The 144,179-nt window shown below is 53.5% G+C and overlaps 2 protein-coding genes across 2 annotated transcripts; one reads left to right on the top strand and one right to left on the bottom strand.

The window, feature by feature from the left end:
* Positions 1 to 15,939: 15,939 nt before the first annotated feature.
* LOC119103754 (uncharacterized) lies at positions 15,940 to 53,334 on the top strand. The gene is made up of 3 exons (XM_037227395.1): positions 15,940 to 16,009; positions 49,688 to 49,899; positions 52,697 to 53,334. Exons 2-3 carry the CDS (start codon positions 49,778 to 49,780, stop codon positions 53,301 to 53,303), a joined length of 729 nt encoding a protein of 242 aa, XP_037083290.1. The 5' UTR covers positions 15,940 to 16,009; positions 49,688 to 49,777; the 3' UTR covers positions 53,304 to 53,334.
* A 27,522-nt stretch (positions 53,335 to 80,856) lies between these two features.
* On the bottom strand, positions 80,857 to 137,416 carry LOC119102525 (uncharacterized). Its single transcript, XM_037225908.1, has 4 exons — positions 137,073 to 137,416; positions 86,489 to 86,583; positions 84,309 to 84,424; positions 80,857 to 81,867 (listed from the first exon to the last, which is right to left on the bottom strand). Exons 2-4 carry the CDS (start codon positions 86,516 to 86,518, stop codon positions 81,285 to 81,287), a joined length of 729 nt encoding a protein of 242 aa, XP_037081803.1. The 5' UTR covers positions 86,519 to 86,583; positions 137,073 to 137,416; the 3' UTR covers positions 80,857 to 81,284.
* Positions 137,417 to 144,179: the final 6,763 nt, after the last annotated feature.

Raw genomic sequence — 144,179 nt, 5'->3', positions numbered from 1 at the left:
CGTCGGCCACCAGACCGGATGCCGACAGTGGAGCGTCCCCCTGCACGGCCTCGAGGACCGCTTCAGCGGGCCGGCCTCTCCCGTGGCCTTCTGCGCACTCAGCCACCTGGGTGTGTAGCCGGCGCGAGTCGGACCTTGTCGAACAGGCTCACCGCCGCGGGATCAGCGCCGGCTGCAGCCAGCAATTCTCGCATACGTGCACGCTTTCGGGCGCAGCGGCCGGGTTGCATCAGCACTGGCAGAATTCTGGTTAACGGTGGACCTGATCGTCCGGATTTTTCCACACCTCAAGGTGCATTTTTCTGAACGGACCGGTGTTTCCTGAGAGGATTTTCGTCCATTCAGAATCAGAAACTCATTGACAGTAAGTTCGCGACTCACTGAGTTCCGTTCAGTTAAGCTCAGTGTATTCAGACCCATTCCAACTTGCGAAAACACTCATCACAAAACCCGCTGCTACCCACCTTTTTCTCATCCTGGGCACGTCCAGGGTGCTTTATCAACATGTTTTTTTAAAATCAATGCTCACGTTTTGACAGTCAGTTTGAGCCCTAGTTGGCAAAACCAACCCGGTAAGTTTCGGGATCTCGGGGTCAAATTGCCTTTTGCGTAGAGTGCGAACGACATTTGCTGCACGCAAATAAAGTTATGTGACCGCGGGACAGGTGGCTGAGCTAACTCGCATGAACAGAAATTGGGCATAGCAATGGGGAGGGTATGCGCTCCTCCCTTGGCGATAATATTTTTTGACAAATTTGAAGCGGGGGGGCTGGCCGCCAGCCCATTGAAACGAACATCCTTAGCTGGATACATCGATGATCTTGCTTGAGTATGAACGCACAGACAACGTGCCCTTGAAGAGTTTTCAAAGCTCATGAACAACCAGCATTCAGAGTTAGTATTTACTTTGGAGCGTACAGGGGGCGGAAAGAGAGTCCCATATTTGAAGACACTAGTGGCGGTAGAGAGTAGGAACAACCGCACAACGTTGGAAACGGAGCTCTTTATCAAGCCCACCATCTCTGGTATAATTCTGCACTGCGAATCTGAGCATCCAACTTCCACAAAGCATAAAAGAGTCTGTAACATGTTCAACAGGGCTCTATACAACTCATCTAGTAGCGGAGAGGAAAGAAAGAGCCTAAACAAAGTGTGAAGTTTGTTGTTGGGCGATGGATATTTCCTACAACTTTAAAGGTAGAATGTTGGAGGAGGTAAAACAAATCTAAAGCGCGTGAGGGATGGATGATAGGAGGCGGGGTCACGTCCTGTCGGAGGAGGGTTCTTAGCACTACCTTACATGGATGAGCAATTGCTTTACAAAACCAAATATATCGTTAGAAAGTCAAAACTGCGCGTACAGACAGCTTGGAAGAGGGGCAGTAAATTAGAAAAACCTTGTAAAATCTTCTGTCTCGAAGCCCAAGTGCCCGGGGGAGGGGGAGGCGGTGAGCGGGGCAATATATATCATTTATGCAAGTCTGGGTTTCAAAGGGGTTTGCACGCAAAAAGTAACGAAATTAACTGTAAACTGCGTGAAAAACATGGGAGGAGCACAGGCTATGTCTCGGAGCCAATGTGTCCTGTCCGTTTGAGATACAGTGAACATCCCTTTCACAATGCCCCCTTTAATGACCATTTTTGCGCTAAACACGCTCAGGCTGAAATCCAGGAAGGTATGGATCATGCACCTTTTTAGAGCTTGAAGTCACTCACAGAGCACCAGGCCATCCAGACAAGAAAATAAGCATTTCTATTCTTACAAAAATTCGGCGACCAGACCTTACTGTACAGGCCTCATCATGGCCGATTTTGCGGATGTGATAAGTGCCTTAATGTGTGATGCGTGCAAGCTTAAAATCGTGTACGTGTATAAGTGATGCCTGACGCGTGATGCGCGCTGCTTGTTAATTAAAATCGCTTGCATGTTTGAATGAAGCGTGATGCTTACCTCTTTTGATTGAATTTATTTGAATGTTCAGGGTTTTTATCGCGTATTCTAATTCTTAGTTAGATATGTACTGTACGTAAAAATGGCTAGCAATTGCTTCTCGTTTAAGCCCTTGAATGTAATGACAGTGCAAAAACTGTGGCCCGCCGTTTAAAAAAAAAACAACTGAAAAATCGAATCAGATCGGCAGACAATTTTTAATTTAGTACTGATATTCGTTTTGATAAAAGCATGCTGGCAAAATTTCGCCGCATCTGTCTCTCCATTTTCCTCGCTTTTTTCTACGAGGCAGACGGCTATTACTACTGTCTCATCGAAAATTTTTGTGTTATGATTTTCTCTGTAGATGCCTAATATCTTTAGGACAACATATAGTCACTACGAAATGTCTTACGTAATACCTGGTGACGCAAACGTGCCTGTGATAGGAAGAAATACGGTCATATATACAAAAGTTCAGTGACTATCGGACCGTCGATAACCATATTCAGACTGGGCGTGGTGAGACTCGGAAAACTCCGAACCAAACTACAAAACCGGAACTGCAAAGCGCCGGTGACGTTCCCGGGCATTACAATGAGCAGCAGCCACGTGTCATGGGGAAAATGGCGGTTGTGAGCTATTGACAATGGCTGGGGCTTCGACGAGATGTGAAGCCCCACACCGGCTCCATTTGGGGCACCACTCCCAGTCGCCCGCCGTCAGAGAGCGGTCCGTTGCCACTGCCCTCAGAGCGGTCCGTGGCTGCACTGCCGGGCCGATCCGTGCTGTCAACACCAACCGAACGGGGACGGTGGCGGCAGACGACGCTGAAAGCCGACTTTGGAGCTCAAACGGGATAACACATTTGGAGGTTATCATAAAATAATCTGCAGCGAATGCGCGCAGGTGGTATGTTGTTGCTGTTCATGACACCAAAAAGTGCACCGGGGTCGCCCATAGCCTAAAGTAGAGAAACTTGTTTTCTCACATTTAGAATAAAAAACTGAAATGGGCCGGTCAAACTCCCCCGCTTAATGTACCGCATGTGGAATGATAATCAAACTTATAAAAAGTAACTTAGAGGGCAACCAGTTCGCTGCTTTTCGGTATCTGTCGACTTTGAGCAAGGCTGCGCAAAACTGCACAATAGCTTACACCACGAATGATCCATCGAATTGGAATGTTCTGCTTTACTTGTTTTTTTGCAGCAACAATAACATCTCAAGCTTTCTTTTTGTAATTTTTACTGCGAATGCAATCTCATCCATAAGTCAAAAATCCGTGCTTGTTTTTGTCTACATGCTGGTAAAATTAAAGTATGTCTAGTTTAATAGTGGTTTTAACAAGGATCATGGATGAACTCTATGAACCTGTTTCAGATGGAAATATTGAATTATCGATGACAGGTGCAAGGAAACTGGCTGCAGTCTTGGACGGGCTTTATTTAAGCATGCAAGTGTACCGTTAAATCTCACCACAGCAAGTCGCCCTCTCTGCTTAACCTTTCCAGCGTATAGCGACGTACTTAACTAGGTCGAAACCGCCAGGCTTATCTGGAAACAAATCCCGAGCTCCTTTTTCAAAATGACTGCTGGGGCCGTTTATACAAATGGAAACACTAAACTTCTTCAACTTCAACTTCTCAGCAAATACAAACAAACTCAGGCAACTTCTCTTAGCACGCCTCGTCCTGGCCGCATCTTTGGACACTCAGTTATTGAGCCCATTGCGGTAAGTCGTCGCGCTTGGGCTGTCGACCTTCCGGGCTGCGTTCCCCATAGGAAAAGTACCTACCTGACTTGCTACTTATGGCGTAACAAGTGTCTACGTCTTACACAAACGAGCGAACCCCAAACCGTAGGAACCGCTGTGACGCACCTACCTATGACGTGATGGGTTACGTCATAGATGGACGGCGTTCGGCAACGCGGACGCGGCCCCGGAGTCTCCAAGGCAGCCGCGCTCCATTGTCGAGGTCACGTGACGCATCGCGCTTAGCCAGCGGGTGGCCCAAGCTGCTCCGGTGTGTGTGTGGCTGCTGAGCAGTTCTCGATAAACCGACCGCAGCGGCTGGAATCCGGGGGCAGACCGCATCGCGCAGCGGTTACCATAAATCACGTGAGCTGCATTTTCATGACATGGCGACCCGAATGTACGTTACCTCGGAGCAAGGCCCGCCGTGAGGGATTCCGGACTAGGTGTGTCTTAATTCACCGCAGGAATACAGTGTTTCAATGGCGGTTAATGGCAAAGACAGATAAGGAAGCTTAAAAATAAGAGTGAAATCATGCTCGCATCCGGTCCCCTTTGCTGGAATGCTGAAAAATCCAACGAAACTGTCTCGAGGGTCATTCGCTCTGTTCCACCCGACCAGCAGCTTAATTTTTATATGAAGCAAGCCAGCTAACCATTCTCTTTTTTACTATTGTCCGAGCGCACGGCGGCCTGTACAAGGTTATTTGGTCAGATGCACAGCATAGACGACCGCAGAGATTAAGACGCAATTTTCACACGCGAGAGGCTCAACCTCTGTGGCGTTTCACGGCATATCGGTCCTACCCGATACCGGTGTCGATCACAGCGCGTGCGAGAAAGGAGTATTTGTATACGCGTTGTGTATCGAGGGACTTTGCGTACAGCCCCAACCAAAGTTCGTTGGTAGAAAAACCGCTCCACGGCTTACTTTCCTGCTAGCCCATAGGGTTCACGTGTTAAAGCCTGCTTTTCACCAAGCTATAAATCGAATTTTATCAGGCTAATTTTGAAGAACCTGGCGCCAAACGAAAGATTGCTCACTTGTCTTGAGCCGATCCATTGACCTTTTTTCGTCTAGAAAAGCCAAACTCCACGGCGTGCCGGGTCAAAGTTTTTGTGCACAGTATGCCATGGATTTTCCGACTTTTGCAATAGGCACAGCGGTCTGAGCAGGTCAATCGGTAACGTGCTGGATTCACAACCGCGGGGTTGTGGGTTCGGGGCAGAGGTGTTCTGGAACTTATCTACATGTTCCTCATAAAATACGCTAACTTGTTTGCTGTCGATCAATGCCTGCTGTCAATGTTATATAGTGTACAGCTCCTCGAGAGTTTCTTTCAAAGGTTTTGACAAAACATTCATTTAAGTTTTAAATACCTTCACTATTCTGGCATCTACGCAACGCTACCTTCAGTCACCGGCTGCCAAATCTGTAGTGTGAACTAGAAATCTAGCCTAGATCACAAATCTAGGACATTTCTAGTTTCATACTCATGTTTTTTTGTACTGACTTTTCGTACGTGAATGGAAGGAAAGATTTCACAGAGGCCAAGGTGTTGAAAACATATCGCAATAGCCCGAACAACGATGCACACAGGACGTGATATCAAACCCTCTGAGATTTTACATCGTAAAATTTTGTCCTTCAAATCCCTCTGTTTCTTTCGACACATCTGACCAGTTCCAGCTTATTCCCGGAAAGGCCCAAGCAAGATATCCTTGAAAAGTCCTCAGAAGGCTCATCTTCTTCACAAGCAATGTGTGTACCTGTCTATGCACGCCAACACTGGAATAGATGAGACCGTTGTGGCGATATCTGGCATACGCGGCGCCATATCAATGATATTCCTACGATATTCAATACCGGGCAACCGGTTTTACAACATCCATACCCTCTTCTATCAATGCATCCTTTCAGAGTGCGCGTCAGCCGCACCATATATGTGGTGATACTACGCACAAGGATAGCGATAAAATTGTGCCCAAGAATGAGGCTTGTGCCGCCTAAACAAAATGTTCCACATTTGAAGATATTGAAGCAAGCATCAGATTCGATAAAATGAGCTCTTTTATAACTATTGATATGGTTTTGAAGTAGAAAAGACTGCAAAAGACACCATCTACACCACTTATAAATATTGGCATGCTCTTCAGAGGAAAATACTGCGCTAGGCAACACAATTTTTCTATTTAGGAAATGTACTTCTTAATACGTCTTTGTTTGATTATGTCATCCTCTCTTGTACAACAATGATTGAGAACCACTTGGTGGCCGTTAAATCTGGAAATTGTGCTCACAAAGGCCAGGTATGAACCACTGCGTGACGTTTGTATGGCGTGATGGATGCCTGGGTGACCTTGAAATAGCCTCTCCGAAAGAGTCTGCATATTTTCCCGGTTGTGAAGCTCAGAAACTAGAGGGCCTTAGGTTTTAAGGACAGGGCTGTGAACTGCACCAACGGATCTTCAAGATTGGTCTTGCATTTCAAACCCTCAATGCAAGTGTGAATCACTCCTTTTAAGTGATATGATTTTCTTTAAACAATGCCACACAACTGCGGATACCGTTAAATATGAAAAATATGTTTACGGAAACAAAGCCAAAGCAGAGTAGGTCTAAAACGTCCGTTGTCTATGTCTATGTCGATTGACTGATTGTCATCACATATTTAGCTTCTTTTTTGCCGATGACCTATGTACGGGTTTCAAAGAGAGAAGGTGGGAGCAGCCAGGACAAAAATGGGTATCAGACATACACAACGCAAATTAATGACAATGGCGATAAGGGTACAAGCTATTGCGCTTGAAAACCCCTGTTATCGTGCTCGTGAACTATATGTTCTTATAGATATGTAAGGAGATCGCAGACATAAATAGACAAACTCTACGTTCTCGATGTTCAGATTTCGACCACTGTTGCGCATGTGAAGCGCCAATGACTGGGGCCGCATAAATTAGTTGACTAAGCTCTAGGTCATTAGAAGTCACACTGTTTCCGGTCATTTCATTTATCATGATGCTGAATGTGAGGTGGGTATGGTTTATGTATGAAACAAGACAATGCAGGTGCACACACTCACAATAACAGCCAAGCGCAGTACATCGAGTGTTTGTATAATGAAGCCACCATTTTAGTGCTCAGTTACATCTGACCAAACTTTGATAATTTGAGAAATTATTTTTGACTTTTTCGGCGAGATGTTTGCATATAGTTGCCGAATTTGATCAGCCTGGTCTACTGGTGTGCCATGTCTGCCATTGGTTTTGTTACTACGACCTTCAGCATAAATATGTAAATATGATTGTGTTCATAATTGCATTGTATGCTGCAGTGTGTTTACTTATTGATATACGGTGAAAGTGAAGTACCCGCAAAGATTCATTTATCTCCTCGTTAGAATCTTTTGGCCGGCAGAAGACCGTCAAGTATGAACCACAGCCCGGCCAAAAGCCCACAGGTTCTTTCCCGGTCAGACGTGGCGAGTTAGCTGGTTAAAAAGTTGCACCTTTAGGCTCAGCACATGCGGTTTGAGGCATAGTTTGCCATTAATCAAGGGATTACTTTTGATGTGAGGGAAACACAAGATATCGATGGGTAAAACCAGACCTGAGGCATCACTACCAAATGAGTGTGTTTTTTATTCGTGCAAGAGTGGCATAATATGACGCCACGAACGCTACAAGAAACAGCCTTGGTAACAGATTGTCAAGCAATGGTTCGGAGTCAACCAGGGGAGGACGTGCATGGGCTTAGCCATGAGACGGGTTTCCACAGTTTTTGAACAGGGCGGTGACGTCACTGGTGCCGAGACTTCATTGCGGCGCGGCCGCTAGCTGTGGGGCGTAACGCTGCGCGACAGCCGGACCATTGGGATTCTTCGTACAGATAACGAACAAATTGCTGGTCGGATGCGCATATGACCAGCGAGGAGAAAATCACGTGGAATCCAGCGGCAAATATGATGTGCTTTGCAGCCCTATGTCGCTAGCCATTAGGTGCAATGCCTAGGCGTGAGTAATGTAAACGTGCGCATAGTAATTGTACCAGATGAAACGGCCGGAACATCGGGTTCTCGTCGTATCGATAATGAACAAAGTGTTTGCGGCAGGTGCATATGACCAGCGAGCCCATCGCGTAGAATTTAATTCTGAATATGAAGATTTACTTTGTTAGCTTATGCGGCTAACCATTATAATGGAATCGGTGCGGAATTTGAGAACGCTCACGCGAGAACTGCTGCAGAGTTTGGCGGCCAGGACATCGAACAGCCTTCATATCGATAATTAGCAAACTGTGGAGGTTAGGTGCAATAACCAGGGGGAAAACCACAAATATGACCATGCGTAGAATTCAACTGGGCCTACGCTGATGTGTTAGTTACCAGTGTACATGCCTGGCGGTTAGAATATAATCAGCGTAAAAATGCGAAAACGTGCGCGTGCGGACTGTTGGAGACACGCAGATTGAACATCGGGCCTCCTTCTTACCAGCCACAGGTAGACTGATTAATGGTAAGTGCGTATATCCGCGAACCGATCAGTTGGAATCAAATGGAAGGATGAGCATGTGTTGTGTTAGCTTATATCCAGCAGAGCCGTTTACATGCAATCGGCGGGGGAAGCGAGTACGCCCACGATGGAGCACGGGTAGTGGGGAGAGTATGAGTCCCACTTTTTAAACTTAGCACTCACAGCATGAGCCTCGGCTGGAAAGAAACAACCGAAATGGCTATCTCCCCCGCCCCGCCAACTGAGGAGAACGGCCGTTCCCCCAACGTGTACGCGGGAGCCGGCTAACACACTACGCCGAGCGCTGATCATAAATTCGTGTTTTCCGAGGTTAAAAAGCGCGGTACAACGGGGAGCTGTACCAAACGCGGGGAGCCCATCCTTTGTTTCGAGGCACAAATGCTGCCGTGGAAGACTCAACAAGAAAGATTGACGCTAAAACACAGCTCGCTATGAACCAGGCTTACGCAGACGCACGTGTTGCCCATTGTTTATTTGGGCCCCTTTGGCCCTTGTTCCTTTGCCTCTGCGTGCCCCTTTGTCCCTTTGTTTAGGCGCCCTGCCCAAACAGACCATGCTTCAGGGATGGAGCAAATGTTATTTTTGGAGCGCACTGCCACTCGTAAGAAACACACAGATATTCATCACTTGTATATTTAACGTAGGTCCGACTGACAAGTAAATCATCACAAATACATCTCGGTGGTCGGCAATCTGCCTTGGCTATCCATAATTCTACCCGCATGTCACTTTGGTGTCAAACATAGCAACGCACCTAAACGTCTCGAGCACACAACATACGTGGCTCGACACTCACGGTGGCTAAGCAGACAGATAGGGGACCGAGCACTGTCGGTCCCGCGCACAGGTACGGACAGAGTACGGTCAGCCCCGCAGACAACTGAGCACGTCGGAATGTAGGCAGGTACAGACCGAGCACACAGACAGCAGACTCGCCACGCTATTTACTCGCATCACCAGCGGCGGCAAGACCGTAGGTTGAGGGGCCGTCTAAGTTCAAGTTTATTGTAATGGCTAGCCGCCTAAGGTTGCCACATACATCATTATGCTCGTTGCTAAATTTTACGCAATCAGCTCGCTGGTCATATACATCTCACACTAGCAGTTCGTTCGTAATCGGTAAGAAGACAGCTTGATGTTCCTGCCGCCTTATGGCGAATAAACCTCTCGTGTATGTCTCCACTTTATGGGCCATTGTATTTTAATGGTTTGCCGCATAGGCTTGCAAGGTACAGTATCATGTTCGTCATAACATTATACGTAAGCGGTTCGCTGGTCATATGCACTTTCTGCTAACAAGCTTGTTCTTTATGTGTATGAGTATTACGATGTTCCGGATGACTGCGCCATGCGTCCGCCCCGTATTGAAGTCTCGGCACCAGCGACGTCAAGCCAACGTTAAATGAAGATAAAGTGAAAATCGCCGGACGTTTTTGCCTCTCTTGTACGGTCATGGAGTCGACTTGCTGTCTGAGCAGGTTTTATCCCGATCGTGCTGCTCTCTGCTTGTAGTGTCAATGACGTCACCAGGCAGCACATGCACCGCAGTGACAACAGCGGATGATTACCCAATGGTATTAAGATTACTGATTTCCCTATCACAGATCTGCGATATTCAACGCGCGTGCAACAATGTTGCACGGCACTGAGTGCCGGTGATCATGCGCGTTAAACAGCGCCGAAAGGTTACCTGAAATCCAATTCATGTTGTTGAGACCCCACGCAATGCAACACCTCCGCAATGACAGTACCAACGGCACCAGCGGCGCCGTCTTTTTGCGCAGCGAGGCAAGCGAGAACCACACGCCACTTCTGTCCAAGTTTGAGCAGCTAATCAGCAGGCTGGTTTACTTATCATTGACAGATCGGTCACTTGATTTCTCGCTGCTCGTCGGCGCGATCGATCAACACGCCGTGGCGTCAGCGCGGCATTCCGGCGCGCGCCTCGTGCTGCGCCAGAGGGTCGGACCGAGCGTGAAAAAATGCGGTGACGTCAGCGGCTGTTCCGCCGCCTCCATTTTCCATCGGTCCCCTGCTGGTGCGGCTGAACCTCGATCGGAGTACACTGACGTCAGTGGCTAACGCCCCATATCCCCTCCCCAGCCAACGGTCCGTGTCATGGCGCCAGATGGTGACGTCAGGTCGGCGCGCGGTTTTTCCTTGGCCAAACCGTGTTGTGCGGGTGAAGTCCCGCCATTTCGCGGCCGCTACCAGGGTGCAATGGCGTAGGAGGCAGCGACGCCCGTCGTTTATCCCAGCCGCCGATTGGATTACACCAGCCGTCACGAGCGTTCTCGTCCCCCACTCTCGCTCTCATGCGCCTCCCGTCCTCATTCTCCCCTTGCCGTTCCCTGCCCAGCCGTCCTCTCGTTCTCGTCCCCCTCTTGTCGTTCTACGCCCAGCCGCCCTCTCGCTCTCGTCCTCCTCTTGTCGTTCTCAGCCCAGCCGTCCTCTAGTTCTCGTCCTCCCCTTGTCGTTCTACAGCCCAGCCGTCCTCTCGTTCTCGGCGTCACCGCATGCACTGTCTCCCTTTGACAACACTGGGCGGGCCCCTGCTTCGGTCTTCATGTCCCTGGGTCTCCCCCGTTGTCATGTGTGGACGTCTGTGGACTTCGCACTAATGGGGTGGGATTCGCGGGGCCTCAAATCGCAGTTTATGGGGATTTTTATCTTAGCACCTCTGCCTCTCCTGAATTTCCCAAAGGGGTAACCTACCCCAATCTGCTCTGCAGGCACGGCACGGCCACGCCTTCTGCAACTCTGAGAGCACGCGTGTTTGGGGCAACAGGGTAACCCCATCTGGCCGTCCTACGCCACGACCAGCTCGAGATTTCCGCCGGCGATAGCTGCCGCCAGCGGCACTGCACGTGCTGAGCTGTCACCGCGTGACTCCGCGCCATCATGGGACCGGCCATCGCGTTATGCAATCTGTCTCCGGCTTCGGGTCACCGCATAGTGCACAGCCGGTCGGCATACTGAATCATGTGACGTCGAGTCGTACAAGGGTGACACCAGGTATCTCCGCAAGGTCACGGGCTCCAGGCACCGCTACCCGACCGCAATGTATTCGGTCGTAAAATCGGCCAGCACTGTACCGAGGCAGCCTTAATCTCCAGTTCAAAGTATGTCATTCAACAATTGGTGGTGGCAACTGTGACCAAGGGCGATATGGTATCAGGTGGAATAGCGCTGCGGTTCGTTAACCAAACTCAGAAAAAATGCCTGGAATGTCGAGATATTGCTGCTCACCAGCAGATGCTCGCGATGTGTGAAGAGTTTGAGGCGTGAACTAATTCGGCCTTGCAAGAACTCTTGCTTTATCTTTTTGAGTGGTGGAAAGCTCTGATAAAAATACTTTCGATCCCAAGTTATGGCGTACTCGAATGTTCAACAAATCTTGATTCTGATTATTTATTTCAGCTGCAACGATACTGACTAGAATGCCTTCACAATCCATGAAGACATAATGTCGCTACCTTCATATCACCCTCAAAGCAGGGCATCGCCTCATGTTTTTATCACCTCCACTTCACTTGACACACGGCAAAAGTTACAAATCACGTCCTCTTCACCTGACACACGGTAAAAGGTGCGAATTAAATTATAACAGAGTTCTTACCAATCTATAACCCAATAAATGCTACTAGGCGTTATTGAAACACCTTCGCAGTTCGCGGTTCATTCATTACTTCAAAGATGTTATTATTTTATAAGTAAGAGTATCATTTTTATGTCCTCTCTCCCATCAGGACCTATGCTCATGCCAAAACGATTTAAAGGGCAGACTACTATTTAAAATAATTTGATCCAGCATTTGAGTTAAGTATGAGCTGGCCCTCTGCGCCTATAACTCAGAAATAACTTTATGGCTAGCTTTTTGCTTCATTTGCTCTGCTCATAATTTTATTGTTAATCATCATCGATACGGCAGTAGATACGAATCAAGATCAGTCAGATTTCCCGTTAAGATATAAGTAGAAAATGTTACTAGGTGTCATTAATCCGTCTTGTAGTCCAAACTGTCCGTTTCCGGACAAAATAGAAAAAAGTAATGTCTTGTTAGCTTGGACTCAAAATGTGCAGCAAGACGCACTCGTAGCTTGAACAGCAGCAGTTTGTATGGCTGCAGCAGTTTGTAGAGCTGCAGCAGTTTGTAGGGCTGCAGCAGTTTGTAGGGCTGCAGCAGTTTGTAGGGCTAACGAAAGCGGCCGCTCGGCAGCGCAGTTGTGGTTACAAGACGCATGTGTTTCTTACGATCTACCGAGATGAACTAGACAGGTGGCCAGATAATCCAAATTCACAAAGTGTCCACGTCAGTTAAGGCAAGGAGGCCCCTACCATTCAAATCACATTTTTGCGAAGAATTGGGTACTGCGAACGCATATCACAACGGCATTGTGTTGAACAAGCGTTCTTAAATCCTGTGCGAAATATATTTAGTGTTCGCCACTTCATTTGCGGTAGCCTGGTAACACCAATATTTGAATCACCTTGGCGAGATCTAGCTCAAAATGACGAGTCTCCTGCCAGAATCAGCTTGGCGAGAGACATATCACCAATTTGGCAAGCTGGCGGAGGTTCTGAGCAACGTACGTTAAGGGACAGGAAATCTTCTTTCATCTCCTATACCAGATGCTAATGCACCCCTCGGTTACAATTCGCCCAGAAATGAAGATCTGGTGCGCAAGGCGAAGTTGACAGCCATTATTCATCTTCGTTGGTCCGTGATGCATGGACATGTTCGAATGGCAAAAATAATTGGAAAAACAGTGAACGCGTCGGTAATACTTTGTCAGATTGTGTTTTAAGTGTCATTTCAAAACCAAGAGCAGAACTGATTAAAGCTCATATTTACAGGTAAGGTTATATCATTGCCACTGTCACGTGACGCTTCTGTCTTCCGAGCTGACAGAAGTGGAAAGGCATTACCGTATGCGGAAGAAACATTACCATATGGTGGCAAATGGAGAGGGAACGGATATTCCCTGGTTTATATATATATATATATATATATATATATATATATATATATTAAGCTCAACTCAGATATACATTTTCTTTTATCAAGAGTTGGTGGAATATTGTCTGCTTCATTGTTGGCATATCGAAGTTTTGCTGCTCACCAAGAGAAAGGCACGAAATGCGGCACAAAACGCAAAAAGTCAGACGCACGAAAGGGATTAGTGAAGTCCTACTTCCACTCCACCAAAATAAGATCATTTTGATCCATTTCGGTGTTACTGTGCTAAAAGGTACTCGATTTAGTCAACGTATGCAATGTTATTAACGGGTGCAGGCTGTGCGATAGGTGCATCTTGAGCCTGTTACCGTGTGGGCGCCAAAATAATTATGTTTATTAAATCTACGCCTGAATCCATCTCTGTCCAGACATGTGTGTTGTGTCTGTGCCTAAATCATCGAGGCTGTTTGTGCGGGCAACTTTGCTACGAAGCTGCATTGCGACAAAATCGGCTATGAAGCTGTATCCTCGGCTAAATCAGCAACGAAGCTATCTACGACTGTGGCTAAATCAACAGCGATGCTATATCTACCTTCATCTCAATCAGCTTCTTGGTTGTGAGCAATGCAGTTTCTCATCCCATCTGCAGTAACAAAGTATCTCTCAGTCATGCAATTGAAATTGTTGGGTTTGAAAGTGGAATTTCAACGAGCATCACAATCACATATAAAGTTTGTATTTGCAGCTTATGACATGATCGCTCCGTTTCACCTTTCATCGCTGAATAATATATAGCTATGGATATTTCTGTAACTTTTGTTTTGAAGGTAAAGTGACGCTTGAACACTAAGCAGGAAAAATAATGAACACGTGTTTGGTTCCGGCCATCCTGTGCCGGCTTTGAGAAGGCATGCAAACAGCACTTGCAGGGACGCAAGCAGGCTTTTGATCAAACCTTGGTGACTTTAGGAGAAGTGGTTTTAAGACAGCTCACAGGAGTTTGACTACGAAAGTAAAAGGAGAAATACAGGCCTTGAGCAAGTAGTGTTTCGGCATTATGACTTCTTACGATGATAACCGCCGACGTTAAGTATGCTGGAAAGCAAAGGTAAGACGAAGGTATCAAGAAAACTTTATGACATAAAAATGTTTGACGTTCCGGATTGTGTTCATAGGTCAGCCATGACCACTGAAGAAGTGAAATGGAAGTTCTACCTTGAACCGTCGAGCACTTTCACGACACATCCTAATGACTGCATGACATCGTCTTTTAACAACCAGCTCCCGGCACGATGAAGATCGGTTATGTTCAACGTGGGAACTCAAATTGTTAGCGACTTAACACAGAGAGAGGCTGATGATTACTACTTGTGTAAGTTGTTAAGTGCATTTGCGAGGGACGGGCCTTAAGCAACTTGTGGTTTGGCATTATGATTTCTTATGATGATAACCGCCCACATTTAATGCACCGAGAGGTTACATTTACACAGCCTGGTCGTAGGGCTTTCATTTTTCATGGTTATTCTACGAGAAATACGGTTAGCGTTGCTGTTTGTATGATGCCTTCTTTTGTCCAAGGTACTCAACTCGCGAACGAATCGTAAACTAATCGATGACCATCGATTAATCAGTTCCAGTGCGCTGTTATGCTAAGTAAGACGCTACATGTTTAGAGGTGCTTAATGGGAGTGTTCCTCATTTGTATTGCGTTTTGAACTGGAACAGCTATATTGAAGTCCTTTTGATACGGTATACGGTCATGACCTTTTTAAGACATGGAACCCTGTGGATCCTAAGCTAGAAGGCAGAAAAGATTTGAGAGAGTTAATGTGAATGAGTCTTTGAAGGGCACCTTAACACTCATGACGGCATGACAACATCATTTAAATCCTGCCATTCCATAACCCACGTGACAGTCAAGGCCTAGAAAAATAGAATTATCGATTCGTTCGTATGTGACGTTCGTGAGCACGATTTCCACATAAAACAGCAGTCAAAGGGCTCTCAGTCATTGTTGTGCAAGGAACGACGACGCAATCAGGCAATGACGTACTGGGGAGCATATTTACTAAAAAAAAGAATTGTTTTGTCCAGAGCAGTCTTTTACACTTAAAAAGTATACCGGCAGTTACAAGTGAGCTTGTTTCATCATATCTCATGCTTTTTCAATATCTTGAAATGTGAAGCATTCCCTTTCATCCATGAGGTGCAGAAGTGGCTTGATCACATATATACCTCTACGCATAAGCTCACAGCGTTCGGCATGAGACAAGTCGCCCCCGTCGTTTACAGCAGTTTTCACCGCATGTTGTCAAGAGTGAGACGCGCTGCATAGCCTGGTAACCAACTGCATTTCTTTGACAGCTGCTCAACCAGATCTGGACAAGCGACAAGACGTAGCAATTTGTCCGCCGCTTCATGAATTATTAGGTTGACCGCTATCTTCGCTTCGACGTCCGGCCTTAAGCCCACGATATCAATCACCGTGGACACGCGGTAGCCAGCGCTCATGTGCCGCATGCCCCAGCTCACCTTTCTTCTCCGCCGCGTATTTCCTTGAGCCGCGGCTCTCAGAACTCCGGCCGTGAACGCTCCGGTTCCGGCGGTCCCCTGCGGCCGCCGGGACCGGACCGGGACCAGACAGCGCGTCGGCGCGGCCCGGTCCTGCCCCTGTCACATGACCGGCGGGGAGGTGCCGGCGGCGGCAGAGGGTGCCAAGAGGCGGCGCCCGCGCTCCGCCGCCAGTCAGCGCCAGCCAGCCAGCGAGGAGGGACGCGCCCGAGCGCCCGCCACTGCAGCCTCCAGCTCATCTCCCGCTCTCCGACGCCCAGGTACGGTGACGCCCGGTGCGCGGGCCAGCTCGGCTCGCCGGTCGGCGCACGGTGCCGGCGCCGTGCGCCGACACCTCAAACAGCGTCAGGTCGCGCTGCCGGGGGTGGTGGGTCGGGTGGCGGTGCCTCTTACGGCCATAGGGTGATGGGCTGCGCGGTATGGGTGACTACCATCATGTCGTCAGCGGCGGTATTGTAGGCTGTCGGAGGCAGCGCGCCCAGAAGAACTTACGCACCCGACTACCGCAAGAGAGGCTGTCTGAAAGGGACTATATGCGCGTTATTCGCGTAGGGCGGAAGCTTGCGCGCAGTTATGTAAGGCTCTCAAATTGTAGACGCGCGCTTGTCGTGCTGCGCGACATGCACGTATCTGAGTCGCAATTTGGAAACCACTCAAGAATGTCGTGCTGATATTGGCACGGCCTGACACGCAGATTTGGATCCTTCCAGCTTCAGAGCGCTAGTCAGAAATATCCAAACGCACCAAAGGCGAGAGCCTATTACGTCTCGGCACCATTTGTGTGGGTCGTTCAAACGAAGGAAATGAACGCATCCCCCTCCACGAATTGGAGACTGACAAGACTTGCGAAGAAACATATCTACTACGTGACGTTGTTCAACGTACTCCGCCACCACCACGCAATTTCATCCCTGCTGAATAATAGCCCAGCATCGATCTCACCACGCGCTAGTTGATCACGGTGCAGCCAGGAAGCCATAGGTTACACATCGCTGGCACAGTGACCCGAGGACCTTAAGGGTGAAATGGCGACCCTCGCACGCGCTCGCGAGCCCAGGTCGCTATAAACGCGGCTAGAGCATCGCCGCATCCAGGCCAGGTGGTGGCGGCTGAAACGGGGCTGCAGGCTCCCCCACGATCATGAATGGACTCTGAGGGATCCAGACGGCGCTGGACGACCCACCCACGACAGTGTTTCCGGGCCCGGTACCACTTAGGAACTTAGTGCCTCTGGCATTGCAGGTGTTGTAGCTTGGGCGTCGCTGTGTGCGGCTGGGACCCTCGTGGAATAAGGCCTGCATTGTGCAAATATTTGGCGAAAACTATGCCTATGGGCACGTTGAGGACTCGAGAGACGTAGAACCTCCCAGAAATGCCACAGGATATTGCGGGTTATGCTTGTGTCTGTACTTTGTCTATGCACTTGCAATGATGTAACTACATATTTCACTTGCAAGATCACTTGCAATTATAAACGGTAAAATGATTTATTATACGTAGGTTTGAAACTGTTCTGTAATTCGGACCAACTCTTGAGGAATGGCAACCAGACGGGTGAAAAATATGCATTGGGCATGGATAGCGGATGCATCCGGTCAAACCCAGAGGGCGGTGGCCGGATTGGGAAAAGGAAGTCTTCTCCGTAAAAGTATCTAGCGTGCAGAGTTGCCCAGCAAATCTGACATATTGCAGTGGGATGCACCCAACCGAACATGGCCTGCAGTTGGCATTATGTAGCAGCTTGTCGACTTGCCTCAAAAGCAATTTTTCCGTCTTGTAACATGCATGTGCCATGCTGCCAAGAACTCACGGCCTGAGAATGGGTTGTCTGTGTTAGATGTCATATCCCATATTTCTCTTTGACTAAGCCGTATTCGGTTTGTACTTGTGCGGGCTTCCATGTTCGTGGTTTAACGACATGTTTTCGTGCAACTGTCCTCCCCCAACCACCGGACTGCATTGGTGGAGCGGTCCCTCACGGCTGGCAATCTCAGCCCTCGTCTTATCCGCTGCCTGCGACATGGTGGATTAGGTTCCAAGGGAGCTCACGTTTCACCCTATTGACTAGATCGTGGCAGTAAATTGTCCAGCTCGGCTGGAAATCAGGTCAGATCACCAGTAACCCAATTAGTGTTAACCGGTAGCACCTTTTAATTGCCAAGGAATGGTCGCCTAGCATAGAAGTTCGCATCGGAACTCGCCACCATCATCGTGCGCAGGTCGTCCTCCGACACGAGCTTTTGAAGCCTCCGGACGACAGGGGTTGTGAGGCCCCGTGCCCAGGCCACGTGTCAACAGGATTCAAGGCCGTAACTCTTCAAGGATGGACGTTTTGTGTTACGGATAAGTCGTGTCAGCGACCATAAGTCGAGTCGGCGAGAGACAGGAACATGACGAGCAATGATTGTCTTCAAGGATAGCCCGGGCTCAGCTTAAATCCAAGTTTCATAACCGTCTTTAAGCATCACGAAGTAGTAAGACTATTGCGGGGGATAGCTTTAAAAATAGGCCTCATAGATATCAAGTGATTTGGCCCGGGAAGCAATCTAGCCTTCTTTGTTCGAGATGTGGTTTTGCATTCGTATGGTATGGAATGCGTAAGTTTTCTTCGGTCGTTTCCGATGCGTGAGAGACAGGCGATTTCATTTGCAGCGCCAGACCTTACTCTCCGCATTGATTGATTGCAACGAACTTGAAGCGACTATTCGTCCAGCTTCCATTGCCTGCGTGAGGGTTTCCTAAAAACACCAAGCATAGCGAATATAATTTCTAATTGTGCGAAATAAACCACAACGGCCAAAAGCTCACCGAATGAATACTCCAAATAAACACCGACCGATATCAAAATAAGTGAGCTAATATTAAGCATATGTCTTCACGCTTGTGCGGGGAACTTCACTCCGCGTGATATTCTATAAAATTCTGAACGCTTCTCGAAGGAAGTAAACAGCAAAAAAGCTTTGAAAGAGATCTGCTTTTAAAACACGCATACATGCTCTTTTTCTGGACCTTCTTTTTGCATGCTTCCTTCTAAAAAAAGGCCGTAATTTTGTTGGATATTGCGCCAAGTGGAAATGACGAACCGAATGGTCAGTGGTCCGCGCCAGCCGCCTTCTCCGATGCCCCTGGTGAGTTCCAGCCCCATCTCTGGCGACGGTGCGCCCAAGGTCTTGAAATGTGACCCTTTTGGGCCGGTTAGTCGCCTCTGCTCCAGTGAGACGTTGGTGCTCTGTCGGCCAATCGTTGACTAAATTGGAGTCCCCCTCTCTCTCTCTCTCTTTCTCTCTCTTTCCCATGGTGCCTCCAGTTTATCTTTCCATGCTCTTATTTCTCTCATCTCCGTCTAGTCTGGCCGCCAGCGTCTGGTGTGAACTGAAGAGTACACGTTATTTGTCCCTCCCGGCCCTCGATGTTGTCTTGTGGGACGACACGATCATAGCGGATGGATTCTTATGCTGGAGCCGACACGTTCACTCGGCCGGGGGCACTAGGCACAGACATCGAATACATTGGCATTCATTATGACTGGTGAGAGTGGTACTGCGCCTTTTCCTGCACGCCAGGTGGGGTTGCTGTCCGTGATTTCTCCGCTTCAACGCTTCCATAGCTTGTTTTGTGTCCGTGATGAGTACACCAAGTGAGTGAGCCTCGTTCCGACCCGGGGCCATCGAGGTCTTGTCCCGACCCAGGGTCAAGTCGTCCTTCTGGCACACGAGCCTCGCCACCGTCACCTGTCCGTCACGGTTTACTGGAATCGGTCGCAACGTACAGTATACATCGGGCAAGCCATTCCGCAGCCGCGCGCGTGATTGAAAGCATGTATTTTATTTGAACTGAAATATCTGGAGTGCTCAGGCATGGCCAATAGCTCTTAAAAACACTATAGGTCTGTATGTTTACTGTATGGGATACCAGCGCTGGATAAGTGTGGCGCATACGGGCGTGTTTAATGATGAAGTCATCCAGCTGTCTTCATATGGCCGGATTTCAGGTGGTGCTGGATTTACAAAGGCATAATGAGTCATAATCTCATATATCGCGCATAGCGTCACCACGCCACAATTTCACAAGAAATGAAAATATGCCAGGCATCCTGACTTACATGCCAGAATCCATGCCATTCGCCTGAGATGCCTTGATTTGACTTGTGACGTCACCAATGACCTTCGGGTCAATAAATTGACACCTGCTGGAATCGAGAGGTCCCAGGTTTTTTTCCCCCGCTCAATTTAGGATGTTGGACTCATCAATTCCGGAAATACGCAGGTTCGCTATTTCCTGGAATATCCCGTGACGCTTTTATATATGATGGCGTTATTTCCATCTCCAGCTCCCCAAAAATGACATGGGACATACGTTCGCTGTTGTCGGGTCAAAGTATGCATATGTTACAAGTTGCTGTTGATTTTCCAAACTCTAGTATATATATATATATATATATATATATATATATATATATATATATATATATATATATATATATATTGCATATATATGCGTTATACACTCGTTTTTAAAGCCACGTGAATGTGCTGAATATCATCATGCCTTCATCCTGGATGTACGGTACACTGCAAAATATGTTCTTTTACAAGCCCAAGAGGCGTCACCAGGCGATACTAATGCTAACATCTCGTTAATATGAATATCACAGCACTACTGCAGGCCAAATAGTTGAACAGCATGTTTGAAATATCAAAGCCTGTCTTGCAGCCTGATGCGAACTGGAATGTGTCCTTAAGCCAGCTCCACCCCGAGTTTACGAGCTAACTAAAATCCTAAAAAACCTTCTTTTAATTAAGTAGTCTGTTGCTGCGCCAGTGTGCTCTGCAGACATGGGTCGCCGCCATGGAACTGTTAAGTCGTCCGGACATGGTTTTGTTTATCAAGGAAATATTGCTGTACATCATCCAGCTAAACCACCTATCTTGTTGCAATTGCACCGCAAACAAAAAAGCTGAGGTGTGCCTGCACTGTGACGCTCCCCTCCCCTCAAATCCCGCATCTGCGGCCAATCGAGCATCGAAATGAGCATAGTTGCATCGCAGCATTACCAGGCTGAATGCAAGATCGTTAGCAAGGGCATTTTTAACTCCAGCACAGCATGCCACAGAAGAATGCAGTGTTTATGTGTAGCCGCCATTGATGATCCCCACCACTCCCTGCATGTGGTCGTCGACACTGCGCTGGTCGGCAGCGCTGCGGCCGCCGCAGAATGCGTCAGTAGATCCCACCCAGTCTTTACCCGGACTCATGACGGGGCTGGGCACTAGGTAAGGTGACGTCACATATGGCGGGGCTGGGCACTAGGTAAGGTGACGTCACTCATGACGGGGCTGGGCACTAGGTAAGGTGACCTCACACATGACGGGGCTGGGCACTAGGTAAGATGACGTCATACGTGACGGGGCTGGGCACTAGGTAAGATGACGTCACACGTGACGGGGCTGGGCACTAGGTAAGGTGACGTCACACATGACGTGGCTGGGCGCTATGCAGGGTGACGTCGCTCATTGGCCAAGCCAAGTCACCTCGCTTTAATTCAAACGATAAGCTAATTATCGGCATTAACACCCACTTCATGGGGGATGAATTCAGCCCTCTGTGTCCCAGTTTCAACAATAGCTTCCGAGTTGTACTATGTATTTTCGGAAAATTTGGGAATAAGTGAAAGTTCAGCAGGTTACGGGGTGAAAACATTTTAATGCTGGTTCGCGTCAATTCCTTGTGCCACGCTCCGTGATCTGTGATTTGCGCCTCCTCATGCGGTGAAACGCGGTGCCCGTCCTTTTTTTACGGCTCCTTTGAAATAACTCATCGATTAATATAAATGCATGCCAGTCACGGTCATTCACACGCTACCAGGTTGCACTCGATTACGTATCAAAGGTCATGTGAGGTTAATTTACGCATGTAGAAAAGCGTGATGTGTTGCGCCCATTTGTGATTAATAAGTGGGTGTAACTGGCACGTTCCCACACCAATGACTTCGATGCAGTACGTGAACCGAAACGGTTAAATTTTTTCCTTGAGGTGATCCGACTTTGACCTGGCATTACCTTGACCTGGCCTGACCTAACGCTTTCGCCTTTGGTTGATTTGATGGCATGATTTGAAGGAAAAGAGCGCGCACTTTTGCTTTGGGACTAAGTGAAAGCTGCGTGGCTACTATCGTGGCTTTTAGATGGCCCTGAAGTTGTTGGAAATTTTGTGCTTTTTTAGGGGAATTTCGCACGACCTGTGATGTCATCAATTACGTGACACATGCTGCCTTAATGATTTACGAGTGGGATAAGCAAGGGCTGCCGATTGCCGTTTACATATTTCCGATCCGAAGATAAGATTCTGGGATACGAAGGATTACCCCCTTCCCCCCCCCCCCCCACCTCTCCCACCCACCTCCTCATCTGGTGGAATATTATGGTGGGGCTAATTTAATAATGCGGCCTTCAGTCGACTAATTTGAGTGTAGTGCAAATCCTGCCCTGCCAACGCGCGTCTGGCCCAAATCAGGCGAAACAGTGTTTTCGTTGGTTATGTGACAAATCAAACGCAGGACAATAACGCGACTTGCATGTTCGTCACAAACCACTGTTTTTGATGCAGTCATCATTTATGTTTATTAGTTATCATATCATTATTATTTGATGCAGTTGTCAAGGCTGGGTTTACCGTTCGATGCGGCTGTTTCATCATGGCGGCTTATTCATATTAGGCCCCCGAGAGCGATCAACAAACCCGTTTCTGATGCAAGCCAACATGAATATAACCTTTCCAAAAATTGAGAGCAGCATATCATGGCTGCGTTTCGGGCTGCTGTGCCATTTACAGTCATAAAAAGCTTCGAATAAATTTCGAAACGCCACTCGCCGGCGTTCTTTCGTCACAGATGTGGTCTGTGACGAACACACCACGTAGCTTTGCTGCCAGCATTAGGTCGCGGCCTGTTCGTGAGTGCCAAACCTTCCTGCGCGAGTTCGCTTCGGGCATCAGTGGTATTCTCTGGTGCAATGGGCCGATACATAACGCGTAGAAAGCGGCGGGGCTCAACCGCCCTTCACTCGAACGCTGGCGCACGTCCATCTTCGCTGTAACCGGCGCTGATCGGCGGCGACCGGGGCCGCGCCGGGGGCGGCCGCCGTCCGCCTTCTCCGCCGGCCAGCCGAGTTGGTATGCAAGACACGCTGTGGGGCGGCGACTTGTCGAGAACTGACGTCGGCCACTGGCTCATGGTCGCTCCACGCCGCAGAATCCCCCGAACCCTCCGTTGCGTGCTCTCACCGATTTCCTCCCGGGTTTGGCTACGCCGGAACGGTGGATGGTATCTACCGCTTGTATCACCGGGTTTGAGGGAGCTTTGTATTGCCACCCGGTTCCGGGTTTTCCGTATTCGGGTGCCCTTGGGAACAGGTTGTAGTATTTCTCCGAATGAGGCTAAGTTCCTTCTACACAAGATAAGCTTAGCTGCTTGTCCGCATAATAGGCACCCCGACCCTCAAAAATGTTTGGCGCATGTGTTGCATGTTGCATACGACACCATCCTAACGCGTGGCTGTTCATCCACAAAATATGTCACATTCAGATGTCCTGACTGCATTGGTAAGTGCAGGTATTTACCATTGCCTCGATGGACCAAGAGCTTTACGTACAGCAACGTTTTGCATCAGATGAAATCGAATCGTAGCAATCGAATGCCTGATGCCGATTAACAATGTAAACCATCCAGAGACCATGCAGATCAATGTGCCGACTGCAAAGGTGAGCCGTGGCCCCTGACCTTCAGCCGTCACCGCTGGAAGGTCGACTGCGGAGCCGGTGTCCACACCCTGGGCCATTCCGGGAACGGCCGTCGTCACGGCAGCCGCCACCAGCGCGCAGATGCTGCATACCTCTGTCGGCGAGACTGTCCCCGTCCTTACCCGGCCGTAGCTCCGTAGAGTCCTCGCCGTATTTGCCCGCCGTCCATTGCATATATAGGCGGGTCAATTGAAGTCAAATGTCTTGATCGAGCCGAGGCCGGCGGCAAGGTCGCTCGGCACGCCCGGGCCCGTCGCCGCGCTGTCGCCGGGCGCTCGCGGCCGCCGCGGGCACCAGATGACCAACACGTTCAGAGGCTGACGCGGAGAGCGCCAGGAGCCACGTCACCGCGCCGCCGCGTGCCTCCCCCTCCCCACCCCCACTCCGCTAGGGTCGACATCTCCCGGGAACTCCAGCAGCAAGCGTGGTCTTCGTGATGCCATTCCTTCCGTGAATCACGTTAGATATGATGCACAAATTTGAAGGTATTGTTGGTGCCCCGCCCCTAGAAAATGCATCAAGCGGCACCGCTTCTTCTCACACCAAGCCCAGAACGCCAATGGTGTGCTTCAGGTGAATCAGAATCAATCGCGCAGATCACACAATGGCACAGATCGTGCCTGCACAGCGCGAATTGAGCGCGCTGCCCTCCGAACACTAGTCACAGGTCACGCGCCTCAGTGCGACGAGGACAGCTGCATGTAACGGGTGAAGCTGCAGCTGTGGACATTATGATCAACTGTTTGAAACCCGCTCCGTAAGAATGCAGCTGATTCGGACATTTGTGAAGCCTGTAGTATGGCGCCAACCGCACCCGCCGCGGCGAGCTCCGGGATTGAGAGGCCGGCCGGGCGGCGGGAAGTACGGGCCTTTCCATGCAAGATTGTCGTATCCGTAACCGGCCGGATTCCATGCAAACATGACCGTATCTGCTCGCTTCCCATTGCCTAACCACAGCCTCCTCCCCCTGTTCCCCATCCGCGTCAAACTGGAATGTCCTTTCATGCTAGAATGACTGCATGACACTGCTGCGTATGTTTTTTGAACAGCTCATTGCTGCATCAGATTTGCGCTTTTGACCCGATTCATTTGCTCTAAAAATACTGTGCAACAAAAACGCCGATGCTCAGACAATGATTCAGTAAGCAGACAATGATTCAGTAGGTAAGCTCGTCCAATGACGTAAAAGATGGAAAAGTTGTCTGAAAAGCATGGTGTGTGCCACTGGAAAAGGGTGCATTCGGGTGACTTGGCGAACTGCGTTCTCAAACTTGACGTTGGCTGGTCAAAGACATTTCTGCACCTCTGAAAAGCGTTAAGATGAAGAAAAGCAAAGTTCACGAAAAACAAACGAAAGGCGCCATGAAAAGGGTATGAAAAACAATCAACGCAGGACGTCGGTTGGTTGTGTTGGAACGACATTCACGGCTAGTCGAGTGATGGGGTCGGATTAACATAACTCACGGTGTCTTGTAAATAACTGTACTTTTTTAGAAATGTCGACACGGCTGTCGCCCGTTCCTGTATCTTTCGCAGACGCCAACCGGATGCAGTTCGGTTGGTTTTTCTGTTTGTAGACCAAACGTCCTCGGGCGCCATGGCGTTTATGTCACGCTCTTGTTTCTTTGACTCATTTCACCGCCATATTACGCTAAACATGCAGCATTGTCAAAATGTATAGGACTTCGTTTGCAATTTAGGTGCTTTTTGCCGGTTCCATGTAATGCCAAACGGTGGTTATACTTGTACTTAAGGCACTCTGCCCAGCTGCCGGTCAAAACGTAGCAACTTGATATCGGTCGGCTGCCGCCCGCACACGGCCTGGCCGCTTGACTCGGAAGGGGGCTCAGCGAAGGGGCTTAGGGGGCGCCGCGAACGAACCACAGTTTTGTCTGCGTCACTGAATCGCGCGGGGCGTCATGAAACGCACTCCGGTGCTCACTGCATGACAACGGTTCGCTTAGATGGACGGCGGAGTCTAAAAACAGGCCTCATGGAGGGGAACGCATGCACACCCAGAAACCGTTCTGTTCGGGTGATGCTGCTTTAAAATGTCCTGTCTGAGAGTTGATAGCAGCAGCTAACCCCAACCGGAGTGCCTGCAAGTGGCCTGGTCGAAACTGGTGCATGCACGCTTATTTGAGATGTTTGGTGTGGAATTTTTCATGTACTTTGCTGCAGGACAATAGGTGGAATTTTGCAGCCTGCAAAAATGTGCTTATGGCTTATGTGAGGTACGCCCCTAAAACCTATGCGGTCATGGCATGGCAGGTCATTGGGTACCAACACCACAAGCTGTTGTAGAAACTTATTCCGCCTTTGAGTTGGCACATCCATTAGTGGACGTAGACGGTGCTATCACGGTGTAACCCGTCGAAAAATGTCCGCTTTTTCATCGATTCTCAATATGTTCAGTATGAACTCAGCCAGGTGGACGTCGCAACGTGCAAATGCCAAGGACTGAATTGGTAATTTGAGACAAGATGTCACATGACATGATCAGATAGCGCCGTGATATTTCGCCGCAACTGCGCCACAGTATGCAACTTGGTCGGACGCGTTACGCCGCTTCCATGCCACCGCCTTTACCACTGCCACGTGTGTGAAATCTGGTGACGCGCTTCTGTGTAATCGACCGTTGCTATCAACCAAATCAGCTATTCTTGCCGGTTCTGAGGAAGTTACGGTGATGACCAGCTGTCACTTGATTTTTTTTACCTCTGACAGAACAGCCGGATCTTGATCGACGACATTGCTGAGAACATTTCTCAGAAATTGCTATCCATAACTCTTTATAACCATGGTGCGGCGTTGCCCAGTTTTTGGACGATTGTTTGCGGATTATGGTCCAGATAACGGCAAACAAAAATATATATAGATGCTCTCAAGCGCTTGAACTAAGATGCAAAGAACCGCAAGACGCCACCACCAGTGGTATCGGAATTCATGTTGCAAGCAGAACTGCGATCACCGTTGCAACTATACCGGTGCAACTACACTGTTGCAATTAACCATCTTATTTTCCCTCTCCTTTTAGATTCTTCGTGATGTGCTTTGAACTTTTTTATTTCATACAAACATTTTTGGCATTTCCGTCCTGCGTAATCGTGATTGTTGGTGGGTTCTGAGTTATCATATTTTCCCCGATGCCTAGTACCACAGAAATGATCCGCACTGTTCTTATTTCACCTCCTGAACACATTTGTCGTAAGTTGTGGGATCTCGTGTTTGCAGTTGATTATATGTCCAAATTTAATCGCATTTGCTGACAGTTTCAGTCATACACTGCCACGAAGGGAGTCTTTGTTGAATGACGCACGGAAAGGGCAAATGTCGCTCCGGATGTATGAAAACCCACTGGGATATCTTTAATCTCTGAAGGTCTTGGAATGTCTGCTGTGGTCTGAAATATCCGCTCGTGTTGAGCTAGTCTGAGAAGTCTTAAATACCGCATTTGGAAAAGGAAAGGTTTTGTTAAAAACACGTATGGCGATTTCGTTTATTGGGATAGCCTAAACATTGTTTTGAATTACACACATAAGGTATCACACATGCCTATCCTGTGTTTAAACCATGGCATTCAGTCCTCATTTGTCAACGGCGCATGACAATCCAGCGGTTTGGAGAGGGGTTCATTTTGAGATCGTTGATCATCGTCTGTGCATCGTCCCAATTGGACTTACCTTCAGTGCCGGGCCGGATCTGCAGGCGCTACCGCCTTACCGTTCGGCATCCCGCGTGGCGTTTCGGACGCTGCCGGATGTGACGCCGTTCGTCTCGAGAGGCGCCGGATGTGACGCCGTTTGTCTCGAGCGGCGCCGGACGTGACGCCACGGTCGGCTCCCAGGCACCCGCCCGCCCGTCGGGCTTGACTGAGGTCTCACTGGGCCGGCTTTCCCGGAACTGAGGTCGTTTCCGATCGTGTCGGCCGCGGCTGAACGCTTCTTGCTGCTGCGGAATGTTCTTGGACGTCTCGGGACGCTTATGTATGCTCCTGGATGTTGTTGCACGTTCCTGAATGTGTTTGTGTTTTAATATTGATGGACGCTCTTGAAGCTTTCCGGTTCCGACGCCTTCGAATGTTTCTGTATGGTTCAGACTTGTTATGCCGCATTTTCCGAGGCGTCAGTTTAACGCTTCTTGATAGCAGTCATCATTTTAGAATAAACACCCGTGAACTCCCCGGATGCCAAAGACGCCCTTCCACATTGCCAGTCGGCGTGCACTAGGCGCCTCATGACGTCATACGCGCCTCAGTGTCGCTGCAGGCGGCCGCTAGCCTGTCGTGACCGCCGCCCGCCTCGTGCTCCGTGCCGGCGGGCGGGCCGAGCCGACAGAGCGGAGCGGTCGGGGCGCCGCGCCGCGCCAAGGCCAGCGTAACGGTCGGCGGTGGAGGAGCCGGCGGCGGCGGCGCCGCCGCCGCCACCACCGCCGTCGGTTTCACTTTTTACCGCTAGTGCCGGCTGGCGGGACGCATCGGCCACTTTCATTTTTCCAGCATGCAGTGGGTGGATGTGACGCGTGCGCGGGGAGGGCACTTTGGTCGTCCATGGGGATGTTGGGACCAGCATCGAACCGTGGATTTTGAGAGGAACACCCGCTCCTGAAGCCACCCAGTATGCACATATCATTGACTAGCATGGGCGGCGCATACACGTCGGCTTATTTATATACGGCTTATTCAAATCAAACATTCTCACCGGGCCGCTTCAGCACCGTACGTTCCGCAAACAAGTGCACCGCACCCTGCATCAGCCAGTCACGGAATACAGCGCTCGTCCTTCTCCCCGGAACGCGATGGCCCCTTTTCCGCCTGAGATGAGAATCGGGGCCGCTCTCTCACGCTGCCCCTGTGCCCTCCGTGCTGGCGGCCGGCGGCCGGGGCCGGATCGGGCGCGGGCAGCCATGGGCCGGCGGTCGGCGGCGCCGCGGGCGCCCGCCGCGATGCTATCAGTTCACTGACTCCGGCGCTGCACGCCAGCCGTTCGCGGTACCCGGCGGCGCGGCGGCGCGGCAGCGCGGCGGCACGTGCCCCCCCCCCCCTCCCGCCTCTCCCGCGCTCCCGCGCTCGGTTCTGGGCCGACGGCCGCAGACAAGGCCGCTGGGGTAGCGGCGCGCGGCGGGCGCGAGGCGCGGGCAGGTGGCGAGGCTGGAGGGGCGCGGGAGGCAGGTGGGGAGGTGCGAGGCAGGCGGGGAGACGAAAGGCAAGAGGCGCGAGGGAGGTGGGTAGTTGGGAGGCGCGATGCGGGGGTTTGCCTCACTTACGAGTAGAGTGAAGGCAGCTCCACCACGGAGCTCCGCATCACAGCGGTCCCGTAGAGGTGTACTGGATAGAGCGGGGGGGGGGGGGGGGGGGCGGCTCCCAAGCGGATGTCGGGACGCACCGCGCTATGAGGCAGGTGCGTGTGACCGTGCCCACCCACACGCCCTGTGACCTTCCCTCACCTCAGAAGAGGTATGAAGCATGTTTACCTATGTATGATATCGCGACAGCGAGACGACGAATACGAATGAGACGCGGCGGCGATTGGCCGGTTTCCTAGCGTCTAACTCAGTTTACCCGAGTTGTGCTGGGAATCCGCGTTAGGCTGAACAATTGCTCCGACGCCGCGGCTGAAACATCACGTCACGTTCTGATGACGACACAGCGGAAATGCCCGAAAGCGTCGTAAAACCAGGCTCAATGGTCGGCACAGGTGTGACGCGGTTCTGCCGGTGGTCTGCAACTAAAGGTGCCACTTCTCTAAGGCACATGGTCTATAAGGATACATAGCTAAACCGCTACCTGCTTGCTGGAAGCGGGCCAAGGAACTGAGCGCTAAAGCTGGCAGGCCAGTGATCTCACCTTAACGCCATCACACTCAGTGTGGGTGTCACAAAGCTGCCCATCATGCTGGCTGCAGCGCATGCCATTGTCCCGACTGCGCTCGTCCCGCGAGTCCATAACGTCGTTATCCTAGTCAGCACATGACAAATATGTGATGTAGAGCGTGTGGTAAGGCATCACGTCCCGTCAATCATCCGACAAAGCGGGTATTCAGCGGGCTTTGAACCGATCATGGTGAGAAGATATAGCGAATAACGACGTCAAAAACTCCAGGGCTCATGCGATTGGCCTACGACGTAGTCTCCTTTGACAGGTTGCACTTATCCGTCTGCATCACGCCATCCAACTGATTGTTGTCCGTACTCCGCCAACGTGCATCTGGAGCCAAAACACTTTCTGACACCATATGGTGGCGACAGTTCGTATTTTTCGTGACGTGACGTCTTTAAGAGAACATTCACTGTTTGGTCTAAGGCGTGTACTGATGAAAGTTCATTAGGCCGTCTGTCTACTTTGGAATAATTTGTATTCGCTTGTGGCACCAATCCGGGAGGGCTTTAAGGTACTCGTTGAAACGAACAGGAAGCTGTGGTGACCTTAAAGTTAAATTTGGTCAAGGGCGCTGGCATTATTCACCTTTGGGGCTGCGCCAAACAGCACCGTGGTACGCTTGTGTTCACTTCGGTACTGGCCAGATACGGGCATCGCTCTAGATGCAATAAAGACCTGTTTTGGCCAAATTCGTTGATATTTTTGGGACGGTGTGATCTCTTTTTACCAGCATAATATTATTAACTTTTTTAAACACATGAAAGATGTCCTACAGCCTCCAAGCTGCATCTTCCGCCCTTGTTTTGTAATCTCGAATGACTTGGCTAACACAGCTAAGTTAAGAGCTGCCTGCGTCGTTCGTCGCTCTCAGCCGTGTCTTCCCGAACACCATGTCTCGAGGGACAATGGGGGACAGAACTTCCACACGGGGCGTCGGCTTCCATGCCCCAAACCACCGTCTGTGGTCTCCCTCGTCACGAGCCAGGCATGTCCGCGCGCTGACTGCACCAGCCGCCCACCTCGAAGGGCGACTGGGCTCGTCTCGAGCTGTGCAGCCCTCCGTCACGTGACCGCCCACCCCGCCGCCTCCACCGCAGGCCGTAGGTCCACGTGACCGGACGCGCCCCGCCGCGGCGGGTTCGCCCCGGCGCGCCTGGACGGACGCAGGTGTGGGCGGTGACGTGCTTCCAGCCGCCGGCGACTAACGGTTGACGGCGCGGCATCCCCCCCCCCCCCCCCCGCCGCCGGTTGTCGACCCCGGAGCGCCCCCTGACGCCGCGCCGCCACGTCCTGAGCAGCGCCCTCTGGTCACCGCACTCAGGCGCCGCTACCGCGCATGTGGATAGAGGTTCCCGTTTGGATGCGGTAGTGTTTTTTTTGTTACTTAATTCGAATTCGGCTAGTAATGAATGGATCGAACCGCCCGACACATATCGCGCGCCCTTTTGAGGCGGCGACAAGGCACGCCGCACGGGTCCAGTCACGACATACTGGCGGTGCTCGCGCCGGGCGCCTCTTAAGGACGATTGACATCCGCCGCCGTACCGGTGACCAGCCGCACGGCACGTCTGCGCCCCACGCCCGGGGGGGGGGGGGAGAGACCTGAAGCACCGCCACGTGGGCCTGGAGCGGGCCCCCACCCGCTGTGGTCGCTGACATGTTGTCGAGTCGTTTGCTTGTCCGGACGCACAACATCGCGAACCACTGAGCCGGCAAAAATGCCGCTTTCGGCGAGCCGCCCGGAGCGGATTCTCCTTACTGCAGACAAAGAGGGCTTCAGCTTAGCGGGACCGGAGAGGAATCCCGAGCTACCATGGTAGCGCTCCGCAGTGCTTACGGATGCACGTGCATGTGTGGAAAGCCGGCAGCCGGGAGCTGGTGATCGGGTCAGAAGGCTAGGACTGCGAGCTGCCAGATTACCGCTGCTATGTTGTCTCGTGTGCTGGCTTCTGCCCAAAGCTGGTTACTTCATAAGCTCATTATTCAAATAACATTCAGTGTTCATGACCGCAATATTTGGACAGAACACGTTTTGCGACCTGCCCTTTGAGAAGTGCGTCACAAGTTTCGTGGATCGATGCCTAGGTTAAACTGTCGTTAGTACAGGAGCTATGACCATCTGAGTGCCGAAGTCAGTGTTCACGCAGCGGACTGTGGCTACCGAAGACTGGACGTGTTGCTACCCAATGAATTAACGAGGCGCGACGTTATGGATGTGCACGAAATAGCTAACATCTACGGACAAAAACCATACGTCAAACTGAAATTCCTAGTGGTTGCTTCCGCTGCTTTTGTTCCTCTGCCTTCTGTTTAATTACAAAGCGTAGCATACGCCTGCAAAATTGCACAACGTCGCAAATTTTGATTATTTTTACGGCACCATGTTCACATTGTTGGTGCGGTTTGCCCAGGACTTAGCTGTATCATAAGGCCTTGTCATGAACAAGCTATGTCGCCACAGAGGGGCTCCATTTACAGAGATTCGGAAACTACGGAAACAGACAACGTACGCCCTGTATGCACATATGTGGTTGTATGCCGCTTCCATCCATGCCATAGTGAGCCTCCAAATATTTGTATCGCCAAGATGATGTTGCCCTTATTGTCTTGGAGTTATCTGAGTGAGACGAACCTCACGTCAGCTGTCTGACATTGCTCCAGAGCGCCTGGTGTAGTCTCAGAAGAGAACGCCTGGTGGAGTCTCACGTGAGAGCGCCTGGTAGAGTCTCACAGCGTCTTCAGGCACTGTCCTCGGGCGCACGCTGATGTGGCTCCCGCGAGTTCAGCTGCTGTTCTGAAAACTCCGTTACGCAAGCCTTCCTGGAACGTGTACAGCGTGACAACTGTGTCGCGGTGGTGTCGTTAGTGGACACAATTAAAATGAAACTGATGCATTATGATGTATAGCGTGACCAGGATCAGATACTTTTACGCGGTGGAGACGTCGAAGGCAAATGCTGAAAGGTGGATAGGAGATTGTTGCACAACTCATTGCTTCGACGACAACAAATGGTTTACCTACAACAAGAGCCGAAGCGTTTGACTGAAGCACCTCATTGAAAGCTAGTGACTCGAATTGATGTGATGTCAATGTATATTTATGATTGGGTGTAGCTGGGCAAAGGTGTCGTATTGACTCTGCAAACCAAAATCATCCGACTGTAGCCCGTAGGAAAAATATTGCCTATTAGCGTTCGCATGATATAAAAATGACATTATTGGACGATGTGGATATGTTTCTTGGGTGGCTCGAACATCATGGGATAGAAAGCTGCAGTGGGATGTGTAGGTTTCCGGCTGCATCAGGCCGTTTCTAGCTGCAGAAAGAGACTTCCTTGTAATAAACTTGACCACTACATAGAGCTGTATTCTTTCCGTGAGCGGTCATGCCCAGTTCACTGTAGTCAACGCAAGCCATTCATAAGGCCTGCAGACGTTTGCAAGGCTTTTCGACGCTTGTCAGATTGTGCTTTTTATCCGAAATGTAAAAATCGTCGCCCGAATGAAGTCTGGATCGAGTTTTGGTAAAGACGCTTCTCGATTATTGACCACAAACCCTTGAGGAAAAGCTGCAGGGATTCAGTCTGCAGTCAGCCAGGTTTATTTTTGTCATGTAAGCGGCCGCGGAAATACCAATTAACGCTGGGTTATGAACTCAGCTGGCCAACTGTCGTCTGGAAAATAACAGGTTTTCTGTCGTAAAGATCAGTTTCTGAACCAGCCGTCAATCAGAGGCTGCTACTCGCCGTGTTTTGCACGTCAATTAGTCTACTCGTCGGCAATATGTTCACAGATTAAAAGATATCTGTTTTGTTATGTACACTCCTCCAGATCAACGATTCGGTACAAATATGATACGAGTGTTAACATCTAGAGAAAGATGGTGTGAGCTGATACCCAACTTCAGCTTCGTTCGTAATCACGTTTTTGTAGAGCTTGGGTCCAGTTGATACCGACATTCAGTACCCGTTTTGAGGGTCATTCCAGACGCTTTTCTCAACCACAAACATTGCGGATGGCTGCCATTTCCTTTAAGCATAAATCGCCGGGATGGGAAGGGAGGTGGTGTGGTTATCAACTGCATACAAGTTTAAAATCTAGACAAGTTTTTCACAACTTCCAATATGATCTACTCTTTCTCCTGCATGTACAGTGGTGGTATGCTTATCAAGTGCCACGCATGTACGTATTTTTGCAAATATAAACGGTTTCAGCATGTGCGTAACAAGGGCAAAAACGGTAGCAGAATTTGCGGGATTTCAGGGTCGGAAACAACTTCGCATTGGTCTTTGATAATTTTGGTGAAAATGGACGCTGATCGTTATCGCTGCTGTGGGTGTGCAAGCTGCGTTAAGGGATTTGACGTACCAAACTTGTTTTCTTATCAAACTGCTTAGAACGAACCTCTGATTAGGTTAAACAGATTTCATCGTCAACAAATCACAAAGAATTAAAAACTTTACTTTCGCACCACGCTTTCGGCCATAATTCTGGGGAAACTATGGCCTAGAGCCATGCTGAGATCAGAACTTCGCAGAATGATTTCAGCTAAAAAGAAACTGGCGACGAAAGGTATTCGAATCAAATTAGGATACTTCTTCACAAGGTACTGCCCGTTGGCTCTAAAGGACCTCAGCAGGTTCAGTCTCTTGAAATGGTCGCGCAGATGAAAGAGGGAAATCAGGCGGAAGCCTGGTCGCGCTGGAACGGTTTCACAGCCTCAAGGTGCGGTCTCATGAGCCGTCGGCCGCCGCAGACAGGTGAGGCTGCATCAAGACTTGAGCTGGGTGCGGATTCGACTTCGCGTTGCCCCCATTTGGAATGCACCCCGTGCGAACCGCGATGTTTGCACGGGATTCCAACGGAGCGGTACAAGACAGGCGAGGCGATGAGAAGATTTTTTAGCACAGATTAAGCAAGCTGATTGCCTCGAGTTTTAGATCTGCAATCTCTAATGACCTGAACCCCCGTTTTTCTCGAGTTAAAGACCTGCCATCTCCAATGATCCGAATTGGCGTTTGCCCCGCATTAAAGCCCTGCTTTCTCTCATGACCTGAGCTTGCGTTTCCCCCACAAGTCTAGCGGTCTTGTGACATGTTGCATACAAAGTTACAATGCGGAGTCAAAGCGTCACCAAATACGTCCTGGCTTCAACGCGCCTGCCAATGGATGACGGACGCGATCCGCTGGTCGATACGAGAGTTAACAAATTGTTGAGGCATGATTATCAGTGCACTTTTACACACTACGATTTAAGGGTGATATCGATAAAATGTGAGGAACTATGCTGTAGATACCCTTGCTTAGATGACTTTGATAATTAAGTTCTTCTTATGTTCAACGTCAGAACGGGAACGGGAATCTGCGACGGCGAATAGGCGACGGGAATCTGCGACGGGCATCTGTGACGGCGAATAGGCGACGGGAATCTGCGACTCCCGGTTACGCTGGAAACTGCTCCCGTGCCGTCTGCACGATTACACAAGATCAACGGAATATCACTTCCCTGAACCATCTCGTTACGCAACTACGAATGACGGGGTATGCAACACCTCATAGTGCGAACGTCTGGGGAAAACCAAGATGTGAACTCTCGTGCTACAGAGACGTGCTACAATGCACGTGAACTCACGGATAGGTCACGCATTGGGACCACCCCCGGGAGGGTCAGCCAATCACTTGCAGGCATGGGCTCGTCACGATTGTTGGTCAGCCAATGACGTCTGGCGTGCGCTGCTCCCATACCCTCCATGAACACCACGGATAATACGTCAGAACTCGGTAACACGGCGGTCATGGCCGGGGTAATGAAGCGGAGTAGTTGTTATGGCAGAGGGGCGTCCATCCCTGAATGTGCGTGTTGGTCTGACTCCTTCTATGTACGTAATCAGCCTGAAGCGTTGCTAAGGCTAAGTTATAAAAAAATATTGGCGATGGATGTCCATATTGTTTTGCATAATTGTAACTGTATTTTCTCCATTTTGCGAGGGCTTCGAGCATCTCCGCATTTTCCGACATTTTTCTCGTTCCTTAATGTGCGTAGCGTAAATGTAACTGCAGCGATCCTTTCGCGCCTCCACTGTCATCACATCGCTTTTGAACCGCCTGTTCCTTTCTAACCCTGCACGTTGCGAACCGTCGTCCGCACTTACGCGTCCTGTTCGGGGTGGGAAACGGCGGACTCAATGCTTGACGTAGCAGGCTCTCCGATATATTTGTGTCGCCCCCCTTCCCCCCCCCCGGACCAGCTTTTCTACCCTGCTGACCTTCCATGGTCAGGATCGCCGGCACAGATGTTCTCCAAGTCCTTAGCGTGCTATGCCCCGCGTCTGGCGGTGCTATGCCGTAATTTTAAGACGGGATTCACCTCCAAGTGGATGTCATTAGAAAAACAGAGCTCGTATGCTTAGCAGGGCTTTACCGAGGGGCGATCCGGAAGTGATCACGCGCCAGCACAAGTCTCACGGTCTCGTCGGGTGCAGGATCAACCATCCGACCTCCGGCAGAGCTCCAAAAAAGGCCGCGCTTCTCGGTGATTCAGCATGCATGTGACCTGATCGGCTCTCCCAGGCGCCACAGAGCCCAGCTCTGTGGGAGTGCCCGAGTGCCGAGTGCCGAGTGCCGAGTGCCGACACGGAGGACTGGCCGGAGTGCGCCACGCCGACCGCGAGGTCGGCCAGGCGTGGCCGAGCTGCCGGCGTCCCCCGGTCTTCCGGGCCGGAAGCGGCGGCGGCCCCCTTCTCGCGGGTCACGCCTGGCTGGCGACCCTGTCGTGACGTCACGTCGGGTCGGGCCGCGCCGGCGGCTGGGGCGCGGCGCAGTCAGCTGCCGCCGTCGGTCGAGTGGTGCGGGACAGACCGTGTATTCCGCGCTGATACGCGTTGGTGCTGTGCTCGCCGCCGTCCATGTTGTGCTCGTCGCCGCGGGTTGTGAGCTTACCCACACAAATTCTGCGCCCGTCAGTGTACGTTTCGCTTTCCCGGCGTTGCTTCCGTGCCCACCCGTGTTGATTCTGTGTCGTCCAGTGTAGTGCGCCAGAGGGACACGACCTCAAATACAGACGTCATGGGAGGGGAGGCGAATCAAACCGGTGAGTGCGCCGCTCCGTGTGAACGGCGTCCGCGTGCAGTCCGTCTCCAATGCGCCCCATTGTCCGCCGGCCCGGCACACAAAGACGCGGCGCCTGTTAACGACTGGTCGCGATTAGAGACGGCTGCCGACGGCGCCACCGCGGCGCGGCTGGCTGGCTGCTCCTCGGGCCGCCCCGAGGGCGGTCGCGCTGGCGGGCTTAAACGATCAGCGCGGCAGACAGCGGTGTCGAGAACGGGCGCAACGGCTCCAGGAATCATCACCCGATGGCCCTGACCTCAGACGCGTGGAAGGAGACGCCGACCGATATTTGGTCGTGATTTAGTGGCGCCGCAGTCACGCCCGATTTTACCACCGGTTGCCGGGAGGTGTATGACTTCATTTCGCAGTACCTCAGCGCTGCGTTCACGGAATGCGGGATTGATGAGCACGTTGCTGGAGGTGGCACGTAGCGTGGCGCAGCGGCCTTCAAACGAGTCCTGGGCTGGGCTGTCGAAACAGCATCGAGAATTGCTTGCCATCTGATTCTTGTGTACGTTTGCTCACGCCACTCAGTGAAAACGCTCTGCCAGGATGTTCAATGTCCTAAAGAGAAATTAGTGTGGAAATTGCCTTTCTCAATGCTGTGCTGTTCATTTAAGCCACTGTAAGGTTTTTAACCCCAAGGATGCATTCCGCAACCGATATGGTACATACCAGTAGGTGGCAATGGTCGAATAGTCATCGAGAAAATGTCTCGAAGGTCTGCAGCAGGCCTCACCAAACCTCACCAAGCCTCACCATGCCGTTCCCATTGACAAATGTAGGCATCTTGATTGAGGTGTGACCATACTACTTAAGCATTCAATCGGCCTACTAGATATTTTTATAAACTCATCAACATTAGGCAGCTTTGTGACGGTGCAAAAAAATTGCAAACTTGTTTGATTCCAAAAACGCATGCAAGACGGTTAATCCTTGACACGAACGCAGGTGTTCGGGGCCGTTGTCATATGGCAACAAGCTAACGGAGCAGCGCACGTTGACCTGGTTTGGGCTGTTGCTCAATGTTGGCACCATGTTGACGTGCACATGTGTGCACGCTCGGGACTAGAGCGCACCACCGACCCCTCCAAGTCCGACGTTTCGTCGTCGTGGCGCTGTTTGAGCCGCGACCGCCGGCGCTCGGGGCCGGAGCGCACCGCCGACCGCTCCAAGTCCGACGTTTCGTCGTCGTGGCGCTGTGTGAGCCCGCGGCCGCCGGCGCCTGGTGCGCAGCAGTTGGGCCTTGGTGCCGCATCGCGTGCCGTCCAGACGCCCCGGCCCGGCGCCCCACGTGCAGTGCCGGAGCTGAGTTCTCACAGCCGAGCAGGGGCGGGGGGAGGGTGCAGATTACGCCAGCATCCGTGCGTGCGTCGTCAGATCCCGCCAGCCCCTATCGCTGCACATCTCAGATCTCGGTTCACAAATCGGCAGCGACGGGGGACGGGGGGGGGGGGGCGTCCCATGCGGGGTCAGGCATGCGGTGACAGACGGCAGACGACGACCTAAGCTCAGCACGCCAGCTGACAAGCACGCGAAGCTCTCTGCCGGGGTGAACGAACCCCCACTTCTCCAGATGCATTTTTGTCCGCGGCTGGGGCGCATCGCCGTTCGTGGAAGGATGTTTGCTGCGCCTCAGTTGAAGGACCTTCCCCCGCTATCGCTTCATCTCGGCAGGGCCGAGAGTGTCCGCCGCTGTGGCTCGGCCGGGACGGGGTGTGTTACGGCACGGAATGCCACTTTTTACGGCCATCTTGACCACGGCTATCGCCGTGATACTGGCAGCCGTCGGTTTTCCAGTTAGAGGCCGGTGATGACGTCACAATCGTGTGAACCAATACCTTTAGCTTGCGCTCTCGTCGGACGCCGGTAGAGGCATCCCAAAGCGGGCGTTTTAAGCACACCAGCACCTAACCGCCCGCCTATTCCACTACCAGGCACCATTTTATGGACATATTTGCAGGCTAAATAGGACACTTGACAGAAGCGAAGCAACTTTTGCCTTTCGGAAGTTGTGTCAGATGACGCGCGTTTAGAAGCAGATGTGAGAAAGCAGACGACACTTGTGCATGTCTCCGTTCAGTTCCATCCTTACGTGGAGCGGCTTGCAGCGGCTTGCTTTTTCAACATTTTGAGAGGATGTTTTGATCTCTCACAACGCTCGTCGTTGTCGTCGTCGTCACAACGCTCAGAACCGAACGCAGCTGTGATATGCTGAAAAATAACGAGATTTGAGCGGTTAGCGGCGCGGTTTACACATCTGACCGCCGACAATAACTCTCTCATTGGAAGGAAAGTCAGTTAAGCGAAACATGCTGGGCTGAAATGTGTCAGGTGAAATATATCAAGCTGTTAATGAAATGTGAACCACCACGAATGCCCGGATAAGCTTCTACGCCGTCAAAACATGCCATCCCGTTTTTTTTCTGATGTTAAGTACCAGAATGTGGTCTTGCACGAGCAAGGTGACTTTGTTAGATAGTCTGCAGCTGTTCCGGCCTTCTCATGAACCTGTCTGTCACCAGGGCTTCCTGCACGGGCAGAGTCAGCACACAATACCCGCCCGGCGTCTCGGCGCATCCCCTCATTAGGCCGTTGCGTTCCAACCGGACCCGCCTCCAGGTCGGGGGCAGCCCGCAGGGGCGTCTCAAACGTTCTCGCCAAGGCTAGCGGCGTCTGGACAGCACCTGGCAGTTTGGCCGGGGGCTAATGGGCTGCATAGACGATGAATCTGTGACGCAACGTCTCGTTCTCCGCCGTGTGGCACCTATCAGTCGGATCTCCAAACGGGCCGGCCAGCAGCCCCCGGTCACGGCTCGGCGGCACCGCAAATTTGTAAATCTGCGAAACCTGCACATGACGTGGTGCCGATGATAGCCATCGGCGTTTCTCTTCACGTAGCGTTAAAACTCAGCAGCCAGCTTTAATAAAATTGAGGTTACCGCTGCAGATCGTTCTAACAGCGCAGTTGATTGACGGTGGCTTTATGTAATACGGCGAATCGTATTTTTTCGGACGAGTGGCAGTCGCTTTGTTACGTTCATTCATTTACCTCCCCTTCAGTGGGAGGCCATAGAACAGCAGCTTGGAGCTAGGCGTAGTGGTCTCTATGCGTTTATTCATTTACATCCTCCTTAGTGCAGGTTAGAGATTAGCCGCTTACAGCTGGGCGATCAAATGAAACGGTAATTTGTTATTGTGTACGAATCCGACAGCTGGGCAATCGGAAACGGCGTTGTATTTTTCATTACTAGTGCGATTAAAACATTCTGAAAACCAGTCACTTTCATGCAGCAACAGACAAATGTACATTGCCTGGAAACCCCATCATTATAGCCCTCAACCCCACCCCTTAATTACCTACCTGCGTGATTCATTGTGATTCCAGCCCGTCCCAAAAACCATGCATCTGATGTGAATAGATTTTAATGTGATATTAACCTTTCGGATACCGAGCTTGAGATGCGTACCCTTCAAGATTAGGTGTGTGCTTTTGTGTTGTTCTTGTATTAAAATGTTCTACTGTACTAATTTGTTCTTGTATTCAAAAACTGCGTCATTCATTTGGCGCGTTTTTCTTTTGAAGGGGAGATGACATTCTTCGCCAGTTGTCATTTGGCAATTGCCTTATTTGTGGTTGACCTAACGCGTGTCCAAATGCTAAATGTTATTGCTGTTGACATATTGATTTCACAAGCCGGTTCAACTAACAGTGAATCCAGTGAATAGGATCTGACCACGATATCTGTCACATTGATTCGAGGGTCAACAAAACGTACTCCCCTGAAAGTCGTTGCACGTACGGGACGTACCGCGCCAATTCGTTGGAATAAGTGTAATCGGCTGGTTGCGCATGCTGGTACAAAAAATACCCCCGTGAATCATGGGCTGGAAAATACCCCAGCGACTGCCGAGTAAGCACGACACCCCTGAAGCACCATACCGCCAGTGTGGAGAAAATGTTCAGTTTGGAGGGCGTTTCGCGATCCGAGGGGTTGATGAACTCGCTGAATCCCCCCGGCGATTACCTTGCTGGTCAGCATCAGAGCCTCCGCGCTGTCGCTGTTCTCGCCGCAAAAAGAGAGACAGAGACGCTGCACCAGCGACGCGCGAAATGTGTACATTGCCGTCTTTCGCAGGAAATTCCATAGGAGCAGCTTCTTAGTGCGCTACAAGCCAATGAACTCGCAAATTACCCAGAAACGTACAAAAGACTTCACGCCCAGAGAAGAATGGCCCCAAAACTTGGCACATTTCGCCGCCGGTTGTGGATTCCAGGAATGGGCAGCGGCGTCCTTCGCGGCCACGAAGTGTCCGTTGATGAATAGAGTTCGCAAGGCGCTGGAGACCCGGGGGCGCGGGGCGGCTATCGTCCGGCCCGCTCTGATTATGGCCCCCATTAAGTCCCGTCCATGCGAAGCCCGGCGGGCGCGTTCCAAGGCGCCGGCCTCGGCGGCGGCGCCGGCGCCGGCGGTGCTCCTGCGCTGGCACCGCCGCCGCGCGGGGACGCCTCTCCGTCGGGGCAGGGGGAGGGGGCAGTGACCGGCGGGAGACACGTCGTCCGCCGCAGAGGTCAGCTGGAGGTCAGACAACCTCAGGAGCTGGCTGCACGGCGTCAGGCGATGTGGCTGCAGCTGCCGGCTCAAACAGAAGTGTGGTGGAGATGCACGGCGACGAGGGGAAGAGGTGCCGCTGTTCGAACTTGGCGGTCATTTTTTCAGCCTTTTGGTTTCTCCTTCGATGATGCTAATCGCCGTCCAAATCCTAGCAACCACATCGTAATCTCCATGCCGATGTGTTTTGAGACACATCATGCATTATGTTGGCAGTTTGCGGTTCTCATTGTGCCCGGGATTACATCACAGAGACACGTCCTCGAGCACACTTGGCCTGTTGGCTACCTTGAAGCAGCAGGCAAAAAATGGTATTAGTAAAACCAGGTTCCGACATTGCCGTCTGCTTGATTTGCAAGAAATATGTCAACTGTCGGAACATTCAGACATGCACCAATTGCCATATAGCTATAAAGGTGTTGCGTCTATGCTGAGATCGATTGTTATGTCAATGGTGATTGATTTCGATGTCAAGACGTTGTGACTGTGAATTTCAGAATGGCTACGAAATGCTGCGATCATGCACTGCGGTCGTACGGCCCAATCAGTGCAGTCCTTGGAGCGAGTTGAATGGACATTCGAAATGTCAACCGGAGAACGACCACAAAATATGATTGAAGATGACGTCATCCTTACCATGGAGAAGCGTCACGTGGTTGGAAAAAGGGTCTCCGGAGACGCAAGGTTTCGTCAAGTTCATAGGATGGCGAAGTGCTTGCTTTTGCAAGCGAAGAGGCTTCAGCTGTTTGAGGAGGGTGGATTTTAGCGGCTTTTGGCGTCTTGTTTTCTGTATAATGCGAGGATGGGGTGAAGTAGATATTGGGGGCCCAGTGTCCCAAAGCGATACAGATCGCCGCCCATGGTCTCTGGCGTCACGCCGTGAGCCTCAGGACACTCGCGTTATCTTGCAGCCAATGACGCGCGCCCCGAGCCTGCACTTCGACATCTCTGACGTCACAAGCGTCAGCTGTTGAATGACAGATCACCGCTGGTGCCCGCGTCGCGCCCTGGCCCCGATCAGGCATGAATTCGGAGCTGCCAGGTGTCCAGCTCGCTAGGTGATAGCCGGGTCACTGCGGGGCTGTCGCTGGGTCATCGGCAGTCTGCCGCGAGCTGGGTCGCAAGCCCACCGGGTGGCCTGCCCCGGGCTGAGCTTTCGTCTCGAGGATTGTCGAGCGCCTGGGTTTTGTCCGGAGAGTGGTGGCGGCCGTGGTTGCTGGACGCTCACTTTCAGGGCGTGGGGAAAGTCGCGGCATGCGGTCTTGACCCGCATCTTGACCAGTGACCTGACTGATACAAAACTGGTTGAAATGAATGGAGGAAGCGGGCCAATTATGTCAGATTTTTATTGCCTCGTGGCTGGTTGGCGGTGTTTAATCTTGAAATCGCAGAAAACCGGTAGATTTGCTAGCTGAGTCAGGCCTGATAAGAAAAATATAACCTTCGTGTTGATTTTATCTCATCAGATTGGGGATGTAGCATTAATTGATACCATGATGACTTAACATACTACCGCTTATTGTGCTGAGTTATTGGAAATGTTCATCGGCTGCGGTCAATCTAAATGGCAATGTACCTTTCACCGTTTCCTTTGTTCAAAGTTTTTGTTAGCTTTAAGTGCTTTAATGTAGGAGTTTTCAGAAGCCGATAACAGACGACCAGTTGCCCGGTTCCGGCGGCTTACAGAACATCACGACGGGCTCGTTTTCTGTGAATGATGCAGTTTTTCGCGTTAGCTCATGTGCCATTGCAGTCGCTGAGGACTCTTCGGCAAGTACTTCACGCCATCGTTACTATTCGTCCGTCGCTTGCGCGCCATGGAAACACAGCGAGCACTCCAACTGTGGCGCGTCACAACACGGATAGCGAGTCTACTTCAGTGAAGGCTTGCCGGTGTCGTTTGACCGTGCCGTCTGTTTACAGCAAATTACGAAACACCCGATGTGGCAAAAGTGTGTCGAAAAGACGCAACGATGCGGGTGCCGTCGTCCCAGTGCGGCGTCAACCAATGGTGGCGGCGTCGCGCGCCCGCGTGCCCTCTGCACGTGCATTGCGGTCGGTGTTACGCTCGGCGCACTGGCAGTTGGTCATGGCTGTTGCGGATTTGGGCAAATGGCACATCTAATGTCACAATAACAACACTGGTGTAATAAGTGTGAGGTTATAAGGCGCTGGACCGCCCGTAGGCTGGCGGGTTGTGTGGTAATTTTAGTTAAGGTCGACAGTTGACTATCCGTCGACCACTACGACGATCGTAAATTAATTCAGATCGGTGTCGGCTATAGACCTTGGGAACTTAATGCTAAATGGGAAGGTTGAAGTACAAAGGGTAGCCGCTTCGGCATAGGCATGCACAATGAGCGCAGGTTTGAATCCTGCCTTAGCTCCAAGTTGCACGCAAATTGCTGTTATTCTAAGGCAGACGTGGCGGGCACACCCCACCATGACGGCGTGCAAACCCCTCCCATATTTCTTGTCACACATCACTCTCCCGCGCCGGGCGGACCCGCCATGCACACGTTGTCAGCGGCCAGCGCCATTTGCAGCGGGGCGCCAGCTGGCCGGCTGACAGGTGCCGTGACTGGCGGCCGTGTGTCCATCGGCGGCGGCGCCTCCACGGTTGACGGCACCGTGTGATGGCGCCGCCGTGACGCCCGGCTCCGTCAGCCGCTCTCCGCCCCACCGCTGAGGCGTCGATTACCGCGGCGCTGCGCCGCTGGCGCGCCTGGCTGACGACAAGGTCAGAAGGTCGCGCGCCGTGAAGGCTGCCGGCGGCGGGAGGGGCGTCGGTCGCCGCCCGAGCGGAAACGGGGTCGGCCGTGCCGCGGGTGCGGCGGCGGTGACCTCGGCCGCCCCCGGGCACGCTCCGGGTCGCCCCGACAGCTGGCGGTGCCCCCCCCCCTCCCCCCGGGACTGACGCGGTCGCCTGCGCGAGCGCGCAACAGCAGCGGAGTTCAGATCGGAAGTAGGCGCGGCCAGTGATGCTTCCGGAACCTCATAGCTCAGCTTCCCAAACGTTCGGCAGGCAACAACTTTGCGGTGCGAAATGCTGGCTGGATTGAACACCTGAGGTGAGAGCCCTAAGTCAACCCGACCTCGCGTGCCTCGGTCGTGTGGTAATGGCACCGGCGCTGATGAGGGTGCCCCGGGCCACGCTTCATTCAGTCCGCCGCGGTCTGCACACCGTGGCCTCGGTGGTCTCGTCGTACCGGCGGCCTTCACATGAAGGCTCGGAATCCCGCGGCAACGAGCAAGAGCAGCAAGCAGACGTTTTCCAACGAATGTGTATGGTTGTGCCGGCCCGCATGGTGTGAAACGCATGTCGGCTACCGTTATCTGGCCAGCCGAACTTGTAACCCGGATCCGGTCCGTGCAAATAAGTATCACGGTCGCCAACGTCCTCTAATGTTATGCTAGCGGTGATCTGATTTGGCTCAATATAGCCATTACGGATGTGTCGGCCGGAACCGGTTGGCACATTTATTCCGGAAGTTATGGCAGTCACCGTTTTTATATGGAAACTGATCATTGGTTCGCGTGAGCGGGCGAGGTGTACATGGTTTCCTCGCGTAGCCTACCCGTTTCCTTCCACCGTGGCATTCGGATCGGTATCAGCCACACGCCAAGTGCACGTGCACCGGGAAAGCATGTCCGAGCCGCCAGCAAACACCGCCAGACGACGTCAAGGCCATGGCCTAAATTGTGGCAAACTCAGCCGTTAACGGCGCGGCTTAGGTGGGCAAGTAATCGGCTATTTACCGAGGGTGAATCGTGGGTGACTGCCAAGGTTGCCGGCTTAACTCTGCGAGTCGAGGCATTCAGATTAGCCAGCAGACCTGATCCGATCTGTCTGGCGACTTCATTGTCAATGGCACGGACCAAGTGACCACGGAACGCATAGCAGCAACAAACCGATGAATACCTGTGTATTATTCTCGCTGCAATGCTGCCACGTTATGCTCTCGTGTCTCCGGCAGGCCCGCCTCCTGCGACGGGTTTAAGGAAGGTGAAAGTCTCTCTGCTCAAGTCATACCTGATGTTCTCAAGCAATGTCAAAACCTCTTTCGCATTCTCGTTCATTCCTTCCGAGATTTGCCGATGTTTTCTCATAATATCTGATGCAACTAATCATCAGGTTGGGACAAACAGTGGTGAGTCGCGTTCGCTTCACTACTAACTATAAGTTGTCCTCACTTATCGTGGAAGGTCCAAGTGGCATACCAATTAACTACTCGATTCGGGAGATTCGACGCCTACAAACACACGAACTCCTTCGGTACCTTGCGTTCTGGTCGCGAAACGGCCATAGCTATCAACGCGCCCTAAACCCTAATCAACAGCTACCCTGCGTTCTGCGCCTTTCTTGACTCTGTCCGCCAGTACATGCATTATTTGTAATGCAGCTGCAAAACAGAGGCTAGACTGTGAGCACGATGAAATAACCCATTAATTTATGTCGGTTGAGGTCTGGTCGTGATGAAATACATTCTGGGGACGGCGACTGATCTGCACTGGATGGAGGCGGACGCTTTCCTGTGGGTTCATGAGGCAGGCATTCCCAGAAACTTATTGTTGCACCATCACGACTCTGAGTTTCCTCGCGAGCCCCTTGCAATATGGGCGACCACGCTGTGGTGCACGCTTGTAGACCGAGATCCTATCGAAAAACCGTTCTCATTGACGTCAGGTGCCATTTTTATAAACGTTTAAGCTTGTCGGCACGCTCGTTTAATACACTTGCTGCCATCGGCACATGCCAGCCCGTGGACCAGGTTGCTTTTATCACGCCGCCTTGAGGTTTCATCCGAGAAGTGCAGTCCATGTTTCAGCGGTGACCCCTGGCGGCCCGTGTCGTCTTGTCGGAGGCCCTGTATCTCCCCTGTATCTCGGAGGTAGTCCGGAGTCTCATTCCACTCAGGCGTTAGGCAAGGCCGGAAGGCTGACCGCCGGCGAACTCCAGCTCGCTCCAAATGGCGAAGGCAAAGTAGCCACCGCATGGCGGAGGCTGCCCGAAAGAATTGGCGTTTGCCCTCAGCTAAATGTAACGTATAATTTCGGAAACATTGCAGGGTTGAGAGGCTGACTTTAAAACAAATTGAATGCGATAGGCCCGGTGGGTGCATATAATTTGAATATGCATGTTGTGTAGCCCGCGGCCATGGAGTCTGCATGCAACGTTGCATGATGAATGCTATTGCGTCTAGCTCAAGCCGTACCCTATTGGGTGTCACTTCACACACTGCATATTCCTGTGCAGCAAACGTCTCCCACTGTCAGTTTGGTGACCAAAATCTATTTTATACGCTTCAAGGTGACGTGCAAAAGGCACGCTGTCCGACTCTTCAGAAACCGCAGATTCACTGTCATCTTTATCAACCGTTTAGCGTTGTTGGGATTTCACAAAAATGGCGTTGTTTACAACTTCCCTGCTGAGAGTTTAAACTGCGAAGCGTCCGACAGTGTCGGACGAGCTTGTGTTGTATTGCAGGCGTTGGTATACATACGTTGTTGTGCGGTGCTTCGAGTTTACGAATGGACGCTGTTGTTTTGTCCTCTTAACGGACATGCTGAGTTCATGCACTTTATGACGGATTGCTAGGACTTTTATGCGCTTAGGTCCACGTACTTATCCCTGCGATGCGAACATTTTCGTCATGGACACGGGTGGTAATAGTGAAGTACGTCTGTGTATCATGGGCCAACAAACGGTTTTTGTCTGCGGCATTGCGTTACTTCAAGCCGCCCATTGCCAAACCGCAATCCTAAGCCATTCATGGAAGCGTTAAGTTGTTGACTGCAAAGCTTTTTATATCCCTGGGACAACGACTTTGTCATCAGACTCATGCAACTCGACCTACTGGCTGAGCCGAGACCTGACAATCCAGTATTGGTAAGCACATGCTAATGTATGCGCCGATGCAGACGATCTGAGGGGCATTGGTGCGATGACGGATGCAAGGAGCGTTATCATCGGTCCCGAACATATGTCCTGCTGCTGGCGTGACGTCAGCGCCAGGCGGACCGTCGCCTTCAGCGCCCCGTGGAAGCCGCGTGTCGACCTTCGGAACGTCGGCTTGCCTCAGTGATCAGCTGATTGGGGCGGGGGAGCGTGACTGGGGTCGTGACGGGCTGGGGTGGGGGACGTGACGAGTACAGTCGGGCGTGAGGTGCTGGGTCACGCCGTGACCCCAGCCGCCGCCCGCCGCCCGGCGGCCGGCAGCTCCTACCGACAGCTGTTGTCAACCCGAGCCTCGACTCTGCTGGATGTCCGGGTCACTGGACGGATCAGCTGCATTCTTTTGGCGGATGTCCAGGCACGCAAACACGCAAAACACGATGCAGTGGCTTAAGTGACAGAGGCTGAGCCTTGTAATCCAGCGACGATCGTTTGTGGTTCTGGAAAGTATGCTGTGCTACAGTAAATACCTCGGGCACTGTTACCCGATTACTATTATATGCTATTACTGATTACACAGATCAGGTCAAAGTAGCGTCGAATGCCGTATAAGGAAATGACAATAGAAACACCAAACGGATGTGGCCATGTGATCCTCATAGGTGAGACGCTTGTCGAATCATTCCTTGTAGGAGTTGGAGACGTAATCGAAACAGATATTTACCGTAAAAGTCTGCTGCTTAGCTGGCTAACTGCCGGTCAGCACGCAACCCGGTTCTTTTCAGCAGCTCATGTAAGACCGCTGAACTGACACCAAAGTCGCAGGCATGATACGTGAGCAGCTGTAGCGCGTCCCTTTGTCGATCCGTGAGACCGCGACTGCACAGTGAGAGTGGTACGTGTCGCCGGGGTTGGCCGCCCCCCGGAGTGCACGGACGAGGTGTTCAGCCGCCCCGTTTACACACCATTAAGTCCCGTAACACACCGATGAGTCCAGTTTACTCACCGATAGGTCCCGTTTACACACCGTTAAGCCTACGGGTTAATGGCTTTATATGTCAGCATCGCTGGCGTGGCTGGTTTGAGAAATCTTGTCGCCTCACTGGGGCATCAAACCGGTGACATTCCACGCGAGAACCGCTTGGGCGGTCGACTCAACTCGTTTCCTCGCAAGAGAAAGTTACAACACACGTGCTCGTTATGTTGCCGAGCAGGTGCAGCATTTTCTTGCATCACTGAGATAACGGTACCTTCCATCATCCTTCATCGGATATTTGCAGTGTAGATGAAGGTAGTTATATTCGGAGGATCCCGCGCACACATTTCTCTGATATCAGCCCACTGACATGCATACTGAAATACGTGCATGCATGCATGCATGCGAAATGTAAATTCGCATTGTTTATTTCCTCACAACCTCACGCCACCTGTCGGACCGAGCAAGCCACGTGGGCCGGGGCGTCACCTTAGAGCGGGGCGTGGGGTGCATGACGACAGGCACCGCCTGCTGTCCGTTGGTCGTGCTCTTTGGACCGATCTTTTTTCCGTGTACCTGCTGACGGCGGAAATGTCGTCACCGCTGGTGTACCGCAAACAGGGGGAGGGGAACGGTGTGCCGCCACGTCGGCGGTGCCGCCTGCAAAACTGCGACGTCCCAGCCGCCCCTAACACTAGTGAGGAGACGGGTGTGCCGTTTTTGACGGCGGCAGGCATCACCGCCGGACACCCAGTCGCCCCCCCCCCCCCCATTTTTTAACTGGTGACGGTCTTTGCACGGGCAGGTAGCTGAAGCTTCTTTATGTGCGCTACTGCACCGAAAGAGCGCCGCTGCGGGTGCTTTAACACAGCCATGCTGCACGATGGCGGGGGTGTTTGCAAGGCAACATGGTTCTATTTGTGCTTCATTGCTGCTTACAAACCTGCCTGGTCCGTCCATTTTTACGTCAGCGGTGCAGCTTCAGGAAAGCTGTGTCCGGATGTGAAACGGCGCCAGTGCCAGCCGGCACGCTCGGGCACGCTCAGGCACGCCCAGGTGCGCCCCTGTTTCCCCACAGCGCGCGGATGTGGTTACCCCGCCGCCGCCGGGCACGACCGCACTCAGCTCCCAGACCGCACTCAGCTCCCAGACCGCACTCAGCTCCCAGACCGCACTCAGCTCCCAGACCGCACTCAACTCCCAGACCGCACTCAGCTCCCAGACCGCACTCAACTCCCAGACCCGCACTCAGCTCTCAGACCCGCACTCAGCTCCAGACCCGCACTCAGCTCCCAGACCGCACTCAGCTCCCAGACCGCACTCAGCTCCCAGACCGCACTCAGCTCCCAAGTGGCCCCGTCCCCACCTGCCGACACGCACGGTTGGTGGCGCCCAGGGCTCTGCAGGGTGCTCAGGGCTCTGATGGGCGATTAGGGCTCTGACGGGTGCTCAGGGTTTTGACAGGTGCTCAGGTTTTGACAGGTGCTCAGGGCTCTGACGGGTGCTGAGGGCTCTGACGGGTGCTCGGGGTTCTGACGGGTGCTCAGGGTTTTGACAGGTGCTCAGGGCTCTGACGGGTGCTCGGGGTTCTGACGGGTGCTCAGGGCCCTGACGGGTGCTGAGGGCTCTGACGGGTGTTCAGGGCTCTGACAGGAGCGTTCGCCGCAGGTCCGACCGCGCAGCATGGCTGAGATCTACCGCCCGGTCCGGCCGCCGTACTGGACGCGCCCGAGCCGCCCCCGGCCCGCGCGCTGAGCCATGCTCAAGTGGCTGACGCCCCGGCGGCCGCCGTCCGGACCCGGCCCGTTCACCGACGACCCGCTGGCCACGCTGTCGGCCCGCTCGGAGCGCAGCCGGGAGCCCGTCTACGGCGTCACCAGGTGAGAGCTCCGCAGGGGAGGCCGGCGCGCCGCCTGTCAGCCGGGTCCGGGTAGCGGCAGCGCGCCGGGGCCCGGGCGGCTCTGTGCCGTGCTGGTGACATTCGCGACGCTGGCGATGGGGTGTCCTTTGGATGTGTTGCTCGTGGAACGAGTGGGCGTTTTTCCGAGCGCACTCACATGTTAACGACTTTCATTGTCCCGCATGAGGTTATGCCAAAATGTCGTGCGACCAATACCGGCGTGGCCAGCTACCGTGACAAATGTGACTTTCAGTGGATCATTATCAAGGTGCCATTGCGAATTAGATTGGAGTGACATGTGGCTCGTGTCCGTTGCGCTTCAGTTGATGCATGACCCGATTGGACCGGTACCGTTAGCTCAAAGGGAGCCAAATCGGGACGCTCAGTATGTACTGGGTTTGCAGTGCACTCCAAATAATTGCTACAGCGCTGATTGATTCATGCTACATGCGTGTGTTGAATTCCTTCCATGAGGTTTTTATGCCAGCCTGACGATAGGCGTGCGCGTTTTTTTCTGGCGTGAACGAGTCTGCCGCAGCTGAATGATGAATGACTTTCGTATGCTGTTCTGTCAGCATGATAGATAGTCCTTGTTAATATCCACGCAATATACGCAGTTTTGTAAGCGCAGATTAAGGCGGCCGGCACACCCTCTTTGTCCGCAGGAGGGGCATTTTCTGCAGGCTAAGACAGGACAATTCTTCCTGGACTTCAGTGCCGAAAATACCTGGCAGCTGCAGTGCCGAAAATACCTAGCAGCTAACTTAGCCAGCTAACTTTAGCAATGTCCAGATCCAAGGGCACTCTAAGGGCCACACACATCACCGGTCACCTTGACAGTGACACCGCAAATTTGCCACCAGGTTAGCTGGCATCTGCCAAGGCTATCGCATCTCACCCCCCGACGCGCGGCAGCCCTCCGCGCGCGCTCCGTGTATTTGGCAGTGGCGTGCGCGCTTGGCTTGGACCAGCATTGCGACAGTGCCGCCTACGGTGTATGCCTTCCTCTCGTTAACATCCGGGAGGCCATCCAACATCCTCTGTTCGGGTGCTGCATCCGCTGACCGTATGCATCGCCGTCGAATTACCCCACGCCCGTGGAAACGATTTTCCTTGCGTGCATGTAGCCTTTAAGTGATTCTAAATCGCCACCATTCAACACGTTTGCTGTACCCTGAAGACTGCCATTTAGCCTGTGCACCCAAGAACTGAATGTTTGATTCGTCGTGGCTTGCTCATGGGTCCGGGCTCGAGACCGAAGTCACTCAAAGTCAAATCCAGCCCTGGGTATGGCGATGAAATGCCGATAAACCGAGCAGCACCGGGCTTAAATTGCCACATGCATCAACTAATACATAAAACAACAGGCTGGAAACAATATTGCCGATTTCTAGGAAATGCTATCTTCCGTGTAAAAACAAGCTGCCACACTGCAACGCTCATTTCATGCACAGCACCTGAGAGGGGACCATTCCAAGAGCGTCGTTGAGCCGCCGCCTGCCATATGGTGACACGGGCGATCTCCGGCACAGGGAAAAGGCCGGTGTTCTCCAGACCCATGAGTCGTGTCCTTGTACCGTTTTAGTATTCCTGCCAGCTTGGCTCCGGCTGCAATGCCAACGTGATTTGCATTTTGTCCGTCTGTTGCTGGGCAGCCGGGGGCCTGACGTATGTCTGCAGCATTCCGCGTCCCTGCTGTTTCAATTGACCCTCTTTCTGAGAAGACGGCTTGTCTGAGCCGTGGAGCCCGAGCTCCGAGACAGCCAAAAGTCATGGAACATTGGTCTGCGCCACGGACTGGTTGCACGGTGATTGACTACACGCAATCGAACGAGGGAAATGCATTTTCACTGGGGCGCTTTCACTATCTGCCTTGGGAGCTCGATGCCGAGGCAGACACCAGCTAGCCGCGGCGACGCTGGCGCCGCCCACCATTGTCTTGGATTTATTGGCGTGCCACGAAAGCATGTGAGTGTGAGTGCATGAGTATGTCGTTATCATCGGTGGGGAATACGGGGTATGTGTTGTTTGCAGACTAGGCACGTGTTGCGATCAATGCACATGTATGTTGCTGCGGGGTCCAGCTGACCGCCAGGTGGTCGTTGTTCTCACGCGCGGCCATGTCTTCTCCCCTCACGTACGTGCGTTTCCGTAGGCGTCATCGTTATAAGCCGCTATATGTGTCAGCATGGGTAGGGGCATCAGTACAATGCACAACGTCACGTGTATTCCGTTTAAATGGCGCCACCTGCTCGGTGACGTCATTGGTCAGTCTACCTTGTTTAAGCCATTGGTTTGCACGTGACTGTAAATGTGTTCATTTCCTTGTGTGACAAGGCCGGTGCTGTAAATCTAGCATCACTCGTGCACTTGCTTGTGCGGCTGAAAAGAAAGCAACTGTGCACCACGTGGATGGTTGGGTAAGCAGAAAACTGCGGTGGGAGGCCACTGACTAGCCAGCTATGGCTTATGTGCGGCTGTGAATCATTTTCACGGCGATTATTTCACAGTAAGCGCTGAAAAGTGTCTCCAGTGACATTGTCTCGGACATGCTCTGTTGAAAAGGATAACCGCACGGCGCGGCGGCAGCCTCGAGTGGGTGATACAATCGGCCGTGTTTGCCGGCCGAGTGAGCCCGCTGTGCTGTCGCTAGCCAGCGCCGCCGATGCCACCATTGTCCCTGTGCGCTCGAGCGGCGGCCGCGAGGCGGTGCCGCGCTGCGCCGCGCCGGGTGTGGCGGCACGCAGCCCTGACTCACCCGGCGTCCTTTGCTGCAGGGTGAACCCGCTCTTCCGCGAGGGGCCGTCGACGGCGCGCGAGGCCGGCTCCTCGGAGGAGGAGGGAGAGGACAGCCGGCCGGGCTCGGCGGCGGAAGAGGACGCCGGGCCCGGCTCCTCCAGCGGGGTCAGCGGGGTCAGCGAGCGTGACACGGAACGGCTGAGCGTGACCTCAGCGGGGCCCGCGCGGCGCCCGCTTGGCACCCCGCCGCCCGAGCGGGACCGGTGGCCGCGTGACCGAGGTCGCCACGCCGTCACCGCCGCCGCCGAGCCGCCGCCGCCCGAGGCGCGCTGGGACGAGGTCCAGACGCGCCAGAGGCGGGTGCGGCCGCTACGCGCTGGCCAGGGCTGGGCGGGGCTCGATGTCCTGGCTCTGGATGGCACGTTCGTCAGCGGAATCGCCGTGAATCTGGCCCGCCGGCCGCCAAAGTCCGACGCTCTGCTTCACCCCTGTACCTGCACGTCGCCAGTCCTCTCAAAAGGCACCAGCGAGGCGAGCTCGCCCGAGGCTTCTGAAGAATCCCGACTTTGTCAAGAGCGTAACAGTAGCGACTGTGACAGCAAAACCGGCCGTCTGCCCGAAGCTGGAGGTAACGAAGAGTTCTGAGTACGTTGTAGCCATCACTACAAGATGCACACATACCAAGTCATTGTCGCCGTCTCATCAGGTTCATCGTCTAGAGGTATCGTCCATCCAGTGCCCAAAACTGCACGTGGATAAGAACGCCAACTACACCGTGAGCGTATCCACAAGCTGCCGCCACGTTAAGAATATGTCCATGAACTTTCAGAACGCACTTCTATCCCTTCGGCAACCCTCATTCCACATCGGCTCATCATCGCAATATCCTCCCGATCCGCAGATTCCGCCCGTTGGCGACCATCACGGCGCCGCTCCCGACTCTATCGTGACTGACTCGCTGCTGGTGCTGACGTCGCCCGACCTCTCGCCGAGCGTCACCCTCCACCCATCCCACGCACCCGCCCCGGCCCCCGGCGCCCAGGAGGACCAGCTGATGCCGGAGCGTGTGTTGGAGGAGTTCAGCCAGGTCATCTTCAACAGCCGCTCGGTGGCGATGATCCGCCGGGCCAGCAGCGAAGTGCGCTCCTCCGCGGACTCCGACTCCGCCGGCTCGGTGAGCTCACAGGCGTCGCGCTCGTCGCGCTCCTCCGGCCGGCCCGACCCGCAGACGGTGACGGCGCCGATCGCCTTCGTCACCAAGCTCTGGGAGCAGACCGGGCTGCGCACCAACGGCCGCCGGCTGCTCGTCAGCGAGGAGGAGGACGAGGACCAGGACGAGGCGGCGGCGGCGGCGGCGGGCGAGCGACCGGCTTCGATCAGCGCTGGCTCCTGCCCGCGCCTGACGCCGAGCCCCCCGGTGCCACCGCGGCTGCCCATCAGCCACAACTGGCTGCGGCGCCTGTCCGACCTGTCCGGCATCTGGGGCGGCGGCACAGCGTCGTCGCGCCTCCCCGCGCGGCTCGACCCCACCTCGCTCACCGCCGTCGTCGTGGAGCGCCCCTGCGCCGCGCCGCCGCCGGGCCCCGGCCCCGGCTCCGGCTCCGGCTCCCGCCCAGGCTCCTCCGGCTCCAGCTCCGGGGACGGCTCGCAGCGACACGTCACGTTCGCCAGCAGCACGCTGGATGGCGAGAGCGGCGCCGGCCGTCTTCTCTGGGCGGCGCCGCCGGCCGGCGACCAGCAGCGGCTCTGGAACGGCTACTACGGCGCCGGCGCGCACGACGGCTACGGAGCGTTGCAGCCCAGTCCGCTGCTGCTGGCCGAGGTGCAGAAGGCGACGGCGCTGAACGTGAGTGTCTCGCGGGCGGCGCGGCGCCGGGGCTAGGCGACGCGCGGGACCGGCCGGCCGCGCCGCGCCCTGGGCCGTCCCCTGGAGGGTTCGGTGGGGCGCGGTGCCGACAGGCGCCGCGCGGGGCTGGCCCAGGCGGGCTGTACGCGCTTGCCCGGATGTTTGGCGAATGCGGGCGCTGCGCACGGCGCGTGACGCCTGTGGATTGCCGGGGACAGGACTGTTACGAGAACTGCTGACTGTTTGGACACGGTGACCGCCGGGTGCCGGGAGCTACGGACAACCGACCGCTGCCAGCGGCAGTTGACAGACGACGTTTTCCGTTCGGTCGTTGCACGAACGAAGTGGTGGCATGTCATGTGCTGTAGTTCTAGACCTTGGATGGGACCATGATGCTAAGACATTTTTGCTCATTTGTAAGTAGCTGCCATGTTGTTGATTTTTGCATTGATGTTAGAAGGTTCTGTATTTTTATTTTTTGGCTGACTTCATTGCCTTTATTGTGTTTTCCTGCTTGATTGTAAGGATGCATCCAGTTATGCAGATGTCACATGTTTCTTTTTATAGCTTTCGTGCTGTCTCCATATCACTGCAGACGTCTTAGAATTAGCGCACTCGAGTGGAATTAGTGTGCTTCCTGCAAGAAGCTAGCAACTGCGACCCAAGCATATTATGTTTAACTTGGATGATATTTGCACAGACGTTGGTTCAGTTCGACCACGCATCATGGCTCGGAGGCTGTAACTCCTGTCGTCTAACCGACTAACCGCTTCCTGACACTGACACTTCGCGTTTTGCGTCAGCTGACGGATGACACGTGCGCCCCGGTCAGCTGGCGCCAGACGTCCCTGATGTTGCGTGTGATTCCGGGCCGATGTCGTGCTTTGAGTAGAGGCTTCTTACTTCGCAATGAGGTGTCCCAAGTGTGGCTGTCATCAGCGTTTGACTCCGTGTGCAGTCTGGTGAAAATGTCGTGTGCAAGCGCGCCAATATTAAAGGCTTTAGCTGTAAGGCATGCATGATCTTTAGCGTGAACATAAGCATTCAGTCGCGCATAAGTTGCGTTTGTTTGTGTAATATGTTTCCTCTAGCTAGTGTACATAGCGTCTTGCTCTCCCCTCGCGTCACGCCCATTTAACAGTCTTCAACACTAAGTCTGCTTCGGCCGTTTCCCCCTAACACGCTAACACCCTGCCCGGCACCCTGGCTTTCAGGACCGCAAGTTCAGCGAATTTACGCTAGATGTCAGTGGCGCCAGCCGCCTGAAGCGACGAACGGAGGCGCGTCGGCGATCGAGGCGCCTGTGGCGGATAGCGCTGATACTTCTGTTGCTTGTCGTGCTGCTAGGTGGAACTATGCTCGTCAGCTGGTACTGCACCAAGGGCCGCCACCTCTTCGGCGCGCTGTAAATTAGATCAACGGGAAGGAACAACTTTTCTGTTTTGCCCACTTCAAACCGCGATTCCATAAGAACGTCTTCCTGAAGTGGAGGTCGCCATCAATGCCTGACAACAGCTGCTACGAAAAATCCGGGCGCTGTCGTCCTCTTTTTCGCCGGTCGAGACTCTCAAACTTGTGTGCCAACTTGTGCCTTCTTTATGCTGGTGAAAACGTGTCGCGTTTCGCGCAAGGTGGTTCAGATCAAGGAACCCAATCATTTAATAAGTGATTAATTTATTTAACATGCTCCCATTCTTCCGTGGGAGGACTGAGTGCTGAAATGCTGTTCCCATATCGAGCTCCCGTTAGTTTGTCCTGCGCATGACTAAACAGAACTCTCCGGATTCGCCCATGGTGCTTTTCTATGCATGCATCGAACAGGAAAATGATGAATGAGCTTAATCCAAACCTGGTGTCAAGTGCGCTTCTAACTGGTCATCTAACACAAGTCTTGGGAAAATGTGTGCCGGCGAATGTGCGACTAACTCCCAAACCGAAAGTCAGACCAACTTCCGCCGTGCGGCGAGGAACCGCCCGTCCCGCTGTCGTTTAGTGTGTAAAAGAGCAACTGCGACTGTCGGTAGCTTAAGAGGAAGCCTGGCCTTCGGCAGCAAAGTGGATTCCGAACTCATGTTCAGCGTCGAGTGTCATGATGCGTATCAGGTTGTCGCTTGGCTGTTATCTGTGTATCTAGACGGAGCGGTGGCGCGGCGGACTCTCGCCTTCCGCGCCGTCGGCTCTGCCGGTCGTCCGAGCGCCTGTTATCTGTTTCCTGCTGCGCCAGTCTGTCGCCACCCAAGTACCTTCGAGTAGGCCGCCGGTCGCGAGTCGGGCGGCTTCAGCCCCCTTTGCTGGCACTGTGTCGGCTCGTGCGGCGTCTGCAGAACTGATTTTACACATATTTATTTGTATTGTAAATGCCAATAAAAAGAAATTGCAATGTGCGGCGTGTGTGTCTGGGACGTTGTAATCACACCAGTAAGTAAGTCAGTGAGTAGTAGTCAGTATGCCAATAAGTCAGTGAGCAGAAGTCAGAGAGCGCATTAGGCACGTGGTGAGGTGCGACGAACGACCGTCCGGTGTCACTACACCAACGTCGCGGAGGTTGGGCAGCGCTGAACCAGAGGTGAGATACCTGCCACCTGACGAGACAGCAGACAGTGCTCCGTCGTATAGCTCAGCATTAATATGCCCCTCCATGCTCTGATCCGCGAGAGTACCTCTCGCCAGAGGCATGTGGTTCACCACACGCATTTTGCAGCGGATAAACCCCACCCTTTCTCGGAGATCGGAGAGAATGGGGATTGTGACGTCGAGCAATCTTGCATTGTCACGCGCATTTTTTCGGGTTGAGCAATACACATGATACCATGATAAACAAGATAAACATGAAACATGAACATGATAATATAATAGAAATATTTACATTCTTTCAGTATGTAATTTAGTCAACAAAATTGGTGTATCATAATCGATGCAATATAGCAGCACGGCATACGGTTGTATGGCTGCATACGGCTGCTTCTTCGCCCAGAGCGGACAGACGTGTCGTCGACTGGTCGGGTCATGCGCTGGTGTTGACAACGGCAGCCGGATTAGGTGACCTGCCGTGCTTCGGCCGAGTCGGAGCTGCCCTTGCCGCTGCGCCGGACCGGACCCGCGGGCAACGCGGCGGATCAGTGACGACGGCGCGCTGTCCCACCACGGCAATATATTTTGGGCAACGAGCCGAAAAGACATTTACGGTGCATTAAGTTCCTACCTTAAAATCAACCGACCTTGGTTATGCCAGGAGATACGGATCCAATGTGGCATAGTATACTGAACGTCGACAGGTCTCAGCATGCGAATCAGACATGTCGAAAAGTCTTTTTCACTTTCATACGTAACAGATTTACGACACTGATGACCTGACGGGTCGCCTACCGACCTCGTCTCCACGTCAGCCGAATGAAACCTTGTAGCCCTAGCCGTCTGGGCCACCCGACGAGTCACATTTATGGCGGCAGTCCTACGTTTGACTCCGGCTGGACCACGTGGTGTCGAGTCCGAGGTCAGCCTTCCTTTCATCAAGTGAAGTCGGCGCATATTTCTCTGAAATGAAAGCCTCGGTGGGCTGGAGTTGGAGTTGGGCAAACCATATCGTTTGATGTTGTCGGTGAGTCGACTTATAGAAAGATAAAGGACAAGACATATTCGTGTTCTGGCAGCTGTTATCTATGCACTCAAATGAGACATTGGTTGTCTGTTTTGCTGCATTATCAAAGGATGTATCTGGCACAGGTTGTTTGCACCCCACACCATGATGAATGTCATGAGTTACCCCCGCTGGATTCAACCTGAGCAGAGCCCACTCCGGAACTAACACGTGCCCGAGGGTCAGTTGAACACAACGCGCTCGCTTCGGTAATCATATAGCCCATAGGCGGACTTGTGTTTGACTTATTTTTTGAGCCGGCTCAGGACCGGCTCACAGATTTAAGGGCCCGATTCACCTTATGCCATTTTTTATTCAGCGCATTCTAGACTCATCGCGTAATCATTTGGCTCATGACACGCTACCTGCAAATCAAAGACACGATTCAGTTTTGGCATGTTGCCCGATAACTCGTGAGGCATATAATTCGCTTACATATATACCTACATAAATACACACATACATGCATACATATATATATATATATATATATATATATATATATATATATAACCTATCTCTCCTGTAAACTGTTACCTATCAGCTATCTCAAGTCTCCGCTAGGGGCTAGCACATGCTTCCTGGCACCTACGACCCGGACCCATTCGTCATATAACATGCAATGTAGACTAGAGTGCGCCAGGCCTGACTGTTGGCAGTCTGCACCCGCCAAGTGCCAGTCAAGTGCATTTACACGTAGAAAGTCACGTTGCCATTTGTCAGCATTAGCCATACTTTACATTAGCCATACATTAGCCATCAAAAGCATAAATACTACTTTTTAAAAGGCGCATTTACATCAAACCCAGTTAAACACAAAAAGGATTATCTACCCATTTCAGAACTGTAAAAAGTTATTGATGCCATCTCCTGGATCTCACATTCTGCGACATGCAATCCGCATATGAGACGAGACGATGTTACCACCATTGCTGTTTTTGCATACAACCTCAGCAATAGCATGCTTACAACAGTTCAAGAAGTGAATGAGGGGTCGGGTATGGATTAACTCATTGCTGTGACAAATGCAAATGAAAAATATAACCAGCCCATGGATTTCATAGAAAACACGCAATCTTTCAACGCTTTTAGCATAGAAGTTAGGAATGTAGGGTGTCTGTACCTTGTAATATCCTTTGGTTCCTGACTGAGATTTGGCAAGCTTTAAATCGGCATCAACAATATTGCGCTTGTTGCTTAGGAAGTACAACAACATAAGCTGTGCTGATTTTGCAAAAAGTTTTATAACTTATGTTGCACGCTGTTCGTTTGAGCACCCTGACATAGTCTGTTGATTTGTCTGAGGCGTGCTGTATTTCCTCATGTTGCCATTTTTTTGAACCATGTGGCTCACTGGCATGACATTGTTAGAAACGATCGGCACACGATTCAGGTCACGAAAGGTACAAAGAATGGGATTCAGCTCATGCCTCAAAGCGGCATTTTTCCTAACCGGCCGTCTCAGCTCGCGGCTCACCCCAAGCGGCTGGTTCGTGAGCCAATTCACGATTCAGACCGCATCGAACACGAGTCTGCTCTCATGAGATATAAAAGTTATATAGCTAGAGATGCCAAATGCACAGGAAGTACAGGATTCTTTAAAAACGCTTTCGTATTAATTTTTAGGTATCTATATTGAAACGTTTTGGTCCAATAAGCCAAAAAGATAAACTTTTAGAAATGTGTCTGAAATGTCCTCAAACTTCCTCAGGCAAACAACTTTGAACTAGATACCCTTTCTAAGCCAAAGGTCGCTCGGGTTCCTGTCAGATCAGCGACCTTATCTGGCCTTTATGTCAAGATGACAAACAACTTTCAGGTCCGTTTCAAATCTTCATTTTAAATCAGTGTCAAGAACTGCCCTAGGACTGAGAGCAAAAGATTGACCAAGAATATTTGGGGTCAATGATCTTCCCAGATATTCATGGTGTCGTCATGAGATGTCTATTGATGTCTTCATTATTAAAGAATTTGAAATAAGCATTAAAAGCTATGTCATAAAGCAGGCTTTGGAGGAAAAAACATTCGTTTTGACCTTTCACACCTGACCCAACGTCAACTAAAATCAGATGTAATCTAAATTTCACTAGTAGTTGTCTGAGAAACCATCTTCAAAGATGTATGACTTCGTCTAGCACTCCGTTATCGCTTCAGCTTGGAAGATTCCGCTGAAAGCTCCTTTCGCTGACAACCACGGCCTGACTTTGACCTGCTGCAGATCAACACCTTTAAGGGACATGTTTAGCGTTTCGCACCAAAAGGTCAGCTCTTTAATGCATGATATTTCTATTATCTTAAGAGTCGCTATGCTGCAATACTCGGAAATTATTCCGGGAAAAATCTTAGGGACGATAAATTGACCTCTGCCCGAGCGCGTGTTAAGCCGCATCATTAGTCGTAATCGAAGCCGATTAAACAGTTTGTTTTACTTGCTGCTTGGAGCCAAAATGAGCATCAGCTCAATGCGCTGTGGCTGGGACCGAGAACCAATTCCGTTCCAGGCCACATTTTGACTAAACGCTTATTCAGATCAGTCGGAATCAAGAACAAATATATTTGACTGAGTCACATATTCGCGGGCACTAATGGCGCCGCCAAGTAGTTAAACAACAAACAAGAAAATGAGCTGCATAGTTCAACCGGTGGGCTGTCGTAATGTTAATTAACCAGAAATTCTGAAGCTTTCCCAGAATTTCAGAGCCTGGCTCAACGCAGGCTAACTTTTCCGGCCATGTCTTTGACATGGTGATAGATTTGCAAGTACCGATCGTATCAGCTACATGGCTTTTTGCTAAACATAGCACGATTTTTAAACGCTATATTGAAATGTCTGCAAAGCCTTTACACGCAAACTGCAAATCAGACGTCGTTTTCCTGCAACATTTCAACATTACTCAAGCATAGCCTCCCGGTAAAGCAAAAGTTGCAAATTGCACAAAGGTTGTGCAACGCTGGTCCAAATTGGGAGCCCACTTCGACAACCTGGCGTCGCGGCGGCACGATACAGGAACGAGTAATTGCGCTGTCAAACGTGCAGGTCGATGTGAGCAGCCGACCATGTGCTCCGGAGCAGAAGCCATGAACCTGTGTTTTAGGGCCTTTCAGAGAGAATTGGTGCTAAAATAAAATATGAGCAGCGAGGGCAGCCAGGCATGAAACCTTCCGCGTGGTGTGGATGAGCGTATGCACCGTCTTCAAATCACTCGGCGATTTTTTTATGCCGTACGACGCATAGGGACCCTAGCATGCAACCGAAATTTGAAATCAGGCAAATTAAACTTGCGCATAGGAATCGATTCATTTCGATTATGATCATTCATGCTACCTTTTATTGCCTAATAATATCAAATTACAGCAATAATTCACAAGCATGACGCATCGTGAGCTCAATTAAAAGATGCACGTTTTGAAGACCCTGCAACTACATAAGCCTTGCGTAGAGCCAAGCTCAGTGACCAATTTCCTTCCCAACATGTCATCATACTTTGATCACAATCACCGAATGGCGCAAACATTCCAAGCCGATCCATATTAACGACTGGAATGTCCCGGCATTGCCATATCCAAATGGGAACGATTTTAGAATAATTTATTTGCTAAGCAGGGGTTTTCAGATTTGTGCATGCCTCAATTTGCGTTTGAATAAATGTCGCTAGGCTAATTTAATTGATAATAATCGAGGCTGGCAAAAATGGATAAACATTTCTAAGTTTTCCGATAAGAGACTTGTGTTGGTCCCCTCCCCCGCAGTAAATTCCGCATAGGCCACTGTTAATTAGATTAGAGCACGACCACCAGACATTGAGCCTCTCTTCCTGCTAAGCTGTCATGGAAGATGGACATTCTGGTGCAATGCATCGTCATCATTTGTATGCAGGAGCTCCTCATAGTGTCTGATTTCATTCGTTTGGTATTTGTCAACCATGTGAAAACGCATCGACGTCGATCACGTCTGTTATCTCCTCCATAGTCTCGCCAAATACAGCACATCTTACTGAAGAGATTAAGTCAAGATTGATGGCTGGTCATTGCTGGTGTCACATGGATTGGGCGGAGATTAATTTGAAATGAGGATAAAAAGATCGCAGTTCCTAGCCCAGTCTGTGTAATTTTCATCCGTTTATGACCCCGTTCACACTGCGCATTCCTCAGCGCATTGAAGTGACAAATGGCCCCAATGAGATCGTCTCTAGATAAGCGCGATGTAAAGAAGCCAATGCGTGTTTTCTACATGAAATTGAAGGTTTGGACCTAACCCAAAAGACTTAGGGTTGTCATACGATGTTGGTTTTTACCTCGCACCTTACCGGTGGATATCGACTGCGAAAATCCCATAGAACATGGCTGGCACATGCATGTGGGAGCAGAATGCCTTATTAGTTCCTTTTCAGCCGGGCTTAAAACACATCTCCTAACAGGCGAATATATGTTTACCCAAATGTTCTCATAATGGCCTACATGGATGCCGTCAGGCTACGAACGCATCTGCTAAGTAGTGCTCGCTGTCTTTGCCTGGGATTACCACTTACCGTCACCCCTGACTGGGAACTTCACTCTATTTTAATAAGGTACTGTCAATGTTATTCGGCCTTTTGTCGAGCAGGATAGCTAATGAATGCTGTGATGTACAATGGAAGGCCGCAACGCTCCGCTGATGAATGCTGTGATGTCACTGGGTGGCCGCACCGCTCCGCTGATGAATGCTATGATGTCACTGGATGGCCGCACCGCTCCGCTGATGAATGCTGTGGAGCTAATGGGTGGCCGCACCGCTCTGCTGATGAATGCTTTGAAGTCACTGGGTGGCCGCACCGCTCCGCTGATGAATGTTGTGGAGTCACTGAGTGGCCGCATCGCTCCTTCACTCGGATGGAGAACGCTGGGGAAAGTCCTTGCGACAAAGCTGATTGAGCTAGAAACTTCGAATGCCGAAATGTTGAAATTAGCCTTGAAGGCGGATGGAGTGGCCGCGGCTTCTAATACCATACTACATGCTCCACCCGAAGTAATCTGGACTTTATGTGAGCAGTCGTGGACAGGGTCCTCGCGGCAGGGGGAAGGGCAGAGGGAGCTGCCCCCCCCCCCCCCTCCCACCCCCCTCATTCTGGCAGGCAAGGACCAAGAGTATGTTTTTGTCCCTCAGATTTGCTGGGAGGCCCTTCTTCCCAAACTGAAGGTGTTGTAGCTACTCATAGATTACTGAAATTCCGATCAAGAAAGCCTACATGACTGAGCAAGAAAGTAATAAATCGACCTCAGAAACCCCTTCCTACATCAAGAGGGTTTTTTGGATCATAAGACCATCATTATGAAAAAGATGACTGATTATCTAAGTCAGTAGGCCCGATGTTGTACTATGAAGGCCCCTTTGCTGTCTCGGGAGTCCCCCGTTACGAACTAAGAGGCCCCTGTCCAGTGTTAGAAGCTCTCTATAAATTGGGCAGGCCACATTTCTGAAACAGGAGGCCATTATCATGCATCAGATGACCGCGTTGGCGGATCAGGATGCCTGTTTTGGGATAACGAGGCCATTTAGCCATATTTGGAGGCCTCCTTCACGATTCGGAAGCATCCTGTTGTGGATTAGATGGATCCTCTTTGTACTAGGAGGTCCTTTTCTGGAACACGGCATTCTTCTTAATGATAGCCAGACCATTTATATTGGATTTGGTAGCCTGGATTTAGAAGGCATTCCATAAAACATTCCTTATGTTTTTAATTGTGGACAGCTATTTATTCCGACATGATAAATGCAACAACTTGATAAGGTGGCACACGCCCTTGGCGCCCTTTCCCTTGAATACAACGCTGCCCAGGTGCCCCTCCTCCTGCCCCGTGCAAATACCCATTTTTGGTAGGAGGCCGATTGGAAATTCCTCCTTCCCCAACCCAAATCAAAATCCGTGACGTCACCCATGGTCGTGAACTGAAAGCTTGGACATCGCATGAGCGGACCAAATATTGCATCGTGCGACGGCTCCAGTTCAGTATCTGCGGTTCCGAACACTCGATTTCTTCCCTTGTCTTCTTCAGCGGCGACACGAATTTTCACATCAGCTAGCGCGTGGCTGTGACGCACGCGATCCACTCTGATCTGCCTACATATGACGTTTCCAAGGCCTGTGAACGGTGGTCATGGCATGAAAACCTCCACGCTTTCCGGCTCGAGCAGCACGCCCGCAGTCCCGTCCTCTCTAAGCGGGCGAGCCACGTCCGCTGCTCGACGCTCTGCGCCGCCCGGGCCGCCTCCGCCGGGCTCAGCTGGCGCACACGCTGCCACAGCGGGACCGCCGCCGACCAACCACCGGTCCGCTACTGCGTCCGTGCCTACGGTCCGCGGTGCAGCGCCGGTGACGGGTCTCGTGACCCAGCGGTGCGGAGCCGGCGCCGGCGCAGGTCACGACTGGTTCTGGAGCCGGCGCCTGCCCGGGTCACGACTGGCCCTGGAGCCGGCGCAGCGCGGGTCACGGCCGGCTCTAGAGCCGGCGCCTTCCCGGATCACGACTGGTCCTGGAGCCGGCGCAGTGCGGGTCACGGCCGGCCCTAGAGGCGGCGCCGGGACGGGTCACGACTGGCCCTGGAGCCGGCGCAGCGCAGGTCACGGCTAGCCCTGGAGCCGGCGCAGCGCGGGTCACAGCCGGCCCTAGAGCCGGCGCCGGCACGGGTCACGGCTAGCCCTGGAATCGGCGAAGCCCGGGTCACGGCCGGCCCTAGAGCCGGCGCCGGGACGGGTCACGACTGGTCCTAGAGCCGGCGCAGCGCGGGTCACGGCTAGCCCTAGAGCCGGCGCCGGGACGGGTCACGACTGGTCCTGGAGCCGGCGCAGCGCGGGTCACGGCTAGCCCTGGGAGCCGGTGCGGGCTGGCCCTTGAGCCGGCGCAGCGCGGGTCACAACTGGCCCTGGTAGCCGGAGCATCCCGGGTCACGACCGGCTCTGAGAGCCGGCGCGGGCTGGACTTTGAGCCGGCGCAGTCCGGGTGACAACTGGCCCTTGAGCCGGCGCATCCCGGGTCACGGACTGTGCCGGCCCCTCAATAGATTAAGCCACCAGAAAACTTAAAAAAATAAAACCTAATTGTCACGTTTGATGAGGAATCACTGGGACAGAGAGCGCGCGGGATTTACAGGGATATTCCGAACGGCATTGTGCGAGTGATCCGTGAAAGGAGGAAGCATAGCGAACTCAGGTATGATGTCATGCGACAGCCCGCACGACGCGCTGCAACCGACATTCCGTATGTTATTTTGGTGCTGGTGTGCAGAAAGCAATCATAAGTGGCTATAAGTAATATGTTTGACTCAAAATTTTGATCAGCAACGTCACTGACAGCGAGTAAATCGACGTTTGCTTCACACCACACGAAACACTCACACACATATGCTGTGCATGCTAATGGACATCCATGTGCATGTCCAGCTCCTTAACGCTTTCCAAACTGACCTTAATTTGCAGAACTACGCTGGAAAAAACTAAAATGATAGTCTTATGTTAATGTTAATAAGGATTGTGGGTTAGGATCGTTGCCACAATATATGTCTCGTTTTCGTTATTATCCGTCATGAGACCTGTCTTGATAAAGTTTGCGTCATAAGGGGCAGGAAGAAGCAGCCCCGTTCCACACTTGTTGGATGTTTGTACTCGTCGAAGCTAAGAAAAAAAACGAAATGGTTTTACAATGATACCCACCGCATGTGATGTGTTATGCTCCATATAAAAGATCGAACACCAACTGAATGGTATTCTCTGCACGAATACTGAATGCAGCTCTGCCATATCCTATAGGTGTAACGATTGGGTCTACCGAAAAACTTTTTTTGACTTTTGTTTGTCTTATGTGCATAACATCTCTCTTTTTGTGATCGCCTATCTTTATATTATGGGCAATTTGGGTCACTTTCCTTAACACGCGCTCAGGTAGGAGTTGATTTGTCCCCCTCAGAAGCTTTCCAGAGTAATTTCTAAAAGACATGGTGTAGCCGCGCCAAGCTTTGCATAGTTGCCGACAATTAAATGGCGGATCATTTGGTATAAAAGATTGCATGCAATTTCTAAATTCGCCGACATATGGCATATCAAAGCCAGGCCTTGGATGTCGGTGAGGGCATTTTCTAAGGAATCGTTCAATCTGATGTGATAACGGAGTGTCAGACTGAGTCATACATTTCTGATATAATTTCTTAGACAGACAATGAAATTGAATATTGCAACCAATTTCATTGACCTTGTGTCAGGTATGAAGGTAAAACCGAGGTCAAAACCAACCTAATTTTTACCGGCGAGCCTGCTTTATGGGATAGTTTCTGATACTCACTCAAAATTTCCTGATAACAGGGACCGCAACAGACGTCATTCATGGATGTCTTAAGGGTCAGAGACGGTCACTGACCTAAAATGACCCAAACCGATCTTGAGTTTCTTAAACCTACCGACTAGTCTAATCCTTGACCCCTATTAAAATTTTAAGACGCTGTGAATTTAGCGTTCCTCTTAGTTTTGGAAATGTCGGGGTCTAATTGGCTCCACGCCAGAGTAACGGGTTTTCAACCGGCCACCGGGGCACCTGCACACGTCCACGTCCTGCAGGAGGGGTTAGGTGCCAAATGGTGGTACCTACATCTTGCAATGTTTTAGTTCAGTGTTGCAGGTGAAAAAGAGTTCCAAAAACCCCGACACTTCAGGTGATCGGGATTTGTTAAAACTGATGACTCCTTTCAAAATAAGATTTTTTTGTCGTTCAGAACCTAAAAACTGTTTTGTCGGCTCCATTCCGTTAACTTATGGTTTCCAGCAAAACTCTCTTCCGGTTCTCCAGCAGGTACTCAGCTTCCGCTGATGCCTGTTTTCTCAGAAATGGGCATGGCATCTGGGTCGCTCGGGCTGAAACCGGATTAAGCATGACGCATATGTCAGACTCAGCCCGAGTCCAAACCGTTAGTGAGACAGATTTATGTTCTGGGCTCTCTTTCCGCTTAGCTAGCTTAAATCGGTCATTCGTGTCATTTCAGTTTTTACACACGTCTGATCTACGATACGTTCTACCACCTGCTGCAATACTGTACACTTGGACCATGTCAACACCTGTCTGTGTTAGGACTGTTAGCGTGACCTTGGCCAACCATGAATAACCTCATTCATGACTGGAAAAGGTCTCTAGTTTTAATTTACCGATGGCTAGGCAGATTTCGGAAACACAGCAGTGCAAAATGCGGAGGGGGAGGGGGAAAAGATACTAATGCAAATGCATTTCAATTTGGATCTCGAGAGCGCAGCTTGTTGCTAGGTGGTGTTTTTGCTCCCCCGATACCGTGGCTGATTGTATAATGCATCTTTAGATGACTGCGATCACAGGTGGTGGAACCACTAGGGTTGGGGGGAGGGGTGGGGGAGAGGGCAAAGTTGGATTACATTGGCTGTTTCCTTGACGTGCCACAGGCTTTATCTTAATTTCGCCTTAAGTCAGGTGGCGGCTTCCCCCGTGCAGTGCTGCTCCTCCCCCTCCCCCCCCCTCCCCGAGCCGGCGGTGTCCGACGTCGCCTCATCCGAGGCCCTTGTCACGGATCAGCGGTCAAACATGGCGATCTCCAGATAAATGTTATCAGGCAACTGCGCAGGGGTGCCGAACGAGTTCTCGACGAGCAGCGCTGCCATGCAGCCTTAAGAAGCATCGGGGCTGCCGCGACGCTGATGTTTAAAACAATGGATTCCCCAGCCGACCAATGGACAGCTTCTAACAACATCGGTAATAAACCGTGCGCTGTTTCGGTGGAATCGAAATTAATGTACCTGCCTCAATTGCTTGACTGATGTTGAGGTACAGTTAACACACGGTGCACATGCATGCACATGTGCACATGCACATGCACTCGTGGAAATGTGCAGATGGCAGACGGCTTGATGAGAATGTGCAGATGGCGAACGAGCAAACAGCGGAGCATAGACAGGAGCGAGCAGCGCGTGGACGCTAAGTGTGACAAAGTCGGTTTTAGGTTCAACAGTTTAGCGTTAGCAGCTCTTAGCGCAAAAAGAGGGAAGTCGGTCCAAATTTAGTACATTTATTGGAAACGGCGAGTTTGAGTGACGCGAATTGGCACATTCTGTCAGCGTATTGGTTGGAGGGGCGTATGGGTCCCATTTCATGCCGCACGTGGTATGCGCCATTTGCACATAATCCAGCGAGGTGTCGCCAGCTGCGACCGCCCGTAGGAAGAGGACTACATGAAACAATCCAGCTGAAGAAATTCCAACGGAAACAGACATATTTCGCCATTTGCCCCCCCCCCCCCCCCACCCTCCCGCTCCCCCTCGTCACCGTTTCTCAGAAAGCCCTACACTTACATATTTTATTGACGATAAGTTTACGAATGATGCAAATACCTACTAAGCTGAATGGAAAAACGTCAAAGAAAAGCAAGCAAAAGGACGTACAAGTGAGCTGAGATTGTAGTTAATGTTCAAATTTTAATGTAAAAACGGTCTATGTAAAAACGGTCTGAAGGGATGGAATTCATCAAAGACAGGCCGAATTGAAGGCAACGATTCGTCATTACTTTATGGAGCAGATTGTATTATGGAGTGATCATTGAAATAGAACATGCACACTGCATGGATGCCAGGCAAATCGATAAATATCAGCGAGTGCGGTGTACGAACAGTGCGGGTTAGCAACATGACGTGACATTTCATGCATGGCATATATAAATATGATCCTGCCTTACCTTTCAAATATTGTGGTTTGTGTGACCAAAAGCAGCGGCTTCGGTGTATGGTTGGAGTAAGGTATCATAATTTCCACACAACACCATATACGCATTTTAAATGTCACGAGTATTGGGCATGTGTCCAACGTCCCTCAAGGGGGGCACTTCTGTCTGCAGTGCAATGGATTCGTGATGTCCATATTCGTTTTCAAATTCAGCCCACAGGTTGGCTTGCTCTCCACTAGCCGTAATGCCGTGATGGGCGTGGGGGCTTGTAAGGATACGCTTCGCATCACTTGCGCCCTTGAGAACATCACAACCCCTGTCATTACAGCCACTCGTCTGACAGCGCAACCGCTCACAACGCCCTCGACAAGATACCACAGGAGACGGCATATAGCAGGCGGCGGCTCCAGCCTGGTGACCTCCGCCTGTCGAGATCGCCGAGACCTGAGGAGCCGGCGTCCCGGAGCGGCTGCGTTCGGGCGATCTCGGTGTGCCGAGATCTCCAGGGCCCGTTGCGCGCACCGCCAACAGTTACAGCACCGTCGCCGGCGGCCTTTTTGCTGGGGCGAGAGGTCATCGCCGGTGGCGCAAAAACGGCCTGATTTAAGCGCAGCGGCCCAGCGACGCCGGCCACTCGTCTGCCGTAGCGTCGGCGCCATGGCCGTTGTACCGATCACCGTGACCACCGCGCTCGGCTACAAGAAGCTGGCGCTGCTGCTGCCGTTCGTGGTGGCCAGGCGCTACAAGTTCGTGTCGCTGTTCATGTTCGGCGGTGCGATGCTGCTGACTCTTGGCATGCTCAACAGCTACAAGCTGGCGGCGAACAACGTCAGTCTCGTGGGCTCCGACTCGACGACGACCACCACCACGACGACGACAACCACGACGACCGTCCGTCCGGTAGGTAGCAGCAGTAGATATATATAGATGGCGGTAGCAGCGCGCCCAGCGCGAGAAGTTACGAGAGCATTCAGTCCAGGCTGTGGGGAGCTCACTCCAGGCGTGGTTTGTCGCTCCTGGTCCCACGGACAGATTGGATCCAGAGCGCCACCTTGAGAAACCAACACCGCCCTAGGAGCAAAGTAAAAAAATGTGAATGTTAACAAGCTTATCGAATTTCACCTACGTTTACTTTAAAACTAGGTTAAAGGAAACCTTCTTAGTAAAAGCTGCTTAGGTCATCTAAGATCATTTCGGGACCTTGAAGAACATTGCTCGATGCGCATGATCCAGCTATGCGTTATTTGCTGTGCGAATTCGGTCATTTTGGGGGGCCAGCGCCCTGTTGTCCGCCACCCTTACCCACCACCCTGCACCCCCCTCGCCCGCGGTAGTCTTGATTATGTCCTATTGTCGTTTAGCTGTCGGTCGTCTTTTCGGACGTAGTCGTTCAGCGTATTTCGTCTCATCTTGAGGTTCCGGTCCCCGCATTACCCTACAGCCAACCTTTACCAGCGTTTTGAACATGGCATGCATGCATGTTTTGATTTATTCGTTCATTAAAACAGCAGACTTCTGCACTGTTTCCGTGCACGCTGCCTTTTTTGGTTCTGGTAATGTTGCTATGGTACCCGACATAACGTTTAACTGTTGCGAGCATTAAAGGGAGTGTATGGGCGGCCTGCATGATAAGAATGCAGTGCTGTCCTTGTACGAGGCGCAAATACTGCACAGCGACATCAGAGCCTGGCATTGTTCAGAGCATTGTTCATCTAGCACACACCCTGGAGACCTAGCTGGCGCACGCTCGAGGAGGAGCAGAATTTGCAGACCTGCAAGTCTTAAGGCGCGAAATTTTAAGGACTTCTGTCAGGGGCGTCACTTTATGTGATCTCGGCGGGCTGAACCCCTTAATGCTGTCTTAAGCCCCTCCCCCCAAATGTTCATCTGAGCCCTCTCAATTCAAATGATCAAAGAGGGAATACTGACATAAAATGAATGTTATTATCTATAATACTATTATAACTATTGGTTTATAAGTTAGTAGGTACCTAAACGCATCACCGGTAGTATCATGTCGATTTGTACCAAATAGTTGCCTGGTAGATACCAAATGTTGATAGCATTCTAACTCCTGCAAATGTTAGGCCAGTCTGCGAATGCTGATGAGCTTTTTTGATCATAACGTCTGGATTGTCTGTCGTAGTTATATGACACGATCAGCGGCAGCGGTTGTCATCATTGACCGCTTACTATAATTTCATAACATGTTCTTCAGTTTACTATCCCGATTCTAAAGTTTTTCACAAAAGGCAGCTCCCATTGACTTAAAATGGAAAGTCTCCACAACAAAGCAATTTTGAGTCTATGAAGTAAAAGAAGTTTGTTTACCTAGTTTTAAACATCGTCAATGCAAATTCAAATGACCAAATTCCGGGGAGAAATCACGTTTAAGGGGAAGATAAGGTCAACTTTTGCGGCCGAGCCCCCCCCCCCCCGTCCCAACCAATTTTAGAAACAACACCCATGTATGTTGCTGAAGTGCTGATCACCTGAAGTCGGGTACGGAATCCATCAGTAAAGTAGTCCGGGTTAGACGGAGTTAATGTCAAGCATGTGAGTTGATCGGTAATCCAGCGGCGATATCAAAGGCACTCAAGCGTTCATGTGTACAACCAATAAGTAGCTGTACGTCGAGAGAAATATTTTTATTGTCGCATAATGATGACGTGACTGCTGAGGTCAGACTTTGTCAAATTGGTAATCAGTGAGAAATTAGATGTAACGTGAAGTGAGCAAACACATGCATGCAGAGGTTTTCAACTGGTGAATGCTTTGCGTGTTATGCACCCAGCGATCTCAAAAGACAGGTTGAACCAGATCGTGACGCAAAGTTGTGTTACCATTGTGCACACAGCTCAGAAAGCATGGCTTCAAGTAGTTAAGGGTAACGTGCGGGAGCAGACCGGGTCAACGTGATAATCCTCTGGTATGAATACTAACACTTAACTTGCTTGATTGCTTTCACGTAGCTTTTTAACGATAACGTCTAAACGGAACGTTTGCTACGTGCCTAACTTCGACACGCATGGTGTCCTCCGTGGGCGCTCACTGAGGAACTAGTTAGGGTCATTCTGACAGGGTGTAAAATACTCCTGGTGCCTTGAAATCACGGGCCTGTGAATGTTCGCAATATTTTTTCAGCCAGTTCCTCGTCTTCCGGCTTCCTTCTGCGAATGTTGGTGTCCGTGTCCGACGGATAGTATGATGACATTCGAGGTCAAACTGTGTATGGGGTGCTTTTACCGACACTCGTTTTAAGAAAAATACGCGAGTACACATTATTTCGCGAATAATCTCAGGAGTAGACATTGCTCCACGGGTGTGCATCTCCACTAAAACGCGTAGATACGCTGCGAGCGCTCGTTGGTCGGTGCATCCAGTCGCCGGTCGCATTGGTCGTGCTTGTAAGGCTCTAACCAGAGAAGTTACCGGCCAGTTTGTGAGTGTGTTTCTTGTGTATTCGATGTCTTGGTCACCTGCGAGAAGATACATCCAAATATTTTCTTGGCAGCTTTTAATTTTAATAGTATTTCAACAAATAAATACAAACAGGCGGCTGCGCGCGAATTTTTTTTTTAAAAGCCAGCTCTAGAGAAAGGTTCTGTCATAGAGCGTCCTTCGTCCACTCCGCCCATTCGGGACAGGCGGTTGACGTGGTGAGTGATGAGTTAGTTCTCATTAAGCACGTGCGCATCCGGACTACAGTTACACGGTGCCATTTCGAGTGGAGAACCCTGAAAAAGTTGGCAAAGTTACCGCAAAAAGAACAAAGTGGTCAAGTTACCGCAACGAATATCCTCCCATCTTTCCATGGTGATATATCAAAATTGTGTTGGCTTCAGTAAAAGCTGGTGTGGCTGCCGTGGCATAACGCGTTTTCCACTTTGAAGATTTGGTGACGCCTATGAGGGGCTGAAAAACAAACGCTGGTGGTAATAAAGCAATGACTGGTGAATGGGCGCTCTGAAGATCAAAGCTATAAACAACCTTAATTGTGAGGAGCTCTTCGCGTCCTTAATCCGCGAATAGTTGGAGGCATATTTCCCTGTTGGGTTTTTGTGGGGTGATTGCCGAGCGTGAGGCAGCATCTCTCCGAAATCGTCAACAGCGTGAACCATTTCAGGCGAGGTCAGCGTTTCCCAGCGTTTTCAGGAAGATGGATCGAGTTATGATGGTTTAATTAGCATAAGTGATGTATGTTCTTTCTTCTTATTATGAACGGACTAAACGCTGGATTATCCAGATCCAGAGTAGTACCCTGCACAGTGGTTGCATTCGGTATCAGAAATGTGATCTTGGTATGGAGTCCTCGGTATCTTGTTCGTACCTGAACATTCCATGCAGGTGGAAAATGTCATCCAACGCTTTCAATGACTTCAGGATTATCCATCACTCGAACGAATGAATAACAATCACTAAAGGGGTGTATGTATGCGCTTAAGATATTATTGCCATGTCAACTAAAGTCTAAGCTTAACGTCAGGTTAGCTTAAGTTTATGTTGGGTCAAGGTCAGGTCGCCTCATCCGATCTATGTTTGTGTGCTTCAGGTTTTCATCTTATATAGAAGTAATTGGTGCGAAAAAGTGCTGGTTATACTAGATTGATGATCACAAATGGGCGTCACAACTTCGCACGTTCCACATCTTTAGGCTGGTCTCACACGATCTTCGAAGATAACTGGCTGCGAACTCATACGGTGTGACTGGCCGTGACTAACTGACAATCAAGCCAGTCCAAAAAAATCATGAAAGCAGATGGCAGCAGGAAAGGAAACTGCACAACTACATCCGGAGGCTTAAATCACCGTGCGAGCCATCGCTGATGGCATGGCGACTGAGCCAGGACGGCTCAAATCACCGTGCGAGCCATCGCTGATGGCATGGTGGCTGAGCCAGGACGGCTTAAATCACCGTGCGAGCCATCGCCGATGGCATGGTGGCTGAGCCAGGACGGCTTAAATCACCGTGCGAGCCATCGCCGATGGCATGGTGGCTGAGCCAGGACGGCTTAAATCACCGCGCGAGCCATCGCCGATGGCACGGCGACTGAGCCAGGACGCCAACAGTGTTGCGTGATGTGATGTTTGCGTGTTTGCGCGATGACATTTTTGTGTGAGGTTTGTGTGATTCTCCAACTGTGACCTGTCAGTGTGTCAAGTTATTTTGATGCAGCTTGACATAACGTCAAAATGCTTTGTGTTCCTTGCAGTTGCGTCGAATTAATCGTTTGCCAGTTCCTGAGGACTTGGTGGGCCTGCCCCGTTCAGACGTTATTGCCGAAACTCCCAGGAAGGGTTACTTCTTAACACCATGCGGTCGCGGGCTGACTAGAGTTGCTAGGATTTGGTAGAGAAGGGATTGTTTTTAACCCTCATGTGGTCGCGTTTGAGGTCGAAATTCTGAGATCTGGCATCAGTCCTTAGCCGTTGCCCTCCGGGGGACCTCGGAGCACCCCACCCCTCGAAGTTTTTCTTAAAAAGTCTCGGAAAAAAACGATCTTGAACAGAGTTGAGGATGGGGCTGAAATTTCAAGTGTCCTTGAATTAATTTTTATACCTGAAAAATTGGAGCATTTGATCTCGACGGCCTCTTGATGGTGGCTTGGCTTGATGGCTGGATGATCTACAACCATCTTCTCGTGATCTTATCGTGGCATTTTGCCCAAGAGTAACAAAAGAGCTTGCTTCTCGCAGGCTGTTCATTCCAAGGAGATTTTCTATCTTTGTTAGCTTAACTATATCCCTCGGAATCGTTCTGTTAGCTTTTGCAAGATCAGTTCACCCAAGATCAAACTGGGTCAAACTTTGACCTTTCTGGTCAGAGTCCACCATGTGATGGTCAAACGATTTAAACAAGCATGCTGGGAAAGAAATACCGATTCTAAGAAGCCACAGGTCAAGGCTTTTGACGTTAACCAAACAGAATGTGTGTGGGTTCGACGGTCCGGCCCAGCCAGCCGTGGCCAGTCGACCGTTTAATATGCTTATGGCTTTGCAGCCTCCGATGCCACCGGCGCGAAGTTTTCAGCAATGTGTAATATGTGTAGTGTGTAGCATTCAGCGCAAGTTGCACCGTGGCGTTGTCGCGGCATTTTCAAGCAAGCTGTTCCATCAAACAGCGTTTTACTGGAACACTGCGGCTACAGTTTTATCCGAAGGTAGAGTTTTTATATCCAACCACAGCTTGCCCCATCATCCCCGTCCCCAACCGATTAACATGGAGGGTATGGGATTTTCAGGTTGAAAAAGCCTGAAGAGCACAGGTCGAAGCCGGGTCTGAATCTCGGAGAACCACCGTCCCAGCGGCATGTAGTTTGATGTAGCATGTACGATGTAGCATGTAGTATTTTAGATCAGTGTAGTTTGACAAAGTGAGAGAAAACAATGACATTGGGCAATACCAATGTCATATAAGACGTTATGTGTTCCAAAGCAATTGATTTCATCGAATTAAATGACAAGGTGATATTAGGTCAAAAAAGTCTATCTTTGCAAAAAAAAAAAACAGTTTTGAGTGCGTTTGTGTGTCAGCCTCAGTTACCAGCGGACACATGTGTGCTAAGCCCATGAAAGAGCAAAATTAAAATGCACTGATGATATATAACTGTAGTGAGTTTCCAAAGACCACAAACTCCATTACCATAAGGTTAAGTACAAACTCAATTCGATATCACTGCGTTCCCCCATGCCACAAAACATGTCCTGCTGATGATGCTGATGCTGATGATGATGATGACGTTTGGTCTCTTTTCCGACACATACAATTTGAAACTCTGGTCGCGGGCGCCGCAGTCTTTCACGACGATGACAAAGAGGGACGAAACACAACCGTCCGCAGATTTCGCTTTCGCATGTGATTTAAGTGCGTTGCCTTTAAACCACGCGCCTAATATAATGTTGCTGTTGTACCACGTTTCACCGCCATTTTGGCATGGGGTGCGGCCTTTTCTAAGCTTTTCAAAAAAAGTCTGAAGCTAAAAATATCGAGTTATGATACATGCTTGCACCGACAAGCGATATCTGGATCGTTTCTACATAATTTTTTACTGCGTCCTAGCCAGCTGTGCCGTTGCCAGCACTTGTGTTTGATTGTGTTTCCCACAGAGCCTCCATTTTCGCTTTCATATGTCAGCTCCCTGACGTCTCTGTTTTTCTAGTGGCCAAATTATTACCAATATTTAAAGGGATCGCTTTGGCCATATTGACACACTTTCGTCCCGTCTGCCTCGCGTGAGCGTCTCGTGACGTCAGGATCATGTCCTTCCGCAGCGCGCGGCCATCTGCTTCACGAACCAGTTCAACACCGCCCAAGCCAACCAGTACTTCGTGCTGACCCAGCTCCCGGGCGAGGCGGTGCGGCTGCAGGGCAACGCATTCGGCGACCTGGTCACTGACACGACCGTGCCGCTCTTCCTGAAGCCCGGGGGCGATGAGAGCTGCTCCATGAACTCGGTGGCCACGCTCGCCGCGTCCGGCGTATTCGATCTCAGTCAGGTGAGAAGGGTGTGCTGCTCCCTGAGTGTCCTGCGCCAGGTGGAGGTGTCTGTCCTCTGACCTCAGGCCTCTGGCCCTTGAGGATACCTGACCTCAGCCAGGTGGGAAGAGTGCGCTCCTCCCTGGATGTCCTGTGCTAGACGGAGGCGTCTGATCTCTGACCTCAGGCCTCTGATCCTTGAGGATAACTGACCTCAGCTAGGTGGGAAGAGTGCTCCCCCCTGGGTGTCTTGTGTCGGACGGAGTCGTCTAATCTCATTCAGATTCAGGTTATACCCCTCCCCCCCCCCCTCCATGCTGATTGGCATCTGTCATTTGAGGGCATTTGGCTTCAATCAAGTGAGGACCAATGCCATTACCTGTGCGACCTCTGTCAGGTAAGGGCCTGTGTTTTCCCCGATGGACCTCGACCGGGATGAAGGCCTGCATGGTCCCGTTTGGGCTTTATCCGGACAAAATGTGGCTGAGCTCGTTTAGGTGATGGTCAACGTCCATCCCTGTGAGTCTTCCATAAGGTGATGGGACATTTGATCCTGTTTTGCGGCCTCAGTCAAATGGGGTTCCTTCTGCTGTGACTGCAGGAGAAAGAACCACCGGAAAGATGAGTTTCCGCGTTCCTCGTTGTTCTAGCTTGACTACGTGAGGTCTCGCATTTCATCTGATTTGCGTAATGCTACTGCTTCTTCTTTTCTGCTTCCGCACCAGGTTACGCGACCTGTTATTTTTTTCTGACCTTGTGTCCGCCAGGTGCCGAATTTGATGCGTTACTCAAACTACCACACTTTGCAACTGATGCGATGCTTCCCGCCTGCGCCCAATAGGCGTATGAAAATCATTGGCACATCTGTTGTACCCTTGCGTTATTTTCCGACATTGGCATGTTTGAATCGTGTGCCAAGAGTATATCGTGAATTATATGTGATAAGTCATTATTCGGTTTAACATTATAGGGGCTGTTCAGCGCAGTGCAAATGTCAGGCCTGCCAATTTTGCACAGATATTATTATTAGCTTGTCTTATTGCCTAGGCATTCACCATTGTTTGGTGTCTGACTCTGAGCAGCCAAATCATGGTTTGAAGAAAAAGTAAAGTGCGTCTACTACCGTTCTGAAAATTGCAACCGACTTCAACGTAACGTTCTGTCTTTAAGCCGTGCTGCAAATGCTGCTGCTAGTGTCGGTTTTATAGAAACCTGGTTTCCGGACTGTGCAAACCAAAAACAGCCCGTGACTGGTGCATCGCATGGTCCTTATCACCTCACGTGGATCACACACATGCTGTTCGGGCTATTGTTTGTCGTATCATGAGACAGACATACAACAAACGGACTAAAAAACGGGGCTCAGTGATGGCCAATCACTAGGTATGTGATAGCATGACCACGGACCAGCGTGACTCGGTCCGAGCCGGTTCATCCAATAAAGCCCAAAGATTAAGATTGCGGTCTCCTGACAGACGGTTTGTGACGGCACCACCGGCTGCAGCAGACTATCGCTGCTGCTGACGAGCTCGTTCTTCCGTGTAGCGGGAGCGAGCTCCACGTCAACCAATGTGTTTCGTCATCTCACTCTTGTTTCCTAAGACGGCCCTCTCCCTATTTCGACGCCCATTTGTGGGAAGGCCCAAATGGCCCGCTTCCGCTTCAAGAAGTTTGTAATTAACTGTACCCACTGCTTGACCAGCGCTCACAAGAAATCTCCATTTCCTGTTTCCTGACCTCCATCTCCATTTCCTGGCCTTCATGTTAGCCGTTTCAGACTGCTGCATGCTGAACACCAACAACACAGGTTGCTATCATTCATCAAGTATTTTGCATAGTGCATGATTGATGAGACGTTGAGCACGCTTGTCGACTTCCTGCGCTGGATTCTCATAGGAGGACAAGGTTTTCCAAACCAGGATCTCTGGAAGTCAGCCAACATGTTTGTGCTCTCTTCAGCAAGCTGGAAAAGCGCAAAATCAATCCTTTGTGATTCAGAAGTCATATCGCTGGGCGCGCCCAGGTGGTCAGAAATGATAGCAACTAGCGAACCTGCCGCGGCCGTCACTCGCGGCGCCGTACAGGGATTGACGGCAGAGCCTATCTTCTTTCTCTCGTGATCCACGACATGCCGTGTTATCTGATCAAGGTATTGCGTATGCTTTCAACTTGCAAGCAATCACATGTGCGGACGACACCTAGCTGCTAGACCGAGCGAGAGCAAATAGCCTCATATTCCTAGCTCTCGAATTCATGATGAGTTGGTTAGCCCGGAAAGCTGGTTTCGACCAAACGCGTCCAAACGAAGCCATAAAAGACGGAGACCATATTCCTTAGAATTAACCAAATGATCCAAAGGATTACGGACTTTCTTTGACCGCGATGAGATTGTTTCCCACCCGACCGCGCTACCTGATCGCCCAGTCAGTTCGCTGAACGTCGCCATCAACCCCTTCGTGTCCTGACCTGACGACGCCACGTCAGGTCAGGTCAACAAGCACAGCGCGCTTCTCTCTTTATCATTTTGGGCCCATTTCACCAAGGGCGCGTTGGAGCTGCCTATCTGAAAATCACATCTTCCCAAGCGTTTTACGTTGTATTTTGGCCATCGGGGGGCGCAGCCAAAACCTAATTTTATCTGGCGGATCTGCTTGTTGGCTATCTAGAAGTACGTAGATGACGTACCAGATCGAAAGCCAGCTTCGCTATGGATTTTTGTTGAAAGCACGTCCTTGTGACTCGAGGTCTTCAACCTCTTGTGTACAGATCAGTTTCTCGACTTAAATATATTGATTTTCAGCTGGCCCATGGAAGATTGCCTGTTTTTACCCATTGCCTAAAGGCCGGCAATCTGAAGTGCATCGGATCTCGGCCACGGTTACTGGTAGCTAAATACCCATGTTCACGCAGACACCACTCCATTTGGTCATCTCAGCGCAGGCTCGTCCACTTGTTGTACGCGGTTGGTCTCGGCTACAATTATCTGTTGGCATGATGTGCACTGATAGTCCGTGTGTCGGCCCGGCGCCTGGTAATGAGCTGCACCTGTCACCGTTATCGAGGAGTGAGAGCCATGCTATTGGCCTGCCATTAACCATGGCCGTTACACGCTTGGTAACCTTCGGTTGATAGATCTTTGCGCGGCCCCCGGCTGACTCCGTATTCGGAGAACAGAGGCGTGCAACGGTGCAAGCGTGTGTGCGGCAGACGTGAACGCCGGTGCGTGCAACGACAGTCACAAATGCCATATCTCCGAGTTCACGTGCTCTTCGTGCTGCAGCTAATGCGTGCTCAAGCTGTTTTTTGGTGCGCTTCTCTTGTGGGGTGTTTACTTTATGTTCCTTAAGGTGAGTAAGGTTCGCTTGCGGTGTTTAAGGTGTGACGCACGCTGTTCGCGAATTTGGGCCGAGTAAGACACAAAGATCTTGCAATGTGTCTGCTCACGGTTGAAGGGGTACTTCCTCAAATGTATTTTAATACGGGGCCACGAAGCTGTCTAGACTGACACTGTTCACACGATGATCGTACGCTTTTTGCTATCCACCCAACATGCGTTCTACGGACCGGCTTGGTTTCCATTCCTGGATGTTCGGCAATTTATCGTCGCTTATGTCTCTCGTCTCTACTACACCTTCCAGTGATTATTAGAAGCTTTGCGAAAATGCTAGTGTGTCGATATCGTGGTTTGTTGAATTCAGCAGTGCGACCCCCGTGCTATCTAACGCAACTGTCTATGGGCACGTTGCTTTGCCTGAGCAACGACCACAGTGTAATGGGTCTGGCTCAACGATCACTTGCAGGGCAGTCTACAGCCTGTCAGCTTTGTTAATATGCTGCAGAACCCCAAATTCCTGTCATGTCCAGTTCACATCCCACAGCAATGCTGTTTAATGAGCCCCGTCCAGTCCAAATCCTGCGGAAAGGCCGTCTGTCGTGTCTCACCCAGTCTAGATGTCGCGGCAATGCTGTGTCCTGTGCCGCATCGAGACCATGCGCTGTGGAAAACGTGTCTCCCGTGTCCCACCCAGTCCGGAACTCACGGCAATGCTGTGTACTGTGCCCCACCCACAACATATCCCATGGCAATGCTATTACGAGCGTGTGCCCTCCAGTCCACAGCTATGGCGGCAGAGCTCAGCCAGACGCCAGCGGACGGACACTGACCCCGTCCCCTCCCCCTGCAGATGGAGTACTCCACCACGCTGTCTTCCGAGTTCACTCTGACCAACGGCGGCACGGACCTCAACGGCATGAATATCTCCGTCGACAACCTGGCCAACGGCTGCTGTACCATCCGGAGGATATTGTGAGCTAGACGGCGCGCGCGGCCGTCGCATCTGTTGGTGCGAGCGCTGCGAGCCCGGCAGCGAGAGAGCATGCGTGTGGGATGTCAAATGTCGAGACGAGCTGCCAGGCTGCAGTTTCAACCACGTGGAGGTGTGTGGGTGACGTGATACGTGACGTAAGTGGTGCGGACTTCCGCTAGTTCGCAAGATGAGTCTCTGTTCCAAGGGCATTAGACATGGATGTGGCAAAATGATGTTTCTTACCAGGGTTTATGACGCGGCACAGTCAATTCAATGCAGACCACAAGTGAATGAGCTGCCTAAGACGCGTTGGAGCACCAAACAGTGCTTGAGCCCGGTGACAGGCGCGAGTCAACAAAACACGGTCAACTCAGTAAAAGCCAAACGTTCGTCTCCGAGCAGCGAAAACCGATTAAAGATTTTCAGGTAGTCTAATGGCAGTGGCCGAAGCCGGAGAATAGGAACCATGCCCTGACACAGCCGGCGGCAAACTTGCCTGGGGCCGCAGAGTCGTCAGCTGTTCGACCGACCTTCGCACGCGCAACAAACGCTAAAAGCGGCTCTCAATTAAACCACTGTCGTGACCGAAATGTTTGTTATTATCGTAGCGCGCACAGGCAACCGATTCTAACCATCACATCATTAATATATAAAGCTATGACGCGGTGCGAGCGTTCGTCTGAGATTGCCCTCCCCGCTGGGCACGGCGACGCCGCTTCTGGTATCGCCGTCGCATGGCCGCACTCTGCTTCCGGTCCCACTTCCTCTTCTTTTTCCGTCGGTTGCTCCGCTGTTTGATCTCGCACCGGCAACCACTGCGTATCCGAATGAAGTCTAGCATTTTGGCGCCGTTCACGTCGTAAACGGCGTACGAGTACGAGTACTCCTGCACGCAGCGAAAGCGACGGCGCACCAGGCGACGCACGAGCGCCACCTCCTCGTCCGTCTGCTCGCGGCACGAGCGCTCGAAGAACATCTGCTTGAAGTCGGCGTCAGAGTAGAGGAAGGCGAGGCTGCCGTCGCGCCTCGTGCCGGCGTGCGGGCTCGTGCGCTCCTCCTTAGCCGGGCAGCAGACGGTGAAGTCGGCGGCCGGGTCAGCGTACCGGAGCGCCGCCCTCTGGCGGCCGTCCTCCAGCTCCGGGTCCTCGGCCGACTCCTGCAGGTCGTCGGGCAGCGGCAGCGGCTCGTCGACGGCCAGCTGACGCCGCTCCTGCTGCGCCCGCCGTCGCGCCGCGTGCCTGCCGGAGGACGGCGCTGTCAGGCGGCGGTGGGCACGTGGCGCACGGTGCGCAGCGAACAGGGACCGTTGTGCCGACTGGGAAAGTTTTGCGGTGCTAAAGCACTGTCACATTAATGTTAAATGTCATTATGTCAAAAAAGCATGATGTGAAGCCTCACCTCATTTCAATGAGATTCAATGGGGTCAGCCAATCTAATAGTGATGAGGCATCATCTCCCTAAAGAGATGTGCGCTACCTTATCTCATTGCACGGCACCTGCCACTCACCGTATGTCGCTATGCTAGGGTGCATCATAGGCCGAAGTATAAAAAACTGTTATTGTCCGCAGCGAATGTTAGAAACTGAGACAGTGGAAGCCTGTGTCAGTGATGTACGGCGCGTGTCATTTTTAGATCCGCGTCGGCCTCCAGTGAAAGCCGACGTAACCAACGCCGCCACCTCCTTGGCTATTTTCGAATCAAATTGGTGCTAAACCCATATCCACTTACACCAAACACCAAAAAATAGTCTGCATCGGCCGCTCATTATAAGGCACCTCCCACCCGGGAGCGATCTTACGTCTTCCATTGGGACGAAGGGGACCTGGAGCAGCGCGCTGCCGCCGCACTGGGCGCGGCCGCGCACGTGACGCCGATCGTCCGTGTTACGAGCCGCCCACGCGCGGCGCCTGGGTCATCACGCCCCGGTCGCGTTGGCGACGTAATGGTTTGTTTGTGACCAATCGAGGCGTGCTCAGCGGAAAACGGCCCTCCAGGGAGGCCACCCGGGGTCAACGACACCTGCGGGAGACCCGGCCGGAAGTCATACGGTAGCCGCCCTCCGGCTCCAAAATATGGAGAGACGACAAACGCGGAGAGGTCTGCCTCACGCCGGGGACGCCTCGGGCGGTCCCAGCGGCGTTCGTGGCAGTTGGTCACGTGGCAGAGGCGGTGGGCTCGTGATCGCGCCACAGGGCTGACCTGAACGCCACCGGGAACGGCACCGGCATTGTCACCGCCCCGGCGGCGGCGGGGACCGACCCCATGCGCCCCGGCTCCGGGGTCGGGACTCGGGCGCGCGCTTGGAGCTCCAGCGCGGCGCGAGGCGGCGCCACCAGCGTGATGCTGGCGACGCACGCGGGTGAAGCCCGACAGATTAGATGCACCTGCTGCGGCCGCGTCGACACGGGACATGTTTCGCTATCGGGGGCCATTAAACGCACGATGCCGACACGGCTGGCAGGCTCGTTACGAATGGACGGTCACAACCTCGCGGTCAGGCGCGCGGGATTTATTTCCGCTGACTAAATGGCCAAGGTTCCAGCGGTTTTTCCATGCAATAAGCTCCGTTGGTAGAGGGCAGCTCACACATACCTTCCAGCCGTAAACATGCGTTATGGGGGCCGTGATTTACGACAAAAACAAGGCTCACTATTCACATCTTTCTAAGGAGTTAGTGCAATATGAGACCGCAAGTGGATAATGTTGTACAGGATCTAGAGCGGCTACATCTCCCTAAATTGATTGGATGTAATTCAATCGTGAGTTTTGGTCTTTCATCCGAACCAGTTTAAGCACTCGTTTTGTTGTGTTTTGCATCGCGTAGGGCACTACGAGCATCCTTATCGCGACATTCATCCCTGCGTAAACGCCATGACCCAGGCAAGAATGGCAGCAAGCTCGCAAGCGTGACCCCGTGGACATCACGCTGAGAGAGCGTTACAGGCCTACGGCCGCTGGAAATAGTCAGGCGCATCGTAAACAGACCGATGTTACACGTCGAGATTTACATACCTTGAAACATCCTGCGCCATCTCCAAACATAAGACACGAACCCAAAACAAGCCAGCGGATCTGAATCAACAATCAATGTTCGGTTAACGCCTGCGGCGTGACAAGCTTCTACCCGAAATAGAGTTCATAGGAGTTTGCACATTTTCCCAGTGTCCCTCGCAAAGCGAGCGCGAGCGTTAAGTCTTTCAAAGAGTGAATGAGTTTAAGCGGCTTAGTTGTCTGCTGACGTGGATTCCAAACGGATGCGATCTGCTAAAATTTTTACATCTGCATGGTTCTGGGTAGAGCAGGGGATTACGACCGCCAGCAGGAGCTTGTAAACCACAACCAATAGGGGACAACGTAAACTTGTCATCTGCCCGATGGAAGCCCCGGCTCACTGGGTCATCACGCTGCACTATAGAGGCTGTGTCGCGATGCTGGGACATGATGGCATGTGCCCACGTCTGAGAAAGATCTGGCAGAAATGCTCAAGGGTGAAGACCAACCAGCTGACAAAATGCATCTCACTTTTCAACAGAATGAAGACGTTTCAGCTGATGCACGTGTGCGTGCATGAAAGCCGATTTGTGATAGGCCCATGTCTCCTACGATGATCCTACGTGCGGTCAAAATCCAGGTTAGATGAAACGTTTATATTCAGAGAGCACGCTAGGAATGCTGTACCTGTGGCGTATTCTGTGTTGACTCCCCGTGCTGGGAGAATGACTGGACAGGCCGACCTCCTCCAGATCCGATACACCACTGCCCTCAGAACCGCTGGTCGCCGACACCAACAAAACCTGCCAGCATAATAGCGATAGTTAGATACCAACAAGCCGCTGCTTCCAGAACCGTTGGACATCAAAGGCAACGTGATCTGCAAAGAACGCAACAACACTTGTAGGACACCGCTAAACCACTGCACTTCATGTCCGCTGGTTACTGACACCAGCAAAACGTCCCGACGTAATGCCAATGGTTAAATACAGGGAGCATGGGAAAGCAGCTTTTGGAGCCTTCGGCCACCGACGCTAGCAGTTTGGTGTTCTCAAAATACCTGGTCACTGACGCTTAAAATCCTGTTAAAGCAGCAAAAAGAAGTAGACACCGAAAAAACACTGCACTCACAGCCACTGGTGCCGACACCAGCACAGCCAGCCGACATGACAATCCTGCTAGACACCGATGCACTTCTGTCCTCCGAACCGGAGGCCTCCGACACCGACACACTATATCAACACCGTCGCAATGGTAAGACACCGACAAGACATCACCCTGGGGACGTTAATCATCGACACAAGCATGATCTGCCCACAAAGTCACTGTCACACAGTAAGAACGGCTAGACACAAACAAATGCCTTCGCTGACAACCTCTGGCCGCCCACTGATGCAGACCGTGTGAGCAGATCAAATGGAGAACTAGCGGATCTCATAGTATCATAAAACTCTCCTCAAGAAATCGCTCAAAAGTACGATTTACCTCTCACACACCGCTGAAAATGGCATAAGCCGTTCCGCAGACTGGTCACGAACTTTGCACACCTTAATCTGGCATATGAAATGAAGTTCTAATGTAATCCATTCCTCATTCCAGCTTCATCCTCAACCCTTGCATCGCTCCGTTCATCGGGGGCGGGGGCAAGTCAAATGCGCCAGCCATGAGTGATGAGGGGCCTCACGTGCCTTTCCCCCTCCCCCCCCCCCGGGCCGAGTGCCGAGCACATACGCCGTGCATACCACATAACCCCGCACAGGGGGCCTTGGGTGGGCTAATTATCGGCAGATGGCCCCCAGGTGCGTGCAGTTTTGCCCCACCGTCAGCCATTTGCCTTCATCCCAAAGCCCTGAAATGGCCATTACTGACCGAAATAGCTCTAATCCAAACGAAACCAAACAACAACTAAAATACCAAGGCGTCGGAGCACTACTGCGTGGCTTCACAAATGTGACGACACTAAATGCCACACATATGACAATAATCACAATTATGCGCAAGTGTTTTCAGCATCAGGAGCAGCTCATTGCCAATCCGAAGCCATTAGATTGCCTGCTAAAGACTCAACAAGATTTAGGCGGTGTATGCAGCACGGTATAAAGTACACTCATAAACGAGTACCAAAGGTAAGACCAGTATCGCAATCGCAGTGCTCTAATCGTGCATATGAATGGATAAAGCTCGGGCATTTCGAATTTTCCCAATGTCGTCGCAAGCCCAATTTCACATATAGGACAGCGAGCAAGAACCAACATCTCATGACATGAAAAAGGCAAGAAGATCCGCAAACTTACAAAGCGCTCCCGCTACCGACCCGGCGACGTTTCCGACGCTCGGTCTAAAATGTCTTCCAGGACATGGCTACCTCTTCCCTCCTCCCACCCAAAGAACCAGCAATGTACTTCGTTGAGCAAGATCAGAGAGCGTCTGCTTTGGAGCGGGAAGCGATGCTCGAGTGCCGGTTCAGATCCATCCACCTCGATCCAAATTCGTGACCCTGGGTCCCGGTCAGAGTCACGATCGGATCCAGCGGGCGGATCGTGGCTTCCGTCATCGTTGACGAGAAGTGATCAGGCGAATGCTGGCATCAAGACATCGCCACGGTCTGAGCTGACGGGCCAGCTCCGAACCACGCGACTCCGAGGCGACCTCGTGGCCGACACGGGCCATATGACAACTCAGACAAGCATTGGTTCGCTGGCAGCTAGCATGTGTGACAAACAGGCCATTCCAATTTGCTGTGGGGAAAAAATCACGATAAAAGTATCACAGCAGCGGATCACAAGAGCGCCAGGTTGCCGGGCTCCTTGTTTCCGGCACCCGGAAGCGGCGTCCGTCTGAGGCCCCCCTCCCCCCGTCCCACTCACCACTATAGCTGTCATGGTGCCGAGGCGCATTTTGCGGGTGCTGCTCGGAGGTCGCACGACGACGGAGGATCACCAGCCCAGCTGCTTGGCCATCTCTGCAACGCAAGACCGACGCTCAGTCTATATAGCGGTGTCGGCGCCTGTGCACCGAGCGCATGACCGGTCGACGCGCGTGGGCGTGGGGAGGGCTGCAGCCTCCGATGCTCCGGCGAGAGATCATCGGTGATGACGCGTCGGCGCGCAGCTGTAGGGGGGGGGGGGGGAGCGCAGAGCGGCACGGAGAGCCTGCCCCGTGCTCCATGTCAGGATGAAGCGTAGGTGGTGGTGGTTGGTGCTGGTTGCAGGACAGGCGGAGCGGTTCTTCGCGAAAGAAAGGGCTGTTGGCGTAGTAAGGATGCTGACAAGTTTGCGACGCGATCCACTTCCGTACCTCATTAACACGCATTGATGAAAGAGTACGTTATTTTTCAATGTATTAATTGCGTTATGCTTATTCAAACACGCATCAACAATTCGTGCACCAAATTTTCAGCGAACTGCGCAGCATCAGTTGAACACATCACAGAAACTTCATCAGTAGCAAGCAAGATGAGATCGTAAGGCATCAGTTGGACACACCACAAAAGGTTTATCAATCACGCTTTCATGTAAAGAATTACATGCATAGCGACGTCGATCATGCGAATGCATATCTTCAGCACCGCAAATCAGTTTTGCACGATGCCGTCTTCTGATAAAAAAAAACACTCTAGTGTCGGTTTGGAGCGTGCTGTGACCGGTCCAGCGCCCACAAGTCGAGTCTCAAGTCAGGCGGCGGGTCAAAATTGGTGGTCGCGCGCCGCAGAAACCAGCAGGGCGACGGGCCACTCCTCCAGGAGCACGACGGGCCACTCTGCCTCTGTCGTGTCCCAGCGCAGCTGCACAATGTCGGCCGACCCATCTGCCAATTCATCGCAGCATCGGGCACAGCATTCACTGGCTGAGTCGATTCACCGACCGACCAAGGCTTCGCATTCAGTCGCCGGTTCGGTGTGCATTAGCAGCCGCGCGAGCGGCGGGCGCGAGCGGCCGAGGCGCGTGACTAAACACCTTCCCACCCCGCCGGGAGGGCGGTCGCGCCGCGGATAAAGAGACCGCCTTCTGGACCGTCATCCCGAGCCAGACGCATAACCGCACAGCTCCTGCCGAAGCCCCACGGCGCCGACAGCTCGCCGGATGTACAGCGCAGACATCAGGAGCTCACAGGCGCGGAGCAATCTGCAATCGCGGTGTAATCCTGCCTGCTCCACCTGAACAAATGCGAGCAGTCTGGGTGGAAGAACGTTCCGCTTGGATCCGTAAAGGAGAGCATGCATGCTAATGAGCTGGCATCCACGTCAAGGACTGAATCGAGCCATTTTCGTTGTCCAGACTACTCGTCGAGGCGGGACGGTGCGCTCGGTCCGGTGGCCCCGTGACGTCAGTGGCCTTCTCGGTGGGGACATTGAGCTGATGCGAGGTAGACGAGCCCAGCTGACATGGAGCGGACAGGACCGAGAGGCGTCACAACGATGACGAAACTCGCAGCTGGTGCCTCCGGTCAGTTATTTACATTTGCTTACCCTCAGGCACTAAACAGCGCGGTTGTTGTGTTAGTGGCGTTTGATGCTAGGAGGAACCGCAATTCACCGTTGCGCACCGCAACAGCGAATTGCGATGCGCTTGACCTTGCTCGTTATTGACATGATGATATCGATATGTTATCACGTGGTATCCTTTGGGACACACCGATGCACTCACGGACGCAAACATTGTTCCACTGATCTACCGACATCAGCCCGAGATGCCCGGTGCAGCACACCAAACCAAGCATTGCTCTACTGATCTACCGGCATTAGTCCGAGATGCCCGGTGCAGCACACCGAACCAAACATTGCTCTACTGATCTACCGGCATCATTCCGAGATGCCCGGTGCAGGACACCCAACCAAACGTTGCTCTACTGATCTACCGGCATCAGTCCGAGATGCCCGATGCAGCAGACCGAACCAAACCGTCCCGGAGACGCGCAGATCTCAGCACCGCGCTTAGCGAGCCGCTTTTCCTGACATCACAAGATAGTTCCAGTTGCAATCCTCCCATTTCCTGTTGTAAAAGCAAGCCGGAACCCTTGTCTGCACCTCGGCTCGCTGTCCACCTGGCCCCCGCCATGAACCCGGTCTAAGAAAGCGGCACCGGCCTTCCGCTAAGCTCTCTCATTCAGGCTGACCTGGTTGGATGACAGCGGGGTTGCTGCGGGTGGTCTAACCACACAGAAGCTCGCCGTGATACTGCCCGGTCGGGCCCACGTCGGGCTGCATCTCGGCCGGAAGGAGGGTCACCACAGACAGTGACGTCAGAGACGTGACGCGAGACTGGAAGTCCGTCCCCGTTGATGGCGACCGGAACCGCGCTGATACGAGGTACGGCATGGTGTGCGGTGTCTAAACCTGGATGTGACGACGGGGCAGGAACTGCTCCGCGTGCGTGACTCAGCCCTTATCTGTTATGACACTGTATCGCTCAGGATTCCTACGAAGCTGGCTTCACAATCACGTGCGGATTTCCTCTCCCTCTCTCTTTCCTCTTGTGGTTCTCATACATCTGTATTTTGGCAGTGCATTTACATAACAGTGCATAACAGGGCATTTTTAATAGTGCATTTAAGCAACCACGCACTGAATTAAAGGAAGCGAGTTTAACGACACGCGCAGGACCAGCCTAAATGCATTCAACCACTCAACCTGCGCGTGAATCAGTCACCACATCGTGTGTGGGAGGACGGGTACGGGGAAGGCGAGGGAAAAGGAACGGAGGCGGGGAGGAGAGGCGAAGATCCAGCGAGAGATCGAATGCACTTGAAGGACAGTCGGTGTTATCCTGTCGAGCGACGCCAGGCGGACTCGGCTGTCGCTAGTTTGTCCTCTGATCAGTCCATATCGCAGCTCATTAAGCCAAGCTGACGGCCATTTTATTTAGGGCAACGAGCCAGTCCACCTTAGCGCCCACTTTCCCCTCGCTTTGTACTCACCGATCCGACCTTTTATGAGCACGTGACATTAGTAGACTAGAGACCACACGGGCGTTGGCCTTGGTCATGCCTCTAGAAACAGCCAGCTCCAGGGGACGATTTCTTTTGAGAAACGTCCGCCTGGATGCAAATGATTCCGGCGGTGTTGTCTGTACCCAGGCACTTAAAATCATGTGTAGGTTTACAGGAATGTCTATTACCCGATACAAGCCTTCAAACAATTGGTCATTGCAACTCCGGAGGTCATCAGGTGCGACGCCCGGAAGCTTGGCATCGATATCTTTCTCTCCTTCTTTCAGATATATGTCAGCTTGAGTGCGGCACCGTCCACACGAACAGCCCACATGCCTCCGTTTCCGGTATGGGTTCAAAACCTCATCTGGCTAGAATTCCATCGAGCCATCAGGCATCAGCTACAAAATGCCACCAGCCGTGAGGTCCGGCCAAGTTATCCGGACTTGATTGCAATCAATCTTAACGGGAGCCGATTGGGGCTCTCCGACCACTTTGAAGTGCCGCGCTGTCTCAGCCATCTCGCATGAAAATTCTTATAGTAATGCTGTCAGTTTGAATAGCATGGCGTCATGGCTAATTGTCAGACGTAAACCAACAGGCTTCGGAGTCCCGTTATTCTACGCCCGCCCGTTGGAGTCGCCTAACAGTGCGAGCACACTTCATTCACCTTCAGCTCGACTGCATCCCTCCCCAGGATGTCCACCATCACGGCCATCACGCCATCACGGCCATCACGCTCTCCACAGATGAATGACTGGCCGGTCCGAGCCCGGCCCCGAGCTGGTCTCCTGTTCCCTCGGGAGCTGAGCTGGCGGTGTCCCGGCGTCGGTCCCGGGAGCTGAGCTGTCGGTGCCCAGGCGTTGGTCGAAAATGGTCTCCTGTTCCTCCGGGAACTGAGCTAGCGGTGCCCCGGCGTCGGTCGGAGCTGCCCGCACCGGCTGAGCGGCAGGCGCGCTTCGTCACGGGTCAGGGGTTTGGGTGCGGCGTCGAGCCGTTTGTCACGCGTCCTCCAGACCGATGGACAGGGCTGTGGCAGGCCAAGTCTCTCGCCGGCTCGCCGGCTAGCGACACCAGGCCCCGGTGAAAGGGCCAAAAAGCTAGCGGCACCCAGCCCCGGTGAAAGGGCTAGCATGGTCACCAACTGCTCGGAGCGCAAGGTTGTCTGCAGGGCATCGTATGGTGTCACTGATCGCACGCATTAAAACGCGTTGCATAAAGGTGATTGTATCCTTCGTTTTCGTTGCTTGCGCATGAGAGTGCATTGAATGAGCAGCCTTCCGCTTGGTGATAGACGGACGCGGAGCCAGTGCAGGTCCGGATCACGCCGTGCGTTGGTTATATTCCGTGTCTATGTGTACATACATGTGCACGGTTGGATGCCCGCACCGCGTAGTCCCGGTATGAGTCGTGCCCAGGAGTTCAACGACTTCTTAGATCCTGCGCCGCATTGCACGTTACTGCTCCCGTATACCCGCATGCCGTGGACATTCGCGAGGCAAAATGCATCCTTTTCCTGCAGGCGGACTTGCTTACGTCGGCAGCTCTGCACCAGGCATGAGATACCGATGTGAATGTTAGTGCACTTTCCGTCAAGCTCCCAGTGCCTTGACACCATCACGAGTATCAACAGCACTGGTATCAAGAAGGTTATTATACGAGCAGATAGACGACGCTAAGACCATGGGGCCCGCTGGACTGGCTGATAGAAGCGGATGCTGATAGAAAGCCGGCAGTTAACGGTGGATGCTGACCTTACGCAGTTACACTAATAGCAAAACAGCCAAAAAAACCGTTTGGCTCACAACCAGCAGAATTGCACACATCAATGGCGAATTTTGCGCTGGCGTATAATGGACATGCTATAAGTACATCCTACTAGTAGTGTTAGTATTGGCAAATGAGCGCCAATGTGAATGCAATTTGGATCAGATACGTCGTTTGACTCCGCTTCTAGGTCACGAAGGTGATAAAAAGCAGATATTTGTAGCGCATTGACAACTAAATGCAAGGACACGGCTGCTTTTATTTTCAAAAGGATCTCGTGCGCTTTTGGAGCCGACCAACCCAACCATCTGGAGACCAGGCTGTGGGAACAACGCGATTATATATTCCTGGCTACGTCTTGGTATTTCTGGCTTTTCTTAGGCATCAATCATTCTGCCAGACACGCATGAGGCTCCATAATACCTTAAACTGTCATCTTTTAGCATACAAGGCCAATCTGTTTAAAGAAACATGGAGTCAATGAACACCATACAAGCCGAGGAGCCACCGCACAGGATCATCCATCACTACCCGGCGGTGGTCCCGGGCCTGACAGTAGATAAACGTTCGGAAACTAAAGCGACGGCGTTCAGTCAGGCCGGCATCCCACGCGGCAATCGGACAGTGCTGAACGATTGACAGCGATACCTAATTGGATGATGTCACAATTAGGCCAATGGCTAACGAGCCCTGGCGCCGAAGGCGATGGGCTAATTGCCACGGCTCTCGAGGATATGCCAAGAATGCTCCGCGATGACGGTAATAGTGATGCAGCCAGTTTTCAATAGGCGTCTTAGCGTTTTGGGAGGAATGTCTATATATTTCTTACAGTTTGTCTTTCAAAAAACATTTTGATATTGCGCGTGAATGTTTTTCCACCTGTTAATTCAGCAATGAGAGTAGGCGACCTCTGGCTGGTAGCATACAGCAGGTGGCTTGTGATATCCTGCATATATAGTCTATTCGTAAAGGTCTCATCAATGCTGGCGAGAGACATTTCTCAGGAAAGGATTCAGTGTGCTGCTGGGTCTGCGCAGAGGCCCGGGTCCGGCGATACCTTCCCCAATGGTAGTGGCTTGCAAACGGCGGTCAAGAATAGCAAGAACCGTGCATCCAGTCACTCGCTGTATAATAGTAAAAATAGTAAGAATAGTAAGAGCCGTGCGCATCCAGTCACTCGCTGCACTAGCTGTGCAACAGGAAACCACCAATGGCAGGTTAATTGTTGCATTTCTACTCATACCTTAACCACATCCAGGAGCACAAGTTTGCAGACAAGCGGAAGGGCCTCTTATTTCCGGCCGCCGCGGTGAAAGACGGAGGCGCCAGCCGAGATGACGAGCCCCCGCGCTCGGTGGAGCTGTGGTCTCTGCTGAGTGGATTATCGCGTGTCCTCGGCACCAGTCCGCACCAGCTCCGACTCCGTCGCAAACAAGAGCCAGGGGCGCCCCTCCCCACATTGCCGCCGGATCATGTCTCGGCTTCCCGCGGCCACTTTGCATAGCTAGTCCGGGTGGAAAACAGGCGGCAAGTGGCTCTTATCCGCGGCGGATGTGCCACTGTTCGATCGGCATGCTGCCGGCCGCACCCGGCGGCTGTCAGCCTCTTCAGAAGGCACGCCGCAGGGCCGCCGCGCAGGTGGAGCGAGTGTCACGCCCGACCGCAGCTGCCCCGCCGGCCCCGGTCAGGCCGCCGGGCTCCCGCGCTCCGCCCGAGCCGGAGCCGGCTCCTCCGCGGCGTCCGAGCGGAGCCGGAGCCCGCCTCAGGCGGGCCGTCGGGAGCCGGCTTATCGGCGCGCATCGGCGGCCACCGCGGAGGGCGCGGGTCCTCGCCCGGTCGCCCTGACCGCCGATCTGGACGCGCGGCGTGTCGCGGCCGGTCGGGCGAGGGCGCGACGCGACCCGGCCGCCCGCCCACTCGAACGCGGCCGCACAACAGGCCGATGACTTTGTTGACGCGCCGGCGCGGCGGCTGACCGCCGCGGCGCGAGGAGCCGTGTTGTCGCAGGCGGCGCGCGCAGACCGGATGCAGTGTCAAGAGGGCTGCTCTTCAGCAGGCTCCCGACCGCGGCAGGACCAACATCAACAGACGCCGGCGCCGCCGACCGTGGCGAGGTGATCCTTGGGAGGTGTCGCCGGCGGCAGCGGCAGCGCGCCGCTCGCTGTTTGCGAGGAGAAGAGAGGGGAGGGGGAGGAGTGGACGCCCACCGTTGTTACCTTTATGTAACCCAGATGTTTGGGCATATACATGATTAATTATATAGATGTAATTATTAATGCATATGCTCAAACATTGTATATATATACATATATATATACATATATATATATATATATATATATATATATAATGTAAAAGTACGTCGGCAACGTAAAGCGCGACAAACACTCGCCTTAATGCCAGGGGCCAGAGAAAAAGACCGACCGACGAGAGGCCCGGCAGAGAAAGCGCCAGACTTGCGCAGTCGCCGCTGCTGGGTAAGAAACTTGTCCCTGGCCTAGCGGCGTTTGGAGGCAATCCAGCATAAAGAACGTTTGACGGACAGACTGATAGCCAAATACGAGCCGGGCCACCGTGTTGTCATGCGGTCCAGGCGCGACGAGCCTCTGAATCCACCGACACACGGGTGTCGGCGCTGGCAACAGCCGCGCTTCGTTGGGCGCGGAGATGTACGGCACATGTCGACAGGCGATGGCGATGACTGTCCGTGTAGCTGTCGACACGTGCTGGACTGGGCTCCACCTGTGCCCGCAGCCGCTGCGGTCTCGGAACAGGTGCACTGCGGCGCAGGGCGGCAAAGCCACGTGGAGCCTACGGCGTCATCCTCTGCGGAGCGGCGCTGGCCGAGGCGCAGCCCCTGACCGTGGGACCGAGCATGTCTGGAGCAGCGATGGGCGCGCTCCGCGAGCTCTGTTACCAAGACTCAACCTCCGTCAAGGGTCTGTTACCTCTGCAAAGACCTGCCATCAGACCGATTGCGACAAACCACCGACGGCGATCATGCCTCTGTTGGTGTGTTGTTGTTTGGTGTGTTGTATTTCAAATACAACACACCAAATCCCCACCGCTCACCCCACAGATCACAGCGTCCGCTGTGCGGGCAGGTCCTGATGGCCTGCGGCAGCGGCAGCGTGCACTGGTGGGCACCGCGCGCGTCTTGCGTGTCTTGGTACCTCAACGCCATCGATCATCGTTAGATGTCGGATCACCAGCGACTCTTGAATGTGCCACATGCCAAGGCATGTACACAAACATTGGCATCGTCAGTCAGAGACGACTGAAGGGGTCTTTGATCACGACCAGTCTAAACATAAAACAGTGAGAGGTGAGTTTTTGTCACCGTGTGACTACGGCTCGCTTCATGTGGTTGTGTGCGTTGAGCGCGCCAGCAGCGCCATTCAAGTACTTGGAATATTTACGTTCCCATATCTTGAAGCTCATTTCCGGGGCTAGAATCTTTGGTCACACCCAAAGTTTGTGGCGAGAAATCACTGCTATCACAGAGAGCGTGAAGTGTCCTTCCAGGTGCCTTAAAATGCCAAGGCGAAGTCACCCTTGTAATACAATTGGATGTTGTATCATCCCGTACCCAAACATATCACACTACTAAATACATTAATAGGTAGATGATAAAAACGATATGTTTTAAGTCATGTTTGTGAAAGTTCTGGAGCACAGCTTCCAACAAAGCGCCACAAAATTATTAGTCTGCTGCGCACCTCTCCAAATGCATTCCGGGGAAGTTGCCGGCGTCCTTGGGAACATAAGGACATGGGCACGACCTCAGATAAACACGGAGTGCATAAGTCATACATCAAGCCGACATGGATGGGAAGCTTCGGAACCGGCAGCGTGTTGCAGTGATCCTCCCGACAGCTGATGCTCCCGGCCACCGGACAAGATGCAGCCGGCTCTTGCACAGGCGGATGGGCTGATATGCTGTCCGGAGCGGAATGGTGCATTCTACACCAGTTGCATCACGTGGCAATACGTGCCGGTTGCTGCATTTTCGAGACCTCATCAGTTGTTCCCTCCGCTGTTTTGTCTATGTTTTATCGTTGCTGACTGGTGATGAGCGTTTAACTGATCGGCATTTTAATGTAGCCCATTGCCCATTACCAGTTACCACGTAAGTGTAACGAATTGCTTGATTATATGCGTTTGCTTCAATTCGGGAGCTAACCAGGGACTAGAAGCACGTGAAATTTGCCACGACGACAATCCCTTTCTGAAAACTGCAGTTGCGCAACCCGATCTGTTCGACAGCAACACGCGGCACTTGCACTAGAGTGGACTAAAATAGGTTCTGACCGATAATATCAACACCACTATGCACCATGACATCAAGATATCATGTTCAACACGATCAGCGTGAGCTCACGTTAGGCCAATGAGGAATACCAACCACGACTTTGGCGCCCAGCGCCGTCCCAGATTGTTTATCTGCTGTTCTGGCAGGCTGCGGCGCGGCGCAGCACGCGCAGAACTGAGCCAGTGGCACGACTCCATTTGTCCGAGCCGTTCAGATCCGAACACAGATCCAGTACCTGCTCACGCGCATGCATAACCGATGGCGCCAGATCGGAGCCACAGGTGTGGTATCGGAGCCACAGGTGTGGTGGTGGACCGCGGCGGGCCTGCCGAGCGTTCAGCGGTTCACCGAGGCCGTCTGGAGGTGGATCCCGCGGGCCGGTCCTGCAGCCAATGGGGACCGACGCTGGTATGTGCTAGCTTCGCGTCTAGCAGACTGCAGCCTGTCTTGGTGCATGCCGTGTGGAGCGAGACGAACTTCGTTTTCGGGATGTGAAAATGGGCTCCATCCCGACAGCTAACCTCCGTATATCTAACTAGCTTCCTGTTTTCCATGGCATTAACAACGGAACTATTTGCTTGGGACGGATCACATGAATCTGGTTGATCCCACCAAATCCCATGGATTTGGTTGATAATTACACCAAACACCTTTCTTTTAAATATTTTGGTCGCCTTGTGGTACCTTGATGACACCCTATCTGTTGGCAGGAATGATAACTATGTGAACTATTTCAAAATATTTCGAGAAAGTTTCCTGCGATCGTTCCCAGCAATATTTCCTCAGTTCAACAAGTTGTGTCAAGCAACAATTACTGTGGTTTCAGGAACGTGGAGCGTAATTATCTTTAAAACATTTTCAAAACATTTCAAATATTGCGCGCGTTAAGCATACGTGAAGGCGGCTCATGCTGAGCTTAGCACGTAGCGGATTGCATCATTTAAGCGTAGACCCCGACTCGTGACAATTGTCTTTCATTCCGATCCCGCATGCTGTGAATTACTTGCAGAAGTTGGAAGTGTATAAAGGTGGCCTGACGCCAGTGTGCCCGACAAGAAATTCAAACACCCCGCAGGAGCAGTTTATAATACTTGCTTGAATATAATTTACTTGCGATTCATTTTCTAACCAAGATAAGATATCGACGGGACTTCTACGTAGTAACTTTATCTGCCTTGGTATCTTGAGCAATGCCGACGGGCAGAAGAGCCGCGTCGGACGGCTCTGTGGGCCGGTGTTGCAGTCGCTGTCGAAGGCGCGCACAAGCAAACACGGCCGGCTGCGGCCCGCCCCCGCCGCGCGGGCTGCGCCGGCCCGTGTCGATACGCGTCCGTATTAGCATACTCGCGGGCGGGCGTCTCTCACCACACAGCTGCCGGCCCGCTCAAACACCGGCTGACATCTATAGCACTGCAAACAAGCACGCAGGCGGCGGGCGGGGCGACGGTGTCCTCAGCGACAAATCACCGAGGCGAATGATGACGCTCAAATGCGCCGCCACCGTCGCGCCGCCTGTCGTGAAAGTGGAAGCTCTAGGCTGTTGTGAGCCCTCGTTCGGGTACGAGACTTTGAGTCCACTCGGGCTATAGGAGAAAATTAAAGAGCTGGTGTGAATTTGTAGGCTATGCATGGTAGAACTCAATTATTCCGTTTCTGACATCACATAAAATTGATCTCGGGATCTCTCGATCTGTACTGGAATGATAATGACTCAAATACATCTTAGCAGATCACGAGAACACATTATCATTGTTAGCATGTTCACCGCCGTTTATCCGTTTGATCACCAGCGTGACAGCGCCACTCGTGTTTGTGGGATGTTCGTGCAGAGTATTTGTGTTACAAGTTCATACGTCCCTTATATCGATGGCTGTTCTTGCCATTGTCGTAATCAATAAAAATGAAACGAATTCGGGCACGCTAGGAGGGCGTGATATAATCAGAGAAGATGGGATGGAAGGTTGTTGGAGTGTATGGGAACAATATGCGGCCGAGATCATACCAGTTAGGAACTTGCAAACAACATGGCGCCCACCTCGACTGATCGAACGGAGGAGGTTGTGATGAGAATGTCATGATGTGCATCGTACAAAACTAGGAGGATTACCATGGATAATAAACAGTAAGCCACTGATAATGTGGCTCGCTAAGGATTTGCTTTCATTTAAATGTACTCACCTGTGTTCGTTTCTGTTCTTAAGTTCGCCTTGATTCCTACCGGGAATCATTCCAATCATGCTAGCAATCATAACGGTCGCAGTACTGCATCTTCATCTGTGGCATTCCCGTTGAGAGACATGCAGTTGACGCGCCGCTGAGATAACGTCCTCACTTTATTAGCTCCCCTTCAGGGTGCAGCTGGCGCCACACTGACAAGCTGAGGCACACCCTCACCGCGCTCCACACATAACGGTGGTCGGGATATGGCCTATCAGTCCTCCTGGCCCGGCAGAGCTGCCATCAGCCGATCCTCTCGTCCTTCGGGTCACGCTGGGACCCGTTAGGCTAGAACGAAATGTATTTGGGGCCCTCCGGCCCTATGTGTCCTCATGGTCTTCCTGTCCTCCTGGCCGTGCTGTGTACTGACAGTCCTCCTGTCCTCCTGGCCACGTTGTGTCCTAACGGTCCTCCCGTCCTGGTCACACCGCGTCCTGACAGTCGCCTTGCCCTCCTGGCCACACTGTGTCCTGACAGCTGTCTTACTCTCCGGGCCGCACTGCGTCCTGACGATCGCTCCGTCATAGGCCACCGAGCCCCGACGACGGAAGACAAGCCGCGCCACCCGGACAGGCTGTCGAAGAGGGCACCGCAATCCGGCGCACACAAATAAACACCATGATTAGGCGCCGAGCGGTGTTGACACTTGTGACGCGTCCTCCCCACACGAAGATTACACAGAGGCAGCTGCAAATAGCCGGCGTCACGGCTGGTGCCGGCGAGCGGCCGCCAGCCGGGCGGCGGGCCGCCCCGACAAGTGGCACGGTTTGGGCATCAACCGGGGCACGTACCGACAAGTGAAAAGGCTGGCGGTCTTCCAGCACGGCCGGGGCGGGCTGCGTCCGAAATAGCCGCCCGATCAGACCCGGCTGTGCATGCCGCCGGCGGTGACGCCGCCGCCGAGTCACCAGCGAGGCGTGCCCCGGCGCGCCGCCCCGGCCGCGGCCCGAGCGCCTGCGCGCCCGTGACGCGTGCCCCGGCGCGCCGGCCTGGCGGCGGTCCCCGCGGCACCGCGCCGTGACGCGGGGCCGGCGCGTCAGCCCGGTGGTGGTCCCCGCGGCGCCGCGCCCGTGACACGCACCCCGTCGCCCCGGCCCGCCGGCGGTCCCCGCGGCACCGCGCCGTGACGCGGGGCCGGCGCGTCAGCCCGGCGGCGGTCCCCGCGGCACCGCGCCGTGACGCGGGGCCGGCGCGTCAGCCCGGTGGTGGTCCCTCGGCGCCGCGCCCGTGACACGCACCCCGTCGCCCCGGCCCGCCGGCGGTCCCCGCGGCACCACACCCGTGACGCGGGGCCGGCGGCGGCGACGGCGCTTCCGGCTCGTCCTCCGCGCGGCGGACTGGGAAAGCCGGAGAGCCGGGGGTGCTGTGTCAGCCGGAAGCTTATCTGCCAGGCGCGGGCCCCGATAGCGGCGTGCAAGCCGTGCTCTGTCAGTGAATGGGCATTGTTTGACGCGCACGTCACGTTGGCGTCGTCAGGGAGCGGACGCGCCGCACGCACGCCGCGGGTGACGCTCAGGACAGCCTTGCCTCGCAGACGTTCATCACATTAAAACTCTGAGCCGCCGCATCTTTCGCAAAGTCACGGGCGCTCTTCCCATGTTATTTCCTCTGTCAGGATATCCAAAATTGCAGCGCATTTTGGTACAGAAAACTTCGTCGTTAAAGTGCAATATAATTTGCGGGTCGGAGTGAAACCAGTAGAGTCTAAACAACCAGCAATGTCTTAGACATGGAGTCTTTTTCAAAAGGATTAAAGGAGACATATTGGGCTTCTAAGTCAATTTCTTCAGCGCAGCACCTATGTTAGAGTGCAGAAATCACTGGGGACGAACCTCAAGCCTCCCAGAATACATGGAAAAATCCACCCATGCAGTAGCTGCCACGTCAGTATGGCTGAGGCGGTGAGCGGAGTTTGGTCCCGTGACACACTCGTTGCCGGGTGCGGGGGCCGATATCAGCTGTCACGGGCCGGACACGGCGTCGGTAAGCATGGCCGCCCCCTCAAGCGTTTGTTTGAGTCGCTGGCACTGGGGCGCTCGACATCCGCATCACCACAGATCGTGAGTGGCATTTTGCGTAAGGGAGTATAAGGGACGAGATCTCAACACTTTTCGGTATGGCTGATAATATGCGTATATTTTTACATTATTATCAATAAGTTTTCGTTCAAAAACTGCTGCATTTCATGTCCTTTGTCGAATGTATGATGTTTTCTGTTTTGATTCGAGTGCCCGCAGTCACAGAGATCTGATCGAGGGAGGTGGTCGCTCGGCATCCAGTGTTCTGTTCCACATCATCAGGTGTAAATGTGTAGCCCCTGTTTCGCGTCAGACGCGGGCGGTGACCCAGACCTTCCTCGAGACCTGGCCGGTTCACCACCACCCTTGACGGGGCCGGTAGCAGCCGCCGCCCGAACACGAGCCGGTCGGAACTGTCAACGTGACACTGGCACGAGTCAGCAGCCTGGCAGTCCCACCTCCGACCGCACACGTCAGACAACACGGCGCGCAGCGCTGCAGCGGCGCTCCCCCCCCCCCCCCCTCTCCCCTGCCGGCCAGCCCGAGGCGCGGCCGTGAGGTCACGCCCGGGTCATCGGTGAGGCACGCGCGGCGGAGCGGCGCCACGCCTCCCCCGCTGATGTGACGGGCCAGCTGACTCAGATCGGGGCGGCGGCGCGGCCGACGTGCTTCCCGTCGACGGTCGTGACCGGCCGATGCCGCCGGACAGGCAGCAGTGGCGGCCGGCGGTGAGCCTGCGGGCGGCGTCGGCGACAAGCGCGTCCGTCCGCGTTGTGTTGGCGGGCGTTGGACGTGGGGGCCAGGACGTGCCACTGACACCTGTCGGTGCTACGTCACCTTTCTGACCGGGGTGGCGAGCTACCACCCGGACGGACATGTCATGGGGCGTCTCACCGGCAATGGTGGCGAGGTGGCGCCCTGACACCATTGTTGCGGCGCCACCCAGACGGAAATGGTCAGCAGACGCGCTGGCGGAAGCGGTGGCGTGCCGCTACGGTCGAGAAAGTAAATGTTTTTTCCAGCCACAGGTTCTGCACCGCCGTCCTGAATGAGGCGCTGGACCTTCAGCCCGAGGTTGACTCAAGTTCCGTATTGACGCAGACCCGGCAGACGACTGGCACTTCGCCGAGGACGACGGTCGGCACCCGGCCCAGCCCCAGTTCACCAAACCAGGGCCCCAATGCCCGCAAGTCCGTCTTTACCGCTACAAAGGCGCGCCGGCTGCCGTCTTGCCTCGGCCGGCGGGCTGGCGCGTCCTTTGAGGCGCTGCCGAGCGGCAGCCCTGGTGATCCTCTCGCCCCGGCCGGCTGGCTGGCGCGTCCTTTGAGGCGCTGCTGAGGCGAGGCCCCGGTGCCCGCCCGGTGCACTATCGCCGCCATCGGCCGCCGGAGCCCGTCGACGCGGACCGATCGGCCCACTTTGTCAACGGCAGGCCCGTGTCGGGCGAACACCGGGCGGCGCCGATAATATCGCCACTGCCGGCCGGCCGGCCTTTTGAGGGCGCGAGGGCCAACGGGAAGCCTTCGCAGCTACCGGCGGCTGCCGAGAGCCGCGCAGGACCGGGCCGTCATGCTGACGTATGTTCAGGCAGGTGAGACCCGTTCGGACCGCGGCAGGTGAACAGGAGACATTGTCGCGGTCGTGTTAGAGCGTCGCTTTACACGCCAAGAGGGTCTTTGTGAGCGTGAATTGATCCGGTGTCGGACAGTGAGCCGAGAGAGCGGCTCCGGGCAGTGTCGGAAGCCGACCGGCTGGCTGTTGCCGACTGAATTCGTGTCCTGTCAAGTCGTGGATACGCCGCTCGTTGTAGCGGATCAGCACGGTATGCTGGGACGAACCTTGTTCGATGCCGATAAGCTCTGAAGGGCAACAGTGTGTCTCGGATCACAGCAAACAACTTTATTTTGAAGCGCATCGGGCTATTCGTGTGCGGCATCGAGGCAGTTACTGCGGAATCGTCGTCGAGTTGCCTGGAATGTTCGTTCTTCACCACGTTGAGTCATTTCTCATACGGTGTGTTTTGCTTCGGCACGGCAGGTACCGGCACCGCCACGTATGCACCTCACGCACAATCCAGCAAAAGCAGGCGCTCCAGGTTGGGTCAAATGGGTGGCTATCGCATTATGCTGTAATACGGCCGCACGCCACCGTGATACGGATCGGCAACGACCGAGCACGGCTGGCCGCATGCAACCGCCCTCTGACTGTTGCACGTATGTCACCAGCCGCACCTTGGCCAGAACCCGACCATGTTTGGCAGACGCAGCGTCTTGGCGGGCCGGGACCTCTCTCCAGAGATGTTCCGGCGGTGTTCGCCTGAGAGCTCGCCGAGGCGACTCAGTCCGCTGAACATGGCTGAAGAGTGGCACGCGTGCCGACGCGGGGGCCGCCACCATAACACCGGGCCGCCGCCGGTCCGGGCCGAGCCGGGCCGAGTACCTCTGTTTACGCCGGCCTGCCAAAGAGTGGCGGCGCGGCGCCGACTCAGCCGGCGCGATACGGCTGGAGTGGCGGCGGCCGGCGCTCACGTGAGCCGACTGCAGATGGCCGCCGCCGCTGATACGGGCCGCCGCCGCCGCAGACATCAGCTGAGAGCGGCCAGGTCAGCCCCCGTGCACGCCTCGCAGGGTGGCTGGGGTCACTGCTGCTCACTGACACGGACCCAGCCGTGTGAGCACGCTGCAGCTGCCAAATTGACCGGCTTTGTTCACCATGGAGGTGGTTTACGACGTGTTTAGTACTGCCATCGTGCCATACCTTTATGCTGTTACTCTTGAACTATTACGCATTGGTAAGCGACATGCAGTCACCAAAACAGTTCTGGGGGTGACGACAGGAACCACCAACTTTTCATGACTTATAGAAATATATTCATATAGCTCACGTCTCTGACTTTTTTCGTTTCTGCGCAAAATGTATTTCTGAACGCATAGAAACCATGTAAATCAATGCATTATGAATTATACCTATGCCTGCGGCTAACTTCGTGCGCTTGGCAAAGTTTTAGTTCCTGCCACACGCTCAATCAACACACGTCGGTCTGGATCCGCGCCTGCGGTCTATTCGACGCTGCCTCCGTATTGCAGCAGCCTTATTTCGCCTACAGACAAAACCCATACTTTGTCACTTAGAGAGCTTGCACGCCTCTTTGCGCACCGTACGAGACGTCCCGGGGCAGCTGTCTCAACCGTCTCTCAACGCGACACGCAGCCTCCGCAGGCGCGCCTCCAAGGCCCCGGCGGCCGCGGCAGGCTCCATACGGCCTGCAGCCGCCGCCCCCGCCGTCCGACGTTCTGGCCCCGGACGCCGGCGGCGGGGGACGGCCGGCGCCGGCGGCAATTGTCTCAACATGTAATGACGCCCGGCCGCCGCCGGCGCGTCGGGCACCGGATGCTGAAGGCCGCCGGCGCCGCTGCTGCGGCCACGCGTGCCCGCGCCGACCGCTGGGGCGGCACAACTCAGCCGGCGCTGAGGTCAGTGGCTGGAGTCCGTCGGTGATCGTGCTGAGAGGAATCAGTCGGTGATAGTGCTGACAGTGGCTGGACCCAGCTAACTCCTGACAGCGACTGGACGCAGACAACTGCCGGCAGTAACTGAGCCCAGTCAGCCGTAATCAGCGGCTGGAATCGGACGCCAATGACGGCGGAAAAGCTCAGAGGACTTTAGATAAAAGCTGAACTCATCGTTTCAAGTGATGTTAATGACGCGAGGGCATGGGTAAATGTATGGGGGATGCCTGTCGACACGACCGAATAGGGGACATTTACGGCCTACGCAATACGGGCGTTAAGAGCTCAGCTCAGCTTAATGGCATGCAGCCTGCTTCACGCAAGCGAAGTGCTACACTTTTAGCATATGGGTCAGTCAACGCATAGAATTTACAAACCATGAATCAAGATCCATGATGCCTAACACGCTTATGTTTTTTTTTGGGGGGGGGGGTGGAATGTTTCATTGGTGGCTACGGACTGATCAGGCAACGCATAGAAAGAGTGTACGATTCATGAATCAAGATCCATGATTCTTCACACGTTATATTTTTGGGGGCGGAGGGGGGGCAGGGGGGGGGGGCAGGGGAAATGTTTCATCATCGGCTACGGACTGGCTAAACAAATACCGCTCTCCGACGGTAGCATTGAGATACAAACGCCCAGGAGATCAATATTGCCGTTCTGTCTGTGATCATCTGTATGCTTCTCGGTGCGCACCTGTGCTGGCGTGAAAGAGCAAAGGGCTTGCACGCTTGCTGTTGCAGGCTTCTTAGTTATTCGCAAGGCTCATCTGTTCCTCCATCACGCGTCCCTCGGTCCGACACCAGCCACCTACCAGAGCAGCTGGCTTTCACTCGACGGCGGAAGCGACAACAGCAACCCCCGCAGCCGCCCGCCGCAGCCGCGCCCGTCGCGACTAGGCACTGGTCCCCAACGCCGGCAGGAGGGCGGCTTTACCGCCACAGCTAACGATCGGACGCCCGGTCGCCGCGATCCTAGCGCTGATTTCCTGCTGGTGACGTTTGACCATGCAGCTTGAGGCTGACGAGCTTGGACCATTTGCAGGCATTTTTAGCCGCATCACGCCACGCTCGATCAATGGCCCCGCCGGGAAGTGTCTTTCCTTGTCTGTGACGCGCTTTTTTCATGAGGACCAGGAAAACGTGGCAAAACTAACACAGAAGCGTGCATACTCGCATGACAGCGCGACTCAACATCGCAGGCGGGTGCATGAATGGGCTGTCAGGCAGTCTTAGACTACGCCAATTCATCTTTCACGGTGACGCCGGGGGCCTAAAAACAAAGCCAGCCACCGAGAACCCCACCACGCACCTGAAAAACGCCGTGAAGCACATGTCACGATCATCAGCGCGGCACCAAACGGGTGTCACGTACCCCTCCTCATCGCCAAAAGTCCCCGCCAACAGAGTGACATCGCCGCGACACCTGAAACACCTGTGAGGCCTGTGACGAGGAACCCCGGGTCGGCGGTCCATGCGGAGGGGGATGGCGCCGCCGGTGCGGTCTGCATTCCACGCCGCCGTGAGCGGGGGCCAGTCAGCGACCGACCGTGCCGGGCGGCCGCAGCGAATGCCATTCGAGCCGTCCCGGCGCCTCTGTATGAACAGCGGCCCCGCAAAAACCGGCCGGTGCAGCGCTCTCAAAGCGGACGGCGGCTGCGCGTGCCGCCGTCCTGAGCGGTCGCGATCTCCGTCTAATTAGGCCGATTGAGCAGCCATCTATCAAAAAAGGGCGCGAGCGCGCGCAAAAACGGACAGCTGAGGCGCGCCAGGCGGAGCGCCGGGCGTGACATCACGCCGGCCGCCCCTGCCGTGGCCACCCCGGGTCCTGACTCGGCAGAACGGGCCACGAGAGCGCCCGGCGTACATCTCACTAACGAGCCTGTTACGGCCCTAATAGCTTGGACAGGTGACAATGATTAAGAACGGCTTAAGGGCGCGGTCGTCTAATCCTCTCCAGGTTTGGTGGTAGCGCCACCTACGTCGACAACGCGTGGGGCGAAGTGTTTGCCAATTCCACACGCGGTGGGCTGGGCCCAAAACAACTCCAGGACGACACGATAGCCGTGTACATGTCCTGTACAGCTTGTTCGAGCTAATTTCAGACTAACTCTTACTGATTGACGTCACTCGCCACATTGGGTTTAACGAGGTGAGGTCACGTTCCGTATTTTGATCTATATCTCAGCTTTGCAGCGAACAGAATGATACTTGGTCCCCTTATGCATGCCACCGTGTGCTTCGAAGAAGTTGCATTATGCTATCTCAGGTTACTCCACCATCATCCATGACTATCGTTTCGGATAACATAAAACTCACCCTGTTCTTGTGCAGCAATGATACTAATGCGCTGTAAAAACAGAAAAGTATCATTACTACGGGAATTTTAGACGACCTGAGATAAGCATTATGACCTGAATAGACTAACAGTACGATTGAGCTTTCCATACCCGTGACCCTTTGAAGGCTTCCCCTAGGGTTACCTCAGCCCGCCCCTCCCCCCAAAATTTAAACCAGCAAGCACAGAAAACAATGTTTTGGAGAAATCTAGTCGCTGCCTCCTCCACGAATATGACGTCCCGTTCATGCCAGAATATTTCCATGCAGATATGCTAGCTTAGTTTTTGGCTGATTCGGCCCATGCCGTATGTCGCGTGCACCTGACTCTCCCATTTAGCAGACACGCTGGCGTGCCCCGATTCCGGTTGGTCAGTATATGTCCTCCATCCCAGAGCCGTTACACTGACCAGTCCCTGCCGGATGCGCTATGCATGTCCTTGGACTGGATCCCACTGCCATTGTCTCAAGACGATGGAACAAATGGTCGACAGGGTCACTGCAATGGAGCATGTCAGCGCCAAGTGCAATGACAGTGAGTGCTGTGCGCAACAACTGGTAGGTGTGAGCTCTCACCACAGCGCGCTTTGTATGGCAGTGTTCATCTTTTAAGAAAGCCGGACGTCACAGCGGGCATTTCGCATGGTGACCAGTGCGGTTGTAGCCTCTACGAGCAGCTGTTGGGACTGACACGGTCACTGATGGGTCTGTCAATTCAGCCCATGGGTGAAATAATATGCGATGGAGTGCAAGCCGTTGAGCATTGCATACAGTGTAAAGTTTAGAGACCTAATAAAGCTATAAAAAATTGAATTAGTGGGCCGGGCGGGCGGAATAACCTGTTACTTTCTGACGCAACCCTGAACTCCGAGAGCCTAAGGGCCAGGGCTGGCCTGCGGTCCCTGTTGCTGGCCGCCTCATGCGACCTGACGGCTTGCTGCGCGACGTCCGATGTCCCATTAGCCGCACAACGTGTTCCCGTTTGTCGGCGCCCTGCTCGGACCGCTGTCCTCACAAAATGCAAAAAGGAGCGTTGCCGGCCGGCACCGGGCGCCGATAGTGTCGCGGTCGTTGTTGATTTGACGTCAGCACCGCAGCCGGCCTATCAGGTGTCATCGGGAGCGGCCGGTCTGCGTGCCATTATCTTAAATCAGGCAAAAAGCCTGGACACACGCCGCCGCCGACATAATGGGACGGCGACAGCCTGATAAACAAGCATCCTTTCAGCGCGGACAGTGCGACAGGCGCAGCGGCAGGCGCATACGCAGGCGGCGGGCGGCAGGCGCAGGCGTGATTCAGCGCCGCTGAGGGCAGTGACACCTGCGCGCCCGGCAGCGCGCTTTTTGGAGTCGTTTTTGTGCCGCTTTACGGGTCGTTACGGCGAGATCAGGCGGGGCACGTGCAGGCGACGAGAAGGCGCCTCCGTCGCAGCGCAGCCACCACTCCTGCGTGGCCCACTCCGGCTGATGGGTGGGCACCATTGTTCGGCGCGCTGTCGACGGCTGGGGCGTGAGCAGCGACCGCCCTCACCGGAGAGTCGTCCGGCAGACGGCCGAGCCTCTGCAGACGGCCGGAGCTGCGGGCTTGACCGGCGGTGGCGAGCCTGCAGGCGCCGTACTTCATCGCGTCATTAAGTTTAGTGTTCATTCATTGCGTCTGGTGCCACCACACCACGGCAGCGGGAGCTTTTTATGCTCCTCTTAAACTCGGCGAACAAACGCTCGCGAAATGCGCTGGAGCCGCGTACACTGCGCTGTAAATTCTGACAGTGTTATGCATGCCTGTATTTATTTACGATAACGATGTACGTCCCGGAATAACAGCAGGTAGCGGCGGGGAGTACTGAACGCACCCGCCCGCTACCGAAGTCGGGGAGGTTGACCTGATCCGGTCTGGTGACATGGCCTGACGACCCGCTCTGATGACCTAGTCCGACAAGCCGACTGATGACCTCAAGCGGTGAATCTCATCGTCTGACCTGACAACCTGCTGTAATCAGGCCCCGTGACCTGACAACCTGCTGCTGTCAGGCCGCTGACCCAACAACGTTACCCGATGATCCCGCCTCCTGACCAGACCTGAAAGCCTGACCTGACCCGATGACTCGACTCGACGAGCCGGCACGACTGACCTGCTCCGGTGACCTGATTGCCCGCCCTGACCTGATGGATGACGCAATGATGTGTCCTGGCGATACGGCACGATCAAACGTGTCCATCGCCTCATCTCGGACGGATGGGACGAGCTATCTTGGAAGGGACGAGCTATCAGCGCTGAGCCAGGCACGTCAGGGAGCCTTAGCTTCGCAGGGCCTCCTGCACTCAGCGACCCCCCATCGACCGGCGGGCTTTGACGGTCGGTGATCATGGATGCTTAATCACGGTCAATTGCTGAGCAACAGGCTGTGCAGTGCCGCAATAGACTGTTTGCACCGATTATAATAGCCGTCTGCAATGCCGGTGTTCAGCATGATCAAGGCTGATGACCCTCCGCCGGCGTTGTGGTCCAGAAGCACTGATTGCCCCAGTTGATTAATTGTATTATATTTCGCCAGGCCGCGCCGAGCGGGCGACATGTTCAGTTGGGTAGCAGTCTACTGGCACACGGCTCCGTGCTTCCCACCGTGCTTCGCCCTCCTGCTCGCTGGACAACTGAGCAGTTTGGAACGATATTGTGACGCACTGTGTCGTCGTCACCACAGAGATAAAGCATTTGGCATTCTCATTAACAATGTGCATTACTCTCGGGGCGGTGGCAATGCCTGGCAAGCACCCATGTCCATTACCTGTCAGAAAGCGGATTTTATTTCAAGTAAGTTTAAACTGGAAAGCTCGCATCAACCGTAAGGGCAGCCGTCCCTCCTTTATTAAACGCAGTTTACGTCTCGTATTTCGCTACGAGCTACATGAAACGTCTGCGAGGGCGTCACGGCGCGTGCTTCACGCTCTGTTATCATAAGATTCTTGGCAGCCGTGGATGTCTGCCCGTCCAGCGAAGGCGCGCCTCTTCACGGCTTGAATCGCGGCAAGAGCCGCGCGGCCATGACTGCATCAACAAACACTCGTCCGCGGGTTGCCACCAGAACGACAAGCGCCCGGCACGCTTCCTCGCCATATCAAGCTCGGCTCGGCATGCCAAATCAAGCGGCCTCTTTAACCGCTGCCGGCCGTCGCCGGAGCGGAGACAGCCGCCGTCAGAGCGGAGACGGTCGCCGCCGGAGCCCAGACGGTCGCCGGAGCGGAAACGGCCGCCCCCGGAGCAGAGACAACCGGCGCCGGAGCAGAGACGGCCGCCGCCGGAACGGAGACGGCCGCCATCGAAGCAGAGACGGCCGTCGCCGGAGCGGAGACGGTCGCCGGAGCGGAGACGGTCGCCGCCAGAGCGGAGACGGCTACCACCGGAGCAGAGGCAGCCGCCGTGAGAGCGGAGACGGTCACCGAAACGGAGACGGTCGCCGGAGCGGAGACGGCGCCGTCAGAGCGGAGACGACCGGCGCCGGAGCGGAGACGGCCGCCGCCAGAGCGGAGACGGCCACCGCCGGAGCGGAGAAGCGGCGGGGCCCGCCGGGCAAGAGATGCCCTGATAGAGCTATCGCCGGCCGTCCCGGCGCGGACCTGGCCGCCGGCTGCAGCTGAGGACCCCCGGTCGAGTGGCACGACGGCGCTGAAGCGTGGTGGACCGCGCTGCAGGGGGAGCGCAGCGGAGGCGGCCGGCTGAAGAGGCAAGGGCAAGCGGGGAACCTGAGCCGGCGGGCTTTGACGTGGAGCTGAGAAATGTGCCAGCAGCAGGCGAGGCAGCAATGAGACCCGGCTGGATCGGTCGCCCTGCAAGGGGGGTGTGGCCCTGGAATACCGTACTGGAGGTCAAAAGGGCAACCAGGTCGCGTGCTGCCGCTCAGGCGGTGAGATGCAGGGTGATACTCGGTAATCGTGACGACGTGAGCCATGCCTATCAGACGCCTTAAGCTCGCCAAGCTGCCTTCGGAAGGGGCCAGCTCACGTCACGGGACGGAGCAGCGGGTGAGAGACCGAAGCATGCAGCAGCAGCCGGGCGCCGGCGGCAGCTGGCACGACCGGCGCGGTCCGCCCGTGAGAGGGCCAGCGAGCCGGCCGCGGCCTGGCTGGTCCGCCGGTGAGAGGGCCAGCGAGCCGCCGGGTCCGGCTGGCCACCAGTGAGAGGGCCAGCAAGCCGCCGGGCCGCCGTCCCATACCAGCCGCCGGGCCCGGCTGGCCACAGGTGAGAGGGCCAGCGAGCCCCGGGCCCGGCTGGCCACAGGTCGCCGTCCCATACAGGGCGTCTGCAGGCGCCGCTTTTGAAGTGATGCGCCGGCCCACCTCATCTGCATAGTCACTGATCACCGATCTTTAGCTGATTGGTCCGGGCCTCACGAGCGGGATCGGCACCAGAAACAGGGGGTCTGCAGGCTTCTGCGGCTGGACTGGCCACGGTCTGTCGAGTGCGTTAGTAGCTGCGGTCACTGCGCGCGTAGGCAGAGGACCATTGGGCCATGGCCAGTAGCTGTAACTCCCTGTTGGGTGTTATGGCCACTGGTCACTAGACCGCCGAGGGAGCCCTGCTGGTCTGTGTTTTGTCATGACCAACATTACCGCCATCATCAAAATATGTGTCACATTGATATGGCACTAGCGGCGCCATATGCGCGTGCATCGTCGTCTGGACCTCCTCTGGGACGTTCAAGAGAAAGGGTGTCCTCTTGTCTCAAAGGGGTATCCAAGTCCAGAATTGAATACTGCAGCACAAGGCTCTTGACCTAGAAATGAATCAATCAGGTCGAAAATGTGTCTCAGACCTTTCCGTGTATCACCAAAGCCTTAAACAGCACTACATACTTGGAAATGTGCTCCCCCCTCATCCCGGACATAAAAAATGTTCCAATTTCTTGGTACCGGCGTTCCCTTCGGATTCCAAAATTAAATCTTCTGGCCTGAAAAAACGCTCTCCAACTGAGCAATCGATGCTAAATGCGTCCAAAGACCTGAAAGAGCGCCCCCGATCCGAACATGCGCCCTTGAAACTCAGATCCCAGATCCTCAGACCTCAGGTGATCCCAGATCTGAAAGTACGTCTCCATGCCTGAATACGCGCGCCCAGTCTTGACAAATGCGTTACTGATGCCTACGAGGGACTCTCAGACCTAATAATGCAACACCCAGGACCGAACGGGCTCTATTCCCGACCTGAAAATGCTCCTAGAAGCCTGAAAGGACGCACCGAACCTGAAATTGCACTTTTGAGACATGAAAGCGTGCCTTCCAGGCTGCAAGAGTGCCTCAGTAACTGAAAGGGCGCTCCGAAGATGTCCCAACATGTTGAACATTTTGGAGAAGGTGAGCTGGAAGGGAGGAAGGGAGGAGAACTCTATCTTTTCTTCGTCCTCACGTCTTTAAAAAAAACTAACTATCCGAACAAGAAGATAAGAAATAACGGTGTCGAATTTTTAACTCAAGGAAAACCGAAAAACGAAATCAAGTCGGCCTCGACCAGCGGTTATTTACCATGTCTTCCACAAATTCAATGGCTTTAATTTTTATGCGTTTAAGCTAAAATAAAGCACGAAAAGAAACGCATCGTGAATAGCAGGCAAAGCAAGCGCAACAATCATGTAAGAATGCAAGCATACGCAGCGGATACACTGCACCATTAGAGGTACAAGCCTGCCTATCTCTCCCGACAGGATAACCATCACGGAGCTTAAAAGATCGCTCGATCGGTGGATGGCAGCAGAGGTCTAATAGCTTGACGAGCGGTGACATACGACCGGGTGCAGCGGGCAGGAGTTTGGTCACCCGGGCGTGGTCACGCCGGCCGCTACGCGCTCATCATAATGGTGGCCACATGTTCCCAACTTGCAGCGGCGATCATCCGAGCCCGAAATAAAATCGGTTCATAGAAACGCAGTTCAGGTGTGTTGAATGGCACACCAAGCACCAGACGTGATATTTGCAGAGCTGGCTGTTTGTGTGGATTGGTATATGAAGACACGCCGCCCACTGCTGCACGCTTGCCAACCCCCGCAGGGTGTTTGGCCGTCTTCTGACAGCTGTAACCCTATCCTGGGACGAACTCCTGAGTACACGATTCACGCTAGGTGACCCGCAGGGTCCACGCTCCTTCTTTTACAGAGGCCACGGCCTTCATTACATGGGTAGCGCGGGGGGAGGGTACGGGTATGAATACGCGGGCACAGGGTGGTGCGACCGGGAAACGTTTACCCCTGGAGGTCTCTACGCTCTTCCCAAAATCTTAAAAGTCGAAGAAAATTGCACGTTGTTGGTTTGAAGAAAATCCAACCAACTTTTAAAGGTAGAAGTTTATTTTAGGATACTTCTGGGGGTAAAAAGAAACAAAATCCGATCCGTTTTTGAAAAGCAGGACGCATTTTTGGGCTTTGATCCCAATACAGCATTGTGCCCCTTGATGTTCTGGATGCGACCTTGAGTTCGCGTAATAGACAACGTACTTAGCGTCAAATGGTCAGAGCGAATGGATTGTCATGTTCACGTCATTCGCGGTGACATGGTGCACCTGTCCGTCATTTTTTCCACGGAATCCATTATTTCATCTAAAAAAGTTATCCGTCAACATATCTGCAGACGGAGTTCTTGTAGAAACTCGGTAGAAATTCCTCACTTCTGTTAATTCTGTTTTCTGCGGCATGAGTGCAGAGCCAGTACAAATGCAAAGCCATCACTTTAGGTATTACTGGGAGGTACGCCAGTTAGCCTAATTGTTAGTAATTAGCTTATTCCCAGCCATGTACCGGGAAGTACGTCTGATGTGATCGATGAGGATAAACGAAGGCTGAAACAAAGCTTTGAGTTAAATGCGTTAAAGCGAGCCATGCGTTGGCTTATACGTTCTATTTCCCATAAGAGCAAGAAGAGCCCCACTATGCATTAGTGACCCTTTGACTTTGTTTTACCCTCGTCTCAGTCCATTTCTTGAACATGCCAATGTCTGCAAGCGTGCACTCTTCGGAAAAAGCAGGATCAATAGGGAGGCCAAAATAGCGCCGGACCAGGACGAAGAACTCGGCAGTCCCGGCCTGCCGCCTGGTGCAGAAGAGCTCTATGCCTCCAGGGGGATTGATATCGCATTTGCATGGGCTTCTTGGCGCCGTAAGTTGGCGAAACTTCCTGCTTCTCAGCGCTGCCACGGGGCTTACATCAAATAATAGATCAGAGAGTGAGAAAAGGATCGACATCTCTTCCCACATCTAGGCGTATGTAATGCCCGGGGGGGGGGGGGGGGTAATTGGAGCTTTAGTGCGGGATTTCGCTATTTAGAATGGCTATGGTCACCTTGTGGTCCCCATATCGGCATATCGGATTTGGGATGGCGCCTGATCTTTACGCTGTGGCTGACGCCCGATGGGTGTGGTGATCGTGCTGAACGTCAGCGGTAATTGGCCCGAGGACGTCGAAATGCCGGTCAGCGCCGACGTTGTACGACAATGTTTCCATTACGGTCCTGCCTGACCTTAAGGGATTGGGGTCACCCGATGAAATGAACTTCCACGGCTTGGAGTGCTTCCGGGGTACACGTTTTTGCAATTTATCGATCTCTTGTTTACAATCACTGTATTACGCAATAAGCCCGAATTCACCCATTATGGCCGTGTTGAACGCAATGATATGAATTTGAGCTCAGAGGTTACTGAGTATGGCAATGCAAAACTACAGTCTTACTTGTTTGGATGAACATTGACTGCTAATATGGCGTATCAAGTCAAACCTCCAAAACTGTCCATTGAACAACAACTGTCCGACAAGACCCATTTATGATATAAATTTAACAGGCTGGTAGCAAAGTTGAAGGACTCCACACCGGCACTTGTCATGAAATACGTAACTCTGTTTCCCGCCAGTAATTTCAGGAATAAGAATAGGCTTAATAGGCAGGCGATATAGCAATGTTTCCAAAATTATGCAATTCGCACAAGATAAAAGATGCTAATTCATAGGCCGAAACGGATCGCATAGTGGTTGATACCTAAATGTACATAAGTGAGTTATCAATCTATCTGTATTATTTTTACGAAGACTGAACTAAAGACGTGGTTCTCGCAGGGCAGCGCGTCAATGTAGTGCGTAAAGGAATGAAAAGCATGTAGCTATATGTGTGGATGAAACAAACACCTACTGTGTTATTTTAACTCCGCTTGCAATGTGAACTGAGAGCAGGTGATACAGATGACTGTCTGTAGTGCTTCTGCTAAACTGAAATGGACTGAACTGAACTCGGATGCGATAAGAAGTGGGTTAGTGCACAATTAAAATTTAGGTTCTCAGATCTCGATTGGACTGGCTAATTCAATTTAATCCATGTAGCAAAGAAGCCAGAGGGGGATCACATCCCTCCCCCCCCCACTCACACACACAGACACGCACACACACACACAAACACACACACACACACACACACACACACACACACACACACACACACACACACACACACACACACACACACACACACACACACACACACACACACACACACACCTGCAATAAACTCACTCCACTGCATCCCATTCACCTCTCATCCCAATCGCATAGGAAACGCCCTGCGTTAATTATGTAATCTTCGCTGTGACAAGCGAAAACATTTCAACCCGAGCTGCAACCCAAGCTGGCCTTTTTGTTCCCAGCTGACGGGCTTGACGGTGCGCCGCTAGCCAGGGTGGCCGGTCCCGAAAACAATTCCAGCGATCCCAGGCAAGTAGTAGATTGACATCTGATGCGAATCAGAGGCAGTCGGTGTTCTTGTTATGCTCCTCTCAGCCGCTGCTGAGGTGAGCTACCCCCCCCCCCTCCCCTCCCACCCTCCCAAGAGATTGATGAGGATGCTTTTCAACATCGTCAGGACTTGATCGTTTTTGGTTCGGTCCGATGTTAGTACCGGCTTATTATGCATATGAGGCAGCTGGTGCGCCCCTCCGCAGCGCTTCCGCGAGCCAGCAAAAGCGAAGGACGCTGTCAACAGCACAGGTGAGGGGGGCTGTCAGCAGCGCAGGCGTCGCGGGACATCCTCGGCCTCCTGTGGGAGCCGGGGGCGGTCACGGTCCGTACCGCGCCACATGCCGTGCCGGGCCCGCTGTTGGCCACGTGCTCGGCTGGTGGCGGCGCGGACGGCGCCCGCGGCCAGACACTCGGCTGCTGGCCTCACAGGCAGGCGAATGGTAGGTGCATGCCTGAACTCATCGCCCACTCCTTACCCCCTCCCCCCCCCTCCACAGCGCCCCCCCAGCCACCGTCACCCCTCCATTCAGGCGGAGCCGTGCAGCCAGGAAGCGCCGGTGAGCGGCCTTTGGCCGTGTTCGGGTAAACACGGTGGAAATAGAGACGGCGCTGGCTCGTGATTCACGGCCGGCGCCTAGCCACACCCGGAACCAAACCGCACTTAAGCATCGGCCATTGCTGTGCTGCATGTGGCACCGCCACCGCGAGTGTCACCTTTGGGGGCCATCATAAAATACACTGCACTTGTATAACTGTACACTGCGGTAACTGTACATGACACTAGAAAGTGCAAGTCGGTTACACAAAGCACGCGACGAGCAATTCAAGTTGATTAAAGTAAAACGCAAAAGTATGTTCAACGACATCACTACAACTATGGCGATGATCAGTCTGTTGGCACGTAGCCAATCGGTTTGAACGGTCCGACGAATTCGCAGCATGTGGGGCGGCGAGACTTTGGAGCTGGTGACGGCCGACGGCGTTTATAACATGCATCAAAGCCTACGTCACCTGTCTTTCGCAGGATTGACATGTTTTGAACAGCTCATTCTCAGTGAGATACAGGAACATAGACCCTCATGCAATTTGTGCGGAAACCAATTAGCTGTATAGCCTTTGGAACAAATACGAAGATCGCAGGCGAACGAAGACAAACTGCATTCCTTGATAGTTTTGGAGATTTCGTATTTCTTAAGAGGTGATCATTCCGAAGCTTTCATCTTTCATAGCGGACAGCAAGCAGGCAGTCCAATTGACGAATTCCACAAAAGTGACTTCTCTCAATGGAAAATATCCGCGACTGAAATAGCACTGGAGAAAACCGGTTGCGCAGCCCGGGTCGGACACGCCTGCTCTACTTACATACGTGTACAGTTAACTTCGACCTGAAGCTCGAAATCTTCCTTTAACGAAGTTCACCTCGGTTGGCGTGGCACGCCTTGACCAGATAACGTATGGCATGATGCATGCATTGGCAAGCTGGAATTATTGGCACGTACACAGCATGTGATGCCTTTAGGCGAATTAACGGTGTACCCGAATACACGCAAGCAAAGTTATTCGCCGGTAGAAAGACGAGCACATTGGCGTCAGTGTTGTAATCATTGGCGGCAGCTTGACCTGCAATCAGCTGCCGCGACGCCAAACGCAGAGCATCAGCAGCTGACTGCGTCGCCACCGGGGCGGCGCCGCAGCCCGCGCTGACGGTCCCAGCAGCCTTCTCTGTCTCCCCCACAGCGCCCGAGCCTGCCGCGTGGCCGTGCCGGGGCTCGGGCTTTGCGGGGCCGGCCCGGTCGCCGCCGTCGGCCGGCGATGATATCAGCCGGCAGGAGCGGCGCCTCCTCCGCCAAATAGGGTCCAGTCTGGTCCGGTCTGGCCTAGACGGGCCGCCGGCCGCCGACCGCCGGCTACGTGTCACGAACGGGCCCACGGTCGTCAGGCCGTGAGGCCGGGCGGCCTCCCGTCGGGGCCCCGGACGGGCGGCGCTGGGGGCGCGCGGTGCTGTTGTCACGGGCGCCGGGGCGGGGTGGCAGACGGAGCTGTGGCTACCTCAGGCACGCAGCGGCGCACTTTGGCGGCAGAGACAGGATCTGGCATGATGGTGGGTGGGCCGCTGCTGACGATAGGTTTTCTACGCAGGCTGCTACCGGTGCAGTGCACCAAAGGTGGGCTGGAATAGGAATAAAGTATGCCTATCGCGCATACCCTGATGGCGAAAATTGAACATCACCTAAATCTTCCCAGCAATGTGGGTCATCCGCAAATGATATCCGCTCTGTCTGTGATGTACGTATCTCACGATATGACCCAGTCCTTGGAAAGCAAGGATGGCAAATAAACCCAGTTATCAAAAGTGCCGGCTTATAAATCCCTGGGCTTCATTTGCTCCGTTGTATGCCCTCCGCGGCTGAACGCTGGCAGGTGCCGTTCATATGCCGGCTGCACGGATGCCAGAGCACGGCAAACAAATTGTTGAACAAAGCCTTCGGCACGAGCGCCGGCGGGACGGCGGGTGGCATGGCGGCGCCACGCGCCCGGAGACACGGCGGCGGCGGCGTTGACTTTCCACTTGTCATGTCATTCTTCAGGCACGAATAGTAGCCCCTCACATGTTGCAGAGCGGCTGCGGCCACGGCGATGACTGCGCTCGTTTGAGGCGGCCTGTCTGCCGCGCGGCGGCTGGCAGCTCGGAGCGTGCCCAGCTCCAGCTGAGGCTCACGGTCGGAGCTCCTGCGGCACCTGCCCGGCGGAAGGCGTCCGCCCCCGCGCCCTCCGCGCTGGGCGGTGGGCGGATGGGCGGCGGGAGCCAGGTGCATCCGCCGGGCTCGCCGCGAGGCCGATTCGTCCTCGGGGAGCGGCGGTCGCGCCGTCTGACGGAGATACAGGTTTATCGCCGGATGGCCGGCGAGATCAGACAGGTGAGGCGGGGCTCGCGCGGGACTGGACGCGCCGACCGCCGGCGGGGAGACGGCGGAGGGGGCGGCAGGGCGGGAGGGCGAGCAAGCCAGACCGGAGGAGGGGCAGATGATGCAGGCGAGGAGGGACCGAGGCCGGCGCCACACTACCTCGTGCGCCGCGGTGCCACTCGAGAGGAGAGGGTCGGAGTTTCGCCGCGCTGGGCATGTAAGGAGCACGACCGTCGTGCACGTCTGCAGGTGCAGAACGAGCCGAGCGAACCGGCACAGGGTGCGAGGGTCGGGACGACCGCGCTCGACTCCATTCGGCCCACCGGCGCAGGCGAATTCCTCAACTCTCTCCCGGCGCCCGGTCGGACGCCGAGGCTTCCGAAAGGCGGCAAGTCTGTTAGCTCTCGGGAACGATAAAATTCCAGTATTCCCGCATACGTATGCGCTTCTGGGCTCCATCCCCAGCCCAAGCGACGATATAACCGGACGGGAAAGATGCCTTCGGGGATGCCACAGCGAGTGGGCGGTTATTGCGAAGCTTATATGCAAATGTTCACATATATGGAGGACGGCTGTACCAGTTCAGTCGTGTTGAGATCACCGATGACTCGGCCCGCGGCACAGAAACCATAATTTAACATCGTAACGTCTTCAGTGCCCGAGATACGGGTAAATGGGAGGCTCGCTCCCGCGCTACCAGTGAGCTCTCTCCCATCGTAATGTCTCCAGTGCGTGAGATGTGGGTTACTGGGGGCTCGCTCCCGCGCTACCATTGAGCCCTCTTCCATGGTAACGTCTCCAGCGCCCGAGATGCGCGTAAATGGGGGCTCGCTACCGCGCTTGCAGTGAGACCTGCAAGAAACACGGCCAGAGGCGCGCCGTAGCTTCACCCGTCGTCGCGGACATCGAAGCGCGCAGCAATCTTGATGGCATCGCTGACGGGTGCTGGCGGCCGGTGAGAGGAGCGCCAAGTGAACGATCACCTGGCGATTCTCTGCGGACGGTCTCGGCGTGCGAGCGCCATCAAACCTGCCGACGGAAACGCCGCTGCGTGGATGGTGAAAATGACGCCGGTCTACATCCACGCGCTGGTCTGAGCCCGTGGGGAAAGGAGAGCAGGCGGACTGACCTGAAATTACGACACTGGGTGGTTCTCTCTGAAGTCAGTAGTCTCCATGAGACTTATCTGATGCACAATGTAAATATATGACCTCGGTGCGCCGACGTAGCTCTGCGCTCGGGCTGTGCGGTGCAGAATCATGAGACGAAACGCGCTGGGTACCAGCATGTATGCTACCCAGCAATGTACCGCGAACATGTGCATGAATAGTGCAGGCTGTCGTACGTGCTCGTGCACCTGCACATGCGGTATGTGGCCGCAGTCTGGGTGTGAGCGGACATCGGCGCGCGGCTCGCAGAAATCCGTTCAGATGAGAAGCTGGGCGCCTCAAGCACGTCCACCCGTGAAAACGTGACAGCTACCGTGTGTTCTCGGCTGCTTTGTGGAAAACAGAAATGAAGGGCCTTGTCCTGGCACCTGATGTGTTCTTTGAAGAGATCAGGGACATGAAGAAACAGCTGCACCAGTGACCTTTCGAGTCTCAATGCTCTGACATTTCAAGACCGGGTGTGGCGCAAGAATGGAAAGCAATTTCCGTTTTTGTTCGTTCTTTCTTGAGAACGCCAGTGAATAATTTGTCGAACATTTCGCCCCGCATTGTCAATGTAATTGGATCTGAGTAATGTGATTCGCCTACATGAAAGCTCTTGGAGCTTTTGTCTTGTCTTGGAGCATTCGTATCGTTGTCGTTTGTCAAGTTGGCTCTTGCTAGCCAATACGGATAAGTGATCGACTCCTTTTTGACGGCACAGGGAAATTCCGTCACGCCAGGGAGCCTTAAGTTCGGCATCGTCGTGACGATAGTGAGATCATGATCCCATAAGCTCCCAAAAGTCAGCGCGACCAGTAACCAAAGCAGCTCCTAAGTTGTCTGATCTGTCGTCGCGCACCAAATGTTTGGCGCGCCAATGCTAAGGAATAAGACAAAAGGAAGCTTTTGACTTAGAATTGAATTTGAAAAGGTAATCATACAGAGCCCGCTGCTACTTTTTCAGACAAACCTGCCAAAAAACGTAAGCGCGTTTTTTTTATATGACCTGGAAACAGGTTATACCAATACACAGTCCAAACTCACAGCTAGGTTCTTCCCATGATTGGGCATCGGCAGGATGGGCTGACTAGTCTGTGATCGGATTTGCCCATTCCCGGCGGGGTGAGTACTAGCCTCGCTCTTGGCTCGCGTGCTATTCGCGCCTAAATCGCGGGGGCCTGCTGCCGGTGGCAACGGCCGCGCCAAAGGTCAGGTGGTGTCAGAGGGCACGGCGGACCGTGACGGGTACGGCCGCACGTCGAACTTTGGCACGAAATTATGCCGCCGACTGAATTTCACGATCGGATGGCGGGCTCAGGGCTTACGCAACAAGTACTGCTTAACATGGGCTCTGATCCCCGAGTTCCATCCATTTAAAAGGTTTGGACTTAACCTAAAAGAACGAGAAATTTATACATGACCGGGAAAAGGCGGCATTGTTTATGGAAGACAACGGCATTTACTTCCGATGGCAACCTTATTTTTTTCTAGGAAATCATTGCAAAGTATGCCCGTCAACCGCATTGCGGTCTAGAAGGCACAAATATATTTCCCGTTTGATTTCGACCGAGCTATTTCGGTGGCCACTGAAGGCCCTCTTGTCGTTGGCTTGAAATAAAATATGATCAGCCGCAAACCTCTATGATGATTAACTAACCCGAAATATTGGAGATTGGACAACCACGCTGGTCTCATACCTGAGACAAATTTCACTGAGCAGTTTAACGCAAACAAGCTTCAACTTGTGTCCACTCACTGGCGTCTACTGTGGACACACCACCCGTTCTCTACAGATTCGGAGAGAGAGGCTGCATGGCATGCTGTCTGCACCTATCGTGCGTTACAGGCTCGGACGTGAACGAGCCACCCCCGCTGCATGTTAAGAGGCTCCCTAGCGCTGCTGCGCCGGCGAGGTAGACCAGATCTCTCACAGTCCGCCTCGTCGCAGATGGATGACGGCCGGCACGGTTGCCACGCTGCGGAGCTCGCTGCGAGGCAGCGGCGGTCGGAACGCGCGTCAGCGGAGAGGGCGGCGCGGCCGGCAGCACGCCGCGGTCACGGCCGCGCGCCGCCCGGCCCCGGCCCGCTCCCACCCGGCCAGTTGCAGGTACAAGTTTCACCGCGCAGCGGCGCGTGTGCTGAAGGAATGTCAGGATGGTGTCCGATTCGACGGCGGCCAGCTGCGGTGCCGCCCGGGCGGATCCGGGCCGCACGCGCACACAAACCGCAGCGGCGAGATCGTGCCGACAAGGACGCGCGCCGGCGGCTGGCTGCGGATCTCCGAGTGATAATCTCCGACGGCTCGTCGTGGGCCACTAGGGTGCGATTCAGGTCGGCAGAAAGCTATTGAGTCAGGAGGTGCCGGTGGCGGGATTACCTCCCCCCCCCCCCACCCACCCACACACACGGCCGCCAGGGACCGTAGGGATGTCCCCCCCCACCCACCCACCCACACACACACACACACACGCCGGGCACCGTTTGCTCAGAGCCAGTGTGTGAGTGGAGCGGCCGCCCCACCCAGCCTGCATAAGCAGAGGTCGGTAAATGATTACAGGGTCGCTATTATACACTCGGTCAGGCCAGACTGTGGTGTGTAGTCTTGGTCTAACTTTGGATCCGGGTCGGGCGGTTTGCCGCGGCCCAATGTTTGTTTGAGCCAACAAGCGAGAGCGAGAAGGAGAGAGAACAGGGGGACAGAGGTGGTGAGAGACATCTTATCGAATGAAACAAGGTATGAGAACGGATACAGTAGGTCTGTTCCCGTCGCTCCTCTGACCTGTAACCTTTTCAAAGCTACTCCAAATGAATCTGGTCGTTCCTTGGTTCCTCCAGTCTCCTCCAAGCTCCTCAAAGCTCGCCCCGAACCTCCTCAAACTTGCTTCGACATGACAGGGAGTTTTCGGAGGAACTTGGGAGAGGCTGTGGAGGATATTAGTGGCAAGTTAATTCATGTGTTTTTTTGGCCTTTTTGTTGTCACATAACAGTTTCAAAGGACTGGTGTGTAAATTGATTCAGGTAGATTGCGTTCTAAATAATTATCTATCATTCCATATTGACATAATTATCATCGTGGTAAATATCAACGGTTTTAATCTTTCAGACATTAGACTTAGCGTCTAATGCTATTCGCCGTCAGTGCGCCAAGGCTGTTTGGTTAAGCTGCGCGTAGACAGCTGATATCTCCTTCCAAATTGCTTCCGTGGAAGCAATTTCGTTCCTAGCAATCCAACGTTCCCTAGAAGCAATCCAACGTTCCTACTTGAAAATAAAAAAATGTGCAAAGTAAGTTTACGCAAAGATGTGAGCTGTTAGGGCTGCTTGGTCACGTCCTAGTGAAAAACGTTTGAATGAAAGTGCCCTGTGGATGGAATGGAATCCAGATATCCGTGTGAGCCAAATGCCTGGAACTAACCGGTTTCTTACACCCCAAGATTAAAAATGACAAGAAAAAGAGAGAGAGAGAGAGAGGGAGAGAGAGAGAGAGAGAGAGAGAGAGAGAGAGAGAGAGAGAGAGAGAGAGAGAGAGAGAGAGAGAGAGAGAGAGAGAGAGAGAGAGAGAGAGAGAGAGAGAGAGAGAGAGAGAGAGAGAGCGTAAAAGAGAAATGAAGATGTAGTTTATCAAAGCAGAGAGTGATTGGAGAAAGCTTGAACTTTTACCGGACGCATTAAAGTAATAGAAAATAAAACAATGCATGTAAGAAGCACACATAAAAATAAACGGTAAAGTGCGTTCTAAAAGTCAGTCTGTGAATAGCTTGGCATTCCCTTCTTGAGACGTTGCCGCGGCGTGATCAGACATCGTTCCTTTGCCGAGACAACTTTAAGCCACTTACACCTGAGTTTTTCAGTGTATGCCGGGCACCATAAGAATATGTGTGACTGTGAAGTAAACCAATCACTGACATTTTCGCTCGGTTGCATGTTTTCTGCTGGGCATAAAAAGCAAGCAAAAAGTTTGACCAAACTTTGTTGACACCCGTCCAGTTTCCGCTGTACCTCAGTGCCGTGTGAGGGCAGTCTGGTGGGAAAATTTATGCGGCGTCCGCGCTCTTGTTTCCGACCTCGGCGTGCGTCGATGGCGGGGCCGATAGCAGAAGCGAAGTGTCTGGCCCACAAATGAACAAAATCGCCGCCCATCACTAGCCTGCGCTGTGTGTTATCAATTAGCGTACCACCAAACCGGTCAGCTTAAACATACCGTTATTAATGTACCACCAGTGTCGTAGGTGCCCTGACTAATGATTCCCGGCCGACACGCCGAGTTCTTCAGGCCCTTAAAAACTCTACAAATTACCCGCGTCTTCTGATCGGTCTAGATTCCTCCGTAAAATATTGCTCCGATGAATCCCCAGACGACTGGGCGATGAAGAGATATGGGTATTGCAGCCAGCTCCGCCGGTATGAGTAACGACGGGACAACTGCCGACACTGGGCGCCGCCTCCTATATCACGCGCCGGCCCGCCCGCGGCGCCCACGTGTGTCTGGCGCGCTGAGAGACGGGCTCGGGAATATCAGGGTAGCGCTGGAAGGGAGGGATCGCGCGTGCGTTTACAGGTGATGATAGCATTGCCGCCGATGCATCTAGTCACAGTGAAAATCCTGTGGATGAGAGACTGTTGCTGGTGCGTGAAATGTGTGTAGATGTTGGAGGCGCTAAAGGCGTTCCAGGCAGTCGGGAATGCAGCCAGCGAGTGCCGCTGGATGCCTGGCGGCCGGCGTCGCGGCCACAGCGGATGGTGCAAACCTGAGTTATGTCGCCGTATGTCGTCGTCTCGCCCGAATCAGCCCGCACTGTTTACCAATTGTCCTCTGTTAAGAACAGACCGTTGCCGATTGGGTGAAGACTGCTGACCCTGTGCACAATCCCAGCGGCACGTAACGAACGTGACTGTGACCGGGTACCGCTGATGTCATGGACACTCCTCTCCGCGGAGGGGTGGGGCGTTCTTTCCCTCCCCACCGCAGTCACGAAGCCCCGCCACCACTCCCGGCCGGCGGACCAGGTGGACGTCTGAACGCCGTGCCCCGCGCCGCCGCGCCACCGGTACCGGCGCGGAATCCCAAGCCTCGCCCGAGCCCGGACGCCGGCCGGATTCCTGCCGCGGACTCATGCGGCCGGCTGCTGCGGCGCGGCGCCCGCCCCGTTCGGCGGAGCCCGGCGGCAGGCCGCAGCCGCCCTGTCTGCCGGGACCCGGCCGGAACGGCCGGCAGCAGCGCGGTCACACCGCCGGCTCCAACACAAACAGACACCCCACCCCGCCCGTCCGCCGGCCGGCCGGCCGACAGCGCTCCGTAACGCCCCGTCTGTCCTGGGTCACCGCGACGGACGGTGAGGTGTGCCTCGCCCCGCGCGAGGGTCAGTATCACCCCCGCGCGGCGTGATCCCTCCCTTTTTCGGTGATCCCTCCCTTTTCGGAGGGTGATCTCACCGCCGCCCGGCGATGCGGGTGTGATCCACGGCTGGGCTGCTTCAAGCCAGTTGCAGTCACGTCGCCTATAACGTGTCGCGGTGAAACGACGGAGTTGGCGTCATGCACGTCATGCTATTGAAGGTTGGTGACGGGTTGTGTTTAGGTGCCTCCGCCGGGAATATTAACTGATATCAAGAACCAAGGTCGGTGTGAAAATGGACTGTATCAGCTTCATGATTATGCACCGCCACGCTGGCTTTAATCATAACCTTTAAGGCTCGAATGGTGCAAAAAGTGAGTGCAATGTTGTGAACCCTAGTGTATTGTTCTGCGTAAGAAAGTCAAAACGACGAAGCACCTTTTCACGACCACTCGCGATATTTCAAGGCATGTTGATACTGCGCTTTTGTGTGTAAGAGAGTACAAGGTTACCTTCTCGAACACCAGGTTACTCAATCTTTTGTTCGACCCCTTCAAGATGAACTGCAACTTGGATATAAGTGTATTTTATGTATTTGTATTTGTGCTGTATTTTATTTGATATATTTTTCACCACTCCGCATTCGCATATCCCCGTAGGTAATGACATTTCCATAGAGTGGTCTAGGGAAGGCAAAGTCAAGAAGAAGTGCTACGCAATTCTGCATGCCCATACTCAATCTCAAATACGCAGCATGCTTCAGGGCGAGGTCTCCAGTTAATCTGAATTAACGTCCTCAGGTTTCTTTAAGAAACGCATGGATGAATTAGGATAGCAGAAACAGCTCCTGGAAACAAGAGGCTGTGGCGTGTGTCTAGATGCATCGCATCTATCGGTGACATTTATGGCGTGCTTTGTTTCCGTATGCTTCATATTCATCTTTCTGACACATATCCAACGAGTGAATAACAAACATACCATCCTGCAAGCAGCACGTTTATTGGGAAATTTTCCGTCATTTTACGAGGGAGTACACGCGTGAGCGATTACGCGCTGTCGTAGGCATCTTATTGTTCTGCAGGTAATTGAGCTTTTATACCGCTTTCAGATTTAAAATGTGATTGCACCTTAACTTGTAAAACGGGGTGAACGTTTGCATTTTAAGCATTCAAATCGAATGCAAACTGCTGTGTGATAAAATCGTTGTTACACCTAAGCTATAAAGATGGCAGTTATTTACCCAGCCGAGAGCGAGTTATATAACTCAAGTTTATAACCGCACGTGCCATAGCTGATGTTATCACACCACAAAGTGTCCATTTATAAAGGGAGCGCGTAGTTAAACAGATTTTGCATTGCCCGTTAGATAAACGAATTTGTTTTATTCCTCTCGCACTTGAAACACATTGCCACTTGGATGCCCCAAAGCAGTGCATATTTTCGTTCTAGACATTCGCGCTGAATGCAAATGCGGTGGCACGTGATGCATTGTACCTGCGCCGTAAGATGATATAGAAGATAGCAGGCATCCGGCGTGCAGAAGGAGACGTTTATGATATCGACAATATGACGTCATTTTCATAGCTGTAACTAACTCCAGATTTTTTTGAAAAGCTTAGGCTAGAGATAAGAATGGTCAAATATTTCTTACATAGGAAAGCAGAGTAAGAAAAGAGTAAGCATGTCTTGGTCACCTACATTGGAGTGTGTGAATTACTTTGGGATGATGAAAAGTCACATGAAGTCTTCCGTCTGCGATAAATCACGTCCAAGTTTTACTCTGCTGACGCTAATATTTAGGACTTTTCGGAAGCATCAGCTTTTTGCAGCAAAAAGTTATCACAGACAACTTTCCACTTCAGTTAGAAAACCAGTGCAACAATAATGCGATGGAAATCACATCTCAAGCCTTTCGATAACTAAATATTTTCGAAACAAGATGCATTCGTGAATCACGGCGCATTATGCAAAAACGTGGTTTCCGTACGATACTTCATTCCCAAAACTTGCTCAACATGTAGAGCGTTACAAACGACTGAATAATATGTTGCAGTCCTCTGGCGAGACGATCCTATGATCAGGCGTTTAAATCAGAAGGAAGATGGGGAGGATGAGCAGAGATGCACTGCACGAATCTGGATCCCGAGAGCCACATGGAAGCATGGAAATTTTCCGCGCGACATGCGGGTGTTAAACTAATTATGCTGGCGCTCCAGGGTTCGTATGTGCCTCATAACCAACGTGTCAGATCAGAAAAACGAAAACGGTCCATTCGACTCAGTTCACTTGTACCAACGTTCAAAAATACGTGATGGGCCTCGGTCAGTCCGCTGGCCGGAGCGTATCAGCGTCGGTACAGATTACGCACCTGAAGCTCCCGTGTGAAAATATGTCGCCGCGCCGTGTGCCGTCAGTCGGTGCACTATCAGCAGGCTGTCAGCCTGGCGTTGGCCTCCTCAAATGAACTGAAGTCGATCTCGCCGGAAGAATAAAGCCGTCTCTGCCCCGCGGCATACCCGTCTAGTTCTTCGCATCGTTTAAGCTGTGCTGGCCTCGAGCACGGCAGTACTGTTCTGGCGTGCTTGAGGCCACGTGATGTGGTCTGAGAAGGAATCGCCAATGAATTTCACTTCAGGAAAGTGAGGAAACTTGGCCTCGCAGTTTGGTGGCAACATTCATGAGCCACAACCGGTTGAAAACTAAACCAAGCTCGTCGAGTTTTGTGCGCCCGCCAGCTTGCATAAAGTGGCATATAGCCGCGGGCTAAGAAAGGCACAGGGGCGCATCCCACTGAGCGTTAATGTAGGATCACACAATTCGCCATCAGTCTCCTTAGCCAGATCAGGTAGCTTAGAGAAATGTCGCCCCACGCTGCTTTACTCCTTTTTTCAGTGACTGGCTCGCCTTCCCATATTACCCGGGTTTAACAAGTCGCGCAATTCACTTCAATTCAGTGCATTTCGTTCTAGGACTCATGCACCGAGTCCACCCGGATTGCAGGCATGGCATCTCAGCCATAGACGACGGAAGGGTCCGTCAAATGCACACATCTAAAATTAGTTTTCAGAATGACTAAGGCGCATGAACGCATACAACCAACAACCTACTAACACCCTGCCAACAGGAAGCTGGAGGTTATGCCAGATACTTATGTCTCTCTGTGTGAATTCCGTGAGAGAGCTCCCAGCGCTTGGGGCAAGCCGTTGGGCCAGCATCGGCCGGGCACTTTCAGTTGGTAGTGATAAACCATTGTGCAGTACATAAATACAAGCCGCATGCAAGCCGTTCGATGCCGTGCATCGCTTCCCTGGGTACCCAGGCGTTTTGTCGTTTAGGCTGTCTGATGTCCAGATGATCCAACTGTCGGTGGTCAGTAGCGGTAATTCCACAGTGTATACTATGTCCCGCGAGCGGGCGCGTGAGGCTCGTAATGATAAGCCTGGCAGGCACTTGTCGATTGAGACCCTGTTCACTAATATTTCCTTTCGTTTTGAAAATGTACGCCCACGGACTGCCCAAAGTTGCGAGCTATCGTCTCTAGGCTGTGAAATACGCCACTGAAAGGTTGGTCGAGTGCGAGGGTGTATTGCGTGCGATGGGAGGCATAGAGGATAGCATAGCACATATGATGCGTGCAATGGCTAACACCGTGCTTCAGGCTCAGCACATAAGGAGGAGTTAACTCTGACGAGCTGATGCACACATGGTCTGCCAAGGTACAGCTATTCAGACATTTTTATGCCTGGTCACGTCTTTTTATTGCAACACAGGTCTTCCGATCACGGTCGTGATCACGATCACGGTCACGGTCACGATCACGATCACGATCACGATCACGGTCACATTAACGATCATGGTCACGATCACGGTCACGGACATGATCACGGTCACGGTCACGGCCACGGTCACGGTCACGGTCACGGTCACGGTTACGGTTACGGTTACGGTTACGGTTACGGTTACGGTTACGGTTACGGTTACGGTTACGGTCACGGTCACGGTCACGGTCACGATCACGATCGCGATCACGATCATGGTCAATATCACGATCACGGACATGGTCACGGTCACGGTCACAGCCACGGTCACGGTCACGGTCACGGTCACGGTCACGGTCATGCAGGCCTTCCCTACTTTTCTACTTGCTTGCATTCTTGAGGAATCATAAGTGTTTTATTATATAAAAAAGGTTGGCATGCGACCAAGCTAAATGCAAAAATCACAACGTATGCCAAAGAAACGTTATGTTATTTCGTATACCAATTCTCGAACGTGTGTCTGTTGAGAATAACTTGACGACGAGTTTATATTATTTGATAAAGATAACCACCTGAGAAAATATTGATATCCGAAACATGGTGCCGCTTTTTCGGCATATTTTGTGTTTCTTGCATTTGTTTTAGTCCCAGGTAGGCGTGTTTTTGTACAATTCATTCCGTTTTTACTAAAATAATGGTGAATACTTGCTTAACAACTTCACACGTCTTCTCTCCTGTATCATTTCTTCGACAGGAAGAGCGAATTCTTTTTAGCACATTACTGGACTCTCCTGACTTGATCGACCACGCTTAAATGTGCTGTCCGCCAGGCGCAATCATTCACACAAGAGGTCACTCCATCACAAATTGTCTTTGATAGATGGTCCATCACATCCGTTGCACATACTGAGCAGTGTACATTGTAATGCTGCGCGCTCAGTGAAAGAATGGCTGCCTCCCGGATCAGAAGCCATAGCTGACATCGGTTGCTGGCTGACACCTCGCGGATGCCAGATGTCATTGCTGGAGACTGCAACAACCGAAACAATTTTGGAGATATCTACGAGGTCCATTTTAATCGCTCATCAGAGACAACTGAAACTTTGTTGGTGCACATATGAAGGCATTCTGGATATATTTGGGTCCAAATACAAAAAATGGGAGGAACCATTGCCTTCGAAACATCATTCGCAACGGATCTATTAAATCCTTCTTAAATTGAATAACAGGTAAATTGAATTCTTCGATTCAATTTAACAGCACCATTCAATAAGCTTTCACTAAAGGATTCGCATGCCGAAACTCGGATGGTCCAACTAAGAATCAGTAACGGAGCCCATGCCTGTCGGAGCTCATGCCTGCCCATGTCTGTCGGTGTTCAAAAAGCTGTTGCGACACCGTTTGCTCGCGCTGCGTGCAGCCGGGTCGGGACACCTGTCTCCCCGTGGCGCTGCACACCCTCAAATCGCCCACAGCTACCCAGGTTACTACCCAGCGTGACAGCCGGACGCCGGGGGGTATTCCGAGCGAGCCGAGACCGTCTCGGTCCGGCCCTCGCCCACCGGACACCGCCGACGGCACGCCGCCGGCTGGGCGCAACTGGTGGCCCTGCCGCCAGTGGAAAAAGCCCGCTTCGTCGCGGTCCGGCGGAGCCGACCAGCGCGCCGTCCAGTGGCAACGCTGGGCTGCACCCACCCCGTACAGGTGGGAAGACCTCGGGTCGCGAGACCAGCTCAGAGAGCGATACAGGGAGCGACGGAGAGAGCGACAGAGGGAGCAGCGCAGAGCGACATTTTCTGTCGCCTCGTGGCAGGAGAGGACTGGCCTTTTTGTCCCTTTTCCGTCGCTCTCTGCCGTCCCTGAGCATCGCTGAGGACGGCAGCGATCCGTCCTCCGCTGCCGTCGCACCCGGCCGGTCTGCAGCCGCTTATTTCCGGTCCTCATTGAGAGGCACGCTTTAAGCCGTTCCCGTCGCTGAACGACGGCAGCCGTAAATACGTGCGTCACGAGCGACAGCGGCCCAGCGTGATCACCGGCCGCTGGGGCGACGCAGCGGGGCGCTCGACACGCGGCTAATGCGCCGACATTACCGGCAGCACCCACGAACCCGCTCCGGGTCAGCGGCAGGTTCGCTGTGACGTCACGAATCTCAGCTGCACCTGTGCGGAGTCTGGTCGGAACCAGCGCAGAGGCTGGGCGGAGGTGCTGTTGCAGTTTCGTTTTGTGGGACCGAGTGTTCGTTAAGTCAGCCCGGTGTGTTTGCTTTTTTCACATCGCATGAACTAGGTTGGTTAACGTCTGAATTGTGCACTGTGTCTAGTATTTCTAGTAATGTTACCGTCTTAGAGGCGTTCCAAAGTCAGCATGGAATGTGCAGTGCGCCAGACCTGCCGTGGTGCACTCACAATCTGGACAGTGGGAAGGGGAGTCTCATGAACTCTGATCATCCACTGATGGTGTCCGGCTCAACAGAGCCCGAAGTAAATGTTGCAATGTGGGTACTTTGTGACCGGTGACTCCACCTTGAGTTGCGCCATTTAATTCTGAACGATTTGTAATGCGTCGGTGTCAGGTAATGTGGTGCAATACCACGTGCAGCGACCTTGGTGCTTGCTGCAGTGTGCTGCCTTTCCGGTAGTGCACGCACGCAGCTATGTAAATTAGGCGTAGGCTAGATTGTTCTTGAGTAGATTTGACCTGTAAATTGGCATGTATATTTCTGCGGCGTTATTCCACAGGGTTCTTTGCTCACACTGCAGTCATTCCAACTTCCAGTTTGTTGTTGAATCTTCCTTCCATCCTAATAAGCTGTGGCCAAAGTTGAAGTCAATGCATGATTAAATTGCACACACACACACACACACACACACACACACACACACACACACACACACACACACACACACACACACACACACACACACACACACACACACACACACACACACACACACACACACACACACACATATATATATATATATATATATATATATATATATATATATATATATATATATATATATATATATATATATATATAATACATATATATATACATATATATATATACATATATATACATATATATATATATATATATATATATATATATATATATTGCGCAAAGTTTCGAAGTTCAGCTGAATTTCATTGCGTATTGTCTCTTTTGGGCAAATCGCGTGCACTTCCTTTCATCGGGTTGACTGCTAACTTGTCCGCATTCACTGCAGATCATGTTTGCGATTGAACGGTGACAGTCATCCTTCAGCGCAGGAATGTACCGAATGCTTATGAGAGTGGTGACGTGCGGAAGGTAATTTCGGCCATTATGTCCAAAGTAGCGCCATCGTCGTAACGCAAAAGATAACTCTTGGGTATGCCCCCCCCCCCCTCCGTCCCATCACCAGTTAGTGCCAACCGCGGTCACGATACCCCCCCCCCCCCCCCCCCCCCCCCCACCCCCCCCCCCCACTCCCATTGATGTCAACGTTGAATCTCCAAGCAGAATCATGAGCCACCGACCACAGCCCCCGGCCCGCGACCGCAGGCCGCCCAGCTGTTCGTCGCTTGTCCTGGTACCTGCAGGCTGGAGCGGTCTCATGAAAAAATCGCCACCGTGTCAACGTGAAGGATTAGCTCATCGTAAGTGCTGCCATGATTTCTTGGAACGCCTTGGCCCTGTCGAAGTCTGAAGTCTTTACAGAATATTTCAGTTGAGACTTAAAGAGCGCGACAAAGTTGATCTGCCGCAGTCTTATTGTACGCGGCAGCATTTTAACTAGAGGTTTCCAAGTACTGACACGTTAAAAGAGGCCGCTTCAGGGTCCTGAATGCATATGCCCTTCAAGTCCCAACGAAGAACAGCACATGGCCAATTCCAACATTAACAAACCCATCATAGTCTCAGTAAATGCACTATTTCCTAAGATCGATTAATCCGCGTCTCAGCCGTGTGATTTTAGCAGGTTGCAGCCGCCGGCGGCGCCGGGCTGGCAGCTCGTGCGCGCACCGGGGCCGACTCCGTCAGTCGGCGGCGCCGGCGGGGCGCGCGCTCCGTCGGCTCGCCGCCGTCGCCGCCGACGGACAGCCGACACGGCGCGCCGACGGCCGGCGCGCGGGCCACCGGCGCCGACGCCGTGTTTCCATGGCGCGGCGGGCGCGGACGAGCGTGGCTGGCACGGCACCACACGGCCGTGTCCCGCTGCGCCGTGTTGCCCCGTCGGCCTACTGTTTGGCGAACGGCGGCGCGGCCGGCGCCCTGTCGACCAGCGGCCCGCCGGAGACAACACGTGGAGTCCGCCGCCCCCGGTCCTGCTCCACGTGCCCGCCGGGCCGGCGTAAGGGGGGAAGCTGTGTGGGGTCGTCCGCCTCTCTTTCTGACCCCCGCGACTGCCAGATCGACGCAATGAGGGCTGAGGAAGGTCGTTTGCCCCGTTTCTGACCCTCGTGACCGCCAGATCGGCTCAAGGAGGGGGGGGGACGGAGAGTCATGCGCCTCCCTTGCTGGTCCACGTGACCGCCAGACCGGCACAAGGGGCTGCAAAGGGTCGTCCACCTGCCGTCCAGGCCCCCCGTGATGATCCAGTCGTGACGCGCCAGTTCGGCCTTCTGTGATGCTCGTGGCGGCATCACTGAGCTCGCATGATTGGCCGGCCAGACAACGACCTACATGAGCCCCAGACGCTGCCAAGTGCTGTGTGGCCGGTTCCAGGAAGCATTCCTGGGTAGCATGCGGATGGCGCGTTCAAGAATGGCCGTGGTTGGAGGAAAGGTGCTGGATATAACTGATGTTAAAGTAAAGGATTGAGTGTATGGCTTAGTGGGTCGAACGAACACCCAGCTTCCATCCACAATAATTCGTCAGCGGTTGTTATGTTCATGCTCAAATCAAATTACATACTGGTCTTCAGGATGAAATTGCTGCTTCAATAAGTCATAATACATCAACTCGTTGCATACATATTGCAATATTTCGCTATTGGGCTCATGTTTCGGCTAGGCGTGCGAACAAGCAATATCTAGACCAATCTAGTGCGAGATGTGCCCATAACACATTGAGTGGACCTACTGGTAACATTTATCAGCGGGCTCCAAAAGTATCCTGGGCTTCTTTTGACAGCAGCAGGCTCTTTTTTCGGCACACTCCCACGATATGGCAGGGCCATTCGGCGTATGTTCATCAGCACTTGCATCGGCCATGTTGACGTCTAAAAACCCACGTGAGGCAAGACCTTTCATTAAACTGGAATGCTGGTGACATACTCATACCGCACGCGAAGGACACGGTATGGGTCTGAGGATCACTCCCCACTCAATCACGACTACATTGTCAAGTTGATATCACGATAGTGCATGAAGTCAGCGTGGATACAGCACTGGCCAACTGAGGATGAAATTAGAGCACGGACCAAAGCGGGTGCTGGTGCGAAATAGCGATATGGGAAAGGGCGAATTCCTCCTGCATTATCCAGAAAGCACCTTGGGTAAAAATCGCCGAAAGACGACAAAAACGCACTGTGGAAAAACACAGCTGTAGGAAAACCACAACCGCAACTGGACTTAAATGGAATTTCCGGCGATGTGGGGATTAGATGGAAGACAAAACAATCCCATGCCATAAAGCCCAAGCCGGCATTCGTACCGAGTTGCACTGAGCGCCGTGCCGATAAACAACCATTTACTACCAGGTCCGCATACTTGGCGGCCAGCGAACTGGACGCCACGGCCTGGCTGCCCACCGCCAGTTGTGGCGCGCGCTGATGCCGACCGGTGTGTGACGTAGCCGAGCCTCAGATGCCGCGATAGGCGCTGAGAGTCGCTGCCGGCAGATAAGGTGGCCGGGTGCAGCACGCCCCGCGGCGCGGCCAGCCCTGTCCGGCCGCCGATGCTGGCCCCGGCCTTCTGAACAGCGCTGTGGGGACCCGGCAGTGGACACACCTCGGGACTCAGCTGTTTAACCGAGTGGTTAAACAGCTGTCATCTACTGTCCTTCGGCAGTGATGACGTCAGGTCATGTCTGTGTTGGTCGCGAGACGCGGCGCACGATGAGCTGCATTTAGACGCTTCAGCCGCTGCGTTCATCGTCGCCCGCGCCTGCAGCCTCGGGTGGCAGAACAGACTTCGCGCTCACGGGATCAATGTGCCAGTTCGGACGGGTGGTCGGCGAACAGCAGTTACAAGCCTGCCAACTTATCAGCTTGGTTCTTCTACATCGGCGGGCTCGAAGCCACTGAAGATGTTTGTAACCAGAAAATGAGCTCGCTCTTCCAATTTTATGAGGAGTAAGAAACTTTGATGCATCTTGTTGCCATGCTCATGTTCATTCTCTACGGTTTAAACTTTCCCGACTGTCGCCTAAAGCGACCTTGACTCGGTTTTGATACAAACGTCTTATCATTTGGTGCAGTGGATGAAGACCACGGTCGCTAGCCGGAACTACTGTCACCGGGGCCGAATGACCGTCGGCTGTCACTGGGCCGCATGATCATCAGCTGTCACCGGGGCCGGATGACCGTCGGCTGTCACTGGGCCGCATGATCATTAGCTGTCACCAGGGCCGGCCGACCGTCAGGTATCATCGAACACAGCTAAGCCCCTCCAGATCCGCGATTTTCGCCGTCTGAACAGTGCACTTTTCGTCAGGCAGAGCATGCGCACTTCGCTCTGTTGGCTTGAAGGCATTCTGCTCTAGCTCGGAACTGTCGGTATTCAATGAAGCGCTGTGAAAGAGAATTCACACACAGCGCGTAACTGCTACGCGCAGATCTGGCACCATGTTCCGAGCCTTTTCAAAGAGAACTTTATTTGTGGTTTATGCTAATGCTCCGGTTCTCGTCTGTGCTCCTCAGACGTGTCAGGAAATAGGTGACGCCCCGCATACTCAGCGTGATGACGCAGTGCAGCGCTGTCATTGAGACTAGTCGGTGCGTGGAAAAGAGCTCGAAGCTGCATTGTTTCTGCAAATGCGCATGAAGCGCTCCGGTAGCAGGCCTGATCTGAAGGCCACTGGGATAAATCCGGCGCTCGTTGCAGCCACGTGGCGAATCGATGTAAGCCACAATTAGTTGCTGCTCACGCCAGCTAAAAAATACCGCATTCGACGAATCCAGCCCCGCTGCAGTTCAATGAGATCTTGACGGTGTAGCACGTCTGAGATGAGTGCATTGAGAGAGCCTGGTGGGATCTCCTAAAAGAGTAGCACACGAACACACTCCGAGCGGCAGTGACCCATCCCCCTCCCCCGCCCCCATACGTGCTCCTTTGATGGCCACCTCGCGCCCGGAGACCGTGCCATATTAGGACGACGACAACTACTTTCGGTTTCGGCGGCGGGAGGCGTGATCAGATAAGGCCGGTATGTGGCGAGTCGAGAACCAGGACCACACAGTAAGACCCGGCGGCGGCCGGCCGGCCGGGGCGCGGCGTGTAGCACACAAGCGGCCCGACGGGCGTCCGGCGCCTCACAGCTTACCGCCACCTGGCTCCTGACGAGGCGCCGCGCGCGCGGGCAGCGGCCCGACCACCTCCGCAGCACGGCTCGCCGCGTGGGGGAGGCCCCGCACACTGGACAACCGGCTCAGGACACGCCCACAACCCACAAACAGCTGCTGGCTCAGAGGACACGCCGCTGCTGCCGCGCAGGGGTGGCTCCTGGGAGCATTCATCCCTCAGCAGCAGCGAGCGAGTCGACGCCGATGGTCCTTGCGGTGTGGGTGGTCAACGCGCGGACACGCCGGCGGTGTGTCTCGGCTTCCGCGCGACGTCGGAGGACGAGGACGCCAGGATCAGTGTCCTCGGGTCATGAGCGCGAGAACGAGGGGCTCAGAGGTTACATGTCCCATTTTCGGGAGCAAGCTCAGCATGAACCTTATAGTGGTGCGTGGAAATACCCGGCCTGAAGACATAATAAGGTCTCCATACTTTCAGGGCTCCTTCGCGAATGCTCGGACGATCAGAGTTCGGAGCATCGTGCAACTCGGTACCGTGGTACGAGACGGATAATCCGGCCACGAACCGCAAGTCCGTATGGGTAACGGCTGGACGTCCTCTGGCCTCTCACCGGTATCGTGGCGACACGCCCCAGCGCCCGCTCTAAGCCCGGACCCGTGCGGTCAGAGGCAGTGAACGGGTGATGGCAGAGTCGCCTGCGCTCCGAAGCCGGCCGGGACCCCCGCTCTGCGACCTCCGATGGCCGTCGACAGCAGACTATCCGTCAATGTTCGGTATGATGTATGGTAGGAGTTGCCAACAGTATAAACAGAGCATTGAGTGGCGTATGCCTGTGGAAATAAGTTCATTTCAAAGCATGACGGGAGGAATTTTTTTCCGAATCCACCACCGATTTTGCTGCGGAGTACCGCGGTGCATAATAAGTGCGCTCCTTATTCGGGCGCCGCTGTCGGACAGGTCGGCCGTAATGCAGCCGTCGCCTTTTATGACAGAGCCGCGCCCTCTGGACAGAAGCTGGGCTGAGCCGAACGGCAGACTGCTTCAGCAAAGAACCCTAATCTGGCGGCGCCGGCATCACGTGCGGCTCCCCTCTCCGCTGCCGCGCCAGCGCTGGGCGGCGGGCAGGCCCGCCCCGCCCGCGCCGCTGCCGGGTCTGCGAGGTCGTGTCGGCCGCTGTTTGCGCGCATGTCTGACCTCGTTGTCTGACGCGCGGCACCGCTCAGCTGGCCGTCACCTGGCGCGTGATCGCCAGCCGGCCGGCCGGCGGCGGCCCCGGCCCAGACAGCCGCCCGCCGGCCCGCTGCATTGTGCAATGTGCAATGGCCACTGCTCGCCACTGGCCTGATACCAACTTCAGGCCGGATCGTCAGGCGCGGGTTCAGGCGGCGGCCGCGGACTTTCTGCCGCGTTGCGCAATGAGAAGTTTCTCGCGCCGCGCGTCATGCACTCTCCGAGGTGCAGGTAATACGGGTGCAATGTTGCATCATGCTCGCGCTGCAAGGTCATGGACCCTTTAGTTACCTGGCTTCCACAAACGGCGCGCGCCCCCCAAACCCGCCAGGCATTCATTCGCGGCGACGGGTCGGCCCCGTCGCGTTCGTCCACAGCTTTCCCAAACCGGCCGCGGCTTTCGCAAAGCCCGCCGGAGCGCAGCGACTGCAGGCCGCGCCGGCATCCGCGGGTGACGTAACGTCGCCGGCGCCGGCACCTGTATGCCGATCAAACACGGCGCCGCCCTCGTCTGCGGTTGCCGTCGCGGCGGCATCCGGCGCGGCGGCGGCGGCACTCGCGTCGGCATGCCGGCCGCCGCCCCTGCGCTTCTGATTCCGCTAATTAGACGGCGACGGCGGCGCCTGCAGCCGGCCACGTGGAGCCGGCGACGGACCGGTCGGCGTGGCCGGCGGCTGAGGTGACCCCGCCGCCGCCGCCGCCGCCGCCGACGTGGTGACTAGATATGTGCGATAGCGGCGGCCGCGGCGGCCAGCGCGCTACTCACCGCGTCGCCCGGCCCATGCAGACGGGTCGCTGCAGCTCGGCCGGCGCTGCGCCGACGCGCGCGGAGAGGCTTCCTCAGCCGCGGCTCCCGTCTTGGCGCACCCGCGGCATGCTGGCCCGGCGGCTCTCACTGGACGGCCTCGCTGGCCGGACGGTCTCGTCTCCCGCACTGCGCGCGCCGGACGCGTGTCTCGTCTCCCACACCGCCCAGCCAAACTCGTCTCGTCTCCCGCACTGCGCTGGCCAGACGCGTCTCCTCGGCGCACCGTGCTGGCTCGGCTCGCGTCGTCCCTGGTTCACTGCGCGGCGACTGGGGGCGGCAGGGCGGCGAGTGGCCCGGCCGGCAGCGACGCTCGCTTCAGACTGACCGCGGGTTGGTGCCCGGCGCGGCCGGGAGCCGCCGCCGCTAGACGTCACCCCTCCCGCGCCTGGCGCGGCCGCCCCGCCCCTCCCGGCCGGAGCGCCGCTGATAGCCCGGTCTTTTGCGATACAAGATCAGTTGCGGAGAGGGATATTCAGCGGAGCTCAGCGGGGGAGGGTGACGGCAGAGGGAGTGGCCGGGCCCTGGTGTCGCCACTTCGGAGGTCAGGGTCAGCGCCGGTCCTGGGCCGCCAGGGACCCCCGCACCGGCGCGACCTAGTCGCGCGGTCGACGCGAAGGTGCCCTTCCGAGCAAAGGGCATCGGCGTCGGCTGTCGGCGCGGTGACGCTGTGTCTGTCCGGGATTGCACCAAACGCGTCGAGGGCTAGCAGGATGCAACAGATCCGGCCCCACCCACCACGCCCTGTCGTTGCTAGGTCACAGCCAGGTGCATCGGCTTTTGAGCTGGGCCAGGCCAGACTTTCACGAGCAGGGCTACAAGCGTTTTCGTCGCCTTGTTGCTATGTTGTAGCATATCACCAGTCGCGTAGCATGTGTCCATGTATCGGCCGCTTGCTTGTTTACTCGGCTTAGTAATTCAAGTTTACTTGCACTGTTACATAGGCCGCGTGATTCCCTAGCTCAGTACCCACTCTTGCTGTGCCGTTATACAGCCACCAGTGTCAAATGTTCCATGATCATTAACATGTTCGAGCATTCCTTTATCAAGTGAATTGATATGTTTGGCACGCTAAAAGGCACTGATGGCATGAACCCGAAGGCTTACAAAATATTGCCTCCAAACATATTCCAACAATGCCAAACTGCAAAAGCAACAATCAACGCAGTAAAACGTCATTTTTCTTGACTTTTCATTCATGTGATATGCCGAATCTGGATTTCAAGCCAGTGTTTGGTCTAGCTCATAGAAATATGTTATCAAAAAAGTTTGCTTGGAAAATAAAACGGCATTCAAACGCGCACATCCCTTGGGCGGGAAATCCAATCGACATTGCTAACAACGGCATAAAAACTGCGAAATCACAACTTCGCCACCGGAACCGCGACCACCATGGCTATGCAGCACTGCGACGCCAGGACGGCGTCATCAGAACCGCGACCACCATGGCTGCGCAACACCGCGACACCAAGGTTGCGATCCCAGCTGCGATACCAGCACTAGGACACCAGCACCGTCGCGGTGCTGGTGTCCTAACTGCGACACTCGGGTCGCGACGGCAGCACTGCGACGCCTGGAATGTGACACCAGCTCCGCGAGCTCAGGGCTGCGACAGCGCTGCGCCTGTCGCGAGGTGACGCTGGAACGGCCAGAGTATGCCCCGGCACGAAGCACATGTGCCGCGAGGCGTCGTCGCTGGGGGACAGTTAGACGCCCGTGCGGTCCGGCCGGCCGGCCGCATCCTGCACGACTTAATGTGTGCGACTGTATGCGCCCGTCCAGATCAAGTCGGACCGGTGAGCGGCCCTGCAAACGACTCCCCCATTAGTCAGGCTGGCGGGGAATGTGCGACCGGCCCAGGGGAAGTTCTCCGGGTCGATTGAGGAGTGGTGAGCTAGACTGGCGGCTCGCGAAACGCCTCAGCACGCCACATTAACACCCCGTACCCGGCACAGGAACAGTCGGAGTCCTAGATAGTCACATTATTTGCTTGTCTGGACGTGTGAACCACGTGTTGCAGCATAACCTAACAATCGCTCTGTGAGAGCACTCGGCTTTTAGGTTTGCAAGAAAACTGTAACGAACGCATGCTTCTTGAAATCTACAAAATGGCACAGTCAAGATTGTACGAAAAGCTGGTTGGCCATATCTGAGACGTGCAATAAGCATGCAACCAATCTTATTGCATGCGCAGGAATCTGGATATCAATTTCGAGCACCGGTGTAAGAGTAGACATCTCTTTACGTGGACACACCAGAATACGCTCCAGAAGGGAAATATCTAGGAGCTATTGTCGAATGTCACGTTCCAGACTGTTAGTGTTTCTATTACTGTTCCGGCAGAATCACTGCCACATATTAGGGCAAAACAGTCGAAACATACGACACCTCCTAACGAGCCACTGCGAGCCTTCGGACACGAATACGCTCCTCTGGAGGTGATGCAGGTGCCGCATGACATGCAAAGTCTGTGGTCAGTCTTTGATGCAATCAACGGCAGCGCCAACGAAACGCAACAGGATTCCAACGTTATGTAACCAATCCCCGCACTCCTTTCTTTGAGCTTGTCTGTGACGTTTATCCACATCATAGTTACCCTAGACCCTGGCAATCAGTTACATGCATGCAACTGAAGAGCAGTGCACACCAGCTTCGGACCCACGCGATCAGTTCACGCTCAGCGCCTCAACATCCGGTCGGCTTCATAGGATCACCGTCAGGTTCTAACGGAACGTCTCCCCGCCTGATGTCTATGCATCAGCAGGGAGCGCAGCTCTGCAGACGGCAGAGGAGGAAGCGTGCCCTGTGTGGGGAGAGCCGGCAGCCGTCGAGCCGCAGCTCGCCCGCGCGGCTCTCCAGACGGCAGGGGAGGGAGCGTGCGCTGTGTGTGGGCGAGTCGGCAGCCGTCGAGCCGCAGCTCGCCCGCGCGGCTCTCCAGACGACAGGGGAGGGAGCACGCGCTGTGTGGAGGAGAGCCGGCAGCTGTCGAGCTGCAGCTCGCCCACCGCCAAAGCTATGGCAGCTCTTCGGGAGACGGCTGTGTCTTGGAAGCGGAGGGACTGGGAGGCTGGCGGACGGCTGGTGGCGCACTCAGAGCTCGTGCACTCAGCTCGGCTTGGTTCTCGTTCTCCCAGAATTTGAAGGCAGAAGCTCTGGCGGGCACGGCCGCAACGTTCTCCACCAGAGAGTGTAGAAGACTGCTGCTTGGGTTCTCTTCGATCCAGTCCCATATCCCTCGTAAGGCAGCTGTTCAGCTGGTGGCAGTACAAGGAGAAGAACATGAGGAAATTTGTGGCATCCGAAGCGAATGAATTTGACATGTATACAACGTTGTGGTAGAGTGTGACGTTGCTCGCTGTGATGAATCACGGTAATCTACCGAAGTTCCGAGCGTCATCCAGGCATGGACACCTGGGTGCAGTATGCTGCACATTCACATGAATGAGCAAACCATGTCCATTGACCTATTGAGAAACGACCAATTGACCGTCCACCTCTCAACATTCGCACAACAAACCACATATATTTTGTCTGGTGTCGAAACCCCAGAGTCCAGTTCACCGTCTCTGACTTCTCCCTCTTCTGCCTGCGAAAAGCAGCTGCTGCCAGCGACGCCGCCACCCAGTGGCGCCGGAAACTGTGCAGCACGTGCAGAGCATGCCGACGTGCGGACGTGCCCACCGCGGCCGCCGCGCGGCGGCGTTCCAAGAACGACGGACCCTGCTTCGCTGGGCTGATCGCCAGCCGGTGCTGGTGGGCCGCCCCGGAGGGGAGGTGGAGGGGCGGAGAGCCGCTCCCCGCACCTGGGGTGGCGGGGCGCGAGGGGAGTGCCGCCAAGGAACCGCTACACGAGTCATGACGAGAGTGCAACTCACCGCGGCGACTCTGAGCACTCGAGTCACACATGCACGCGCGCGCGCGCGCGTGCGTTTCTGAGGCTGGCAGGGGAGGGGAACACGATGAAGCACTTAGCGAGGCGGCCTCTAAGGTAAGAAGACCGTGAGATGAGGTCAAGGGTCTGCACTTCGCCGGAGATGGCTCACGCATCTGCATGACGGACGCACTGAGCTAAGCGATCCTTGCAGGCTTCGGCTGCGACGTAGTCATCGTCCTGCACAGCGAGAGCTTTTGCAACTGGCTTGACTGTGCGGTGAAGACCTCCTCTCCGTCAGACCTGATGCAGCGTTGTCAACTGGAGGGCTGACGTGTTTATATTCGAAGGCATCCAATAGCAAATGGAGAACGGATACTAGAACCTGCCCAATTCGGAAGGTAAAATTTTAAAAAGAATGGTAAACTGCATAAGACATTTAGAAAGGCATGAATATCCATGATGCCCTTTCAATGCATTATGGACAGTTTATGTTCCCGAGAAATCCTCATTTGGCTGCAGAAATAAAATTTAGGACCACAAGGTTTCAGTGGCATGGTATGCAAGATGCCTGACAATAAAGCTATGGGTCCCAGGCTATAAAAACATTGTTGCAATATGCTACAAACTGGTCCCAAATGAGAGCCTCCGGCCATTAAGGTTCATAAGGTCAGATCGTCACCGCTGAGTCCCATCACGCAAACCTACCGCATGAAATGCGCGAGTTGTCTGTCGAGGTGCTTGCCTCGTCCGTATTGTGGACAAAACAGCTGTTGGCCTCGTCGGTGTACCGGTCAACGTGGCCTCCGGTACAAAATACCTCTGGTTATTTGCAAACGTGCTGCGCAAAATGGCCCGGGAGCACAACCGCGTGGATTGTCAATGCCGTTTTGCTGCCTTTCCAGATAGACTGGATGTCAGGCGGATATAACGAAAGACCTATGGATGTGACTACTGAGGGGCGGAGGTGGGGAGATGCCCCCCCCCCCTCCCCTCAACTAAGCCAAAGTAAGCCCTTGTCTCCCGAACTCCCTTGCAGAATGCAAGTGCTGCATAGATATTGGGGCAAAATAACCATTTTGGGTCGGAATATCCATCCTGAATTAGGAATCCACACCTACAATATCGATCTGTTTCCAAATGTCATAGAGGCTGTTGCCCCCGTGAAAAGGCGTTTTCGGTTGTTCTCCATGCCCCAAACACAAAGCTGCTTCTTATTTTTGACGCAATGAAGTGTTTTGTAATGGTATAGTACCCAGTTTCAGCGCTACAGTGCTAATTTCTAGCGTGCGAAGAGCAGGCTGCGCTCTTGCGAGGTGGCTCCAGCAGGATCCGATTGCTGTTTAAGTTCAGCACTGGCACAAATGATGAAGAAGGCTTAAATAACCTTGTGATTTGGGGCAAACGTTCAAGACGCATAAATTCTCTAGGATCTTAGACATTCCCGCCTAAAGATTGTGGTAGAGATTCCGGGCTTGACTGAAATATTCTGTTTTATATCTTGCCACCGGATCTTCCGAATCCAGATCCAACTGATCTCTCCTTTCCGCGAGATGTCTCGCAGGGTTCGGGATCGAACTGCAAGGTGCAACAAAGCGTTGTCAAGAGTTCGGATTATTTGGCGTAAGTTCCAAGGCGTTTGCTATGACTCAAAATCCACGAAAAATTGTTGCCGAAAGGTCCTTTGATTTTTTATCTTTGTGGTATAAGAGCATGACCTGTTGCGTCCACAGCAGGTCTAATGATGGATAAATTACCCTCACTTCTTTTTAAATTGCCCAGCCTCTTTCCGTTCAGCAAGAAGCTCCACTGATCAGCACGATCATCCTCACTAAGGACCTAAGAGCTGCTCTCCGGAGGCCCTGCATGAAGTCAGGATTGGCATTAATGGCCCCCACTTAGCGACAGGACAAATAGAACCACCGAGGCTGGCTACGTGCATACCAATGTCCTGGCTGGCCAGGACATGCATAGCCGATGGTCACCGCTATGCACGCGATAAATGACGCCCCCGGCCGGCGCGGTGGGGGTTCCTGCGGTGTTTCGCGAGCGCTGTTGACACCAGTGCGGACGCAGCCGCCTGCCCGCCGCGTCCCGGAGGTACCCGGGGGTCGACGGGAACCCGCCGCGGCCTGACGTATCCTCTGACGGAGAAGTGGACCATTTGCATTGCACGGATGCGGGGCCGGCCTGGAGCGCGCCGTGTGCCAGGTGCCCTCGGCGGCCGCCTGCTTGATAAGCGCGATGGAAGTGGTCGAGCGAGCAGGGCGACATTCTTGCACGCCAAATTCGGGCAGTCGTGTGGAGCTCGCCTGTCGGGATCGATGGCTCAGCGCCGTGCACCGTGTCCGTCATCGAACACGAGCATGTGCAAGCATCGCTGGCCGCGTAGTGTTTCAATGAATGAATATTGGACGTGTGCCAGCGAATAGGTGATTTTGTTGCCATGCTGGAGGTGAAAGAAAGCTGTGTTTACCTTTACCGTCTGCCAAAAAGCTTCCAAACTCTTGCGTCACAAACTTACTTATTAACTCTGAAGAGTAGGCAGGACTTTTACGTATGACTTCACCTTCACCACCACATCCGTCCGACTGCAGTTGTATACGTTGAAGGCCTAACAGTTTTACATGCGACACAACACCGTGACGAATCGCCTCAACTCTGCTGATCTATCGATACAGTCCACTCTGTTTACGGCCGCTCAGTGCCCTGTCGCCGACATCGTCCGCCCGGCCCGCCCGGTCCGCCGGCTCGAGGCGGGCGTCGCCCCTGCTGTGGCGTCAGCTCTTTCTCTCCGGTGCGACGAGGCGCGCGCCTTCGCACTGCTCCCGTGCGACGAGGCGCGTACCGCCGCGCTCTCCCGGTGCGACGAGGCGCGTACCGTCGCGCTTTCCCGGTGCGACGAGGCGTGTACCGCCGCGCTCTTCCGGCGCGACGAGGCGTGTACCGTCGCTCTGTTCCGGTGCGACGAGGCGTGTACCGTCGCTCTGGTCCGGTGCGACGAGGCTGTACCGCGTACCGTCGCTCTGTTCCGGTGCGACGAGGCTGTACCGCGTACCGTCGCTCTGTTCCGGTGCGACGAGGCTGTACCGCGTACCGTCGCGCCCTCCCGGTGCGATGTGACCGCTCTGTGAGCACTGTAGCGCCGTTGAAGTTGCCCTGCCCTGGTCGTCGACAGCGAGTGGGCGAATTCCTTT

Source organism: Pollicipes pollicipes, unplaced genomic scaffold (assembly GCF_011947565.3).
Source record: "Pollicipes pollicipes isolate AB1234 unplaced genomic scaffold, Ppol_2.1 Scaffold_5724;HRSCAF=6776_pilon_pilon_pilon, whole genome shotgun sequence".
Classification (NCBI taxonomy): Eukaryota; Metazoa; Arthropoda; class Thecostraca; order Pollicipedomorpha; family Pollicipedidae; genus Pollicipes; species Pollicipes pollicipes.
This window is presented reverse-complemented; position numbering and strand designations above follow the sequence as displayed.

What these genes read in the sequence shown, in the direction of transcription:
- LOC119102525 (XM_037225908.1), bottom strand. Translation starts at nt 86,518, where the DNA reads ATGCGCCTCGGCACCATGACAGCTATAGTG. An exon ending in GCACCATGACAGCTATAGTG is followed by an intron (nt 84,425 to 86,488) that starts GTGAGTGGGACG and finishes TTATGCTGGCAG; the next exon opens with GTTTTGTTGGTGTCGGCGAC. An exon ending in CAACACAGAATACGCCACAG is followed by an intron (nt 81,868 to 84,308) that starts GTACAGCATTCC and finishes GTCCTCCGGCAG; the next exon opens with GCACGCGGCGCGACGGCGGG.
- LOC119103754 (XM_037227395.1), top strand. Translation starts at nt 49,778, where the DNA reads ATGCTCAAGTGGCTGACGCCCCGGCGGCCGCCGTCCGGACCCGGCCCG. An exon ending in CCCGTCTACGGCGTCACCAG is followed by an intron (nt 49,900 to 52,696) that starts GTGAGAGCTCCG and finishes CCTTTGCTGCAG; the next exon opens with GGTGAACCCGCTCTTCCGCG.